The sequence below is a fragment of the Salvelinus namaycush genome, chromosome 19 (genome assembly GCF_016432855.1).
Source record: "Salvelinus namaycush isolate Seneca chromosome 19, SaNama_1.0, whole genome shotgun sequence".
Taxonomy (NCBI): Eukaryota; Metazoa; Chordata; class Actinopteri; order Salmoniformes; family Salmonidae; genus Salvelinus; species Salvelinus namaycush.
Window position 1 is genome coordinate 30409591 of NC_052325.1, and position 136583 is coordinate 30546173.

Below are 136583 nucleotides of genomic sequence, written 5' to 3' on the forward strand. Positions count from 1 at the left end.
TTTAGTTGTCCATCTATTAAACTAATGCAGTAAAACGTTTTGTAATTATGCCTCATTGCCACTAGAATGTATTAAGGTATAGAAATGGCCCAATATTAACCACAAGATCTAATCATCCTATCCTTCCTTGTTGTGGTGCATCACGAGAGGGAAGAGCAAGCAGAGTAAGCTGTGCCCAATTTGGCTTTGTTAGGATTTAATAAAAAATGTTTACCTCCCTGTCAACTAAAGCAAATAATTGGAGTCCAAATAATTGGAGTCCAGCACAAATAGAATCTTGGATTATAGTTAGAGTATAGTGCACTCTGTAGGCATTGGTGTACATTACACAAAATATTCTAAATGCTCTGTCAGGGTGTATGTATTATTAGTGTGTATTCTGCAGAGACAATACAATAATCAATATTTGTCAAAGGTGCTGAGTGAATTGCATTGAGGTGCAATGAAAACAAAGTGTTGATTTTTTTATCATTTAAATGCGGTAAAGTTTTTCTTAATCGCGTACAAGCATTTTGGGGATCTGTGCTGAAATGTATCTACAGCAATGATCAAATGTTCAAATACATCTACCGAACTTCTGATCATTTTCTTGCCTTTGTGCTTGAGTAGCATATCTTAGACCCCCTTTTGCTGAACTTTAAATACAAATGTCATCCATGAACAAAATAAATCACTGTTAAGTGTTTGTTCACAGAAAATTAGCACATGGTTTTCATTGGAAGAGAAATGTGTGCAATTGTATTCACTGTTTCCAGCAATCAGTAAATACTAGTGCACAAAAGTCTAAATCACCCCATCAGTGTAATGCCATGTACAATATAGGGAAAGATCTAGACAATGGGGCCTAGAATTTGTATGATATTGCTGATATGCAAAGATGCAGAGAATGAAGTTGGGTTTTCTTCTAGTTAGGTTAAGTCATCATCTCCAGCATTGTGACCTTCCATTATAGAGCTTTCCTTTGGTGTGGATTGAGGCCTATACATTCATATCACTTGTGTTCCTCCATTGTATTCAACCTGCAGTATTTCTATTGTGGATTGGGTTTCTGTGCGCCAATGGAAAGTCTACGAAACTATGAGCAAACCAGCCTACGTATTTAATATATGGAATTTTATTGTGAAGCTACCAATGAATGAATCCTGCACACAATGTGCTTTTATATTTTATCATATTTGATATGTAGGAATCAGTTTGGTGAAACATTCATAAAAGGAGAGTAATTGCCAATATTCTGCACCTTGGATAGTTGTACTTCCAATTTGGATCATCATGATTTAGTGGGGTGGCAGGTAGCCTAGTGGTTAGAGCATTGGGCCAGTAATTGAAAAGTTGCTTGATCGAATCCCCGAGCTGACAAGTAAAAAAATCTGAACAAGGCAGTTAACACACTGTTCCTAGGCTGTCATTGTAAACAATAATTTGTTCTTAACAGACTTGCCTAGTTACATTTTTTAATTAATTAGTGACAGCAAAGAAAATTTTAGGAATAGGCCAGAGCTCTATGTGTTGTCGACTCTGTTTTGAAAATTGACATTGTTCCAAGAAATTCTTGTAAGCGATTGAGGAAAACGTCTGGTATTCCTCCAGTCATCCAGTCCCCTCTTCTGGTGTAAAGATGTACTACAACTACAATCCAGGAGTTTTCCTGATCACATGACCTGACCTAGGAAAACCGCTGAGTGTGAGTATTAAAGACAAACACATGGGGACGCTTTTGGACAAGAAACATACCAGTGTGTGAGTTGACAGGTTTGAAAACTCACCTCTTACCTCAATGTAGGCCTACTGCTGTTGTGTTATTGTATTACATGTGGTGATAATGCTGTCATTAGAACATCTTATGGAATAACTTAAAGGGGAACTGGTCCCGCTGATTTGGCCTCGTTTTCTGGCTTGCTCATCAAGAAACGCTGGCGGCCATGACACAATCTGAAAAGAAAAGGTTCCTGGAGTATCCTTTAGGGGTTCTTCAAATTTAATCTGTGGGGGGAACCCCTATAAATTCTTCAAAGAACCCCTTTTAATGGATCCTCAAAGAACATTTTGAAGAACCTTTTGGGGTTAATTTTTTAACTACCCCCATCCTGTTATTATTATTATTATTATTATTAATAATGATAATAATAATAATATGCATAACAACAATAACACAATATTTTAGTTCTCAGTGCTCATTAGGATTTTAGTGGAAAAGCAGAATAAAAAAAATCTAAATATGAGGTAAACTCTCAGTAGAGCCCCAAGTCCAATGGGTTTATCCTCTGGCATGTTGATGTTAATGTGTTGATGTTCTCCGTATCCATAGCCAGAATGATTTTGCAGTGATGGTGATTGAACAGGTTTCCTGTTTTATTCATCAGAGGTGTAGGGAGGGTGAAGTCTGTGAATCCCAAAAATGTAATTATACAGATGATTAACAAAACACATGACAGAATTCATACCTTGGTTTTTGTGGTGAATGTGAATGAAAAAAACTGTTTTGATAATGGTTTTCATACACATACCTTGTCCATAATTTAGAGGCCTATGGGATATTCATTGAAGAGGTAAGGTAGGAGGATGGTAAATGTGATCTGCATAACATACCAATAGACATACCTTTGTACGCCTCCTCGTCTGTATACCTGCAGACACAGACACAAAAGAGAGCAGTTCAGTCATCTGCACCCAATACAGCTAGCCTTCAACATATTCTTATAGCCTGCATATTCTTACCTCTTTGTTGATTGATATCCCCTGAACTGTGTCCATTCTCTGCTTTAGAAAGATTTGCACAAATATGAAAAGATAGATGGTATCATCATAAAACAATAACAATTTAGATCATACAAGGGACAAACCTTACCTTAAATTGAGGAGATCTTTACATTTTTCAGTTAAGTGCCTTCACCTGCTGTTCTTTCAAATTCAAATGTTTCTGTTAGGCATTTAGGTTCCTGCATGAACCTCCACCAACTAAGGAGGTTCCTCGATGAAGCCCACCTCGTATGGGGTTCTTGGAAGAACCTTTTGGGGGCCATTTTAGTGCCAAGAACCCTAAGGTTCTTCAAAGACCTTTGAGTATCTCAGAAAAACACTTGTTGAACCCCTAATTTTTTTAGAGTGCAGAAGAGATGAGTTGGGGGTGTGGTTTGATGTGGGTGTTTCTTGAGTGTGTCCTTAGCACCAATAGACACACCCATCTGTCAGAAACCTTGCCCGCAGCTGTTTCCCCCCACTCAGTCACAACAAACAAACCTCCTGCAGGTTGAGTTCAATAACTCCTTGCAGATGTATGGTGAGATGCCAGAGGAAACTTTGAATAGGCCAGTAACGTACAGAATAATATGAGAAGAATGCAATTGCTGAATTTATTGTTTTGATAACTTTCAAATGTAGTAACAGGTCAATGTAGAATAAACAACCCTTTACATAATACCATAGAAGCAGTGTTCTGCTAATATAACAGTCAAATCAAATCTTATTGATCACATACACGTGATTAGCAGATGTTATTCCAGGTGTAGAGAAATGCTTGTGCTTCTAGCTCCGACAGTGCAGTAATATCTAACAAGTAATATCTAAGAAATTACACAGCGTATACCCAATACACACATCTAAGTAGAAATGAATTAAGACTATATACATATATGGCCGAGCGATGTCAGAGCGGAACGGGCTAAGATACAGTAGAATAGTATAGAATACAGTATATACATATGAGATGAGTAATGCAAGATGTGTAAACATTATTAAAGTGACTAAGATACTGTAGAATAGTATAGAATACAGTATATACACGAGATGAGTAATGCCAGATATGTAAACATTATTAAAGTGACTAGTGTTCCATTCCTTAAAGTGGCCAGTGATTATAGTCTATGCCTATAGGCAGCAGCATCTGATGGCTGTTTAACAGTCTGATGGCCTTGAGATAGAAGCTTTTTTTCAGTCTCTCGGCTTTGATGCACCTGTACTGACCTCGCCTTCTGGATGATAGCGGGGTGAACAGGCAGTGGCTCGGGTGGTTGATGTCCTTGATGATCTTTTTGGCCTTCCTGTAACATCGGGTGCTGTAGGTGTCCTGGAGGGCAGGTAGTTTGCCCCTGGTAATGCATTGGGCAGACCGCACCACCATCTGGAGAGCCTTGCGGTTGCGTGCGGTGCAGTTGCCGTACCAGGTGGTGATACAGCCCGACAGGATGCTTTCAATTGTGCATCTGTAAAGGTTTGTGAGGGTTTTAGGTGACAAGTCAAATCTCTTTAGCCTCCTGAGGTTGAAGAGGCTCTGTTGCGACTTTTTCACTACACTGTATGTGTGGGTGGTCCATTTTATTTTGTCAGTGATGTGTACGCCAAGGAACTCAAAGCTTTCCACCTTCTCCACTGCGGTCCCATCGATGTGGATAGGGGGGTGCACCAATCATCTTTCATTGTCATTCCGAGCCGATACAGATATTGTGCCTATCGGCATTTTGTCTGGTGGTAATGGGGCTACCTTGGTAAACATGTCAGTGGTCATAACCAGTGCTTAATTTGTGCCGGATCCTGCCAGAACAGGATCTGGCACCTCTTCTTTTTGGACTGTTTAGTTCCGGGACATATTTGGCCAGATCCAGTACCTCTCATGGCCTGAAAAGAATATGTAAATAAAATTGAAATAAAATGTCATTTGAGTTGCCTCTTCGTTAGTTATCTTCCTCAGCACCCCCCACTGCGTGCCATGGGTGATACGACACAAAAACATATACTGTGTTGAAGTTTGTACATGTCAGATTAAACCCACTTAATTCTGTTCTCCCCATCGACAACCATTGGTGAGCAGGCAAGAGGTAAAGCTGGAGGTGAGGTTTTTGCCAGAGCCCTATTGATGGACATACCAGTGTAGATCAGCTCCTGGCCCCTCAACAAAGATACTGGTCGGTCACACACACACACACACACACACTGATTACATTATCAATGGTGGTTATGATTAGCCTGGTGGAACCAACCTGATCGCTGCGTTCACCGTCATATTTCACTTCAGATATCATAAAAAGTGAAATAGAATGGTGAACACAGCGATCAGGTTGGTTCCACCAGACTAGGTAATTCCCTGGACATTATATGTATCTAAAATAAGCAACAAATGTCAGTTTGCATAAATTATGTTTTGCAATTGGGTTATCAAAGTAATGAAGTGGGTTACCTTTTGTATTTGTACAACTGATAAACTTGTGAAAGCTGTTGTCGCTGACAGAGGAAGGTTGCTGGCCAGATACAGTTCCATTCATAGGAAGGCTCACAGCAAGGGCATGTCTGCATAAAGATGATGAGGACCCACTTGCTGGTCTTCTCTATGCTGCATGCAAACTGGACATCTCTAGAATTGCAGCAGGCCATCTTATGAGGTGGTGTTGACTGGGAGGGCCTCTGACAGTGACATACTACACTGAGCGTACAAAACATTAGGAACGCCTTCCTAATATTGAGTTGCACCCCTTTTGCCCTCCGAACAGCCTCAATTGGCAAGACATGGACTCTACAAGGTGTCGAAAGCGTTCCACAGGGATGCTGGCCCATGTTGACTCCAATGCTTCCCACCGTTATGTCAAGTTGACTGGATGTTCTTTGGGTGATGGACCATTCTTGATACACACGGGAAACTTGATCATGAAAAACCCAGCAGCATTGCAGGGGTTCAGTCTGGCAGCGTTCATGACCAGGGGTTCAGTCTGGCAGCGTTCATGACCAGGGTTCAGTCTGGCAGCGTTGATGACCAGGGTTTCAGTCTGGCAGCGTTCATGACCAGGGGTTCAGTCTGGCAGCGTTCATGACCAGGGTTCAGTCTGGCAGCGTTCATGACCAGGGTTTCAGTCTGGCAGCGTTCATGACCAGGGTTCAGTCTGGCAGCGTTCATGACCAGGGGTTCAGTCTGGCAACGTTCATGACCAGGGGTTCAGTCTGGCAGCGTTCATGACCAGGGGTTCAGTCTGGCAGCGTTCATGACCAGGGTTTCAGTCTGGCAGCGTTCATGACCAGGGGTTCAGTCTGGCAGCCAACTGTGCACTTTGTCTAACAGAAAAACAAGGTCAACAATTGTCATCATCCCTCAATTATAAACATAACATTATTTCTCAAGCTATCTCGTTTGGAAGCTAATTCTATGCTTTACAGATGTAGACTGACTGGCTCCAGATTGGATTAGATTCAAGCCGGTGACACGTTACACTATGCAACCAACTGTGACACGTTTTGCTATGGCCCTGGGTTGGTTTGAGTTTGTTGCTACTAGTTAGTGCCCTGTTGTAGTCAGACATGAGTTAGATAGTACGGTGGTTCTCAAACCTCTCCTCAGGGATCCCCAGCTGTTCCATGTATTTGATCTAGCTTGGTAGCTAGTTGGGGTAGCTAGTTAGCTAACGTGTCATCAGCTATGCTAGGGATGATAGTGATAATTGTAGCAATATTGATGTTCTTCATATTGATGTTACACAGGAAACGGAAACCAATTGTCACCGTCTTCATGGACTTGATGTGCTGGTTAACAACATGCATAGTAAAGTTTGCTTTACCATATATCTTTGTCTGTCATGACTACAACACAAAGCATATTGAAACATGGTGGCAGCGGTTCTCAAAAGAACCCGGATCTCATCGATGTAAATGAAGATTACATCCCAGGCAGCAGTTTGAAAAAGTGGCACGTTTACAAGCTAGTCATCGCACCAAATGTCAACGCTAGCTGGCTATCGGTAGTGACTCTATGCTAAAAGCTAACTGGCTATTGAACACAAGCAGATTTTTGAGTAACTACCATTCCATTTTACAAATAAAATGCCATGGAAAATGCACTGAAACCTCCAGGAAAAATAGACTTATGATTTTAATTTAGCACTGACCTGGAAAAAATGAAAGCGTAAGTCAATGTGTACATGGCTCTTACAATGGGAGAAAAATATGATGACTACAAAGTGAAGCTACTGTATTCTCATTGGGGACAACGGCAGAGAGATTTGTGAGACCCTCAGTGTGGGCAGTACAAAGACAATCTCTTTGTTGAGGAAGTAATTGCAGCACTAGATGCATTTTGTGATCCCAACGAAAATGAAACAACTGAAAGGTATTATTTTTTAATGCGCAGTCAGGGCCAAGATGAGAGTTTAGACAAATATTTCACTGAATTGAGGACTCTAGTGGCCAACAGCAACTTTGGAGTAATCACAGACTCTCTTATCAGGGACAGGATTGTGTGTGCGCTGTGTGACACACACTTAAGAGAGCCCTTTCCTCAGAGTTACTGATCTCAGTTTAGAGAAATGCATACAGATTGGAAGAGCTGCAGAACTGTCCAGACAGAGAGCTAAAGTCATAAATGTGTAGGGCCCTGTAGCAGTGCATGCAGTAACACAGAAAGAGAGACAGAGACAGAGAGGGAGAGGAGACCCTACAGAGGGACAGATCATTATAGAATGCAGATACAGTGGACGGACACATGAGAGAAAAAAGGAAAAATGCCATGCACATGCGGAAAATGTGTCAGGTGACTCAGAGAGCGGTGAGGATGTTCTAGGGCCAAAGTCGGATAGCATCAACGTGGTACAGGCGAAAACCACAGACCCCAATGCAGCTCCCTTTGCAACCATGCTGGTCAACAAAAAGGTTAACAAAAAACAAAAAGTGGTGCTAGTTGTAATGTTATCCCTGCAAACCTCACAAAAGCCAGTCACCTAGAGCCCTGCATTCAGGTATTGGTGATAACAAGAGTACTCTGACACCACTGGGGAAAAGCACACTTAAAGTGATCAATCCACGCAAAAAGAAAACCTACAGAGTTTAGTTCATCGTAGTCAACAAGAACATGCACATGTCAATTCTAGGCAGTAAGGCTATCCAGGCAATGGAGTTGATTACAGTGCAGCATCACAACATCCTGGCTATTGAGAAAACAACAGGATCCTGGACTAAAGAGCAAATAAAACAGGATTACACTGATGTATTCCAGGGAGACGGTTGCTTACCCGGCAAACTGAAGCTGGATGAATGAGTGGAGCCTGTCCAGCTGCCAAAGAGAAGAGGGCCAGTAGCAATATATAAACCACTCAAAGAGGAGCTCAGTGGTCTAGAGAAAAGAAGGAAGATAAAAGCAGTTGAAAAAAGCACAGATTGGATTTTCAGCCTGATCCTAGTGCAGAAACCGTCTGGAAAACTACAAGTGTGTACTGATCCAAAACCTCTCAACAAGGTGCTCAACAGGGTTCAACAAGGTGCTCAACAGGGTTCAACAAGGTTCCCGCTATTGAAGACGTGCTGCCAGACCTGAACAGAGCATGCGTGTTCTCTGTTTGTGATGTAAAAAACAGATTTTGGCATGTAGAACTGGAAGAGGAATCCAGCTATCTCACCACGTTCTCTACTCCCATGGGAATCAGTCCAACCCCATAGATCTTTCAAAGGAAGTTGAACCAGGCAATGGAAGGTCTTCCAGGAGTCAAAATCTTTGCAGATGACACTGTGACAGCTAACACACAAGGACTCACTGTGGGAGTGGTCAGAGAGACATGAGCTGGCTTTCAATCAAATCTGGGATACCATTGCACAGAACCCGGTACTGAAATACTACAACCCAACAGAGCAGCTTGTACTACAATTGATGCTTCAGGAAGTGGGTTAGGAGCAGCCGTGATGCAGGGAGGACAACCAATAGCATACGCCAGCAGAGCTCTGACAGAGACTGAAAAAGAGTATGCACAGATAGAGAAGGAGCTGCTTGGAGTGGTGTTTGGCAAGGAGAGGTTCCACCAATTCACATATGGATGACCTGTTGAAGTGCAGTCAGATCACATGACACACCCTCTCCTCAGCTACAGCGACTACAGTGCATGCTCATGAGACTTCAAAACTATGAGGTCAGTTTCCGATACGTTCCTGGAAAACATGTGGTGCTGGCCGACACTCTGAGAAGGGCGTATCTCACAGAACAAGATAACAGAGGCCCTGTAGAGGTAGAAGTGGAATCAATCAACATGGTACACTACCTGTTTGTGTCAAGCGAGAGACAAAAGGCCATCCGGTCCAGCAACTGAGCTGGACCAGGAGCTCCAGACATTGAAAAATGTGATCCTGCAGGGGTGGCCTGAAGTGAATGTACCCTTGGAAGTAGCCATGTATTTTCACGACAAAGATGAGCTGAGTGTGCAAAATCTTCAGAGGAAGGAAAGTCATCATGCATACTGCCCTCAGGTCAGAGATAATGCAGAGAATCCATTCCTCACACATAGGAATCGAGGGATGTCTGAGACGAGCTTGTGAGTGTGTCTACTGGCCGGGCATGAATGCACAGCTGAGAACACACATAGAACAATGCAGCACCTGCACTGCATGGGGTGTGAAGCAGCAGAAAGAGACGCCAAGGCCACACGAAAAACCAAAGCGTCCCTGGGAAAAAGGGACTGACCTGTTCCAGTTCAACGACAGAGACTACATGGTCACAGTTGATTATCTCTCAAACTTCTGGTAAGTGGACCATTTGGAGAACACACATTTGAAAACGGTCATTCAAAAACTGAAGACACACTTTGCACGCTATGGGATACCAAAATTCTTTACTCAGACTGGCCCCCAGTACTCTTCAGACAAGTTCCAAAGTTTCAGCAAGGCTTGGGACTTTAAACACAAAACATAGTCTCCAGGATACCCGCAAAGTAATGGGAAAGTGGAATCGGCAGTGAAAACAGCCAAAAGACTAATGGCAAAAGCAAAGAGAGCAGGTGTTGACCCATACCTGGCCATGCTGGATCAAAGAAATACCCCATCACAGGGAACAGACAGCAGCCCTGCAATGGCGTTCATGGGAAGACGTAGAAAGACACTACTGCTAATGAGTGAAAATCTGCTGGGACTGGTGATGACAAACTGTCAGCAGGAGAAGTTCAAAGAAAGACAGCAGACACAGACAAAGTACTACAACACATCTGCTAAGGATCTTACAGAGCTGCCAATGAGATGACAGGGTGAGAGTTCAGCCACTCACAGAACAGAAACAGGGGTGGTAGAGGGCCACAGTAGTCAGACCTGTGGAGCAAAGGTCCTACGAGGTGAAGACAGAACAGGGACAGGTCTTCAGGAGGAACACGAGACACCTGAGAAAGAGCAGAGAAATAGAGGAGGATTACCCACTGTTGAGGAGCCTGGACAGAGCACCAACTGATGCCCAGAAGGGTGCGGAACACAACCTAGAGGTGGACGCTGCACCTCAACAAGAAGATCTAAACATCTCAGGTCAAGCACCTCCAGATGTAATCAACACTCCTCACACAAGGTCTGGTAGGGCCATACCATCTTACACCTGAAAGACTTTGTGTGAATGTACATTTAAAAAGTTATAATATAATGGACAGTCAGAGACATTAAACAAACATTCAGTTCACATTCAAGTTGATTGCAGACATGGACTACAAGCCAAAGTTAGATGGAGTCCGCCTTTGTAAAAAAAAAAGTAAATAAAAAGAGAACTTGTAGCATTATTGATGTTACTCATATTGATGTTACACAGGAAACGGAAACCAATTGTTACCTACCGTCTTCATGTACTTAAGTGCTGGTTAACAACATGCATAGTAAAGTTTGCTAAACTAGATATCTTTGTCTGTCGTGACTACAACACAAATCATATTGAAACAATAATGATTATCAAAATATGCATAACCAGCCGTCTATGGTCTAGCTACCGGTACGTTCTCCACCACTGGGGACACAAACTCCAACCACCTAGTGTGCATGATAGGGTCCTTTGGCAGGGCATGCAAACCAGTTGGCTGTGAACACTGCTGGAAGCATGCATTGCATGGTCAATCTGTACATGGCTTTTCAGTCTAAAAAATGTATGTGATCTTTTGAATGCGTTGGGGCATTGAAACAATGGAGCCCCACTCAATGAAGGGAGGAGAAGTGGGCAGATGGCCGATTTGCATGTTGAGTTTGGCAGAAGGGGGCATGATGAGGTTGACATCATTTTAATCCAAACCCGATCTTCATTTACTCATTGTGACAAAACTCAGTTTTAGTTGAGACTTAAGAACACTTTGTAGTCAACGTTGACACTACAATAAATGTTTGACTCATTGATGCCACATAGGCCATTTTTAAAGGGATTAGGTTTTTAGGGGCAGTTGCACTCTAAGTTTCATGTACATTTCTACACTCTGCCCTACTACTACTGAAAACAAACACAGGGTTCTGCCAAATGCTCAGTGCCATTACTGTCAAAACAAAAAATATGAAGGGAAGGTTTCAGTTTGAAAAGAACACAGAAGGTCTCTTGAAGATCAGAGGGGTTTCCTATGAAGCAGGTTGGAGGAGTTAGCGAGGTAACTTTGGTCAACTATGAGTTCAACTCGGGATCACCGGTCATACGAAAGTAGCCCTGAGTTTGTCAGGTAAACTTCTATGACATCGAATCCTTCAGAACTAACTTTCTCAGGGGCAGGGTAACTCAGGGCTAACTCCAATTATCCTGAATAAAGTGTCTGAGCCATGAATTGTGGACCAATGAAATCAGATACCCTCGCTCTCGCAAAGATTGTGTCCTCATCCCCTTCATTTGAGGAAGATGACTGAAAATATTTTATTGATTAAAAAAAGAGTGTGTAAAAAAATTGTAATGTTAAAATACCTACATATAAAATACCTATGGCAGAGGCTCAATCAAGCTAATCGTCTTGACAACTTTCTTATGTCATTCTCGCTAGCACCAAAACTTTTAAGTATGTTGATAGGGGACAGAATGTGGTCGGACCATCAAATAATTTCCACGTGTGTGAGGATATTGGAAATTGAATCAAAGCCTATTGGATGATAACTTGTTTTTAACTAAGACATAAATTATTCTAACTGACCTTTCCCGACATAACATACATACAGTACAGCAGATCCCCTTATTGTATGGGACACTTTTAAATGTGCCTTTAGAGGCCATGCAATTCACTACTCATCTCTATAACGAAGCAATTTAGGTCAAAAGAGTCCATATTAACAAAGGGAATGGAAGGACTAGCACTACAGGTAGATAGAAATAACAGAATAAGTTAGAAGAAAAACAAAAATAAATTGAGAAACTTATTCAAGAAAGATCAAGTGTAATATACAGTTGTGTAAAGTACTTAATTAAGTAAAAAATACTTTAAAGTACTACTTAAGTAGTTTTGGGGGGTATCTGTACTTTACAATCTATATTTTTGGCAACTTTTACTTTTACTTCACTACATTCCTAAAGAAAATAATGTACTTTTTACTGCATACATTTCCCCTGACACCCAAAAGTACTTGTTACATTTTGAATGCTTAGCAGAATAGGAACATGGTCTAATTCACACACATCCCTGGTCATCTCTACCGCCTCTGATCTGGAGGACTCACTAAATTATGTCTGAGAGTTGGAGAGTCCCTCTGGCTATCTGTAAATACAAAAAAACTAGAAAATGTGTCTGTCTGCTGTGCTTAATAAGGAATTTGAAATTATTTATGCTTGTACTTCTGATACCTAAGTACATTTTAGCAAGTACCTTTACTTTTGATACTTAGTACAGATAGTACCAGACAAAAGTTGACACACCTACTCATTCCAAGGTTTTTCTTTATTTTTACTATTTTCTACACTGTAGAATAATAGGGAAGACATCAAAACTATGAAATAACACATATGGAGTAACCAAAAAAGTATATTTTATATTTGAGATTCTTCAAAGTAGCCACCCTTCGTCTTGATGACAGCTTTGCACGCTCTTGGCATTCTTTCAACCAGCTTTATAAGAAATGGTTGGCTCAAATCGGTCTTATGTAGCAAAATTTGAAATGGTGTTTTTTACATTGGATAAAATTAGAGACTCAGAGCTACAAAATGGTATATCACACACTACAGTTGAGGAACAATGGGCAAGTAATTTAGGTTTGAAAGTTGATTAACTTGTAAACCAACTTTTGAGAAAATGGCCTTTGAATGTTTTGGTACTACTACTAGAGAGCCCTTCTTTGTCTACACCCATTCAGCATTGTCCACACCCTCTTAAGCTTTAGCCACACCTATCTCTTTAAGGGTTGATCTGAGCATTTTGTACTAACAACAGCAGTCAAGCACCCCTGCAAAGATATTTTGTTATACACAGATTCAAAATAGCAATTGATAACAAATGTGTATTTTGGGGTTGTGACCCAGAGACTCTTGACCATTTATTTTGGGACTGTTATGTCAGAAGATTTTGGAGTGAGTTGGAAGATTTTATTTTAAAATAAACTACTATTAATGTTCATTTGATAGACTCTGATATGTTTTATTTCGATCCAAATTATATGGACCCTGATTCAACTTTCATTGTTAATTTGTTTATTTTTCATGGTAGATTCTTTATCCATAAAATGAAGTGGGCGGAGAACAAACCCCTCTTCACATTGTTTAAGATAATTTCTAAATAATATTTCAAATATATCAGTAAGTGTAAAAACAAAAAAGCAATATGTACCATAAAACTTTTTGACAAATTGAAAATGTATCTCGATATGTAATACCCCTGTCTGTTAGGTTTATGTACTCTTGTTTGTATATTTCTGTTTTTGTATTTGTTTTGTTCATAATAATAATAAAACATTTTTTTTAAATTAAACAGTCAAGCACCCAAGCTAACTTGCTAGCTACTTTCAGACACAAATGAGAAAACAGCTCACGTAACATTACTCGCCCTAGCAGAGTTGGTTAGGCCGTTATGTTATCCAGATTGTTAGTGACTGCAACTGTGCTGTCAGATAGTCCGTTCGTAAATTCAGAGCATTTCACTCTCGGACCATTTAGAGTGTAAACTGAACGCTTTGGCCAATGAGTAGGGTTGATCCACGTTGTGACCTCACAACGGCAGTCAAGCACCCAAGCTAGCTTGCTAGCTACTTCCAGACACATAATGAAATAACACCCCACTAGCACCATTTTATTCACCCTAGCAGAGTTGGTTAGGCTGTTTTCATGTTATCCAGAGTGTTGGTGACTGTAACTTTGCTGTTGGCAAAAATGTATTTACAATTTTTTTGCCGACGTTTACTGACACAGGCCATATTCAACGGGTGTTGAGCGTTTGTAAATTAATCAGTTATTCTGCGCTCTGGCACACTCACGAGAGAGTCTTTTGTTAAGATATAACAATAAACCATAATCCCAACTCATGACATTACTACCCTGCATGAATCTGCAGGTAGCTAACCAACCAGGTTCAATGCTAGCTAACATTAGGCTATAACTCATCAAGCAAATAGCTCTGAGATACGAATAATCAGATCATGCAACTAATGTTAGCTAGCGAGCCAGACAGCTAATATTAGCTAGCTAGCTAACAATACACTTTAACTTGAAATTAAAATACTTTGTCAAAATTAGAAACGTGTAATAGCTGAAAATGTAACGAGCTAGACCATCGTACCCGTGGTCTGAAATCAGAGTAGATAGCCAGAGCGAATTTACCTAGTACCTCTATCAACAGTTGTTGCAGTGACATTATATTGAAATGGATACTTCCATAGTGAAGTATTTTGTTAAGACATGTAGCTAGCTACATGGATGGATGCATCTCTTGTCGGATGCCATGGTTGCCCTTAGTTTGAAGATGTAATCCGGAGACAGGTGTTTTCTCCATCTCCTTAGCTATACTCGAATTCCAATGATTTCAAAACTCGGTCCTCCGGAAAATGAAGAGCATACACGTAACATTAGCTAGCGCGCCAGCCAGCTAACGTTAGCTCGCTAACAGTACACTTTAACATGACATTAGGCTTATGCAGTTTTACTACACGATACATTTTTTAAAGAGCTGCGTTAGACAGGATTACCTAGACATACTGACCAGCTCAAATAGACAGAAGCGTGCTTTTTGGCAGACCAATCCAAACTCATCTCTCGGCATGTCCAGCCCACTCATTATCTCAGCCAATCATGGCTAGCGGGAAGGTTGCTCACTTTTTCTGTGGCTAAACCAACTAGGCTCGTAATTTAACAAATTTATTCGTACTTACAGATGGCATACAAGTTTGTTATTAAGGCACATGAAGGTTCACATGTTCGAGAAGGCATTTCTTCCAAAAAACGCATTTTGATAAAAACTTTAAAACAGCTCTCCTTTGAAGTAGTGACCCGCGACATACGACTAGTTTCCTGAAACGGGTCATATATGCTGAGCACTTGCTGGCTGCTTTTACTTCACTCTGCAGTCCAACTCATCCAAAACCATCTCAATTGGGTTGAGGTTTGGTGATTATGGAGAACAGGTAATCTGATGCAGCACTCCATCACTCTCCTTGGTCAAATAGCCCTTACACAGCCTGGAGGTGTATTTTGTCCTGTTGAAAAACAAACGATAGTCCCACTAAGCGCAAATCAGATGGGATGGCGTATCGCTGCAGAATGCTGTGGTAGCCATGCTGATTAAGTGTGCTTTGAATTCTAAATAAATCAATCACAGACAGTGTAACCAGCAAAGCACTACCACACATCACACCTCCTCCTCCATGCTTCACAGTGGGAACCACACATGGAGAGATAATACGTTCACCTACTATGCGTCTCACAAAGACACGTTGGTTGGAACCAAAACCTCAAATTTGGACTGATCAGACCAAAAGACAGATTTCCGCCGGTCTAATATCTATTGGTTGTGTTTCTTGGCCCAAGCAAGTTTCTTCTTCTGAATGGTCTACTTTCATATTGGTTTCTTTGCAGCAATTCAACCACGAAGGCCAGATTCACACAGTCTCCTCTGAACAGTTAATGTTGAGATGTGTCTGTTACTTGAACTCTGTGAAGCATTTATTTGGGGTGCAATTTCTGAGGCTGTAAACTCTAATGAACTTATCCTCTGCAGCAAAAGTAACTCTGGGTCTTCCTTTCCTGTGTCGGGCCTCATGAGAGCCAGTTTCATCATAGCACGTGATGGTTTTGGCGACTGCACTTTAAGAAACTTGAAAAGTTCTTGAAATCTTCCGCAATTGACTGACCTTAATGTCTTAAAGTAATGATGGACTGTTGTTTCTTTTTGCTTATTTGAGCTGTTCTTGACATAATATGGACTTGGTATTTTACCAAATACGGCTGTCTTCTGTATACCACACCTACTTTGTCACAACACAACTGCTCAAACACATTAAAAAGGAAAGAAATTCCACAAATTAACTTTTAACAAGGCACACCTGTTAATTGAAATGCATTCCAGAAGCTGGTTGAGAAAATGCCAAGAGTGTGCAAAGCTGTCATCAATGCAAAGGGTGGCTACTTCGAAGAATCTCAAATATAAAATACATTTTGATTTGTTTAACACTTTTTTGGTTACTACATGATTCCATATGTTATTTCATAGTTTTGACATCTTCACTATTATTCTACAATGTAGCAAAGTACTTGAAGCATGTTAATTGTATGGATTTAAAAAAAATATTAATAATGTAAAATTAACAGCTGTACCGAAAGACTCATGTGAAGGCCAAATTACAGAGGAGGAACTTCTTGATGCAATTAAAGCCTTTAAGTCTGGGAAAACTCCAGGGCTTGATGGCATACCAGTGGAGGTATACCAAACTTTTTTTTAATATACTCAGAGGACCACTATTAGCATGTTTTAACCACTCCTATAAAAAGAGTATCAGATACACAAGAAGGTCGGATTTTATTATTACTGAAACAGGATTCAAATGGTAAATATAGTTTTTTTTTACACAGATGATACATTGGAGATAATATAAGTCAAGTACTGGAAACAGTAGAACACTATGAAAAATCTTGGAAATCAAGCCTGGTAGTCATAGCTGACTTGGAAAAAGGCTTTTGATAAAGTAAGACTGGAATTTATATTTAAATGCCTGGAATATTTCAATTTTGGAGAATCTCTTCTAAAATGTGTAAAATATATTTATAGTAACCTTAGGTGTAAAATAGTAAATGATGGCTACATATCAGAAAGTGTTAAACTTTCATGAGTAGTAAGACAAGGTTTTCCACTATCGGCTGTAAAAAATCAGATCTAACAATAATATCAAGGGGTTAGAAATCCAGGGCTTAAAAACGAAGGTGTCATTGTACACTGACGATTCATTTTCTTTTAAATCCACGATTTGAATCCCTCCACAGCCACAGAGGATCTAGATACTTTTTCTAACCTCTCTGGATTACAACCAAATTATGATAAGTGTACTATATTACATAAAGTTGAATTCAGAAATGTACATAAACCTTAGCCAAATACATTTAAACTCAGTTTTTCACAATTCCTGCCATTTAATCCTAGTAAAAATTCCCTGTCTTAGGTCAGTTTAGGATCACCACTTTACTTTAAGATTGTGAAATGTCAGAGTAATAGAAGAGACAATAATTTATTTATTTCATCACATTCCCAGTGGGTCAGAAGTAAACATACACTCAATTAGTATTTGGTAGCATTGCCTTTAAATTGTTTAATTGGGTCAAACGTTGCAGGTAGCCTTCCACAAACTTCCCACAATAAGTTGTGTGAATTTTGGCCCAATCCTCCTGACAGATCTGGTGTAACTGAGTCAGGTTTGTAGGCCTCCTTGCTCGCACACGCTTTTACAGTTCTGCCCACAAATTTTCTATAGGATTGAGGCCAGGGCTTTGTGATGGCCACCCCAAAACCTTGACTTTGTTGTCCTTAAGCCATTTTGCCACAAATGTGGAAGTATGCTTGGGGTCATTGTCCATTTGGAAGACCCATTTGCGACCAAGCTTTAACTTACTGACGGATGTCTTGAGATGTTGCTTCAATATATCCACACAATTTTCTTTCCTCATGATGCCATCTATTTTGTGCAGTGCACCAGTCCCCCCTGCAGCAAAGCACCCCCACAAGATGATGCTACCACCCCCATGCTTCACGGTTGGGATGGTGTTCTTTAGCCTGCAAGCCTCCCCCTTTTTCCTCCAAACATAACGATGGTCATTATGGCTAAACAGTTCTATTTTTGTTTCATCAGACCAGAGGATATTTCTCAAAAAGTACGATCTTTGTCCCCATGCGCAGTTCCAAACCGTAGTCTGGCTTTTTTATGGCGGTTTTGGAGCAGTGGCTTCTTCCTTGCTGAGCGGCCTTTCAGGTTATGTCGATATAGGACTTGTTTAACTGTGGATATAGATACTTTTGTACCTGTTTCCTCCAGCATCTTCACAAGGTCCTTTGCTATTGTTCTGGGATTGATTTGCACGTTTTGCACCAAAGTACGTTCATCTCTCAGAAACAGAACGCGTCTCCTTCCTGAGCGGTATGACGGCTGCGTGGTCCCATGGTGTTTATACTTGCGTACTACAGTTTGTACAAATGAACGTGGTACCTTCAGGTGTTTGGAAATTGCTCCCAAGGATGAACCAGACTTGTGGAGGTCTACAATTTTCTTTCTGATGTCTTGGCTGATTTCTTTTGATTTTCCCATGATGTCAAGCAAAGAGGCACTGAGTTTGAAGATAGGCCTTGAAATACTTCCACAGGTACACCTCCAATTGACTCAAATTATGTCAATTAGCCTATCAGAAGCTTCTAAAGCCATGACATAATTTTCTAGAATTTTCCAAGCTGTTTAAAGGCACAGTCAACTTAGTGTATGTAAACTTCTGACCCACTGGAATTGTGATAGAGTGAATTATAATTGAAATAATCTGTCTGTAAACAATTATTGCAAAAATTACTTGTGTCATGCACAAAGTAGATGTCCTAACCGACTTGCCAAAACTATAGTTTGTTAACAAGAAATTTGTGGAGTGGTTGAAAAATTAGTTTTAATGACTCCAACCTAAGTGTATGTAAAGTTCCGACTTCAACTGTATTGGATGACAAAATAAAACTTTTACAATACCGTGTAGTTTACTAATAAATAGTCTTATGGTGATGTGGACATACTCAGGAAAAAATTTTTTTTTCGGGAAATGTATCTCACTACAATACATTTTTTATAGAAAGTTAACAAAGATAGATAAGATCTTGCTACCATGTAAAGGAAAATACTGGTATATTTGTGAAAAAATCACCTTGATTAACTCTTTAATCATATCCCAGTTTACCTATTTTCTCATGGCCTTGCCTACACCTAGCGACTTGTTTTTTAAATTATATGAGCAAAAACATATTACATTTTATTTGGAATGGCAATTAAACGGTCCTATTTATAAAATGAATATGAATTTGGAGGGGAGAAATTATTAAATATTAAAGCATTAGACCTCTCACGAAATGTGTCAGTCATACAAAAATTATACTTAAATCCGAAATGGTACTCTAACAGATTAGTAAGAATGTCTCGCCCCGTGTTCATGAATGGCCCTTTCCCCTTTATTTAGGTTACAACCTCTCACTTTCTGTTATTTGAAATTGAAATCATCTCCAAATTATCTCTATTTTTAAAACAAGCCATAGAAAGTAGGTTGCAATTTCAGGTTAATCCTCCAGAGAAACCAGAACAAATAATACAACAAATATTGTGGCTTAACTCATATAATACTTGATTTTTTTTTTAAATGTATTTTTTAAAGTTAATCTTTGTAAATTATATCATACATAGGACTGGTGGAGTTATGTCACATATGCAACTATAAAACATATTTTGAAATGTCTGCTCAACTCAAAATTACTTCAAAACTAATTGCAGCATTACTGCAAAAATGGCAAGTGGAAGGGGGAGAAAGTCAAAAACTTGTCTGTCAGCCCTGCATTAAAGACCAAAATTGGCTAAAGAAAATTGTGATAAATAAAAAAGTACACCAGTTTCATTTAAGGACTTAAAAACTTACAAATTAACAGAGATTTTCAATGTACCGATTCCATTGCATATGGTTTATGTATGAACTGATACACAAAATAGCGCTGGATTCAAAACTTTTTTAAATTTACATTATTATCCAAAATTCTTGCAACCAATTGAATATTATATATATGGGGGATACAACCATCCCAGCTCTGCAAACTAACATTCAAGACTCTTGCTGCGAAGAGACAGAATCATTAGATCATTAGATTTGTTGGTACTGTGCATATGTAGCTTGTTTTTGGTCGCAGGTTCAGGAATGGCTGAAGAATTGCAACATTTACCTAGAACTAACTCTGCAAATAGCACTGCTGGGTGATTTAAAAAGTCATAGTCAATCGATCAATAATATAATAATACTCTTAGTGCAGCAGTGTGATGTTGTTCCCCTAGATTATGCACCAAGTTGCACACAAGGACCAATTCAAATAGGCCAGGTCAAGAGGGGATGTTAATAATTTGATAATAATAATAATAATTCAGTGTATTTTTTTATTAAATTACAGCTGCATAACTAATGTTTTTATTTGGTGTACAAACACTTTTTCATATCAATATTGTACATACATGTGATTGTAAAAGTTTTGTATATTTTGGTTTGGCCCATCGCGGGTTATCTGTATTTCCGTACCCTCTTATTGTTCTCTTTTGCCTGACCTTCGGCTAGCAAGGTGCCTGAGAGCTAAGACTGCGCCAAGGGTTAACATAATGTGTGTTGTCTCTTCGTGTGCAGAGCAAATAAAAAAAATTCAACTAGCAGACCGTCAGTTGTGGCAGCGTCCTAATTAAAAGTACACAACGCAGAATGAACCACGCTACAAACTGGTGCCGCGACCTGCCGACTACCGGAGCTGTGCATGTGGAGGGTATGCGCGATATGCGCATGCGCACTTGTTGATGGTTTGCTATAAGTGAATATACTGTAAATTGTGAAGGTGAATGTAGCATATTCACTAGATAAGGGTATTGGTGTTTATTTGCATGTTTTGAGGGAATTTGTTTATTGCATTTTTTGGGGGTATTTGAATGCAGTAAATTACATTGTGTTTTAGTGCTCTATTGAGCCATGGAAGACTTTCAAGTCCATAAAATTAGTTATGCTGGGGATTTTAGTGTGGGTAGAGGGAGGGGTGTTCTTGCATTTACACCATTTGTACAGTCAGCTCCTGGGAGTAGAGTGTTTGCTAGTCCTGAGTTTACAAGCACTGGGAGGGGTAGGCTGTTTACTCCACCTGACCAGGGTATCCCACCTCTGTCTCTTGATGTACCATCATCCCCAGTCCTCAGTAATAATGGGACACCTCCGAGTCAGCTTAGTGACCTTATTAAGCAGATTGGTTCAGAGATAGGAGAATCTATCAGAGCGAGTTTACTGCAGCCTGGGGCTTCAAGTCTTTCTCCTGCCCATTCCCCTCACCAACCCCAGCAGTTTCCCCTGCCTGAGCAATGTGGGTCAACTTTTATTGATGCGTCCAAGCTGAATCTGGTTGTGAAGTCAGATGTTAGTGCTCCACCTTTCTTTAGGGGTGATGGCTCAGATAAGTACTCTGTCCTGGAGTGGGAGGAGCTAATGGGAGTACCTAGAGAAGAGGGGTTACACTGGGTCTGAGAATGTTGGGGAGGTGATGTCTAGGCTCATGGGGAGGGCACGGGATGTGACCAAAGTCTGAATGCGTAACAACCCTGTTGTCACAGATGTTAAGGCAGTGTTCAGTGTTCTCAAGCAACACTTTGGGGATACTGTCTGCTCAGGTATGCTATTAGCTGATTTCTATTCAATGAAACCATATGCTAATGAGGGTCCACTAGATTTCTGGATTAGGCTTAACAAAGCTGCAGAGGCAGCTGAACAGTACCTTTTAAGTGAGGGTAGAACCTTGCCCAATCAGTGCTCAGAGTTGGCAGTCATGTTTGTACGCAACTGTCCTAATAAAGAGTTGACCCAAGTGTTCAAATGCAAATCCCTTCGTGACTGGACAGCCAGTGAGGTACAGGATCGTTTGGATGAACTGCTAAGGGAGCACAAAGCATGTAGAACACAACTTTCACAGCAGGTGGCTGCTGTCTTTGACTCCCCCCAGGAGGAAGTGGATCCTGTGAGCAGACCTAATGTGTCATCTTTTTCTCAATGTGGCCGTGAACCAGAACAGGCCCACCTGCATCTGAGGGTGGGACATTAGAGAATGTTTTGAGTATGTTAGAGAAGGCTCTTCTCAGCAATACTCAGTCTGTGAACAGAGGGCCCTGTAAACAGTTCCCCAAACATGAGCGTGAGTGCGCTGTCTGTGGAAGCACTAATCACTGGACCAAAGCTCACTGTCAGATGCACCAGCTGTGTTTCAAGTGCTTCTCTCCTGGCCACATGAGCTTTGACTGTAGTGAGACTGGGAAGCGAAAGAGCCCTGGATGTGGACAGACTGGCAGGTCTGGAAAACTAGAAAGCCTCCATTCTGAGGAGGGCAATGTGGGGCAGTCTAATTTTTCCTCCACTGATGATGATATCCAATCTGTTTATTCTTATTTTTGTGAGTCAGTACCCAAGAACAACACAGTACTTTTTCAGAACACAATGAGAATTACTCAGAATGACAGTTTGTTTTACACCACCGTGCTAGTACAGGATAAAGTTGAGCTGAAGGGGATGTTAGATAGTGGGTCCATGGCTACTACTCTGCGCGCAGATATTGTACCTCGGTTGAGGGAGGCAGGAGTGGTAGAGGGGAACTTTCTAGCTCTTTCAGACATCATCCTGGTGGGTTGTGGTGGGACGCAAACTAGCCCAGTGGGCATGTGTGACTTAAAACTACAGCTTTATGGCTTCAGTTATGTCGTCCCAGTGCTTATTGTAGATGGGCAGGTTGATGAACTCATTGTGGGCACTAATGTGTTGAAGTCTCTGATTAGACAGTTCAAATCAAATGACAGCTACTGGCGGGTGGTGGGTACGCCAGGTCCTTCTGGCCAGTGTGAGGACAGCCAGTTCCTGTGTCTCCTATCAAATCTGGAGAGATGGAGAGGAGACTCCATCCCAGATAAAGTGGGCACCATTAAGTTGAAGAGAGCAGTAACGCTCCAAACCATGAGTGAGCATCTGGTGTGGGGCCGCCTACCCCCAAAGACAAAACTCTCTGTGGGCAGTACTGTTGTTGTCGAGCCCAGCACATCTCGTTGTGTGAATCGACACATACTAGTAGGGAGAGTAGTTACGCCTCTGTGGGGGGGATGGATGGCTCCCTGTGAAGATTGTGAATCCAACAACTTCGCCAGTTACCCTGAGACGAAATGCTAAAGTGGCAGATGTGTACCCTTGTATTGCATTGGAGGATTTTGATGATGTCAAGCAGCAAGCTGCTTACCAGAACGTGGCAAAAGTACAATGTGACAGCTCACATGGCAGTCTTACAGCTAAGAGTTCAGTTGGTGGCAGTGTAGTTAATGGCAACAGTACACTGAGCAATCTTGGACTTCAAGGCCTGTCTGTTGAGGAGTGTCCAGTTTCACAGTTCTGGAAAGACAAACTTGTCGGTTTAATTGAGAAGTATGACACAGTGTTCTCTAGACATAGCCTGGATTGTGGAGAGGCAAAAGAGTTCTGCCATCGCATACGGCTGACTGATGACCGGCAATTTCGATGACCTTATCGTAGGCTTTCTTCAGCTCATTACCAAAAACTCAGGGAAACACTTGATGATATGGAGGAAAAGGAAATCGTCAGAAATTCCATCAGCGAGTATGCCTCACCATTGGTGCTGGTATGGGAAAAGAATGGGGACTTGCGTCTATGTACTGACTTTAGGTGGTTAAACGCCTGCACAGTAAAGGATGCTCATCCCCTGCCTCATCAGGCTGATGTACTGGCTGCGCTGGGAGGTAATGCCTTCTTCAGCACAATGGACTTGACATCAGGGTACTACAATGTGCCACTGCATGAAGAGGATAAGAAATACACTGCCTTTTTCTCTCCTTTAGGTCTGCACGAGTACAATCGTTTACCTCAAGGCCTTTGCAACAGCCCAGCTACTTTTATGAGAATGATGCTGACCATCTTTGGGGACCAAAACTTTCTAAGTCTCCTTTGCTATTTGGATGATCTGATGGTTTTTGCTAAGACGGAGGAAGAGAGTCTGCAGAGACTTGAGATGGTTTTTCAGCGGTTGCAGGAGCACAATCTTAAACTGTCTCCGTCTAAGTGCAAGTTTTTGAGGAGGTCTGTTAAGTTTTTGGGCCACATCATTTCTCAGGAGGGCGTAGCCACTGATCCTGCTAAGGTTCAAACCATTTTAAATGTGACTGAGAGTGAGATGATGGAAGCTGATGGTGTCACTCCGTCTCCTAGCAAAATCTGTTATTTCCTTGGTATGGTAATATACTATCAACACTACATTGAGAATTGTTCCATGGTTGCTAGGCCATTGTTTCAGCTGACTACAGGTCAGAAGAAGCCTAGGAGAGGCAAGGGCAGAAAGAGGCCTGGTCCCTCTCGCAGGCTCACTGATGTAGACTGGACTGCTGAATGTCAACTCGCTTTTGAAGCTTTGAAAGCAGCACTAGTTGACCAGGCACTGCTGGCTCATCCAGATTTTTCTCAGCCATTTTTACTTTCTGTTGATGCATATACTAGTGGTTTGGGAGCTGTACTATCCCAAGTGCAAGATGGGAAGGCCATAGCCAGGCCAATAGTTTTTGCTAGTAAATCTCTTAATCATGCACAATCCAAGTATCCTGCTCACCGGCTGGAATTTCTAGCCATGAAATGGGCCATTCATGATAAGTTCAGCCATTGGCTGCGAGGGCATAAGTTTACTGTGTGGACCAACAACAATCCACTCAAATATATTCTTACAAAGCCAAGACTTGATGCATGCGAGCAGAGATGGGTTGCAAAGCTGGCACCCTTTGATTTTGATATCCAGTACATACCGGGGCCCAAGAATGTTGTTGCTGATGCTTTGAGCAGAGAGCCATTTGTCCGCTCCAAAGTTCTGCACCGACTGACAAGAATTCCATATGATGTCCTGCTGGAGGAAGCCAGAGGTCTTCGAGTGGATGATGTACAAGACATGTTCCGTCTCTCCTGTGAGCAGCCCGAGGCTGGCTGTGGAACGTCTATGGCTCCTGGGAGTGAGTTGAGTAGAGCTGGAGACGATGTCAGTGGGTTGGTTTCCTGTGAAGAGGTGTCTGCTGTCCTCCATGCCCATCGCCGATGGGATGATGGTGCCACAGTGAGGGCCGTTTCACATGTGCAGCACCTTGAGAAGTTGATGTCCATGGGTCAGAGTCCTTTACCTGTCCTTACACACAAAGAGCTGTATGATAACCAGTCACGGGATCCTATCATCAGCAGAGTCATGTTCTTTGTAGATAGAGGCCGGCGGCCATCTAGGAGAGAGCGAGTCTTTGAAGCTAAAGAAACAGTTTATACTCTAAGACAGTGGGGAAAACTCACCACGCGGTTAGGGATTCTGTATCGTGTCTCGAAACACCCAGCGAGTAAGAAGAAAATATTTCAGTATGTCGTTGTGTCTTTGAGAGGCCTTGTGTTGAAGGGAGTTCATGATGATGCTGGTCATCAGGGTCAGCAGCGCACATTGTGGCTCACGAGACAGCGGTTTTACTGGGAATCTATGGAGAAGGATGTCAAGGAATACGTGGCCCACTGTAAGAGATGTGTGTTGAGTAAAGCACCTGAGCCTGAAGCAAGAACTCCACTTGTCTCCATTGTGACAACGGCACCTTTAGAACTTGTGTGTATTGATTTCTGGACTGCAGAAGATTCAAACAACAAGTCTATTGATGTGTTAGTAGTGACTGATCACTTTACTAAGCTGGCCTGTGCGTATCCATGTCCAAACCAGTCTGCTAAGACTGTTGCTCGTGTTCTCTGGAATAATTTCTTCTGCATTTATGGGTTCGCTGATTGCATCCATTCTGACAGGGGTGCTAACTTTGAGAGTTTACTTATTGCAGAATTACTTCAGTTATCTGGTGTTGAAAAGTCCCACATCACACCTTATCATCGCATGGGTAACGGTCAAGCAGAACGTCTGAATCGCACACTGGGTGGGATGATTAGAGCTCTGCCAGCTAGGTCCAAGGCTAAATGGCCTCAGATGTTGAACACATTGACATTCTCCTATAACTGCACTGTTCATGAGACTACTGGGTTTCCACACTTCTTCTTGATGTTCGGACGCACCCCTAGGTTGGCGGTAGATGTTATGTTTGAAAGTGTGCTGTTGGATGGGGACACAGTAGATGTGGATAAGTATGTCCAGTCTCTGGGTGAGGATCTGAGAGAGGCCATGACATTGGCCCAGCAGCATGCCAGTAAGCAACAAAAGAGACAAGCCGACGTCTACAACAGACGGTCTAAGGGTCACTCGGTGCAGAAGGGAGATAGCGTTCTACTTGCTAACAAGGGGGAGAGGGGCAAGAAGAAACTGGCTGATCGCTGGGAGAGTGTGGTGTACATAGTGGTTGCGAAGAACAGCTCACTGAACACATATCGTATCCAACACCCTACCACTGGACGCATCAAAATTGTGCATAGGAACCTGATTATGCCAGTCAACTTTCTGCCTTTGCCTTCGTGGGAGGAACCTGAGGGTCACGGATCTCTATCGAGAGGTGACGTGATCTCTGAGATGTCTGCAAAGTCCAGCCAAATGGATGGGAGTGACGCCAGGACTGTCCACTGAGTAGCAGGCCTTCCTGAGTCTTCTGGGAGGATACTCCAAGAGGATGGTGAAGTCCCACCTGATGGAAGTGAGGTGGAACAACCGTATGAAGTCCCCTTAAGTGAGGTGTGTTCAGCAGAAGTGGACCAGAGAGATATCCCCGAAGCCTACAAGAGTTCTGTTTGCGAAACTCCATTCAGTGTGGATGATGCTGTGACAGATGATGTTACCTTGGTTGAAGATGCTTCGTCAGTGTGGTCTGTGACAATCTACCAGGATTCTGATCAGTCGTCTGACACTATTAGTGTTGAGTCGGTAACTGAAAGTGTGCTGGCTCCGGATATGCGGATCTGTAGTACTCCCCATCCTGAGGTCAGACCTCTGAGCAGGGTTAGTGATGTCTGTGACATTCCTGCTAGGTTTTTGGGTGAGGGTGTTCGGACTAGACTAGGTAGACTTATTAAGCCAGTGGATAGGCTAATCCAAACTATGTCTACACAGGAAATGAAACAGTTCTTGGTTTCTCAGTGACGGTAGGATATTGCCTACCTTTTCTTTTTATATATATATATATATACATGTATGTAGTAATCTAAGCGTGTCTTAGAATGATTTGTGGGTTTGTCTAATATATTTGACAATTCATGTAACTTTGTGTGTAGTCCATCGGCATAAAATGTATATTGCATTTTTCGTATACGGTTGAATAAGGGATTAGCTACCCCTTATTTTTCCTAATCCTTCGCGGGATAGCTTTTCAGCTGATCGACCATTTGTGGGTCTAGAATTAAGGGACTACAATGGGTTACTCTGTCGCCCTGTGGGTGTGAAATGTTTTTTTTCTTTCTTTGCTTTGTTACCTTCGAGGTAATGTGTTTTGTTTTGTGCCTATAATCTAGTATAAAACAGTGGGGGTGAATGTAGCAGTGTGATGTTGTTCCCCTAGATTATGCACCAAGTTGCACACAAGGACCAATTCAAATAGGCCAGGTCAAGAGGGGGTGTTAATAATTTGATAATAATAATAATTCAGTGTATTTTTTTATTTAATTACAGCTGCATAGCTAATGTTTTTATTTGGTGTACAAACACTTTTTCATATCAATATTGTACATACATGTGATTGTAAAAGTTTTGTATATTTTGGTTTGGCCCATCGCGGGTTATCTGTATTTCCGTACCCCCTTATTGTTCTCTTTTGCCTGACCTTCGGCTAGCAAGGCTCAGAAATTGTTTAATATAAAACCGTCATCATGTTACACAATGTACTGTTATGCAACCATAAGTTTGTTACAATGTGGATAATATAAAGATTTATGTTAACAAGTTTCACAAAGCTCGCTAACTAGGGTATCTATTGTAACTTGTGAGTACTTGGGACGGTGTTTGAGTGAGTGTCCATGTGCTTGCGCAGGTGCCTGAGAGCTAGGACTGCACCAAGGGTTAACATAATGTGTGTTGTCTCCCTCGTGTGCAGGGCAAATAAAAAGATTTCAACTAGCAGACCGTCAGTTGTGGCAGCGTCCTAATTAAAAGTACACAACGCAGAATGAACCACGCTACATTAGCAAAAATGTTTATTTAATTTACAATATGTAGAATCTATGAGAATACAAAGGTTCAGAACTTTTGTGAAACGTCACAGCACAGTTAGAAAATATATGGCAAATAGAAATCAAAACTGGTATTTAGAGATAGATGGGAGGCGTTGAGTAGAGCTGAAGGATGGAATGTTGACAAAATAAAATATGGGGGATTGGAAATGATGCAGACAATTACATTGATCGAAGCCACAATCTATCTGCAATATAAATAATAATACCTATCACATGACACATTTAATGACAATTTTTTCCCCCAAACTATGTTTTTCGCACAATTGGTATTTTGAAATTTGCAAAAGACAAATGACAGCGGCAATCAACCATAGACATAGATTATGGAAGGCAGTCGGAAGGAGGCAAGATCAGGTGGGACCATTCTAGCTAATGAGAGAGCAGATACTAGTTATTACAGCTACAAAGTCAAAATTGTTTATCATAAGAATGTGCTTTTTGGTCTTAATTTAGAGTTGCACTATGCAGAAAATTGTTCCACCATTTCCTAGTTGCTAAAACTCTAATAGTTCGCCTAATTTCAGTTTATGTGACAAAATAAGATAGTATAGTGTAAAGAATCATTGTACCATCCTTGTATACGATAACTGCTAGAAATAATAGAACACCATGAAACATCTAAGAAGCCAGGCCTGGTATTTATAGCGGATTTTGAAAAGGCCTTCGATAAAGTAAGACCACATTTTATTTATAAATTCCTGGATTGTTTCAATTTCAGTGATTCTCTTATAAAATGGGTAAAAGTAATGTATAGCAACCCCAGGTGTAAAATAGTAAATAGCGACTACTGCTCAGAGAGTTTTGATTTGTCAAGAGGAGTTAAAAAAGGGTGTCTGCTGTCACCATATCTATTCATTATGGCCATTGAAATGATAGCCATCAAATAACAACAAAGGATTAGAAATCCAAGACTTAAAAACAAAGGTGTCCATGTATGCTGATGACTCAAGTTTTATATTAAGTCTGCAAGCTAGATCCCTGCAATGTCTCATTGAAGATCTAGATAACTTTTCTGGACTCTCTGGACTAAAACCTCATTATGATAAGTGTAAAATATGATGTATTGGATCTTTAAAAAAATAAAACTTTTACATTACCCTGCAGTTTACCTATATAATGGGCTGATGGTGAAGTAGATATACTTGGTATTCATATCACAAAATATATAAATGAGCTCCCCACATTCAATTTCAATAAAAAATGTTAAAAATAGACAAGATCCTGCAATCATGAAGAGGTAAATACCTGTCTATTTATGGAGAAATTGCCCTGATTGTCACGTTCCTGACCTGTTTTCTGTTAGTTTTTGTATGTGTTAGTTGGTCAGGACGTAAGTTTGGGTGGGCAGTCTATGTTTTCTGTTTCTATGTTGGTTTAAGGGTGACCTGATATGGCTCTCAATTAGAGGCAGGTGGTTTTCATTTCCTCTGATTGAGAGTCATATTAAGGTAGGTGTTTTCACACTGTTTGTTGTGGGTGGTTGTCTCCTGTGTTAGTGTCTGTCTATGTTGCACCATACGGGACTGTTTCGGTTTGTTTGTTCATTTTGTTCGTTCGGTTTTTATGTAGTCATTTCCCTGTTCGTGCGTTCTTCGTGTTACATGTAAGTTCTTACGTCCAGGTCTGTCTACATTCGTTTTGTTATTTTGGTCCGTTAATACACCACCAGACGAACGTTACAGAACCACCCACCAATCCAGAACCAAGCAGCGCAAGTTTGAGCAGCGGCCAAGAAATCAGGACTCATGGACTTGGGAGGAAGTCTTGGAGGGAAAAGGACACTGGGCACATATTGGGGAATATCGCCGCGCTCGTGAGGAGATGGAGGCAGCGAGAGCCCAAGAGCGGTGGTATGAGGAGGCAGCAAGGAGACGTGGCTGGAAGCCGGAGAATCAAGCTCAAGACCGGATTTATGAAGGTACGCGGCTAGCACGGAAGCCCGTGAAGAAACCCCAAAAATGTCTTGGGGGGGGGGGGGGCTAAGAGGTAGTGGGCCAAGGGCAGGTAGGAGACCTGCGCCCACTTCCCAGGCTAACCGTGGAGAGCGGGAGTACGGGCAGACACCGTGTTACGCAGTAGAGCGCACGGTGTCTCCTGTACGTGTGCATAGCCCGGTGCGGGTTATTCCACCTCCCCGCACTGGTAGGGCTAGATTGAGCATTGAGCCAAGTGCCATGAAGCCGGCTCTACATATCTGGCCACCAGTGCGTCTCCTTGGGCCGGCTTACATGGCACCAGCCTTACGCATGGTGTCCCCGGTTCGCCTACATAGCCCGGTGCGGGTTATTCCACCTCCCCGCACTGGGTGGGCGACGGGGAGCATTCAACCAGGTAAGGTTGGGCAGGCTCAATGCTCAAGGGAGCCAGTACGCTTGCACGGTCCGGTATTTCCGGCGCTACCTCCCCGCCCCAGCCCAGTACCACCAGTGCCTACACCACGCACCAGGCTTCCAGTGCGTTTTCAGAGCCCTGTTCCTCCTCCACGCACTCTTCCTATGGTGCGTGTCTCCAGCCCAGTGCCTCCAGTTCCGGCACCACGCACTAAGCCACCTGTGCGTCTCCAGAGTCCTGTACGCACTGTTCCTTCTCCCCGCACTCATTCTGAGGTGCGTGCTCTCAGCCCGGTACCACCAGTCCCGGTACCACGCACCAGTCCTATAGTGCGCTTTGAGAACTCAGTGTGTCATGTTACCGCTCCCCGCACTAGCCTTGAGGTGCGTGTCTCCAGTCCGGTACCACCAGTTCCGGTACCACGCACCAGGCCTACAGTGCGTCTCAGCCGGTCAGAGTCTGCCGTCTGCCCAGCGGCGCCTGAACTGCCCGTCTGCCAAGCAGCGCCTGAACTGCCCGTCTGCCAAGCGGCGCCTGAACTGCCCGTCTGCCAAGCGGCGCCTGAACTGCCCGTCTGCCAAGCGGCGCCTGAACTGCCCGTCTGTCAAGCGGCGCCTGAACTGCCCGTCTGTATTGAGCCTTCAAAGCCGCCCGTCTGCCATGAGCCTGCAAAGCCGCCCGTCTGCCATGAGCCTACAGAGCCGTCCGCCAGACAGGAGCCGCTAGAGCCTTCCGCCAGACAGGAGCCGCTAGAGCCTTCCGCCAGACCGGATCAGCCAGAGCCTTCCGCCAGACCGGATCAGCCAGAGCCTTCCGCCAGACCGGATCAGCCAGAGCCTTCCGCCAGACCGGATCAGCCAGAGCCTTCCGCCAGACCGGATCAGCCAGAGCCTTCCGCCAGACCGGATCAGCCAGAGCCGTCAGCTAGCCATGAGCGTCCAGAGCCGTCAGCGAGCCATGAGCGTCCAGAGCCGTCAGCCAGCCATGAGCGTCCAGAGCCGTCAGCGAGCCATGAGCGTCCAGAGCCGTCAGCGAGCCATGAGCGTCCAGAGCCGTCAGCCAGCCATGAGCGTCCAGAGCCGTCAGCCAGCCATGAGCGTCCAGAGCCGTCAGCCAGCCATGAGCGTCCAGAGCCGTCAGCTAGCCATGAGCGTCCAGAGCCGTCAGCTAGCCATGAGCGTCCAGAGCCGTCAGCCAACCATGAGCTGTCCCTCAGTCCAGAGCTGCCATGTATCCAGAACTGCCCCTCAGTCCAGAGCTGTCTCTCTGTCCGGAGCTGCCCTTCAGTCCGGAGTTGCCCCTCTATCCTGAGCTACCTCTCTATCCTGAGCTACCTCTCTATCCTGAGCTACCTCTCTATCCTGACCTACCTATCTGTCCTGAGCTACCTTGTCCCGGAGCTGTCCCTTATTTTGATGTTACCCGGTATATTAGGTGGGTGGAGTAAGAGGGTGGTCATTCTGAGGGAGAGACGTAAGCTGGGATTGACTATGGTGGGGTGGGGACCTCGCCCAGAGCCTGAGCCACCACCGTGGTCAGATGCCCACCCTGACCCTCCCCTAGACTTTGTGCTGGTGCGCCCGGAGTTCGCACCTTAAGGGGGGGGGTTATGTCACGTTCCTGACCTGTTTTCTGTTAGTTTTTGTATGTGTTAGTTGGTCAGGACGTAAGTTTGGGTGGGCAGTCTATGTTTTCTGTTTCTATGTTGGTTTAAGGGTGACCTGATATGGCTCTCAATTAGAGGCAGGTGGTTTTCATTTCCTCTGATTGAGAGTCATATTAAGGTAGGTGTTTTCACACTGTTTGTTGTGGGTGGTTGTCTCCTGTGTTAGTGTCTGTCTATGTTGCACCATATGGGACTGTTTCGGTTTGTTTGTTCATTTTGTTCGTTCGGTTTTTATGTAGTCATTTCCCTGTTCGTGCGTTCTTCGTGTTACATGTAAGTTCTTATGTCCAGGTCTGTCTACATTCGTTTTGTTATTTTGTTAGTTAATTCAAGTATAGTTCGTTTTTTGTCTTCGTTGTTTTGTCGTGTCTAAATAAATATCATGTCGAAGTATCACGCTGCGTCTTGGTTCAATCCATGCTCCTCCTCTTCGGATGAAGAGGAAGAGGAGAACCGTTACACTGATTAACTCCTTAGTCATATCTCAGTTTACTCACTTATGGACCTGCCTACACCTGATGATTAGTTTTTCAAATCATATGAGCAACAAATATTTCGCTTTATCTGGGATGCTAAACCAGACAAGATAAAGTGTGCCTATCTATATAATTATATGAACTGGATTGGTTGAGATTATTAAATATAAAAGCACTAAACCTCTCTCTAAAAACTTCACTTATCCAAAAGTTTTACTTGAACCCTAAATGGTTCTCAACTAGATTACTAAGAAAAGCTCATCCATTGTTTAAAAATGTCCTTTTTGCCTTTATGCAGATTGCCATGTCCCATTTTTGATTAATTGAAAATGAAACTTTTTTCAAAGTATCTCTCTTTTTCCAACAAGCATTGCAGAGCTGGCTACGATTTCAATATCATCCCCCTGAAAAGATAGAAAAAATATTACAACAAATATTATGGCTAAACTCAAATGTGTTGGTTGATAAAATACCTGTATTTATGGAAAATACAATTTTTTGTTTGAAAAGGGTATTTTGTTTTTAAATTATATTTTAAATTGGAATGGTAGAGTTATGTCTTTCATGTTATCAGAATTGTAAAGGAAGGACTGCTCAATCCAAGATTACAACCAACTGATAACAGCATTACCCCAAAAATGGAGGAGGCAGGTGGCAGCGGGAGGAGGTTGGGAACTGGTCTGTCTGCCCAATATAAAGGATCAAAACTGGCGGAGGAATAAAAATAGCATAAATAGGAAAGTATACCAGTTTCATTTGAGGACCAGGATGTTGACAGCTGTGCCGTAAGATTGCAAAATAGTTGGGAAGAGATATTTGATGTACTGATTCCATGGTACAGGGTGTATGAATTGATATATAAAATGACACAAGATTCAAGACTTCGTGCTTTTCAGCAAAAATTATTGTACAGAATTCTTGCCACCAACAAAATGTTGAATATTTGGGGCATACAATCATCGCTGCTCTGCAGATTTTGTTGTGAGGATACAGAATCATTAGACCATTAGTTTTGGTATTGCTCTCAGGTAGCCTGTTTCTGGTCTCAGGTTCAGGAATGGCTGAAAATGACATTGATAACAGTCAAGTTGCCAGGTTTAGAGGTTCCAAAACCCTTCTATGGATTATATGTCTATGGCCACAACACAACAAGCTGTTCCACAGATATAAGGAGTGATAGGAGTGGGTAAAAATGTTATTGTGCATTGGTGAGCACACCAAAGACGGCATTAACGATAAGTAAAAAAAATAAAGACGGCACTTCTAAAAGCCTATTTCACACCATCGCCAGCTTTCACGCCAGCGTCTCTCCTACAGCAGCACCCTGGAGAGGCACGCTGGGAATGGACAAGATAAATATTTTGCACCTTTGCCTTTGATAAAGTGTGAACTGCTTATCATAGGGCGGCATCAGTGTTCACATAAAAAGCCCATATGCCACTGGTTGTCATTGTTTTGGGGCAGAATTCTGTGAGATTTGTGTTGTTGGATGTGCGTCTTGCTCAGTTTAGCTCAGAAAATGACGCCCTCTTCAAACCGCCTAATCCTGCCTAATGAGCGGGTCAGCCTTGCCTGTATTAGCAGACTAATCGCGGTCTTCTGCAGTGCAAAGAAAATGTATCTGGATTGACACAGCTTTCTGCAGCGCGGGGGAAAATACTTTTTCTCCCATAACCTCCCCCCCACGCAAAATATTCACAGCACCCCCACACAACTTCCCACAGCTATGCCAGTCGATAAGTTACCATCATAGAGCGTTCTTCCATCTGTTGGGGATAGTAACAGTAATAACGAAGTCTGCAGCGCTCTCCAAATGTAATTGTCTCCTCAGTCATTCTTCAAATCACTGATTATCTGTTGGCCCTATGTTGCCACAGTATGGACCACTCCTTAAGGAGAGAGCCGATTCAGTCTAATTGAACCCATTACCCAATTAATTGTTCTCCCGTTTTGCAATGACTGCATTCAAATTGTCTCCATTAGAGGAATTCACATTGTCTCCTTCCTTGCATTGTATCGTTGTCATGTTTGTTTACACTATGCTATTAAATGGAGCATGTAATGCAATTATTTACTTCTAAAGAAGCAAAGCCAAACCAGACCAGGGAGACAAATGGAAGTGCAACAGAGAGATTATTTCTAGTAGTTTGTTGTTCTTTAGCCTCGTCGAGAACCAGGCTTACCTATACGGAGGGGGGACAACGACCTAATTTTGTAGGTCTGGCTACACCAGACTAGTTGTTCTGTAATTACACAGAGAGCAAGGTTTCCTTACTGGAATTAAGAGCTGGTCAAAGGCAGGGTTGGCCCTCTTCTTCTTTGATGAGGTTTAACGGTGGTTGGCATCCAATAAATGTTGCATTGCCGCCACCAACTAGACTGGGGTATAAATCCCTTATACTTTGCGTGAAAAAAGGGGAAAGGGAAAAAATAACAAACATAGAAATAATACCCTGCCATCTAACCCTGCACTCATTAAAAACCCACCACCCTATTCCACTATTTAAACCTATCTGGTCCTAGCTCAGGCCAACGGCCTGGGAGGACGGGATTCAACCACTCAACACACCCTGTAACTCTTCTGACATCAAATCTCCTACACTCAAATTGTTCTCTGCAGCTGCCACCGCACGACCTCTATCTTCTGCAACTTACGTTCCATCCCTGCGATACAGTTGATAACTATTGCTATGAACGTTATAAAGTAAATCTTACTGAAGCATATATCACTCAAGGTCCTATCCCTCTGTGCTGGCACAGATCTACTGCTCACACGAATCCTCTCAGGATCCCTCCCCATTGACCCATCTTCCTCTACTTTAATTTTTTATTTATTTATTTCACCTTTATTTAACCAGGTAGGTCAGTTGAGAACAAGTTCTCATATATAACTTTCTTCACTGCCTCATCATATGACACCCTCTGCACTACTCTAACACTGGTAACCTCAAACTGCCTCTCTCATACTGTACACTTCTGATCCCTAACCCCATGGGCACCCCTACAATTAACACACACCACTTCTTTCCCCAATACTACACATTCCTTTGTCTCATGCCCTTCTGCACACCTAGCTCCCTCCTACACACTGCTGCCACATGCCCATATGCTTGACACCTGTAACAACGTAATGGATTCGGCACAAAAGCTCGTATGGGATAACAGAAAAGCTTGTACGAGATAACGAGCAAAGACGCAACATCAACTCAAAAGAACAGACAATTACTCTTCTGTTCAACCACTCACGCCACCCTGTCTGCGTCGCACCAAACAATGAGATTCACAAATACCTGGAATCTTCCCCTTCAGTTGGTCCACTTTTTCATGTACAGCTACAAGACCTATCACAAGATCACTTCGTATTACCTTCACCGATTCCACAGCATCCAATTCCATTTTCACCCACCCTGAAACCACATATGGATCAGCCAAAAGGCAGGGGTCCACTTTCTCCAAAAATGTGACTCATTTTTTTCTGCCATCTTCAACCGATTCAAGCTCACCCTCTACCTCCCTCACTCTCTTCGATCTCCTCCACATTGCAAGTACACATCTCCTAACATGATAATATTGCACTTCTCTTAACATACATCTAGCTTTGGCCCTCCACAGTGATGTTTATTTTTATTCCCTGAGACATGGGTCACGTTCAGTAGTGACACAAATGTTTTGAAATGGGGTGAAACAGGAAATTCTGTACAAAATAATACTGAACATCACAGTGGGTTGCATTCAGTGGTCACAAACTCCATTTAATTTGTTTGGTTAAAGTCATACTTCCTCAAAATAACAATTGATAATTTTTCGGGCTCCTGAGTGGCGCAGTGGTCTAAGGCACTGTGTCTCAGTGCTACAGACCCTGGTTGGATTTGAGGCTGTATCACAACCGGCCGTGATTGGGAGTCCCATAGGTCCAGCGTTGTCCAGATTAGGGTTTGACTGGGGTAGGCCGTCATTGTAAATAAGAATTTGTTCTTATTAACTGACTTGCCTAGTTAAATAAAGGTACAATAAAAATAATGTTTTCATGAGGAAACAGTGCTGCAGAATAAACATTGAACAAAGGTCAGATTGGAGTGTTTGTCCTGGCTTCCAGTCCAAGGCAGCAATTTGCCCTTCACGCAGCAACCTGGAAACTCAACATGTCACACAAATGCAAATAAAAACAGAATAAAGCTGATTACTTGTTATATCACTGTGTAAATTGAGGTAAATACCTTTAAAGTAGGCTATTTCAATTTCCTCCTTGATTATGAAGGCAACTTCCGAATGCAAAACAACCAGTCATTCAACAACGTATATTGTATTAGTAGAAGTAAATCAATCTCCATGTCATACCACGCATTGTCCCTCGTCTCCCCCCTCGGCGGTGACGTCACTAGTCGGACGAGTGGATTGTGGTGGAGGAAGCTTGTGCTAGAGGGGGAGAGAACTAGCAAGCAGCGAGTGGAATAGCTGGGCCAGAGAGAGGAATCGTTCTGAGAAACCGAACAAAATACGTGAATTTAGTTTTGTTGCGCTTTTGATCACGACTCGGTTGGTTTGTGAAAAGGTTTTCTGTTTCTTCCCCAGTGTGTGTGGCTCTCCAGTCCCCGTTGCCCGTTCTTGTTGGAGTGAACACCAAGGTAAGGACAATTTTCAACTGAGCGTAAAGTTGGTGTGGTCGACCGGGCTTGATGTTTGTGGCGTGAACTATAGGCTTATAGCAGCTGTGTTTTCTTTTCACAAATGTAGTAATGCAAACTATGACACGTCAGTGGGTACAAACATACAAAGTAGCCTATCCATTGTTTGGTACAAGGCCTACTAGACGTGGACAATATCCATGGACCATGTTGTCTGTTCACTAGAGTAGACCGCCACTTTCTGATTCTTTAGGGCACTGTCTTTGTGTCCACACTCCACACGGTGCAGTTGATGGGCTATATGTGCGTTATTACAGGGTTCCAGGAAAATATGGTTAAAATACAAATGTAATGTTTTCCTTTTACATTAAATAATGCACCTATTATATTAAGTAGGCTCGAATATGTTATTATGCTACAATAAACCGAATAGCCTAGCCTTCGACTCATTCATTAACGTCTCTTGTGCTTCCACTGTTTGAAACCGTCGTGTTTGGTTTACATCGTAGGCTATCTGTTTTCTTTAAATCATTCTAATTGCTTCCCAGTTCTTCCATTTGTTTCAATTTGTTTTGTGCTTAAATCAATTGGGGAATTGCTAAATGCTATCCCATAGCCTATTGGCTTGTTCCACAATGGGTCTACAATCCAAAGATCAAATTCCCGCACACAGCTCATATTCGTTGGGATGAGTATTGTTAGCCTATTGTATCGCTGGTTGTTACACTGTTGCTTTAACAGCTGCACTTAGATGGACATTTAAACACTCTTCATAGCACACTTTTTTTTCACACATTGCAGAAAGTGATGTTTTTTTACCAGAATAAAAGAGCTTCACATTGTAGGCTACTGTAGCCGACAGGGTTTACATACAGTAGCCTGTTTTGCAGTCTGGCAGAGCAGTTCATGAACTGCTCTCACCCACAGCCCAGACAAAAGAGCAATGACAGCAATGTGTAAGTAAATCCCATTAGTATCCACCATGGTGTGTCCCATTAGAATCCACCATGGTGTGTCCCATTAGAATCCACCATGGTGTGTCCCATTAGAATCCACCATGGTGTGTCCCATTAGAATCCACCATGGTGTGTCCCATTAGTATCCACCATGGTGTGTCCCATTAGAATCCACCATGGTGTGTCCCATTAGTATCCACCATGGTGTGTCCCATTAGTATCCACCATGGTGTGTCCCATTAGAATCCACCATGGTGTGTCCCATTAGAATCCACCATGGTGTGTCCCATTAGTATCCACCATGGTGTGTCCCATTAGAATCCACCATGGTGTGTCCCATTAGTATCCACCATGGTGTGTCCCATTAGTATCCACCATGGTGTGTCCCATTAGTATCCACCATGGTGTGTCCCATTAGTATCCACCATGGTGTGTCCCATTAGAATCCACCATGGTGTGTCCCATTAGAATCCACCATGGTGTGTCCCATTAGAATCCACCATGGTGTGTCCCATTAGAATCCACCATGGTGTGTCCCATTAGAATCCACCATGGTGTGTCCCATTAGAATCCACCATGGTGTGTCCCATTAGAATCCACCATGGTGTGTCCCATTAGAATCCACCATGGTGTGTCCACTCTTTTGTCTACTACAGTTTAAAAACTGTCATTCAGCCCAAGGCCGATTTGTGATATTTATGAAAACTAATGTGCGGTTTCATAGCCTGAAATACACATGGTTTTGAGTTGCCTAATGTAGCTTCCAGTTTTTATCCACTCCCTTTGCAACACCTACACCCCACAGTTCTCTTATGTTATTCCTTCCATTAGGCTTCCGGATGTGTGAAGTTGTTCCAGCTGAGAGATACTGTACTTTACAGTCAGGCCCTAATCCTATTTTACTCACATTATACTGCAAATGTCGCATAAATGCCAGAACTAACACATTTCGCTCCTAGATGTGGACAATAGCATGAACATGTTCTAGTGATTAAGAGACCTGTATGGAAACTGAGTTCATCAGTGTTCTTCTCCTTATCAGATAGTTTTATGTGATGCCGGATTAAGGTACTGTAGGCTATCTGGGACAGTCAGACAGTACAGACGCTCAGGGGTAAGGTGTAGTTTCAGGCCGCACCTACAGCGCCGCCACACCCCTGTGTTAAGGTAGGTCACCATGGCAACCCCGTTTTTATGGTACACGGTTTGCTGCCGTTGTTGCAATGACAGGTATGTATGTGGAATGCAGGGTTTGGCGTTCTCTGTAGTCCTGTTATTAAATTTGGGAGGGGACCAGTTTGATTTTGGCATTATGTAAACTACTGTTTGCTGACTGAGGAAGGGCAAGCCATTCCGCTGCTCTGTGTGGCCTGCACTTGTGTTTTTGGTTGGGGTGAAACGTGGCCTAAAGGACAGAAGTCAGAAACTACCACAGAGTCTTCTCAGCACACAACCATTACCCTCAATCCACGCCTAAAATGATCAACGACTCACCAAGCTCTTGATTAGTTGAAGGGGTGTGTTAGTGCCGGGTTAAAGGGAGACTTCGGGATTTTGTCAACGAGGGCCTTTATCTACTTCCCCAGAGTCAGGTGAACTCGTGGATAGCATTTTTTATTTCTTTGTGTCCAGTATGAAGGAAGTTATAGATAGTTTCGCGAGTCAATGTTAACTAGTGTTAGCTCAGGGATTGGAAGTTTACGGGTGTCTGCTAGCGTGCACGTGAAACTACCTCTTCTTTCGTATACTGGACACAGAGCCAAAAATGCTATCCACCAGTTCACCTGACCTCTGGGGAAGTAGATAAAGGGCCTCATTGACAAAATCCCAAAGTATCTCTTTAAAACTTACAATACAGAAACAGATTGAGCAACACTGCTGTACAACCTGATTGGAAATCAAGGTGCTAAATCATTTAGTGCTGACAGTAGAAATCATTAGTTTGTTAGCGAGACCGAACAGTAGCCTAGCCCAGTTTGGTTTTCTATGGCTGACTCAACTGTTTAAGAAAGGCCGACACAACAGTCTTAAACTCAATCACGTCAGGTCTGATAAAGGGGATACCTAGTCAGTTGCACAACTGAATGCATTCAACCGAAATGTGTCTTCATCATTTAACCCAACCCACCTTAATCGACGTCCACGTCATGTGCGTCCGGTGAAACGAAAGACTTTCTGGATAAAGGCGTCCGCATGCTTCCCATACGAAACAGTTCGTTAGAGTTCATGCATATATTACGACATTTTGTGACGTTTTTGTTCAGACTTTGATGAGGGTTTTTTCGGCTTTTTGGGAACACATTTTTTTCTGGAGATAGACTTCGGCTTTGAACTTTAGTTTATGCCCCTTCATCGGTGATTGGTCAACAGTAGGGATTCTTCAATAAAGTCTTTGTCATTCAACCAGAGACGACTCGTTTTCATGCACATTTTTCATTTAAAAAATAGATATAAAATTGTGCAAATAAGATCTCATCAGCAAAAACTTAACTCAAATCTGTCAATAATTATCTTAGATTAATTCAGACTATTTTGAGGAAGTCTACTGGCTACGGTGTCTCAAAATGGACAAACAGCACTATTGCCCCTTATTTTAGTTTTTCAAGGGAAGGTGTTTCAAGGGAGTATGTGAGCACACTCGTTCGGTTCGGCTGGGCGTCAGCCAAACTGAAGCATGCTGACGCCTTAAACCTGCTTTGTAATATCACACCAACTATGGGACAGTGTTCTTTCTTAAATAGCCAGAACATTTAGGCCTAATGCTATCACAACCCACCATCCTACTGAGCTCTGGAATTTGTTGTGTACACACTGTGCCCCTTCAGTGCCATTATCTGATTTTACACAAAAGAGCTATATGGAGCTCCCACTTGCTCTGTGTGTTTGTAGAGAGGGTGTATTGACCTCACTGTGAGAGAAACCACTATTTGTCCCTTGACGACATGGGCTCTTTCAGGCTCCTAGACATATAAACCTCTAATGCGGCGGTCTCCAAGTCCGAGCTACCGGATTCTTACATTTTTTAAATATAGGCTACATGCAATGGTAAAGAAACCTCATCTGTTGTGCTTGTTAGAGAGAAAATCAACGAGCTCCACATCAGAAGCCATGTTGGAAAACCACTGCATCACAACACAACTGATTTGGTAGCAAAGTAGCCGATACTGAAAATATCTTTCTATGACCTCTTTCTCCCACTGAAACATGTTAATCTTCCCAAAAGGGGAGGACTAGATGGGCACAGACTCAAATGAATGGATCATCAGCAGACATAGAGAGAGATTATTTCATACGGGCAGATAGAGAGATGGGAGCCCAATGGTTCTCATTGTTATTCTCCCTCTAGTCATTGTGGTAATCTGGAGCATGGCAGTCAGAGCAGGGCAGCTGTTAACCGTGGCAGCAGATACAGTAATAATGGAACTGAACACACTGTGACCCAGGAAGAGAAAGAGGATTTGTTGTGCCATTGAGAAGACAAGACACAGGGACGGCAATCAACAGTGGTGTTAGTGTGTTTTGTTCTGTATGCCATATCGATCTGTGCACACACACATCGCAAGCCTAATGATAACATAGTGAGAGCAAATGTTGAAGAGATTCATGTCATTATAGGCACCCAATACATGATCTCATAAGAACCGGCCCTTCAAGCTTGGAGCTCTTTAAGAGTTCTCCGGACACAGACAGTTCCAGGAGTCTTTGGCCTTTGGCTGAACCTTCTAATTCTGCCCTCTCATCAATTATGGTTTCACAGCCTTCACCTTTCCTCTATTTCATTACACAGTGTACCAGCTCTCCCTCTTCGTCTCTCTTTGTTGCTCACTCACTCTCCCTGGCTCGCTCTCTCACTCATTCTCCCATTAATGATTTTAAGCTGTTTATCTAACTTCTGTCTCAATGCTCCCACTCACATCCTTCACTCCCTCTTTGGCCTCTCTCTCAGGCCCTCACTCTGCTTGCATCCACCTGAACCTCCAATGGCCTTGTGTCACCACTGGGCACCCAGCCTAATCCTGTTCTGGGATGCATATATGGACAGAGAGGGGGACAGATAGAGGGAATGGGATTGATATAGGGAGGGGGAGATGGCACTGGTATGTCTCTCTCACTACCTATCCACAACCCCTGCCCCCAGCCCCTTAAAATAGGCCCTTAAAAAGACCGACCTCTCCCATGGATGCTGGAGGACAGGGAAAAGAAATTGAGCATGCTTGGGGGTCACTGAAAAAAATCAGTTAACTTGGTGCATCATGAAGACATTACATACAGACAGTATACAGACTGTCAGTGTGTAAGTCCAAGAGCTTTAGAAACTCCACAGGGGTGGGACGGGGGGAAGGATTTCACACCACCACCACTCTCCCTATTTGTCCCCCTCGAACTGATGTCACCACCTCCTCTCCACCCCCTGACAGACAAGAGGCCATTAATTCATAAACACCCTCAGAAGTGCTCGTTAAAGAGTAATTAAGGGTCGAAAGCACTCCCGTGCCCTCTCCCAGTTTGCATGGCTGGCTTCGAATTACCCCGGTGAAAATTGCCACTTTGGGCCGTGGAGCAAGACGGAGCTAGCAGCGAAACCCAACACTCCCTGAGAGAGAGAAAGAAAGAAAGAGTCCTCAATTCAGGACCTCCACACACACACAGTTAGGTAATCGCTGCATCAAGGTCTGGATTTACTTGGCTTGCTATCTAGTCACAGGAAATACAGTGGGTGGCGGGATTCTGTGTGTGTGCACTTGCCACCCTAGGTGCAGCCTGATTGTAGGGCTGCCGAGTGGCGCAGCGGTCTAAGGGACTGCATCTCAGTGCTTGAGGCGTCACTACAGACACCCTGGTTCGAATCCAGGGTGTCTGGAGAGGAGGTGGTGATTGGGAGTCCCATAGGGCAGCGCATAATTGGCCCGGGGTAGGCCGTCATTGTAAATAAGAATTTGTTCTTAACCGACTTGCCTCGTTAAATAAAGGTAAAAAAAACGACGAAAAAAAACATGTGAGCTAAAACTGAAATACAAAGACAACATAATTTAGTTCCGTGCAACTTGTGCACTCTCCCTGACAACTCGTGCCAGTGCCGTTCTGTGAAAGTTGTGAAAAACATCCTTTCAACTTGAACACTGGGGTACTAGTGTGACTCCCCCCAGAGGCAGCAGTCATATGCTGCTGCCAGCTTAAAGCAGCCAGTCACAAAGAGAAGGCAGGTTGCCAGAAGTAGCATGGAGCTGTGATTTTCCCCCTCTGCCTCCTGGCTTCAGTCATGTTCAGATAACAACCCAGATCCCCCGTGTGTTCTGAGGAGAGGTCAAACCCTCAAGGAGCTGGACCGCCATTACGGAGAGAGGGGGAAGACTGAGTGAAGGGTAAAGAGATGGGGGGGGGGAGAGAGACAGGGGAAAGATGATGGAGGGTACAAGGAATGGAAAAGGTCATGCTAAAGTAGGGAGGATAGAGGACAAGGTCCTTGAAATTTAAATAGCGAGGGAAGGGAGGGACGGTCCATGAACACAGCAGTAACTGGTAGAAGAGGGATGTTTGTCAATTTGTTTTAGTTAGTAGATATGTTGGAAGGCCCTTCATGCTCTAAGTGGACATTGCAATCCTCTCTTTCTCTCTCTCTCATACACACACACACACACACACACACACACACACACACACACACACACACACACACACACACACATGCACACATACACACACACACACACACACACACACACACACACACACACACACACACACACACACACACACACACACACACACACACACACACACACACACACACACACACACACACACACACACACACACACACACACACGTGTTGTGATATTTTAATGGATTTGCTGCAGGACATCAGTTTGGCTCAGTCCCAAAATGATGGAGAATGCTTTCATGAGTGGCTCACACCTGTCCAACTGCCTCTCTGTCTCTGGGGGTGCAAATGGCATTTCTCCTCTCATGAAAAGGGAGAGTTTTTTTTCTCTCCTCTTCTCTTCTTACCTCCCCATTACTGTGTTGGATGTGATCCTCTGTCCCGCTGGCTGTGTATGGATCACATAGCCATAACCCTGATGATGAGACAGCTGTCAGGGTTAGACGTGGCTGCTATACCCTATCCCTGACCCTTACCCCTCTCCAGTAAGACTGGTAGAACTACCCTATAGCACTACAATACACAGTATTCAAATACTTAAAAAATAATAGAGCCCCTAATGATTTCCACCAACAGGAACTGGACTTCTTACAGATTCAAATGTCTCCCTCACGTCATTGCATGCTCTGCAGCTTAGGGCTGATGGGTAATGTTTGGAGGAAGTCGTGACTGTACTACCCGACCACCCATCACTCTATCTACACAGCATGCCTGGAGCTGTGATGGGTTATTTATATAAAGGTAGACTCGGCGACATGACATAGATGCAGAAAGTAAATGGCGTAGTCGGTCAATTTCCACAACAACTGAAAGCTGTTTCTCTGCTGTTTTGGTGCCCTTGCTACCACACTATGAATAGCGTGAAGCGAACCCATCCACATGCGCAGATACTGTGTGAGAGCGAAGTCTGGCGTCTCACTCATCTCAATATCTGCGGTGTTGTTTTGTGGAGTTTACCTTTTAACTTCAACAGTCAATTAATCAATCAAGTAATATGAAAAGCCTTCTGTGTTGGGAGTGTCCACCTGCAGAGTTCATAGTGGACGAAAACGATTCCTTATTTATCACATTTCCTCTTCGTTGGTCTCAATGGGTTTGTGTCAAACGCCCCTTACACCCTTTCTTCCCTCTATTGGTATGCCTCTATAGCCTAACAAGCTGCTGTGTGCTGCAGTGTAAATTTACACACTTGTTGTAGGTGTAATATGGCCTCCTTTGCGTACACACTCACACATGTTGAGGATGCACTACGAAACCACTATTTATGAGATGGATGGTTTAAGAGTGACAGGTTCCTCGGGATTACCAGGGCCAAACAAATACACAGTGGACACACAGATGCCTGTTGAATGTGGCTGTTCAGTGTTTTGTGTGACAGGGTTTCTGTGGAAGGAGACATCACCATTCTGCCTGGTAATACAAAAAATAGAAACACTTCTGTTGTCAAGAACTGGGTTGTTTAGCATGTCATTTTCAGGGGGAATCTGTTTCATGGGGTGTTATTCTGTGACAACTTGTTATAGTGTAATGCCAGAAGTTTGTCCTGACCAAAAAATGTCAAGCTCGACACACACACACACACACACACACACACACACACACACACACACACACACACACACACACACACACACACACACACACACACACACACACACAGGTTGATGCAGCAAGTCGTGACATTTATTTATTTTGTCCTGGTCCAGAGATGTTCCACCACACACAGACTGCTTCCGTTTCTCTCTCTGATTGTGCGTCAGACTTACTCCCTGGGTCTGAGGGCATTGTCACAACGTCAGAGCAGGGCTTGTGTATATATAACACACACACGCTTGGGCAAGGCAAGCAGGACAGCAGTGACTCACCCCCAGCACATACTCGCTGCTCACCAGGGCAAAGGCCATAACAGACAGACTCACTCACTCTACTCACTCACTCACTCACTCACTCACTCACTCACTCACTCACTCACTCACTCACTCACTCACTCACTCACTCACTCACTCACTCACTCACTCACTCACACAAAGAGATCTCTTCAATCAAATCAAAAATAAATCAAATGTTATATGTCACATGCGCTTACAGTGAAATGCTTACTTACAACCAACAATGCTTTAAGAAGTTTAAAAAAAAGTGTTAAGTAAAAAATAGAAAATAAAATAAACAAATAATTAAACAGCAGAGGTAACATAACAATAGTGAGGCTATATATAGGGGGTACAGAGTCAATTTGCGGGGGCACCGGTTTGTCGAGGTAATTGAGGTAATACTGTATGTACATGTAGTTAGAGTAAAAGTGTCTGCATAGATAATACACACAGCGTAGCAGCGGCATAAAAGAGGTGTCTGGGTAGCCCTTTGATTAGCTGTTCAGTAGGCTTATGGCTTGGGGTAGAAGCTGTTAAGAAGTCTTTTGGACTTAGACTTGGCGCCCTGGTACCGCTTGCTGTGCGGTAGCACAGGGACTATGGTGGTCTGCTTGAAACATGTTGGTATTACAGACTCAGTCAGGGACAAGTTGAAAATGTCAGTGAAGACACTTGCCATTTGGTCAGCGCATGTCCTGGTAATCTGTCTGGCACTGCGGCCTTGTGAATGTTGACCTGCTTAAAGGTCTTACTCACATCGGCTATGGAGAGCGTGATCACACAGTTGTCCGGAACAGCTGATGCTCTCATGCATGTTTCAGTGTTACTTGCATCGACACGAGCATAGAAGTAAATTTGCTCATCTGGTAGGCTCGTGTCACTGGGCAGCTCACGGCTGTGCTTCCCTTTGTAGTGTGTAATAGTTTGCAAGCCCTGCCACATCCGACGAGCGTCAGATGCCGGTGTAGTACGATTCTATTTTTGCCTGTTTGATGGTTCGTCGGAGAGCATAGCGGGATTTCTTAAGCTTCTGGTTTAGAATCCCACTCCTTGAAAGCGGCAGCTCTACCCTTTAGCTCAGTGCAGATGTTGCCTATAATCCATGGCTTCTGGTTGGGGTACATACAGTCACTGTGGGGGACGAAGTCATCGATGCACTTATTGATAAAGCCAGTGACTGATGTGGTGTACTCCTCAATACCATCGGAAGAATCCCGGAACATATTCCAGTCTGTGCTAGCAAAACAGTCCTGTAACTTAGCATCTGCTTCATCTGACCACTTTCTTGTTGACTGAGTCACTGGCGCTTCCTGCTTTAGTTTTTGCTTGTAAGCAGAAATCAGGAGAATAGAATTATGGTCAGATTTGCCAAATGGAGGGCGAGGGAGAGGTTTGTATGCATCTCTGTGTGTGGAGTAAAGGTGGTCCAGAGTGTTTTGCCCTCTGGTTGCACATTTAACATGCTGGTAGAAATGAGGTAAAACAGATTTAAGTTTCCCTGCAAACCCTTCTAGGACACATGTTCCGCTAGCGGAACCCCTGACAACATTCCGCTGAAAAGGCAGCGCGGGAAATTCAAAAATATTTTTGGGAAATATGTAACTTTCACACATTAACAAGTCCAATACAGCAAATGAAAGATAAACATCTTGTTAATCTACCCATCGTGTCCCATTTAAAAAAAATGCTTTACAGCGAAAACACAACATATGATTATGTTAGATCACCGCCAAGTCCAAAAAACACACAGCCATTTTCTCAGCCAAAGATAGGAGTCACAAAAAGCAGAAATAGAGATAAAATGAATCACTAACCTTTGATGATCTTCATCAGATGACACTCATAGGACATCATGTTACACAATACATGTATGTTTTGTTTGATAATGTGCATATTTATATCCAAAAATCTCAGTTTACATTGGCGCCATGTTCAGAAATGCCTCCAAAATATCCGGAGAAATTGCAGAGAGCCACATCAAATAACAGAAATACTCATCATAAACTTTGATGAAAGATACATGTTTTACATAGAATTAAAGATACACTTGTTCTTAATGCAACCGCTGTGTCAGATTTCAAAAAAACATTACGGAAAAAGCAAACCGTGCAATAATCTGAGAGAGCGCTCAGATAGAAACAACATTTCTCCGCCATGTTGGAGTCAATAGAAATTACATGATAAATATTCCCTTACCTTTGATGATCTTTATCAGAATGCACTCCCAGGAATCCTAGTTCCACAATAAATTGTTGGTTTGTTCGATAATGTCCATTATTTATGTCCAAGTAGCTACTTTTGTTAGCACGTTTAGTAAGCATATCCAAAACGCTCGTGCAAGTCCAGGCGGACTTCAAAAAGTTATATTACAGGTCGAATAAACTTGTCAAACTAACTATAGAATCAATCTTTAGGATGTTGTTATCATGAATATTAAATAACGTTCCAACCGGAGAATTCCTTTGTGTCCATAGAAGTAATGGAACGCAAGTCGATATCATGCGGAATGCGCGTGACCAGGACCTGGAACTCTGCCAGACCACTGACTCAAACAGCTCCCATCCGGCTCAACATCACAGTAGAAGCTTCATTCAGCGTTCTACAGACTGGTGACATCTAGTGGAAAGCGTAGGAAGTGCAAACAGATCCATATCCCACTGGGATTTCAATAGGCGATGAGTTGAAAATCTACCAGCCTCAGAATTCTCACTTCCTGTTACGATTTTTTCTCAGGTGTTTGCCTGCCATATGAGTTCTGTTATACTCACAGACATCATTCAAACAGTTTTAGAAACTTCAGAGTGTTTTATATCCAATAGTAATAATACTTTGCATATATTAGCATCTGGGACAGAGTAGGAGGCAGTTCACTCTGGGCACGCTATTCATCCAAGGTGAAAATGCTGCCCCCTATCTGTCACGGCCTGGCCTTAGTATTCTTTGTTTTCGTAATTATTTTAGTTAGGTCAGGGTGTGACATGGGGAATGTATGTGTTTTTTGTAGTGTCTAGGGTGGTTGTAAGGTTTAGGGGGTTTATTAGAGTAGTTGGGTTTATGTTTAGTACAGAAGTCTAGCTGTGTCTATGGTTGAGTGTAGGTATCTAGGAAAGTCTATGGTTGCCTGAATTGGGTCTCAATTAGAGACAGCTGGTTATTGTTGTCTCTGATTGGGAGCCATATTTAATGCAACCATAGGCTTTAGCTGTTTGTGGGGAATTGTCTATGTCGATGTTCTATGTTGCATGTATGCACTTAGTTCTTGCTTAGCTTCACGTTCGTCTGTTTGTTGTTTTTGTTTTGGTTTTTTCCTTCTTCTAATAAAGAGAAGATGTACTTTCCACGCGCTGCGCCTTGGTCCTCTCTCAGTCCCTTTGACGATCGTGACAGAATTCCCCACCAATCTACGACCAAGCGGCGTGTCAAGCGGCAACAGGATCCACCTACACAGGATTCATGGACATGGGAGGAGATACTGGATGGTAAGGGGCCTTGGGCACAACCGGGAGAATATCGCCTCCCTCGTGAAGAGCTGGAGGCAGCTAAAGCCGAGAGGAGGCGATATGAGGAGGCAGCACGGAAGCAAGGCTGGAAGCCCGTGAGTACAACCCAAAAATTTCTTGGGGGGGGTCTTAAAGGGAGTGTGGCGAAGTCAGGTAGGAGACCTGCGCCTACTCCCTGTACTTACCGTGGAGAGCGAGAGTACGGGCAGACACCGTGTTACGCAGTAGAGCGCATGGTGTCTCCTGTACGCGTGCATAGCCCGGTTCGGTACATTCCAGCTCCACGTATCGGCCGGGCTAGATTGAGCGTTGAGCCGGATGTCATGAAGCCGGTCCAACGTATCTGGTCACCAGTGCGTCTCCTCGGGCCGGCGTACATGGCACCAGCCTTACGCATGGTGTTCCCGGTTCGCCTACATAGCCCGGTGCGGGTTATTCCACCTCCCCGCACTGGTCGGGCGACGGGGAGCATACAACCAGGTAAGGTTGGGCAGGCTCAGTGCTCAAGGGAGCCAGTACGCATGCACGGTCCGGTATTTCCGGCGCCACCTCCCCGCCCCGACCCAGTACCACCAGTGCCTCCTCCACGCACTAGCCCTATGGTGCGTGTCTCCAGCCCTTTGCCACCGGTGCCTACACCACGCACCAAGCCTCCTGTGTGTCCCCAGAGTCCTGTGCATCCTGTTGCTGCTCCCCGCATTAGCCCTGAGATGCGTGTCCCCAGCCCGGTACCACCAGTTCCGGCACCACGCACTAGGCCTAATGTGCGTCCCCAGGGTCCAGTATGCCCTGTTCCTTCTCCCCGCACTAGCCTGAAGGTGCGTGTCCTTAGCCCGGTGCCTCCAGTTCCGGCACCACGCACCAGGCCTACAGTGCGCCTATTCCGGCCAGAGCCATCCGTCTGCCCAGTGCCATCTGAGCCATCCGTCTCCCCAGCGCCATCTGAGCCATCCGTCTCCCCAGCGCCATCTGAGCCATCCGTCTCCCCAGCGCCATCTGAGCCATCCGTCTCCCCAGCGCCATCTGAGCCATCCGTCTGCCCAGTGCCGTCTGAGCCATCCGTCTGTCCCGAGCCATTAGAGCCGCCCGTCTGTCCCGAGCCGTCAGAGCCGTTAGTCAGTCAGGAGCCGCTAGAGCCATTCGTCAGTCAGGATCTGCCAGAGCCGCCAACCAGACAGGATCTGCCAGAGCCGCCAACCAGACAGGATCTGCCAGAGCCGCCAACCAGACAGGATCTGCCAGAGCCGCCAACCAGACAGGATCTGCCAGAGCCGCCAACCAGACAGGATCTGCCAGAGCCGCCAACCAGACAGGATCTGCCAGAGTCGCCAACCAGACAGGATCTGCCAGAGCCGTCAGCCAGACATGAGCGTCCAGAGCCGTCAGCCAGCCATGAGCGTCCAGAGCCGTCAGCCAGCCATGAGCGTCCAGAGCCGTCAGCCAGCCATGAGCGTCCAGATCCGTCAGCCAGCCATGAGCAGCCAGATCCGTCAGCCAGCCATGAGCAGCCAGATCCGTCAGCCAGCCATGAGCAGCCAGATCCGTCAGCCAGCCATGAGCAGCCAGATCCGTCAGCCAGCCATGAGCCGTCCAGCCAGGATCCGCCAGAGCCGTCCAGCCAAGATCCGCCAGAGCAGTCATCCAGCCAGGATCCGTCCCTCAGTCCGGAGCTGCCGTCCCTCAGTCCGGAGCTGCCCCTTATCCTGGTGCTGCCCCTTATCCTGGTGCTGCCCCTTATCCTGGTGCTGCCCCTTATCCTGGTGCTGCCCCTTAGTCCGGTGCTGCCCCTTAGTCCGGTGCTGCCCCTTAGTCCGGTGCTGCCCCTTAGTCCGGTGCTGCCCCTTAGTCCGGTGCTGCCCCTTAGTCCGGTGGGGTTAATGTGGAGGGTGACCATTTGGAGGAGGCTACGTAAGCGGGTAGTGACTATGGTGGGGTGGGGACCACGACCAGTGCCGGAGCCGCCGCCGTGGACGGACGCCCACCCAGACCCTCCCCTAGACTATGTGCTGGTGCGCCCGGAGTTCGCACCTTAAGGGGGGGGTTATGTCACGCCCTGGCCTTAGTATTCTTTGTTTTCTTAATTATTTTAGTTAGGTCAGGGTGTGACATGGGGAATGTATGTGTTTTTTGTAGTGTCTAGGGTGGTTGTAAGGTTTAGGGGGTTTATTAGAGTAGTTGGGTTTATGTTTAGTACAGAAGTCTAGCTGTGTCTATGGTTGAGTGTAGGTATCTAGGAAAGTCTATGGTTGCCTGAATTGGGTCTCAATTAGAGACAGCTGGTTATTGTTGTCTCTGATTGGGAGCCATATTTAAGGCAACCATAGGCTTTAGCTGTTTGTGGGGAATTGTCTATGTCGATGTTCTATGTTGCATGTATGCACTTAGTTCTTGCTTAGCTTCACGTTCGTCTGTTTGTTGTTTTTGTTTTTGTTTTTTCCTTCTTCTAATAAAGAGAAGATGTACTTTCCACGCGCTGCGCCTTGGTCCTCTCTCAGTCCCTTTGACGATCGTGACACTATCCCTAAAAAGTTAAAGTCCCTGGCTACTAGGAGCGCCGCCTCTGGTTGAGCGTTTTCCTGTTTGCTTATGGCCGTATACAAGAACAAATTCTTATTTACAATGACGGCCTTCCCCGGCCAAACCTGGACGACGCTGGGCCAATTGTGCGCTGCCCTATGGGACTCCCAATCACGGCCGAATGTGATACAGCCTGTATTCGAACCAGGGACTGTAGTGACGCCTCTTGCACTGACATGCAGTGCCTTAGACCGCTGTGTCTGTGTGTGTGTTAACTATTTAATTGTACTAAAATGCTTAAAAGGCCGCTAAATATTATAAGTATCGGTGTCGTTTTTTTTTTTACCAAGGAAAATATCGGAAATCGGTATCGGCCAAAAATGTCATATCGGTGCACCCCTACCTACGGTATTATTGTTGAAAACAAGTATATGTTGGAACTGTTGCTGTTAAAATACAAGTAATCTTTTTTATTCTGAACTGGAATAAACTGATTGAAGCAAGATGCTTTTTGAGGCAAACACACACACACACACACACACACACACAGTTCTGGGTTGCTCATCTGCAGCAGAAAGCGGTCTACCGCCTGACTGAGAAAGCAGTAGATATTCTGATCCAGTTTTGGCACCACATACCTATGCGAGTCAGGGTTCTTAACTCTGACGTACTTAAAAGAACAAGTACAGAAACAGACTAAAAAACGAAGCCCAGAATAGACCTGCTTGTTGAAAACTTCAACCAGCCACACACCTCTTATTAGGAGTGTGTTTGTTTGTTTGTTTTCTGGTCTACATCTGTGTGATGTGATCAGTTTATTCTAGTTCATAATAACAATGATGTATTGTATTTTAAGTCACAGTTCCAACAATAATTTCTACAGTAAGATGTACAATAGGCCTGACCATTTTCATCTGTACTGTTACTTAGGGTTGCACGATCAAACGGAGCCTGTGTGTGTTCTGTTAGATATCTGTGTGTTGCGATCAGATTCTTCCAGTTCAGAATGAAAATTACTTATTGTATTTTAACAGCAACAGTTCCAACCTAGACAAATATGTAACATTGTTTTTAATGGGGAACAATAAACATCAATAGCTATTCATATGGGTATCTCATTTCATTGTTATTGTCTATATTGCTTTAGTTTTAGGCATAAGGGCAATGTTATGTACCCATATTTACGTATAGTTGCATGTTTTCCTAAGCTTGGGTCCCGTGCTGAAAAAGTTGAAAAACCCAATGGCTATTAGCAATGAGCAGTGATGTCATCTTCCTCAGGGCTTGAAGTACAGTTGCAAGGGTACACGACTGCCTTGTGTAGTCAGACGGAGGGCTGGGAGATATATCGAATTCATGTTTTTGCACGATATTCCAATTGCCTGTATCACGAGAATCACGTTTTTTTTTTGTATTCGTTTTTATGTGCGTTTCTTGTCCGCTTGTTCTCATGTCGTCTTTTTAGTCTTGTCTCCTTCTTCTGTGCTGTGTGCACATTCCCATTTACACCAGAAATCTGCATATAATGACGAGATGCTCATTTCTCCGCCTTAACAATGGGAGTCGTTGTCCCAAAGGCGGGAAGGCAGGCGACAAGCTTAGGTCCAAAATAAGCCCATGGAAATGCATTGGGCTTCTTTTGGATCGATTTTGGCGAGAGAAACCTCTCTCTTCACCTCTTCCTCTCTGTTTATACACACACACAAAGCCCCTCCCCCTGCCACTCACACCAATTTAAGTTGAGAGATCACTTCTTCCTCTCTGACATTTGCATTTGAGGTTTGGCCCAACAGAATCAGTCATATAGACACCGAAAACAAACACATTGAGACATTATTTTACTGTAATAGAGGTAGGGCTGTCCCCGACTAAAAAATAACTTGGTCGAACGAAAGTCGTATCTTGTATCGACCAATCGAATGGTCTAAAAGATAAAACGTGTATTTTTTCATGGACACACCCTATGTGTTTTAATAAAATCAATTATATATGCATTGAGCTTGTCTGATGCAGGAAGCCTAATGGTTAGAGCGTTGGGTCAGTAACCGAAAGGTTGCTGGATCGAATCCCCAAGCTAACAAAGTAAAAATCTGTCATTCTGCCCCTGAGAAAGGCAGTTAACCCACTGTTCCCCGGTAGGCCTTCATTGTAAATAATAATTCGTTCTTAACTGACTTGCCTAGTTAATGAAAGGTTATATAAAATAAATAAATACAATTTAAGGACACTGTTTGATGACATCAGACACAAATGACTTGAGGGAGCCAGAGATCAAGATAGCCAGGAAATATACCCTCCTACTGGTTATTGCAGATCCTGCCGTTACTCTCCAACCTTTCTCATGTGGAATGGCAATTCATCTGACCATTTCTACCGATCTGAGTTGCGTGCCAGTTATAGTTTTCAGATGCACATTTTTGTGGAACATTTTCATTTCTTTTCAATTTTTTTGTCTCAACTAATCCAATTGCGTGCAGAGCAGACACTACTAAAACAAGATATCAATGAACATTGATTTTGGAAGAAGTATGCTCAGTTTGTCTCGCGGCATTGCACGTACCACTAGCAGCATTTTAGCCAAAGTCTGTTATACTAGCTGTCTAGTCTTTTTTATAAATGTGCAAAAATCATAACACACAATTATATAAGGAATTGTCAACTCGTTGTCATTTTGAGAAATAAGGTAGACGACTTGATTTCAACATCTGAACAAAGTGGACAGTCTGGCATGCTGTTCAAACAGTTGGAGACGGACAGAAGGGTTTGTTCATAACAATTCAAATGTTCTATTAAATAGATCAAATTTGTCTATACTTGAAATATAAAGATTAGCTGGCTACTCACTAGCATGTGGGCTTGTGCTTGAGAGATGATGAGACCTGTGTTCATTTTCTATAATACCTACCACAAGAAGTCATTATTAGTGAATGTGCATTATGCATAGTTCTGGGTAAATTTGTAACAAAAAGGGAAGAAAATTGTTTTCGTACAGACTTCAATGCCAGATCAGTGCTTATTTTTGATAAAATGATTAGTGGGGCTTATATTTAGTGTAATTTCACACGCCCTGAATTCATTCAATTATTGCTGACGGTTTGAAATGCAGTTTATTTTACCTTTTAATTGTACAACAAAGCTTATTTAGAGAAAACATTTGAAATATGTAGATACCATTATTAGGCCATGTTGCCCGGCCCTAGTCAGACGTACAGAGATGGACTCTGTTACACATGCTGATCTGAACTCCCTGAAGGCAGGCTGTGCGTGAAGCCTGGGAGACACATAACCACATGTAATGCTCTGCTTCTTGAATCCACACACACACACACACACATACACACATTATCACACCTAATGATGCCCACAGTGACTGTATGTGTACACAAAGCTGTCGATCTCTCTCACACACATCGCATGTAGTTAATGTAGTAGAGAATAGTCATCCTTCCCAGGTTAGCTGCCTTCCATTGCCGTGGAGGGATCACAGCAGTATCATCGTGCATTTATACGGAACAAAAATATAAACGCAACATGCAATTTCAAAGATTTTACTGAGTTACATTTCATATAATGAAATCAGTCAATTGAAATTAATTAATTAGGCCCTGATCTATGGATTTCACATGACTGGGCAGGGGTGCAGCAATGGGTGGGCCTGGTTTTGGCATAGGCCCACCCACTTGGGAGCCAGCCAATTTGTTTTTCCCCACAAAAGAGCTTAATTACAGACAGAAATACTCGTCAGTTTTATCAGCTGTCCGGGTGGCAGGTCTCAGACGATCCCGCAGGTGAAGAAGCCGGATGTGGAGGTCCTGGGCAAGCTTGGTTACACGTGGTCTGTGGTTTCTGGGATCTTTTATTTCAGCTCATGAAACATGGGACCAACACTTCACATGTTGCGTTTTACATTTTTGTTCAGTATATAATTACACATGTACATAAACGCATCATTACATTAATGATTGGTGAAGGTGTCCGATGTTTGAACCCATTGTAGTACCAACCCCCCCCCCCCCCTTTAGGCTTCTACGTTTCTTAACTCAAACTCGTAACATGAACACCCACACCCACGTGCACACTGGTCTGCTGTGTCTGTTCTCCCAGGTAGGCACGGCACCGGTACTAATGAGCAACAGGGAACGAGAGAGTTTGTGGCATCTGGAGCTAAATCTTCCCCCACATTGATTCTGAAGTTCAGACAATGTTTTCCCCCTATACGTGTGTGTGTGTGTGTGTGTGTGTGTGTGTGTGTGTGTGTGTGTGTGTGTGTTCAATTCAGCTGGCATAGTGGTCTCCATTGTGTTGAGAGACAGAGAGTTAGGTGGAGCTCTACCACTAAATCAGAGAACACATGCATCATGTTTTTGTTTTGACAGGTGTTTTAGCAGCCAATCACAGTGAAGAGGACACAGCCTGACCTGTACTAAATGGTAGGGTAAACAGTAGTGGGAGACTAACCTGCAGGTAACTGGACACTAGTGTCATCACATTTCCTCTGTGTGCTGAGTGTGTATAAGCTACAGCCAGCTGAGTTTACACTTTTAGCTAACTGTATTGCTTAAACCAGCAGATCTGTGTTCTGCTCCACTGTTTCTTACTCTTTCTTACATACCTGAGAGTTGTGCAGCGTGGAGGGGTTGTATAGGGTTGTGAAATGTAGAGGGGTTGTGCAGCATGGAGGGGTTGTGGAGGGTTGTGCAGCGTGGAGGGGTGTGGAGGGTTGTGCAGCGTGGAGGGTTGTGCAGCGTGGAGGGGTTGTGGAGGGTTGTGCAGCGTGGAGGGGTTGTGGAGGGTTGTGCAGCGTGGAGGGGTTGTGGAGGGTTGTGCAGCGTGGAGGGGTTGTGGAGGGTTGTGCAGCGTGGAGGGGTTGTGGAGGGTTGTGCAGCGTGGAGGGGTTGTGGAGGGTTGTGCAGCGTGGAGGGGTTGTGGAGGGTTGTGCAGCGTGGAGGGGTTGTGCAGCGTGGAGGGGTGTGGAGGGTTGTGCAGCGTGGAGGGGTTGTGGAGGGTTGTGCAGCGTGGAGGGTTGTGCAGCGTGGAGGGTTGTGTAGCGTGGAGGGGTTGTGGAGGGTTGTGTAGCGTGGAGGGGTTGTGGAGGGTTGTGCAGCGTGGAGGGGTTGTGGAGGGTTGTGCAGCGTGGAGGGGTTGTGGAGGGTTGTGCAGCGTGGAGGGGTTGTGGAGGGTTGTGCAGCGTGGAGGGGTTGTGGAGGGTTGTGCAGCGTGGAGGGGTTGTGGAGGGTTGTGCAGCGTGGAGGGGTTGTGGAGGGTTGTGCAGCGTGGAGGGGTTGTGGAGGGTTGTGCAGCGTGGAGGGTTGTGCAGCGTGGAGGGTTGTGCAGCGTGGAGGGGTTGTGGAGGGTTGTGTAGCGTGGAGGGGTTGTGGAGGGTTGTGCAGTGTGGAGGGTTGTGCAGCGTGGAGGGTTGTGCAGCGTGGAGGGGTTGTGGAGGGTTGTGCAGCGTGGAGGGGTTGTGGAGGGTTGTGTAGCGTGGAGGGGTTGTGGAGGGTTGTGCAGTGTGGAGGGTTGTGCAGCGTGGAGGGTTGTGCAGCGTGGAGGGGTGTGGAGGGTTGTGCAGCGTGGAGGGGTGTGGAGGGTTGTGTAGCGTGGAGGGGTGTGGAGGGTTGTGTAGCGTGGAGGGGTTGTGGAGGGTTGTGTAGCGTGGAGGGGTGTGGAGGGTTGTGCAGCATGGAGGGGTTGTGGAGGGTTGTGCAGCGTGGAGGGGTGTGGAGGGTTGTGTAGCGTGGAGGGGTTGTGGAGGGTTGTGCAGCGTGGAGGGGTTGTGGAGGGTTGTGCAGCGTGGAGGGGTGTGTAGCGTGGAGGGGTTGTGGAGGGTTGTGCAGCGTGGAGGGTTGTGTAGCGTGGAGGGGTTGTGGAGGGTTGTGCAGCGTGGAGGGGTTGTGGAGGGTTGTGCAGCGTGGAGGGGTGTGGAGGGTTGTGCAGCGTGGAGGGGTTGTGGAGGGTTGTGCAGCGTGGAGGGGTGTGGAGGGTTGTGCAGCGTGGAGGGGTTGTGCAGCGTGGAGGGTTGTGTAGCGTGGAGGGGTTGTGGAGGGTTGTGCAGCGTGGAGGGTTGTGTAGCGTGGAGGGGTTGTGGAGGGTTGTGCAGCGTGGAGGGGTGTGGAGGGTTGTGCAGCGTGGAGGGGTTGTGGAGGGTTGTGTAGCGTGGAGGGGTGTGGAGGGTTGTGCAGCGTGGAGGGTTGTGTAGCGTGGAGGGTTGTGCTGCGTGCGTTTGATCAACAGAGCCAGTAATCTTGTTGATGTTCAGGGGATGGGTTTTTACATAAGGCATGATTTCCTCCTGTGCTTTATTCATTCTGCTTCTCTGGTTGTGTTTCAGTCTTTAACTCAAGGCATCTAATCAGTCTAAATTCCAGGGTTAATACTGAGATGGCATAGTACCTTAAACAACCTAAGGACATAGGCATCTGGTGTGTAGCAGTGGCAGATGGGGTCTTCCCAACTCAAATGCAACATTCTGTCTGTATCGCACTGCCGTTACATAATAAGTGTTACCTATCCCAACCCAGTCCTTGAGGACCTCCACATTCCACGTATTTGTTCTGTTCAAACATTAGCACACTTGATTTGACAAGTCAACTAATTGTTGTCATCAGAGAAATATGATACGTATCTGGCCCTGTATCAGTTCTTAGGCTGGGGCAACGTCTAGCTACTCTGTCACTCCTGTCCTTGCTGTTCCGCCGAAAGGGAAAGTATTCAGCTCATGTTAAATCACACAGCTAACCCACAGGATGTCAGTGGAGGGGCTGGCCTTATTATGTGTTTCAGACGAGAAACATGATCTGTCTCTAAGCCTCATTAGTCAGCTGGGTTGGTGGGCTCCCTCTCTCTTTGCAGACTGACTACCCTAATTTGTTGTTCCTCTACTGGCGGGCTGGACGACAAACGCCATCATCTTTGCCTCGTTTTTTTGTTTGTGTTTTTGAGATTGCGGTACACGTCCAGACTCAATTCTAACAACGTTCAGGCTGTAAAATCACTAGACTATTACGCTAATGATAATGGATTGCGAGTCTCAAAGTGCTTCACATTGTGTCTAACACTATTTGCACCTAGCTGGACCATTCAGATGCCCCAGGAGTCATATTTGCTCCAGGTGGTTGTGCCACAGAACCCCTTCCTGTACAGTCACTCACACCAACACAAAGAAGTTTGCATAAGTAAAGTGATTGTGAATGAGGATTGTGTTGGAGTGTGCTGGGGAGAGAGAGCGTAGTACTATAATCAATGATGATGTTCAATACAGTGCAGTGGCTTTAGCCCACAGATATTTCTGTTGTATTTTCCCCTTTGGTTGACCCTATGGCTGATTACATTGACACTGTGGCACACATACACACACACACAGGCATTTAACCGCACTCACAAACCACAGCGTTCCTCCTCCAGACAGGACTAAACAAACAGATCTGTACATCAGAGCTGTTCTTTTCAGTCCATTGCCTGTCATTTGCTTTGTATTGTGTGCTTTGTGATGCTGTGCCCAGGGACATGGCGCAAGCGGCCAGACTGTCACCTCTCCGGGAGTAAAAATAGAGAGAACATGATTAACACTAGTCGGGTGCACTTCCATTGAAGCGGTAAGAAATGAACAAAGAAGGGGAGATAAACATGCCAGGAACTAAACAACGGTCATACAATAGAAGCCTGAGGTAGTGGGTCATGAAAAGGAAAGGGAGGGGTTGAGACTAGTAGTGTAAATAAATAGTCAACTTGCTCCAGCACCTATACCTTTTATTGGTTTACAACGTTTTTTAAATTCAGATTTCAATCCAACTCCGATCTGAATAGTTTCTGAGTGTACAGGCATAGCTTTATTACAAATATTTTTGTCCCAGCACCCCAACGTAAGTCATTTTTGTTTGATCTCCAATGTCATCGTTTCCCGAACTCTGTCCTTGGGACCCCAAGTGGCGCATGTTTTGGTTTTTGACCTAACGCTACACAGCTGATTCAAATGATCAAAGCTGGATGATTAGTTGATCATTTGAATCAGCTGTGTAGTGCTAGGGCAAAAACCTGAGTTTGGGAAACCCTGTTATGAGGTTATGTTTATAAATGTATGTTTAGAGTAACGGAATTCAAGGGTCAAATGATCTTTATGATGGACATATTTATGATGGATGAACAGGAGAGGTGGAAAGGGGGGGGTGGAGGGGAGTAAGAGATGGTAGCGTGGGAGGTAATGAGAGGAAGGAAAACTCAGGAGATGTAGGAGCCATTAAATGGAGAAGAATAAGTATGGAAAGAATGAACAGAGAGCGAGAATAGAAGAGTAGCAGAGGAGAGAAAGGAGTATTTCAGAGGGGGGGACCAGTCGCAGTCTGACCAGTCTGATATAGGACCAAGTGGACCCATGGAAACTCACTAAACAATGTCTCTCCCACTCAGGGGAGGGAAAGAAATGACAGAAAATGAGTGATGTGAGAAATTGCTTGAAAACCGGGAGTGAATGGAGGAAAGAAGTAGGGGGAGGACAGCGATAAAGGGAGCAATCCACCATTTCTGTAGTCAGCCGTTTAATGAAGATGGGCATAAGTGTGAAAGCGCTGTCCAAACGCTGTCCAAGGCCGCTGACAAAAATGTGGGTGGACAGAAGAACCCATGCTACTATTTTCTCTGTGCAGAGGAGAAAGATGGAGTGGGGAGTGATACTGTCAGAAAATAATCACGTCGCTGCTTTCTGAAGCACTGAGTGGGAAAGCGTTCACAGAAAGTAGACTATATCCTGATTTAGAAACTGTGTACACTGTACAGAAAATCTAGCAAATGTATTAGTTTAGCTTTTGATGTGTAACTTTTGTAGAGATGATAAGGAAGAGAAGGGAATCTGGCTATTTCAGTCTTACACTTACACTCTCAATCCAATCCACTTTGCCAAACAGGGTTTTGTCAGTGATATGGTTTAATCAGAGTTGCTTTGATCAGGACTTGCAAGAGCTTCGTTTGATAAGTCCTCCTGTATGATATCACCATGAAGTGGCTGGCTAAGTGACTGCAGGCGTGGGTCTCGTTCTGTGGTCAGAGCGTTCTGTCAGTAGCTTATCTCCTGAGGGTTTATTTTGAGTAGGCAGTTGAAAGGACGGCATGATGTCGTCTGCCTTCTGGACCTCCCTGAGCCATTCGGTCTGACATTTTTCACTCTGTCCTCTTTGATGACATCAAACATGATGGTAATTTTCCACCGCTCAAACTGAAGAGGAGCAAATACCAACCCTGTCAGAGAGATGGGCCTAGCCAACTGCATTGCATACCAGGGCAGGTGTGGAAAGAATGGTCTGGCATGACAGTGGCACTGGGCTCACTATAAAACAGGTCATTAACATTGACAGTGTTCCAATTCATTTGGCCCCGATGACGAGGGCTTTGACCTATTTTCAGCAGCCATTCACAACCAGCCAAAGCAGTCGGTTGTGGGTGCCTGTATTAGGCATTTTCAGATCACAGTGAACCGATTGGTCTATGCGAGTACCAGGAGCCGTTTCCGTATGCTTGTGTATTTATTCAGGATGGTCCAAATGGATATTAACCAGCTTCCTACTCTGAGAAACAACTCAAAGCAAACAGCATCAAACAAATGAGAGTACTGGGAAAAGAAGGGAAGGAGGGGAACAGTTTGTTCCATTGGTTTTTCCTCTTACTGTGTTTTTGACCTGAATGCCAAACAGAGAACTGTGCCAGTCTTTTTCTCTTTTTTAAAAAACTTTTCTTTTCTTTAATCCTCTTTTACTATCCCTTTCTCTTTGTGTTGTGCTGAAAAGGCCTGGGAGCTTTTTTCTCTCCCCCTCAATGAGGAGCTGTGAAGTCCAGGCGGAATTCAACTCAGCATTCTGTCGCTCTTCTCTCCTTTTAACTCTCTCAATAGAGGGATGGGGGAGCAGAGACTCCCTCTCTTTCTCCGCTTTATTCTCCCGCTACCTCCTTTTTTTTATTTTACATTTGTTTACCTCAATGTCTCCCTTTCTCGGTTTCTCCCCGATTTATCCCTTAAAGACAAAATTCGACAATAGCAGGCAGGCACACATGGCAATGCAGCTAAAGCTAGATGGCTGTAGGGAAAGAGACTCAGTAATTGAATTAAGAGAGTTATACACTACAGCTCTGCCTGGAGACCAGAAGTGTGAGCTGTAACACATCTCGCACAGAACTGAGGTAAGCTGATAGTGTGTGACTGATGGTGTGTTTGCCGCCTGTTTGCGTGTGTGTGAGCGCCCAGCGAGGAGGATTGATGTGATTCTGAGTGGCATCCCCATCACTCTCCCTAATGAGCACGGTCATTGGGGAGACTGAATAATCATCGTGGATACGGAGGGAGGCAGGGCCATCACTCTTAGGGAGAATGAGTCAGTATTAGAATGCTGATAAATGGGGCAATAGGGAGAACGAGAAGAGAGAGGAGGGAGGGATACAGGTGGCTTATTGTAATACTCTTTTTGCCTGTCAGATCCTTGCAAATCTACACGAGTGTGTGCGGTTGATTTGCGATTGGATGTGTGTGTAATCACTTCCGCCCCATTATCGCCTGGGGACAAAATTGGTGTGTAACTGTGACATACAGCTGTTTTGTAAGCCACATTGGTTACACCTCACCTCACTAACTCACCCTTCTACATTCCTCCCAGGGCAAGGATAGGCTCACAGGCAAGATTTGACCTGCTCCCTCAGGCCTGTGAGGGAATCCTGTTATGCAGCTTTAGTGTGTGCAAGCAGGGTCACATTCACTGTATTTTAATGCTACAATGATAGGATAGGCTCAGAGGCCAGACTCATGGCACTACAGAGACTGTGACAAGAGTCTAGTAGGTCTGATATACTATACATTTTATTTATATTTTACTAGGCAAGTCAGTTAAGAACACATTCTTATCTTCAATGACAGCCTAGGAACAGTGGGTTAACTGCCTTGTTCAGGTGCAGAATGACAGATTTTTACCTTGTCAGCTCGGGGATTCAATCTTGCAACCTTACGGTTAACTAGTCCAATGCTCTAACCACTAGGCTACCCGCCGCCCCAAATGACACACACATTTAGCTAAAACACCCGTAGACACTGCATTAAGAGATGAGCCTGTCCTGGATAGCATTCATGTGGGATAGTTGTGTAGAATTTCTTCAGTCTCTGTTCAGCCTCTCTGTGGATCTGGCCTTATTGAAGTAGAGTTTAATATCCTGTGTTAAACGCCCGAGTCTCAGAGTAATCCATTTGCATTTATGAAATACAGTGGTCTATATCTGAAGATATAAATCTTTCCAGTGGTAATGGAATCTTTTATGTGGTGTAATTGTGTGGCTACTCTTCTCGTGAGTTATACGGTCCTTTGTGGCGGAGCTTCATCTGTGAATTGCCCTCATTAAAGAATAAAGTGTAGAAGACGATGTGAGAAAGGAAATGTATGATCCCTAGTGTGTCTCTCTTGTGGAACTGGATGTTTTATCATTTATCGCTGTGTGTGTGTGCCTGCCTGCCTTCCTGCCTGCCTTCCTGCCTTCCTGCCTGCCTTCCTGCCTGCCTTCCTGCCTGCCTGCCTGCCTGCCTGCCTGCCTGCCTTCCTGTGTGCCTGCCTGCCTGGAACACTCAACTCCAGTTTTTTGACACACACCCACACTGTAGCAGCATTCAGTTTTTCCCACTGGGTTGTTCCACCTCAAAAGGCACAAGAAAAAGTATTTTGACACCCAACAATGCAAAGTGTATAAAGCTGTCATCACGGCAAAGGGTGGCTACTTTGAAGAATCTCAAATATAAAATATATTTTGATTTGTTTAACACTTTTTTTGGTTAGTACATGATTCCATATGTGTTCTTTCATAGTTTTGAGGTCTTCACTATTATTCTACAATGTAGAAAATAGTCCAAATAAAGACTGGAATGAGTAGGTGTCAAAACTTTTGATTGGTACTGTATTTCTCTATTAACATGCTGATTTGCTGGTGCTTTTAGTCTTTATGTAAAAAAAAACTTTTGTTGAAAAAAAATATATAGGCTTATTGTATTAAAAAAGGTTTGTCTAAAATAAAATGACATTGCTACATACATGGCTAAACCATGATTTCAGAAATGTTTTGTTATTCAACTGTTTGAATGTAGCGCGCCCCATTACAAAAGATGTATCGGTAGACCTACTCATGTAGGTATCTAGTTATTGTGGGTCAATCAAAGCAACACTACCGTCAGAGGCTCCATGTGTGGCAAGTGAAGTGGGAGATTTCCAATCAATGCTAAATGGAATTACAATTACGATAATAAGTTGGCTAAATGAGAAGGGGTAGGCTACAAGGATCAACCAACAGATAGGCTGTTTAATATGAATGGAGTTGTTGCAGACAAGAATGCGGTGAGAGCAGCAAAATAGACTCCGTTAGTCTCGCTAGCTGGCTAACTAATTTAGCTAGATAGTGTAGCTAGCCTGGATTCTGTACATCGATTTGATGCAGTCAAGACAGACACTACCAGATGACATGATAATCTATTGCAGCAACAAGTTTGTCTATCTAACATGAGCGAGTTGGTGTGGCTACTTTCTCCCTCTCTATACCCTCAGTGTGAGACACACCTGCACCTGCTTCTCCCCACTGATCTGTACTGAAACAACAAGCAGAGTGCCTGTCCTGAGTCACGCAAGTAAGTCCCAAGTGAAGTGCAAAGAAATATATATATATTTGGGACTTACTTGTATATATATATATATTTTAGATCCACTTCTCCTTAATGCAACCGCTGTGTCAGATATCAAAAATACTTTACGGAAAAAGCAAACCATGCAATAATCTACGTACGGCGCTAAGACGACAAATCAACCCAAAGAGATATCCGCCATGTTGGAGTCAACATAAGTCAGAAATAGCATTATAAATATTCACTTACCTTTGATGATCTTCATCAGAATGCACTCCCAGGAATCCCAGTTCCACAATAAATGTTTGTTTTGTTCGATAATGTCCATCATTTATGTCCAAATTCCTCCTTGTTGTTCGTGCGTTCAGTACACAATCTAAACTCTAGACGCGCGTGCAAGTCCAGCGGAAAGTACGGACGAAAAGTCCAAAAAGTTCCATTACAGTCTGTAGAAACATGTCAAATGATGTATCGAATCAATCTTTAGGATGTTTTTAACATAAGTCTTCAATAATGTTCCAACCGGAGAATTCATTTGTCTTCAGAAATGCGATGGAACGCAGCTAACTCTCACATGAACGCGCATGGTCAGCGCATGGTCAGCTCGTGGCACTCTGGGAGAGACCTTAATCAATCTCCTCTCATTCGCCCCCACTTCACAGTAGAAGCATCAAACAAGGTTTTATAGACTGTTGACATCTAGTGGAAGCCTTAGGAAGTGCAACATGACCCCATTTCCACTGTATCTTGGATAAGCAAAGAGTTGAAAACCTACAAACCTCAGATTTCCCACCTCCTGGTTGGATTTTTTTCTCAGGTTTTTGCCTGCCATATGAGTTCTGTTATACTCAGACATCATTCAAACAGTTTTAGAAACTTCAGAGTGTTTTCTATCCAAATCGACTAATAATATGCAAATACTGAACCCAACCCCAAAGAAGTTAAAGAAGCAATAAAACTGGCCTTCTTCAGACTAGTTGAGTATCTGGAGCATCAGCATTTGTGGGTTCGATTACAGGCTCAAAATGGCCAGAAACAAATAACTTTCTTCTGAAACTCGTCAGTCTATTCTTATTCTGAGAAATGAAGGCTATTCCATGCGAGAAATTGCCAAGAAACTGAAGATCTCGTACAACACTGTGTACTACTACTCCCTTCACAGAACAGCGCAAAGTGGCTCTAACCAGAATAGAAAGAGTGGGAGGCCCCGGTGCACAACTGAGCAAGAGGACAAGTGCATTAGAGTGTCTAGTTTGAGAAGGATGAAAGCATGTAAGCATGCTTTTCATTCCACTGGCACTGTGGGACCCAGAGAATATCATTAGGCTGTCAGAGGGCTTGACGGGACAGAACTGTTAGACTGAGCACATCCAGCCTGGGATTGTGCTGCATTCACAATGATTTAAGTTGTTGTTGGTGCTTTTTATTACTATACAGATAATATGGTGCTCATCGCATGCACACAGCCGCTCACACATACAGCCACTCACACATACAGGCACACATACAGTGCATTCGGGAAGTATTCAGACCCCTTGACTTCCACATTTTGTTACGTTACAAATAAATTGTTGAGATAAAACAAAATCCTCATCAATCTACACACAATACCCCATAATGACAAAGTGAAAGCAGGGTTTTAGAAAGTTTAGCAAATTTATTTAAAATAGAAAACTTACCTTACATAAGTATTCAGACATTTTGTCATGAGACTTCGAAATTGAGCTCAGGTGCATCCTGTTTCCATTGATAATCCTTGATGTTTCTACAACTTGATTGGAGTCCATAGAGCTCCGAGACAGGATTGTGTCGAGGCACTGATCTGGGGAAGGGTACCAAAAAGTTTCTGCAGCATTGAAGGTCCCTAAGAACACAGTGTCCTCCATCGCTCTTAAATGGAAGAAGTTTGGAACCACCAAGACTCTTCCTCGAGCTGGCCGCTCGGCCAAACTGAGCAATCAGGGGAGAAGAGCCTTGGTCAGGGAGGTGACCAAGAACCTGATGGTCACTATGACAGAGCTCGAGAGTTCCTCTGTGGAGATGGTAGAACCTTCCAGAAGGAAAACCATCTCTGCAGCACTCTACCAATCAGGCCTTTATGGTAGAGTGGCCAGAAGGGAGCCACTCCTCAGTAAAAGGCACATGACAGCCACTTGGAGTTCGCCAAAAGGCACCTAAAGGAGTCTTATACCATGAGAAACACAATTCTCTGGTCTGATGAAACCAAGATTGAACACTTTGGCCTGATTTCCAAGCGTCAGGTATGGAGAAGCATGGTAGTGGCAGCATCATGCTGTGGGGATGTTTTTTAGCAGCAGGTGCTGGGAGACTAGTCAGGATCGAGGGGAAAATGAACGAGCAAAGTACAGAGAGATCCTTGATGAAAACCTGCTCCAGAGCGCTTTGCCCCAGTCTTGAGGTCCTAAGGTTCACCTTCCAACAGAGCAATGACCCTAAGCACACAGCTAAGACAACGCAGGAGTGGCTTCGGGACAAGTCTCTGAATGTCCTTGAGTGGCCCAGCCAGAGCCCGGACATCTTTGGACATCTTGAGTGGTCCAGCCCGATCGAACATCTTTGGAGAGACCTGAAAACCACTGTGCAGTGATGCTGCCAATGCAACGTGACAGAGCTTGAGAGGATCTGCAGAGAAGAATGGGAGAATCTCCCCAAATACAGGTGTGCCAAGCTTGTAGCGTCATACCCAAGAAGACTCAAGGCTGTATTCACTGCCATAGGTGCGTCAACAAAGCACTGAATACTTACGTAAATGTGATATTTCAGTTTTTATTTGTAATATATTAGCAAACGTTTCTAAAAACCTGTTCTTGCTTCATCATTATGGGGTATTGTGTGTAGATTGGGGAGAATTTTTTCCCCCCATCCATTTTAGAATAAGGCTGTGATGTAAAAATGTGGAAAAAGTGAACGGGTCTGAATACTTTACGAATGCACTGTACGTACATGTACGGATGCGCGCATACATGCACACACACATACATGCACACACACACACTTTCATTTACATTCTCGTGCTAACACAGAGTAGCTAAGGTGGTGCTGTAAAGCTGTGTTCACCTGACTCCCCTCCTGCACTGTGAAATAGAGTATGCTTAATCCCTGTCACTCACACACACACACATACTAAGCAGTGCCCTCATGCCTGCGGTGTGATTTGATAGATGTGGTCTGTAGTTAGACGGTAAAGCTGATGATCTAATGTGAATTTAATAGTTGGGTGGCGTAGTAGTGATTATCTTATCTGACTTCATAATTCTGGCGTGTGTGAAATGGAGAGCGGATTACATTAGTATGATTCTATGTATTCATGTGCTTTTCTGCTTTCTTTTTTAATCTCTCACACACTTAACATTTCCCCCATTACCATACTTGTCTCATCGTTGATTTATTTCTAGCATTAAGATCAGTTCATCGCACATTCTTGTGATAATAGGTGGCTAATGCTTTGGCTAACATTTAGACAACCCTCTTTCTTTCTGTCTCGTCTAATTTGGGGTCGATGTGTAACTTACCATCTCTCCCTCTCCTTTCCACCCCCCGCCAGGGGGACTCCATGAAAAATGATGGAGGAGGTGACAGTTGTAGCCAAGTGGGACTACACGGCCCAGCAGGACCAGGAACTTGACATCCGGAAGAATGAGCGGCTCACCCTGCTGGACGACAGCAAGACGTGGTGGAGGGTGAGGAATGCCTCCAACCAGACAGGCTACGTCCCCTCTAACTACGTGGAGCGCAAGAACAGCCTGGTGAAGAAGGCATCGCTGGTCAAGAACCTCAAAGACACACTGGGTAAGAAGGGTGGCGGTGGGCTGGAGATGGAGATGTCGTAGAGTATGTTGTTGGTCGTTTATCAGCAGAGAAGAGTGGAGCGTCTCTTGACTCCCTCCGCCTCTATTTTTTCATCCTCCTCTAAACTCCAGCTAGAAATGGAAGAAATCATTTTTTGCATCTCCTGAATTGTGTGTGTGTCTCATCCTGCTCTCACTCGGTCTCTGTCTGACAGGGTCTGGTACTGGGGTTGGGTGTCTCATCCTGCTCTCACTGGGTCTCTGTCTGACAGGGTCTGGTACTGGGGTTGGGTGTGTGGATGTGAGCCTTTGTGCCATTTTATAGGAGCTCCACCAGCACCCCATGGACTTTGTTCAGTTGGCCATCGCTCTGTGCTGCCACAGCTTGGTGTCTGTAGGTCCTCACATTGTGTGTGTGTGTGTGTGTGTGTGTGTGTGTTAGGGTTATAAAATGGCTGGTGGAGACTGGAGAGAAACTCTTGCATGTTCTGTCTCCTTATTCCACTGATCTTATTTTTCAGTAACTCTTTTATACTTTCTTATACATACATTTTCTGAACTGCAAATTTCAGGAATCAGCCAATATTTCTTGCCTGCTCCAAAGAGAGAAACATACGAAGCTGAGCACACATGCCTTATTGTTCCTGTCAGTTGTGAGTAATTCAATTAAATCTTGTTTGTAGACTGTCAACAGCCATTAATGGAGTTTGTAAACCGCTGGGTTTGAATATCTGCTGCTGGTTAGAGAGAGAGTGTGAAGTTTACAAAGAAAGAGACAGAGAGACAAACATACAGAGAAAGAGAGAGTCTGTGAGGGGAGGGTGGAGTGATGGAAGGGGAGAGCAGGGCGGAGTGATGGAAGGGGAGAGCAGGGCGGAGTGATGGGAGGGGAGAGCAGGGCGGAGTGAGGGGAGGGAGAGCAGGGCGGAGTGAGGGGAGGGAGAGCAGGGCAGAGTGATGGAAGGGGAGAGCAGGGCGGAGTGATGGAAGGGGAGAGCAGGGCAGAGAGATTGGAGGGGGGAGAGCAGGGCGGAGTGATTGGAGGGAGAGCAGGGCAGAGTGAGGGGAGGGAGAGCAGGGCAGAGTGAGGGGAGGGAGAGCAGGGCAGAGTGAGGGGAGGGGAGAGCAGGGCAGAGTGAGGGGAGGGGAGAGCAGGGCAGAGTGAGGGGAGGGGAGAGCAGGGCAGAGTGAGGGGGGGGGAGAGCAGGGCAGAGGGAGGGGAGGGGAGAGCAAGGCAGAGTGAGGGGAGGGGAGAGCAGGGCAGAGTGAGGGGAGGGGAGAGCAGGGCAGAGTGAGGGGAGGGGAGAGCAGGGCAGAGTGAGGGGAGGGGAGAGCAGGGCAGAGTGAGGGGAGGGGAGAGCAGGGCAGAGTGAGGGGAGGGGAGAGGAGAGCAGGGCAGAGTGAGGGGAGGGGAGAGGAGAGCAGGGCAGAGTGAGGGGAGGGGAGAGCAGGGCAGAGTGAGGGGAGGGGAGAGCAGGGCAGAGTGAGGGAGGGCAGGGCAGAGTGAGGGAGGCAGGGCAGAGTGAGGGGAGGGGAGGGCAGGGCAGAGTGAGGGGAGGGGAGGGCAGGGCAGAGTGAGGGGAGGGGAGAGCAGGGCAGAGTAAGGGAGGGAGGGCAGAGTGAGGGAGGGAGGGCAGAGTGAGGGGAGGGCAGGGCAGAGTGAGGGGAGGGGAGGGCAGGGCAGGGCAGAGTGAGGGGAGGGCAGAGTGAGTGCAGGCTATGCGAGGGGATGGGTAGAGTCTGTTACTGACACATTCCTCTCTGGCTCCAAAAGGAGCTCCATGAGACTATGTGGACCAACACTGCACAGCCTGTCACTTTCATTCACCAGCAGCACGTTATGTGTGTTTGTGGTTGTGTGCGGCGTGCTCAGATCTTTCATCTTTATCAATAAGAACATTTCACATAATCCTAGAGCAGGGATGGGCAACTTTGAACCTTTCAATCATGAGGGGCCGCATTTGCTTGTGGGTCAGCGTGCCCACATCACCCCCCCCCCCCCCCCCCCCACACACACACACATTACGAGCAAAATATTTTAATGCAATTTCATGCAATTCTACACATTTTGCCATGGGGTGTAGAGAAGATTTAGCAACATTTAACTCATTTCATGCAATTCTATACATTTTGCCGAATTACCGTCCGGGGGGGGCCCATAGGTTGGAGAGAAATGTTTGTGGTTTTTAATATGATATGAGTGAGACTAACAACATCAATGGAGCCACCCCGGACGGTAATTCGACCATGATAACAAGGTTAGATAACTGGCGACTAAACAAACTTTGCAATCTAAAAAAATGTGTTTATCCGACATGGGCTGATTGAGTGACTATCAGTGACTGACATGACAAGACAACTGCTGATGCACAACCACATTTTGAAATTGCACCGTGTATTCTACTATTCTAATTCTCAACAGTAAGTTGAGACCACGACTGAGTTCTCCCCAAACCCCACCTCCAAAAAAAAAGTGTTTTATCCGAGGGCCAGTTACCCATCCCTGTCCTAGAGGCACGGAGGCATCACTCAACAAACATTCTAATCTTACTCTGTTATCCCCTGTACACTCTTATTCTGACACCACTATGAGTGGATCCATAATTAAAGGGAAGTGTGTCTGTATATTCCATTAAAGGATGAGTCATTAAAGTCCTGTGTGCAGGCCAGTGAACCTAACCAGGGTTGTAGTGCGGTCCCTAACACAGCAATGCTGTTCCCCATCCATCCATCCATCCATTAGAGCATTGAACAGTGCTCCACTCACCAGCCTAATGGTGTTACAGCCTGTGGCGAAACCACGGAACAACGAATCATCCTCGTCTGTTATTGAGTTATACATTATGCCCAGGTTCCTATTCAACCCCTAGCATTTCAATATGTTGTATTTGATCATGAATCTGTACTCGGATAGTTAAGATTCGGGCTTGGCAGTAACTTCTAATGTGTCTTATTTTGAATCTGTTCTGTGTGCGCACACGTGTGTGTAAAGTCAGCGCTCTATAAGTTATGGTTGGACTGGGTTCCCCTTTGCTCTTCTTGAATGGAATGGAAGCCCAGCAGCACTGACTCAAAATGGCTGTGCCATTGACAGACTCTGCAGGCCAATACAGGGTAACCATCTCCCCAGTGATCCAAAATGGCTGTGCTCACTCATCAAGTGACATTTACTGTAGGCCAATACAGGGAAACCAATGATCTCCAGACTGAATCAAAATGGTTCCCTTGGCTTCAGTCCATCTGACAGATTTACAGGGTGCATAGTACACACTGTCACCGTGCCAACGCTGCCTGCCCATAATGTTTGTGAAGACATAAACAGCTGGACGTTTATGGACTGTGTTATAGACTGAGCGCTGAGCTACAGTAGCGCTTTGTGTTAATAGCACCCTGCTAACATAATGTTATGACAGGCGGTAACCTTACAGTGGAGGAAATGGAAAATATGAGTTTTTTTTTTTTAAGTGCTTGTTAACTGTTAATAGCTTCTCATTTGTAGCGGTATGCAAACTAGAATGATGATGGTGATTTATGGGTCGGATGTATAGTGTTTCTCCAAGTGCTGAAAGGGGGCCTTACCTCATCCACTACCTCTCAAAACACCTGTTACTATATTACCTCCTGACTCCCCTGGGTTTCATTGTACTGCTCTCTGTGACTCTGTCAGGTGGTCCTGTGTATTTACTATTAGAGGTCGACCGATTATGATTTTTCAACGCCGATACCGATACCGATTATTGGAGGACCAAAAAAGCCGATACCGATTAATCAGACGATTTTTATTTATTTATTTGTAATAATGACAATTACAACAATATTGAATGAACCCTTATTTTAACTTAATATAATACATCCAAAAAATCTATTTAGCCTCAAATAAATAATGAAACATGTTCAATTTGGTTTAAATAATGCAAAAACAAAGTGTTGGAGAAGAAAGTAAAAGTGCAATATGTGCCATGTAAGAAAGCTAACGTTTAAGTTCCTTGCTCAGAACATGAGAACATATGAAAGCTGGTGGTTCTTTTTAACATGAGTCTTCAATATTCCCAGGTAAGAAGTTTTAGGTTGTAGTTATTATAGGAATTATAGGACTATTTCTCTCTATACAATTTGTATTTCATATACCTTTGACTATTGGATGTTCTTATAGGCACTTTAGCATTGCCAGTGTAACAGTATAGCTTCCGTCCCTCTCCTCGCTCCTCCCTGGGCTCGAACCAGCAACACAACGACAACAGCCACCATCGAAGCAGCGTTACCCATGCAGAGCAAGGGGAACAACTACTCCAAGTCTCAGAGCGAGTGACGTTTGAAACGCTGTTAGCGCGCACCCCGCTAACTAGCTAGCTATTTCACATCGGTTACACCAGCCTAATCTCGGGAGTTGATAGGCTTGAAGTCATAAACAGTACAATGCTTGAAGCATTGCGAAGAGCTGCTGGCAAAACGCACGAAAGTGCTGTTTGAATGAATGCTTACGAGCCTGCTGCTGCCTACCATCACTCAGTCAGACTGCTCTATCAAATCATAGACTTAATTATAACATAATAACACACCCGAAATACGAGCCTTAGGTCATTAATATGGTCGAATCCGGAAACTATCATCTCGAAAACAAAACGTTTATTCTTTCAGAGAAATACGGAACCGTTCCGTATTTTATCTAACGGGTGGCATCCATAAGCCTAAATATTCCTGTTACATTGCACAACCTTCAATGTTATGTCATAATTACGTAAAATTCTGGCAATTTAGTTCGCAACGAGCCAGGCGGCCCAAACTGTTGCATACACCCTGACTCTGCGTGCAATGAACGCAAGAGAAGTGACACCATTTCACCTGGTTAATATCGCCTGCTAACCTGGATTTCTTTTAGCTAAATATCCAGGTTTAAAAATATATACTTCTGTGTATTGATTTTAAGAAAGGCATTGATGTTTATGGTTAGGTACACGTTGGAGCAACGACAGTCCCTTTTCGCGGATGCGCACCGCATCGATTATATGCAACGCAGGACACGCTAGATAAACTAGTAATATCATCAACCGTGTATAGTTAACTAGTGATTATGATTGATTGTTTTTTATAAGATAAGTTTAATGCTAGCTAGCAACTTACCTTGGCTTCTTACTGCATTCGCGTAACAGGCAGGCTCCTCGTGGAGTACAATGTAAGGCAGGTGGTTAGAGGGTTGGACTAGTTAACCGTAAGGTTGCAAGATTGAATCCCCGAGCTGACAAGGTAAAAATCTGTCGTTCTGCCCCTGAACAAGGCAGTTAACTTCTTGAGCCTATGGGGGCGCCATTTCGACTTTGTTAAAATGAGTTCCCAAATTAAACTGCCTCGTACTCAATTCTTGCTCGTACAATATGCCTATTATTATTACTATTGGATAGAAAACACTCTCTAGTTTCTAAAACCGTTTGAATTATTTCTCTGAGTGAAACAGAACTCATTCTGCAGCACATTTCCTGTCAGGGAGTGAGATTTCAGAAATCGAGGTCCCTGTTCTGAGGTCAGTTTATAAGTCCCCATGTAAGCCATCGGGCTACATGCACTGCATACGTCTTCCTCTAGATGTCAGTAAGCGGGGAGAATTTGAATGGAGTGGATTGCGCAATCTGGGACCTTATATAAGACCGTGGAACGGAAGTACCGTCCTTTTCAACGGTGCGCCTGGCGCAAGAAGACATCACAATGGCATCCTGCAAACGCTTTCGTTTTAGTAGTTCTATATCTCCGGTCATGTTTTTATTCGTTATAGGTGTTAAAGACATCATAAGGTAGTTAATTTAAACCGACTTATAGCAGTTTATAGCAGTTTATTGCGATTTTCTGGGATTTCTTTGTCATGCGCTTTCACGAGGTGGACACCTCTCCAGTTGGTGGCTAACATTAGCGGCTATTTCGACCGGACAAGAGGACATCTTTCAACCCAAAGACGATTGTTCTGGAGAAAGGACACCTTGCCCAAGATTCTGATGGAAGCTCAGCTAATAGTAAGCAGTCTTTATGCTGTTAATTCGTACTTATGTTGACAAATGTTAAATAATAATTCCGCCATGAATTATGGGGCGGTCTCGCTTTAGGGCACGCTGTATTGCGCAGTAACGTTAATTTTAAAAATCTAACCCAGCGATTGCATTAAGAACTAATTTATCTTTCATTTGCTGTCCAACTTGTATTTTTTAGTCAAGTTTATGAATAGTTTTCAATTAGAATAGGTGCCTTTCCCAAGATTTCTCCTGACATTTTCTTTGCAGCTTGGCTACTTTTCTCATTGTATAACCACGATTTGTGCCGCTAAATATGCACATTTTCGAACAAACTCTATATGCATTGTGTAATATGATGTTATAGGACTGTCATCTGAAGAATTCTGAGAAGGTTAGTGAAAAAATTAATATCTTTTGGTGGTTTATACGTAATCGCTATGTTTGGCTTGAATCAATGCGGTTGTGATGTTTGCTATTGTGGTATGCTAATATAACGCTATATTGTGTTTTCGCTGTAAAACACTTAGAAAATCTGAAATATTGTCTGGATTCACAAGATCTGTGTCTTTCAATTGCTGTATGCTGTGTATTTTTAAGAAATGTTTTATGATGAGTAATTAGGTAATACACGTTGCTCTCTGTAGTTATTCTAGTCGCTTTGGTGAGAGTTGTGATGGTGGCTGCAATGGTAAACTATGATTTATACCTGAAATATGCACATTTTTCTAACAAAACATATGCTATACAATAAATATGTTATCAGACTGTCATCTGATGAAGTTGTTTCTTGGTTAGTGGCTATTTATATCTTTATTTGGTCGAATTTGTGATAGCTACTGATGGAGTAAAAAACTGGTGGAGAAAAAAAAGTGGTGTCTTTTGCTAACGTGGTTAGCTAATAGATTTACATATTGTGTCTTCCCTGTAAAACATTTTAAAAATCAGAAATGATGGCTGGATTCACAAGATGTGTATCTTTCATCTGGTGTCTTGGACTTGTGATTTAATGATATTTAGATGCTAGTATTTACTTGTGACGCTATGCTAGGCTATGCTAGTAGCTTTTCTACTGATGGGGGTGCTCCCGGATCTGGGTTTGGGAGGTGTTAGAGGTTAACCCACCGTTCCTAGGCCGTCATTGAAAATAAGAATGTGTTCTTAACTGACTTGTCTAGTTAAATAAAGGTGTAAAAATCTTCTTTTTAAAAAAAATACGATTTCCGATTGTTATGAAAACTTGAAATCGGCCCTAATTAATCAGCCATTCCGATTAATCGGTCGACCTCTATTTACTATATTACCTCCTGACTCCTCTGGGTTTCATTGTACTGCTCTCTGTGACTCCGTCAGGTGGTCCTGTGTATTGGTATGCCAACCTCTGGCGCCCCTCTGGGTTCTTATAAAGACATGCTGAGGTAGGAGTCTCCTGGGTCAGGCTCCAGTGCTGATTGAGGTCTCTGTGTCCAGGGCGGTGAAAGAATGGAGGGATGGAAGGAGAGAGAGAGGAAGTGTGGGAGGAGTGAATGGAGACTGTTCCCCTGCCAACCAGCAGGCCAGAGCCTTGAAATGGAAATGAGCGAGAGCAAAAGAAAGTGTGTGTGTGTGTGTGCGCGCGATTCAGCTGGGCTGTGTGGGTCTCAGGGGAGTTTTATGTCTGCTGTACCCTGCATATCTCTGCTCTCTATACTGTGACAGTCGACAGCATAGTCTCTCCATGGGATGGCTTGAAGTAGGCCCCGGAGGAGAGCATTCAAGCTGGGTCACATCAAGTGGGGCAACACACACACACACACACACACACACACACACACACACACACACACACACACACACACACACACACACACACACACACACACACACACACACACACACACACACACGAAGATGAATACGTACTGTTTGGAATAGCACACAGAGGGTGAGACACTGTATGCTCTTTCCATGACAAACTGACCAGGTGAATCCAGGTGAAAGCTATGATCCCTTATTGATGTCACCTGTTAAATCCACTTCACTCAGTGTAAGGAAGGAGTCAGGTTAAAGGATTTTCAAGCCTTGAGACAATTGAGATGGGTCTTTCATTCTTAAGTGTCTGTATTAAGAATGGTACACCACCCCCAGAACATCCAGCCAACTTGACAACTGTGGGAAGCATTGGAGTCGACATGGGCCAGCATCCCTGTGGAACGCATTCGACACCTTGTAGAGTCCATGCCCTGACACATTGAGGCTGTTCTGAGGCTAAAAGTGGGTGCAACTCAATATTAGGAAGGTGTTTTGTACACTCCGTGTGTGATGTATGTTTGTGGTGTCTTATGTCTCCTTCACTGTCGTCACTTCTCAGACACTCTGAAAAACAAGCCTCTCACATAACCCTTGTTTTACATGGACCTTGACTATTCTATTACACATTATGGTCTGTTCAATATTTCTGTCTTGTTTGCATTTGCCCATCCCTTTGTCTGTCTTTTTCATTCTCTCCTTCTGTCAGCTCTGCCCTGTGATGTCGGGTCTTCTGTGTGTTAGTAACAGCTGCCAAGGGACTCCTCTCCTGGTCCCATCTCCTCACCCGCTCCGCTCTCACACAACAAAACAGCAGGAAAGTTTAGTGCCACTCTGTGTGAACCCAATAACTTCCTGAGTTAACTCACACAGTCATCTAAACAGATGTGACCTAGCTCTATCAACACTTCAACACACACACACACACACACTTGTCACTTTTCCCTATGTTGTGACTAAACAAATGACAGCATTGGGAATTTCTGTGTGCAGTGGAATGTAATTGTGCTTACTTTAGTTCTGCAGTATGTTTGGTTACATTTGTATTAGTCAGATGTAATTGGTTTGTACAGTAAGAGATGCCCGGATGTAGGTCTGTCTGATGTTATGTTCCAAGCAACCACCATTCAACCACCTGAGCCATGAGACATCTATATGCCAGTCATCCATCTCCCTGGGTCCGGCAGCTGAACGCATCAGAACAACTCTTAGTTGGCCCCGGCTAGCGCTCCCACGTGGGTTACGACGGGTAAACAAGCAGCATGGAGGAGACGAGCGCTTTGTTGTTGCTGCCTGCTGTCTTTTTGTGGTGCAGAAAGAGGCAAGGAGACAGGTAGGAGGAGAGGAACCTTTGATCCCCTGCCTGCCTGTCAGTCAGTACCACAGCAGAGCCACGCACCAGACACCCTGTCTGCTCCACTTTCCTCCCCAGCCAGCATGCACTAGTTTCAGCCTTTTGATTAGTGGAGACGCAGGTAGCTGAGTGGTGCTGAACACCTGGTTTAATGAGGAGATGTTAGTTGTGACAAATACACTAACAGTTGTGACCGAGGGAGTGTGTATGTGTGTCTGTCACTTGGGTGCATTTACTGTATGTAGTATGTGGGTAGAGAGAATTTCTGAGTATGTAGTGATCTTGTACTGAATGTATGTGATTGTGAACTATAGTATGTGTGTGCTTGCCCTCTCTGAGGAGGAGGTCCTGTATCTTCTATTTTAAGTGTTGAGATCTCCACTGGGCCTAGAGTGCAGCCTGCAGCATCAATTAGAGTCCTGCCCCCCCCCCCCCCCCCTAACTCCTGCCTGGTCTCCCACTGGAGCTCAAGCCTGCCCTGCCCACACACACAAATCCACTTTGTCTCCTGCTGCCTCATTTACTCAAAGCTTTCTGGGTACCACTGGATTAATGACTTATCAAAGGACTCAAGTGTCTTGGGTTGTAGATATGCGGCAGGGGTGGCAGAGCGTTGGGCTGAAAGGAATCCCCGAGCCGACAATGTGAAAAATCTGTCTGTGCCCTTGAGCAAGGCACTTAACCCGAATTGCTCCTGTAAGTAGCTCTGGATAAGAGTGTCTGCTAAATTACAAAAATGTAGATGTGAAAGATGTATGTTTAGTGTCTGGTTATACAAGTGTCGGTGTACCAGTTCCTGCTACCTGCTAGAAGAAACCTGAAAGGCTTTTGATTCAATCCACTGGCAACAACAGACTGTTGTCTTTCACTGGCAGTCTAAATGAAATAAAATGTCAGGTCATGTTAGCTTAACATACTGATGTAGTGATTCTCTTCCTTTCTCCCCCTTCTCTCTCTCAGGACTGGGTAAGGGCAGAAGGAAGCAGAGTGCCCGTGATGCCTCTCCCACGCCCAGCACGGATGCAGAGTACCCCTCCAATGGGAGTGGAGGAGGAGGAGGAGGAGGCGGTGCCGAACGCATCTACGACCTCACCATCCTGGCCGTTGTCAAGTTCTCGTACATGGCGGAGCGCGAGGATGAGCTGACCCTAGCCAAGGGGTCCCGGGTCACGGTGATGGAGAAGTGCAGTGACGGCTGGTGGCGGGGCAGCCAGGGAGGTCGCGTGGGCTGGTTCCCCTCCAACTACGTCCTGGAGGACCCCGCAGAGAGAGAGGGTGAGGGGGGTGGAGGAGGAAGGGACTCTCCAGGTTATCCAGGGCAGGGCAGGGGGGCCACGATGACCAACGGGCGGGCGGGAGGTGGTGGCGGCCGGGATGGAGAGGGAGGTGGTGCACTCCATCTGGTCCAGACTATTTACCCGTTCAGCTCAGTGACAGAGGAAGAGCTGAACTTTGAGAAGGGAGAGGTGATGGAGGTTGTGGAGAAACCAGAGAATGACCCAGAGTGGTGGCGCTGCAGGAACGCCCAAGGCCTGGTGGGCCTAGTGCCTAAGAACTACGTGCTGGTGCTGAATGATGCTGACAGGCCTCCTGGGCTCCCCGCCCTGCCGCAGTCGCCCCCTGGCTCCCCACAGATCCGCTACGTGGGGCCGGCGATCGTGGGCAAGTTTGCAGGCAGGGACTGGTACTACGGAGGGGTGACCAGACACCAGGCAGAGCTGGTCCTCAACGAGAGGGGAAAGGAGGGGGACTTCCTCATACGGGACAGCGAGTCATCGGTGAGTGGGGGAAGAGAGGATGAAGAACTGATTGAGGACAGTGGGAGGAAAGGAGGAAAGGGAGCAGGATTGAGGGAAGAGTAGAATAATAAGTTGGAGAATAGGAGAGATCTGCACACATGAACAGCAGAAATATTGGCCTGTGATTTATAAATTAATTCATGGTGCCCTCTGCTGGTGGATAGTGAGTAGCGTTAGTAAAGGAAAGCATGTTTGTTGGAGACAAATTGGTGAGTAAATGAACTGACTCTCTTTCTCTCCCTCTAGCCCAGTGATTTCTCTGTGTCTCTGAAGGCGCCTGGGAAGAACAAGCACTTCAAGGTGCAGTGTTCAGAGGAGGTCTACTGTATTGGCCAGCGCAAGTTCAGCTCCATTGATGAACTGGTGGAACACTACAAGAAAGCCCCCATCTTCACCAGCCAACACGGAGACAAGCTCTACCTGGTCAAACCGCTGCTGTGACACACATACATAAACACATATACACACACAGGCACTCAGACATGCATATACACACACATACGCACTCCACCAAATGCCCATATCCCAGCAATCCTCAACATGCTGAACTTGGGGAGATAACTTAAGTCTTTTTTAGCCTCGTCACATAGCTGGTCTTGGTTCTGTTTACTTTCTTTGCTTTTGGGTTTTCTCTGTTTGTTTGGAATTCACACATTTTTGTATCTAATTTAAAACCCTCTCCAGAGGTTCCGATGATTTCTAAAGGAAATAATGACTTCACTAAGTGACCATTGTAAACACCCTCTTTTGCCTTTTCTCCTCTTCTCTGCCTTCATCCTCCTCAGAACTATAGTCATTTTCTTCCACCTCTGCCTCCTCTTCATCCCTCTATCATCGAGGAGAAGTAGGAGAGAGCGAGAATTGAAAAGAGTGGAGAGTTTGAATGTCTGTCAATGTACAACACTTACTGTATTGCTCTTCTATTCGCTCCAGCTCTACACTACACTTACGGCACATTTCCAGTCAGGATTCACCAGTGTTTTACACACAAGGCTCAGACTTTTCTGTTTCCCTCTACTCAGGCCGGCACCCGTGCCCCACTGGGCCATGGCTCCGGCGGACCTGCTCTCATTTGGGGCCAATAACAGGCCACAGGTACTTTTCAGCTGGCATTTACATAAATGGCTGAACTTTAACACCTTCTCACAAAGCAACTGTTTTGATTATGCAGAAGTTGTTTATTCTGTTCTTCACAAATCTTCATTGTCAGCCCTAGCTATGGAAACATCATTTCCCTAGTATAGCATTAGGCTGTATACACAATCTAGTGTAACGCTGGTGTTACAGTCCAAAAGCAGCATTACTGTTTTGCTAGTCTATTGGCTCCAGCTCTACACTACACTTACTGTTCTGATGTTCTATTGGCTCCAGCTCTACACTACTTCTATTTGATTGTCTCCAGCTCTACACTACACGTACTGTACTCACTCACTCACTCATTCCCCGGCCCTAGTGCTGTTTTCCAATGAAGATCAGGGCTTCAGGCGTTTTACTCTCAAAGTTATATACAGTGCATTCAGAAAGTATTCAGACCCCTTGAATTTTCCACATTTTGTTACATTACAGTCTTATTCTAAAATGTATAAAATTATTTTCCTCCCTCATCAATCTACACACAATACCCCCATAATGACAAAGCAAAAACAGGCTTGTAGACATTTTTGTAAATTTATTAAATATAAAAAACTGAAAACTGAAATCAAGTATTCAGTTTGTTGAAGCACCTTTGGCAGTGATTACAGCCTTGAGTCTTCTTGGGTAGGACGCTACAGGCTTGGCACACCTGAATTTGGAGAGTTTCTCCCATTCTTCTCTGCAGATCCTCTCAAGCTTGGTCAGGTTGGATGAGGAGCGTTGCTGCACAGCTATTTTCAGGTCTCTCCAAAGATGTTCGATCGGGTTCAAGTCCGGGCTCTGGGTGGGCCACTCAAGGACATTCAGAGACTTTCCCCAAAGCCACTCTTGCATTGTCTTGGCTGTGTGCTTAGGGGTCGTTGTCCTGTTGGAAGGTGAACCTTCGCCCCAGTCTGAGGTCCTGAGCGCTCTGGATCAGGTTTTCATCAAGGATTTCTCTGTACTTTGCTCTGTTCATCTTTCCCTTGATCATGACTAGTCTCCCAGTCCCTGCTGCTGAAAAATATCCTCACAGCATGGTGCCAGGTTTTCTCCAGACATGATGTTTGGCATTCAGGCTAAAGAGTTCAATCTTGGTTTAATTGGACCAGAGAATCTTGTTTCTCATGGTCTGCAAGTCTTTAGGTACCTTTTGGCAAACTCCAAGCTGGCTGTCATGCCTTTTTACTGAGGAGGGGCTTCCATCTGGCCACTCTACTATAAAAGCTTGATTGGTGGTGTGCTGCAGAGATGGTTGTCCTTCTGGAAGGTTGTCCCATCTCCACATAGGAACTCTGGAGCTTTGTCAGAGGGACCATCGGGTCCTTGGTCACCTACATGACAAATGCTTTTCTCCCCGATTCCTCAGTTTGGCCGGGCGGCCAGCTCCAGGAAGAGTCTCTGTGGTTCCAAGCTTCTTCTATTTAAGAGTGACGGAGGCCACTGTGTTCTTGGGGACAATCAATGCTGCAGTCATTTTTTTGGTACCCTTCCCCAGATCTGTGCCTCGACACAATCCGGTCTTGGAGCTCTATGGACCTTCGACCTCATGGCTTTCCCCCCCCTGACATGCACTGTCAACTGTGGGACCTTATACAGACAGGTGTGTGCCTTTCCAAATCATGACCAATCAATTGAATTTACCACAGGTGGACTCCAATCAAGTTGTAGAAACATCTCAAGGATGATCAATGGAAACAGGATGCACCTGAGCTCAATTTTGAGTCTCATAGTAAAGGGTCTGAATACTTATGTAAATAAGGTATTTCTGTTTTTTTTTATTTGTATTACATTTGCAAACATTTCTACAAACTTGTTTTCGCTTTGTCATTATGGGGTATTGTGTGTAGATTGAGGATTTATATCTATTTAATCAATTTTAGAATAAGGCTGTGAAAGAACAAAATGTGAAAGAAGTCAAGGGGTCTGAACACTTTCTGAATGCACTGTATGTGTTTATGTAGCTGATGGCAGGCAGTAATTCAAGAGTACTTAGACTGTTGTTTTTATTAACTTTTTGCAGTCTGTTTACCAATGTATTGATCATGGGGTTCTCAGCTTTTCTAAGTTGATATATCTGAATGTTATTGAGCATTGTTATTTCATTCTTGTTCCCACTGTATGTATATATTCAGAAGAAGATGAGGTACGTAATATGAATCATTTCGATCCAACCTACGGGACTGTGCCGCTAATGACGTGGTGAGAATTATAATACTTTTGTTCAATAAAAGTTTTTGCAGAATAACTCAAATCATGGGCTGTGTGGCAGCGTCTTCGCTTTCTGTCTCAGATGTTGTACTGTGTGACAAGTGGTGATTGCTGCTGGTCTCTGGGAGTGGATGGATACAACATGTTGTTATTATTATCCCCTATAGTTACCATCAGAGCCATGTATTTACCTAGTTGGGCCCATAGAGATCCTATTCAATTCCTAATTCATGGTTGCGCCATTGAGGTTTGTGCATTATGATGCATTTACACATCACTATAACATTCTATTTAAACCATGATGGCGCCCCGTTAACATTACATGGGGAATATTTACATCTTGCTATGTAACTGCCCACTAAGCATGAGGCGATGTCTTCTGGACGTCTTTTTTTTGTCTTGTCCTAACCGGTGGTCTTTTTTTTTGGGTGCTGTCCAGACTGGCCTTGATTTGTCGTCTATATTTGGCCTTGATTTGACCCCAAAAAAAGACATCTGTGATTGGTTCGGATTGGCCTTGATTTGGCCCAAATATAGATGTGTATGATTGGTCCAGTATGGTGTTTGCCTTTCACGCCACGACCCGGGTTTGTCTGTCGCTACATTGGTGTCAGAAATGGGTTGGCAGCTATGACCTTAACATCATGACTGGTAGCCTAAGCAATATGGTGAAATCTCCTACTAGCCCAGAATTCCACGGATCCTCCTTTTAGATTTGTGGGGAGTACTTTAGTGAACAAGTATAGGCCTACACTTCCCACCGATAGCGATGTCTTTTGGCCGTATTTTTGGGGTCGTATTTCTTTGGTGCAGTCTGGACCGGCTTTCATTTCATCGTCCAAGGACGTTGATACTTGGTCCGGACCAAATTGGAACTAATCATAGACGTCTGTTTGGTTCAGATTTGGTCCGGTCTGGACCGGCCTTGATTTCAATGTCCATTGTCCACTGTACAGTAAAGCCCCGCAGCAGAGCACAGTAAAGAAAAGTAGAGCACAGAGTACAGTATTGTACTGTATTGTACCCTACTTTTCTAATGTACTTTACTGAACTAAACTGTACTGTACTCTACTGAACTAAACTGTACTGTACTATACTGTTTTTACTGTACTGTGTACTGTACTGTAATGTACTGTACTCGACTGAATTAAACTGTAATCTACTCTACTGAATAAAACTTGACTGTCCTGTACCATACTGTACTGTGCTCTACTGTAATGTGAAGTTCAATCTTGTGAAACAGCCCAGGCGTCTATGATTTGTTCAGATTTGAATCGGGTCCGCACCGACCATATTTGTACTTGTATGCTGCGGAGGTCATTCGAATAATATCAGTGTGCTTTACAAGTGTTTATATTTTGGTCATTCAGCAGACACTCTAATCCAGAGCGACTGACAGTCATTGCGTTCAACTAAGGTATATAAACCTATCACAGTCATAGCAAGAAAAAATACAAATCTGTAACCATTACTGAGAATGTTAATGTAGTTGAAGTGGTCTGATGGTTTATTCTGTAGGTTGGACTACTTTGAACATCATCGCTGCCAGTTTTAAAGCTTTTGAAAACGATAAAATAAGTCACATGGGAGCAATAATAAATATTCTGTTGCACTCTTCAGTTGGCTCTTCTATATTATTGTCATGTGACGCTTACTTCATTGAGAATGCATGTGCAGTCAATTTCTCCATAGAATCATGACTGAAAAATACAAACTTTGCAATAAAAGAAACATCCCTTTTTCAGCACCCTGTCTTTCAAAAATAATTCGTAAAAATCCAAATAACTTCACAGATCTTCATTGTAAAGGGTTTCAACACTGTTTCCCATGCTTGTTCAATGAACCATAAACAATTAATGAACCTGCACCTGTGGAACGGTCGTTAAGACACTAACAGCTTACAGACAGTAGACAATTAAGGTCACAGTTATGAAATCTTAGGACACTAAAGAGGCCTTTCTACTGACTCTGAAAACACCAAAAGAAAGATGCCCAGGGTCCCTGCTCATCTGCGTGAACATGCCTTAAGCATGCTGCAAAGAGGCATGAGGACTGCAGATGTGGCCAGGGCAATAAATTGCAATCTCCGTACTGTGAGACGCCTAACACAGCACTACAGGGAGACAGGACAGACAGCTGATCGTCCTCGCAGTGGCAGACCACGTGTAACAACACCTGCACAGGATCGGTACATCCGAACATCACACCTGTGGGACAGGTACAGGATGGCAACAACAACTGCCAGAGTTACACCAGGAACGCACAATCCCTCCATCAGTGCTCAGACTGTGCGCAATAGGCTGAGAGAGGCTGGACTGAGGGCTTGTAGGCCTGTTGTAAGGCAGGTCCTCACCAGACATCACCGGCAACAACGTCGCCTACGGCCACAAACCCACCGTTGCTGGACCAGACAGGACTGACAAAAAACACTCTTCACTGACGAGTCGCGGTTTTGTCTCACCAGGGGTGATGGTCGGATTCGTGTTTATCGTCGAAGGAATGAGCGTTACACTGAGGCCTGTACTCTGGAGTGGGATCGATTTGGAGGTGGAGGGTCCGTCATGGTCTGGGGCGGTGTGTCACAGCATCATCGGACTGAGCTTGTTGTCATTGCAGGCAATCTCAACGCTGTGCGTTACAGGGAAGATCCTCCTCCCTCATGTGGTACCTTTCCTGCAGGCTCATCCTGACATGACCCGCCAACATGACAATGCCACTAGCCATACTGCTCATTCTGTGCGTGATTTCCTGCAAGACAGGAATGTCAGTGTTCTGCCATGGCCAGCAAAGAGCCCGGATCTCAATCCCATTGAGCACATCTGGGACCTGTTGGATCGGAGGGTGAGGGCTAGGGCCATTCCCCCCAGAAATGGCCGGGAACTTGCAGATGCCTTGGTGGAAGAGTGGGGTAACATCTCACAGCAAGAATTGTCAAATCTGGTGCAGTCCATGAGGAGGAGATGCACTACAGTACTTAATGCAGCTGGTGGCCACACCATGTACTGACTGTTACTTTTGATTTTGACCCCCCCCCCTTTGTTCAGGGACACATTACTCACATGTCTGTTGAACTTGTTCAGTTCATGTCTCAGTTGTTGAATCTTATGTTCATACAAATATTTACACATGTTAAGTTTGCTGAAAAATAAACGGAGTTGACAGTGAGAGGATGTTTCTTTTTTTGCTGAATTTATTTTCAAAGTCTGTAAATTATGCATTTTCAACTTCTGTATAAGACGTTTCTTTCGACATCCAGACAATTACTGATTTGGTGGTGGAAGGAGGAGAGAATGAGAGGATGGTGGAAGGAGAGAGGATGGTGGGAGGAGAGAGGATGGTGGAAGGAGAGAAGGAGAGATGATGGTGGAAGGAGGAGGGGAGGAGAGAAGGAGAGGATGGTGGAGGGAGAAGGGAGGAGAGAAGGAGAGGATGAGTGAGATGGAGGGGATGTGAGAAGACATGGGATGAAAGAAGAGGAGAAGAGAGAAGAAGATTGTGGATCAGAAAACGGTAAAAGGCAGGAAATAAGAGGATGTAATTTTCCCTACCCCTGAATCTCCCATAGAGGGCACTGGTCCTTTATCTGAAAGAGATTTCTGCCTATGGAAAAGCTCTAAAATGTCTAAAGTTTCCTATTAACTTACTTTATTAACTTCCATTTCTACTGATCTATAAACACATGATCCATGCATTAGATTAGAGGGTGCTGGTGAAGGGTAAAGCAAAAAGGACATTCATTACAGAAAGTCCAATACACTGGTCTCTGAGACAGCCAAGCTTTGTTAATCCTGATGAATATATGATCCATTGGTAATGACCTGTCTAATGGAGTTAAGGACAGACGTGAATTGAATTTTATTTTATTCCGGTTTGCTGTGAGAGGTGGAGAGGTGATTGACAGTGTAGTGTTATTGCTGCAGTGTGGAGCAGGGGTATCTGCTGAGTATGGTAGGGTGTTGTGTTAGTCCTTGCAGCTTGATCTCTAGGGGAAGAGCTTGGCCAGACAGACTGTTCACATTACACTGAGTAAATCCTTCACCAGTGTTACGTTCCCCAGTTTCTGTGTTGTAGTTTGTATTTGAGTGTGTGTGTTTCAGGAGATGGCTTCCTGGAATTTCTCCCCAAGCAGCTGATTGGTCGGCCCCAATGGATGATTGGAGAGCTGACCCCGCCCCTCGTCAAGATACAGCTGTCTCTAATTACCATTGCCACCTGAAGCTATATAAAAGCCAGTGTTCTGTTCAGGGAGTGAGAGCATAGGCAGGCTGAGAGAGCATAGGCAGGCTGAGAGAGCATAGGCAGGCTGAGAGAGCATAGGCAGGCTGAGAGAGCATAGGCAGGCTGAGAGAGCATAGGCAGGCTGAGATCATTGCTGGAGAATTTGATTGTGATAGTGTTGGTTGTTTATCAGAAAGCGTTGGTATGTACTGTGTTAGTTGTTGCTGGGAGCAGTGGGTATGTTCCATGTGAGATTGTTGCTCAGCTAGAGCTTATTTGATGTCCTTTGTTTGTTTGAGTATTGTTTGATATTCTGTTTCATTTGTTCCCAGGGGGGAAGGGGAAGGCACCTAGGGAGTGCTTAGGCAAGAGGCCCGCGGGCATACATATACCCGTAGTATATTCACTGTCTAGGCACACTAGGTAAGACCTGGGCGGACCACCCCCTGTATTTTGGTTAGGGCACCAGGTGGTGCTAATTTAGGTAAGAAGTGGGTAGGCAGGTTAGATGGGAGAGGGGGAGCTTTGATATTTACTTTCTTTGCTTTGGTTCCATCCAGCCCCTTTTCCCCATATTACCGTGTAAGGAAATAAATCCTAGTAAGCAGTCAATTCTGCCTTTTTGTCATCCTTTCTCGCACCTACAGTTCATATCTCTTTTGCTTCACGGGGAGTTGAGTTGCAGCAGGGTGTTGCGTTCCCTCTTCTCAGAGGCGTGCGAGACAACCAGCAAAACATCACACAGTGGCTGTCTGGTGAGGAGGAGTGGGTGAAACAAGCACACAAATGATACAGGCCCTGATTTGTGTGTATGTGTGTAACAGTGGTGGTCAATGCTGTTTAAGATGAAGGAGGATGATCATCTTTTTTATGAGCATGGCCTTATTTCTATTACAGCATATTGGATGACTGTCATTCATATTCCATTCACCCAGTTCAATCTAACATCGATAGGTTTAGGCTACTACATGATACAAACATTTCCTCTATACCCATCATGAGGTTGCTACAACAGGTTGAGAGATACATTTGAGTAATCAAGGTGACAGAGTGGCACATTCAATACCACCTTGCACACTCTTGCCTGCATCTAGCTGATCTAGGTTTTAATTATTAGTCCGACAGTTGCAAATTAGAGTTTATATTGGACAAATTCAGGTACGTTTATCCCCATTTTGTTCCGTTTTCTCTGTTTAAGAAACTTTTTTCCACAGAACTGGTGGAATGAATACACCCCTGATCACACGCAAACACAGAGCTAGCAGCCACATACATACAGTATGATCATCTTGCTTGTTGTATATATAGCTAATTCCTTCTCGCATCTACACTCTCTACTCCTCTCAACGTTTCCCTTCGCTTGTGGACTTCAGTGCACAATACAACAGCTGTCTGTGACCAGGTGAAAAAACCTTTCCAAGCCAAACCTTCATACCTTAACTGCTAACCACTACACACAGCCTAAATCATTGTCACCATATTAGCTAACGTCATAGTCAACATAGCTACTAGAACTAATGCGTTAGTAAACCCCCTAAAATCATGCAGTACAGTGTACAGCAATAAATTAATACAACCAAAAACGTCCAGTGTTGGATAGCCATAGCCAGCTAGCTAACATAGCATCCCTCTGTTTGAGTAGGCAAAATTTGCTAGCTGCATTTGCTTGCTAAGTAAGTGAAAGTGGAAAAAAAATACAAAGAAATATAGCTCTCTTCCTTCATTTTTTAAGAAATGTATTTGTTCAAAACTGTTCAACTATTGTCTTTCTCTCTCTTTGAATCAACTACTCACCTCATTTTATGCACTGCAATGCTAGCTAGCTGTAGCGTATGCTTTCAGTTCTAGATTTATTCTCGGATCCTTTGATTGGGTGGACAACATGTCAGTTCATGATGCAAGACCTCTGATAGGTTGGAGGACGTCCTCCGGAAGTTGTTATAATTACTGTGTACGTCTATGGAAGGGGGTGAGAACCATGAGCTTCTTAGGTTTTGTATTGAAGTCAATTTACCCAGAGGAGGACGGAAGCTAGCTGTCCTCTGGCTACACCATGGTGCTACCCTACAGAGTGCTGTTGAGGCTACTGTAGACCTTCATTGCAAAACAGTGTGTTTTAATCAATTATTTGGTGACGTGAATATACTTAGTATAGTTTTATCTAAAAAGGATAAAAATTGTAATGTTTCACTATTTTTATTTGTATGAAATTCGCTGAGGAGGATGGTCCTCCTCTGAGGAGCCTCCACTGGTGTGTACATATTGCTGTGTGTGTGTGAGCTCACATACCGAAGTGTTTAGTGGTTGATTGATTACTGATTTATTGGCTGGTCTGATCCACTGCTATCTGAACGAGCCGTGGTTGTATTGATTGGCTAATGGGTCTTGTGCACTCACACCTCTTCTCCCTCCTTCTCCTCATCTGTCTTTCATCTCATTGTGTGTGTGAAGGTGTCAGTGAGAGGAGACTGCTCATAAAAAAAGTATGTCTCAGTCTCTGTGATTCCTCTCACCTCTCACTGATCGGAAAGCTTTTAACACACACGTACATACATCCTCCTGTATCTCTTTCACACACACAGCACACATTCCCTCTCTCTCTCTTTATCTGACTCTCACACAAACACTACATATTTTTTTATTCGTTTTTCCTAATTCTAACATATGGAATTGTTTTAAGATAAAGAACATTCATAAATGGCAAAAAAGACAGTCAAAAAATGTATCATAAGGAGTAATGTTTTGAAGTGTCTATCCTACAGTGGGGCACTTTGTTAATATCTTTTGTTAGTGAGTTATTAGCCCAGTTATAGATCATTTGTATTCAACAATAAGGCAGTGTTTGCTTCCTATAAGAGTACAAAACGTGTACATTTCTAGACTTCTTTGAAAAGCAAGTCAGATAAAGATGTTTTTTTTGTCTTAAAGGGGCAGTGTTTTATTTTGAGACAGGTTTGAATTAGCTAAGTAGCAAATAGGCAGGGGGTAGCATAATTTGTCTGATTCTCTAATAATAATGCATTTTATTCTTATTTATTACGTGGTTTCTTGCATCAAACAACATTTTCAGTTACCTCGTCTGAAGGACAAGTGGATAAACAGGTTAATGTCAAGCCCTGCATGTTTTTTTTTCAAAAGTATAATGGAATGTAGGCGTACATTGAACACCACACATTGGCTGCTACTGTAGGCTGAATGATTAACAATGATGAACGGTTATTTCCATGTTAAAATGTTATGGGATGCATTTTCTCCATTGTTTTTGGTGGTAGGCCACTCTGGTAGGCATACATTATGATCAAATAGCTACAGTAGCCTACTTGGCCACTATTAAAACTGTAACTTAAAGAGGGTACAGCCTCAGTGTACACAGTAATCGTGTGCCGGAAGTTGCACAGAATTTTCACAACGTTCAAGTTTGTGCTGAGCTGACCAGAAATTTGCTCAGTGCCGAAAAAAATTTGAGAGGACATTGGTGAGTGGCCTCAATTTTTATTTTTAAGAGACTGGGTCTTTGTATTGCCCCCCTGGCTCCTGCTTCAGTAGTAGAGATCAGGCCCTTGTTTTGTGTGTCTGACAGTTTGACATTTATATATGAGTTATTAAAACATGATACTAATGGATATTTAAGTAGTTCATATAAAGTTTGATATATCTTTATTGAAATGCTATCAAGACCAGGAATTTTCCCCATCTGAAAGAATCAATTGCCAGCCATAGTTTGTCATGTGTAATTGGGCCATCACAAAAAAAATTGGGTGTCGCAAATGGTTTAACATGATTTTTGGGGAGAAGGATGTCACAAAACTTATCGTCAAGTGAGTTTGAAAGAACTTGACGAGAACATTTGTTTAAAATGTTTTACTTCCTCATTCAAAATCTCTGTTGGTGAGAAGGATTTCTCCATTATTTGTACCTATTTTTTGTAGGTTATTTTTGGTCACGTTTCTATATTGAAGATTTAGGAAAAATGTGGTGATTCTTTTGCCGTTCCTCATCGAATTTGCTCTGTTTTTTAGATAAATGAAACTCGATCTTTTATGAATAAGTTCCTCAAACTCCTTTTGTTTTGCGTCTAGATTATTCACTGCTTCTGTAGTACATTTATCTACACCATTGATGTGTAATGTTAGATGTTCTATTTCTACTGTCTTTTCTCTGTTGGCCATTTTGTTTTTGGGATGAATATTGAATTGAATGGCCTCCAAAGGTACACTTACAGGCATCCTATATGATAAGTGGGTCCGCTGAACCTGTATTGTGCAAGAAAAGTCTTTTGAATTCCTTAGTTTTTATTTAGTGTCAGTCAATAAATCCTGGTCAAATATCCCCGCCCTCGTGGAATGTCTGTCATAGTTACATGGAGGGCTATAAGCTGTTGTTCTGATCACATTCGATCCTCAATCCATACTCTTTTCACTTTTGGCACCATAGAAAGGATACCAGAAAATAATCAATCCGACTAGCTTGATTAAGCCTGCTGAAAATATATCTTTAGAGACACAGGTTTTTAAGCCTCCAAATATCCATCGATTCCAAATGTCCTTAATATTCGTAACCTCTTTGAGCACCAGAGGGTGATGAGTTGGTAGTGTGATTGCCTTTACGTTCCATTGACGTACTTCAAATTGTATTGTAGTCCCCTATCATTATAATAGAGTTATTTGTATCTTGGAGACTAATTGTATTATTATAAATGTTTTCAAAGAATCGTCAGCTGTGTATTCAGCTCCCATTCCCAACCACTGCAGAGTGAATGTCAGCACTATGTGTCCTTGCTCTGTGCAGTCAACTACTAGAATTAGTGTTTGTGAAGTAAATATAGTCATTCTTATTAAAGTGTCCTGTCTAGGGCTGGTTCTGCCTTCTGAGACAGATGAAACACTTCTAAAGTATAGGCCTATATTGATCATTTGTCCTGGCCAGCGTGATAGGCCTACCTCTTGTTTTCTTCTTTTTTTTGCAAGAGGAAAGGAAGAAGTTAGCCCTCTCAGGGTCAATAATGTAGTGGGGTAATATTTGATATGTAAGATATCATATATACCTCATATGTGACTCGTAATAACACTAAGCAATTAGTACATTACATTAATCATTAATCAATAGACTCCATTTAACATTATACAAGGCATATGCTTAAGCTACAAAACATTAACAAGCATTACGAGGCATTATTCTAAGCATGGTCAGAGAGAGATGGAGACAAAGAAACCATGGCTTGACCCATAGCTCATGAGAGAGAGAGAGAGAGAGAGAGAGAGAGAGAGAGAGAGAGAGAGAGAGAGAGAGAGAGAGAGAGAGAGAGAGAGAGAGAGAGAGAGAGAGAGAGAGAGAGAGAGAGAGAGAGAGAGAGAGAGAGAGAGAGAGAGAGAGAGAGAGGCAATGAATCTAAGACCCTTACAACCATCTAGGTTGTAAGGGATTCAAAATCTGAGTTGTTGACCAATTGTATTACTGTAAAGTAAACCTCCAATCAAATATCAGACATACAGACCTGTAAAGACAACAGGTGTGACAGTGGAGGTTGTATATCAACACAGTGTAACGTCCTGACCAGAGTTCTTATGTGTTTTGCTTGTTTAGTGTTGGTCAGGACGTGAGCTGGGTGGGAATTCTATGTTGTGTGTCTAGTTCGTCTGTTTCTGTGTCCAGCCTAATATGGTTCTCAATCAGAGACAGCTGTCAATCGTTGTCCCTGATTGAGAATCATATATAGGTGGCTTGTTTTGTGTTGGGGATTGTGGGTGGTTGTTTCCTGTCTCTGTGTTTGTGTTCTGCACCAGATAGGACTGTCTCGGCTTTCACGTTTGTTATTTTGTTATGGGTTAATGTTCACCGTTTATCTGCTGATTAAACATGTTGAACACTAACTGCGCTGCATTTTGGTCCTCTCATTCATCCCAGGAAGAAAGCCGTTACAGAACCACCCACCAAACCCGGACCAAGCAGCGTGGAAACGGGCAGCAGCGACAGCAGCAGTGGTACAAGGAGGAATGGACATGGGAAGAGATTCTAGACGGAGAAGGACCCTGGGCAGAGCCAGAGGAGTGTCGCCGCCCCAAAGCTGAGCTGGAGGCATCAAAAGCGGAGAGGTGGCATTATGAGGCGCTAGCAAGGCAGAGCGGCTGGAAGCCCGAGAGGCTCACCCAAAAATTTCTTGGGGGGGGGGGGGGGGGGGGGGGGGGGGGGCTAAAGGGGAGTGTGGCGAAGTCAGGTAGGAGACCTGCGCCAACTTCCCGGGCTTACCGTGGAGAGCGAGAGTACGGGCAGACACCGTGTTGTGCGGAAGAGCGCACGGAGTCTCCTGTACGTGTGCTTAGCCCGGTGCGGGTTATTCCACCTCCCCGCACTAGCCGGGCTAGAGTGAGCATTGAGCCAAGTGCCATGAAGCCGGCTCAACATATCTGGCCTCCAGTACGTCTCCTCGGGCCGGTGTACATGGCACCAGCCTTACGAATGGTGTCCCCGGTTCGCCAACACAGCCCAGTGCGGGTTATTCCACCTCCCCGCACTGGACGGGCTATGGGGAGCATTCAACCAGGTAAGGTTGGGCAGGCTCAGTGCTCAAGGGAGCCAGTACGCCTGCACGGTCCGGTATATCCGGCGCCACCTTCCCGCCCCAGCCCAGTACCACCAGTGCCTACACCACTCTCCAGCCCAGTGCCTCCAGTTCCGGCACCACGCACCAAGCCTCCTGTGCGTCTCCAGAGCCCTGTACGCACTGTTCCTTCTCCCCGCACTAGCCTTGAGGTGCGTGTCTCCAGTCCGGTACCACCAGTGCCGGTACCACGCACCAGGCCTACTGTGCGCCTCAGCAGGTCAGAGTCGGCCGTCTGCCCAACGCCGCCTGCACTGCTCGTCTGCCCAGCGCCGTCTGAGCTGCCTGCCTGCCCAGCGCCGTCTGAGCCATCCGTCTGCCCAGCGCCGTCTGAGCCATCCGTCTGCCCAGCGCCGTCTGAGCCATCCGTCTGCCAAGCGCCATCTGAGCCATCCGTCTGCCCAGCGCCATCTGAGCCATCCGTCTGCCCAGCGCCATCTGAGCCGCCAGCCAGTCAGGAGCTGCCAGAGCCGCCAGCCAGTCAGGAGCTGCCAGAGCCGCCAGCCAGTCAGGAGCTGCCAGAGCCGCCAGCCAGTCAGGAGCTGCCAGAGCCGCCAGCCAGTCAGGAGCTGCCAGAGCCGCCAGCCAGTCAGGAGCTGCCAGAGCCGCCAGCCAATCAGGAGCTGCCAGAGCCGCCAGCCAGTCAGGAGCTGCCAGAGCCGCCAGCCAGTCAGGAGCTGCCAGAGTTGCCAGCCAGTCAGGAGTTGCCAGCCAGTCATGAGCTGCCCGCCAGTCATGAGCTGCCCGCCAGTCATGAGCTGCCTTCCAGTCATGAGCTGCCTTCCAGTCATGAGCTGCCTTCCAGTCATGAGCTGCCCTACAGTCATGAGCTGCCCTACAGTCATGAGCTGCCCTACAGTCATGAGCTGCCCTACAGTCATGAGCTGCCACTCAGTCCGGAGCTGCCATTAGTCCAGAGCTACCTCTCTGTCCTGAGCTACCTCTCTGTCCTGAGCTACCTCTCTGTCCTGAGCTACCTCCTAAATCATGTGGGGGCCTTGGGGAGGATTCTTAGGCCAAGGTCGTGGGCGAGGGTCGCCACTCAAAGGACGCTAAGGAGGGGGACAAAGACAGTGGTGGAGTGGTGTCCTCGTCCTGCGCCGGAACCGCCACCGCGGACAGATGCCCACCCAGACCCTCCTCTTGCGTTTTAGGGGTGCGTTCGGAGTCCGCACCTCAGGAGGGGGGTACTGTAACGTCCTGACCAGAGTTCTTATGTGTTTTGCTTGTTTACTGTTGGTCAGGACGTGAGCTGGGTGGGAATTCTATGTTGTGTGTCTAGTTCGTCTGTTTCTGTGTCCAGCCTAATATGGTTCTCAATCAGAGACAGCTGTCAATCGTTGTCCCTGATTGAGAATCATATATAGGTGGCTTGTTTTGTGTTGGGGATTGTGGGTGGTTGTTTCCTGTCTCTGTGTTTGTGTTCTGCACCAGATAGGACTGTCTCGGCTTTCACGTTTGTTATTTTGTTATGGGTTAATGTTCACCGTTTATCTGCTGATTAAACATGTTGAACACTAACTGCGCTGCATTTTGGTCCTCTCATTCATCCCAGGAAGAAAGCCGTTACACACAGAGAATGCTGAATACCTAAGACAACAAGATTTTTTTGACATCGTTGGATATTTTCTTCATTTGCTTAGACAGTTTCTCATTGCCAGTGCAAATTGTCTCTAAACTCACTTTAGTCGAGTCAGCAGCTACTTGGTCCATGGCCGTGTTGTTTCGTTATTTTTGTTTGTCTCTATTTCTTGATCTAGTATTTGCCATAACATGCAGTTGCCAACATAACGTTTCAGTTATTTCTTAACTTTAGAGTCAAGTTCTTTCCTATTTAAGAGGCATATTTTAGTAAAGAGAGGGAATGCTAAACGGATCACCTTCACCTGACTACCTCATGGTCGCCACTCGTCATCTCTGTACAAATGCTTCTTGCAATGTGTCAAAAAGCCATATAAAACAGTGCAATTAATCATTAAAGAGTTATTAAACACCAATTTAAATACCAGCCAAGCACTCAAAGCCTTGAATGAAGACTATGATTCATTGATTAGTATCATCAGGTGGGCTACTGCTTGGCTGGAGTTAAAGACTGCAGCCCACCAGCCCTGGCAGGGTTAGTTTGAGAAACCTTGGTCTGAACTTCTAAACAATGGCTCTGTCTAAGTCTGACATCCTGGTGCCAGCCTCTCCTAAAGGCAGTAAACAGTCTTCTGACAGACCAGATAGAAGAGAGAAATGGCAGGATGCTTAGTTTCCTGTCTATTCTCTCATGACCCGTGCCAGTCTCTGGGTGTCTGTCTGGTCTCTGTGTCTCATCCAGTCTGTGGGCTCTTTCTCTTTCCCCACAAAGTAAATAAACAGATGAATAAATCTGTTAAATCTTCTAATATTGCAGTCGGCTGGTGTCAAGGGCCCGTCTGGATACAAAGTGTGAAGAGTTCTGGACTGGCTGTGCATGTCACGCCCTGATCTGTTTCACCTGCCCTTGTGCTTGTCTCCACCCCCCTCCAGGTGTCGCCCATTTTCTCCATTACCCGCTGGGTACTTATACCTGTGTTCTCTGTTTGTCTGTTGCCAGTTTGTTTTGTTTCATCAAGCCTACCAGCGGTTTTCCCTCTGCTCCTGTCTATTGATTCTTCCTGTTTTTCCCGGTTTTGACGTTTTCTGCCCACCCTGACCCTGAGCCTACCTGCCGTCCTGTACCTTTGCCCCACTACTCTGGATTATCGACCCTTGCCTGCCTTGACCTGTCGTTTGCCTGCCCCTGTTGCTGTAATTAGCATAGTTACTTCAACACAGTCTGCATTTGGGTCTTACCTGAAACGAGATAGTGTACTCTCTCTGACACACTCACAGTCTACTGTCTTTCTCTCTCTCTCAAATTCAAAATTGCTTTATTGCATGAAATACAATTTGTAGATATTGCCAAAGCAGTATAGTGGTACAGCATTTCAGTAAATACAGTATAATGCAATGAGGATAATGAAATACAGTTATTTCAGGAGCAATAATAATAGTACATATAATCATCATCATCAATTCAAGACAAAAAGGAGATGATTGTGGACTAAAGGAAAAAGAGGACTGAGCACGCCCCCATTCTCATCTACGGGGCTGCAGTGGAGCAGGTTGAGAGCTTCAAGTTCCTTGGTGTCCACATCACCAACAAACTAACATGGTACGGCAGGGTAGCCTAGTGGTTAGAGCGTTGGGCTAGTAACCGAAAGGTTGCAAGTTCAAATCCCCGAGCTGACAAGGTACAAATCTGTCGTTCTGCCCCTGAACAAGGCAGTTAACCCACTGTTCCTAGGCCGTCATTGAAAATAAGAGTTTGTTCTTAACTGACTTGCCTAGTTAAATAAAGGTTAAAAATGTAAGTCGCTCTGGATAAGAGCGTCTGCTAAATGACTTAAATGTACAAGCACACCAAGACAGTCGTGAAGAGGGCATGACAAAACCTATTCCCCCTCAGGAGACTGAAAAGATTTGGCATGGGTTCTCAGATCCTCAAAAGGTTCTACAGCTGCACCATCGAGGGCATCCTGACTGGTTGCATCACTGCCTGGTATGGCAACTGCTCGGCCTACTACCACGAGGCACTACAGAGGGTAGTGCGAACAGCCCAGTACATCACTGGGGCCAAGCTTCCTGCCATCCAGGGCCTCTATATCAGGCGGTGTCAGAGGAAGACCCTAAAAATTGTCAAAGACTCCAGCCACCCCAGTCATAGACTGTTCTCTCTGCTACCGCACGGCAAGCGGTACAGGAGCGCCAAGTCTAGGTCCAAAAGGCTTCTAAACAGCTTCTACCCCCAAGCCATAAGTTCCCCTGAACATCTAGTCAAATGGCTACCCAGACTATTTGCAGTGCCCCCCCCCCCCCCCTCTTTACACCACTGCTACTCTCTGTTGTCATCTATGCATAGCCACTTTAATAACTCTACCTACATGTACATACTACCTCAACTAACCAGTGCCCCCGCACATTGACTCTGTATCTGTACCCCCCTTTATATAGTCTCGCTATTGTTATTTTACAGCTGCTTTTTAATTACTTGTTACTTTTATCTCTTATTCTTATCCATATTTTTTTTGAAACTGCATTGTTGGTTAGTAGCTTTTAAGTAAGCATTTCACTGTTAGGTCTACACCTGTTGTATTCAGCATTTCACTGTTAGGTCTACACCTGTTGTATTCAGCATTTCACTGTTAGGTCTACACCTGTTGTATTCAGCATTTCACTGTTAGGTCTACACCTGTTGTATTCAGCGCATGCGACTAATACAATTTGATATGATTTGATTTGAATCATGTATACAATCTTCGGTCATTAATTAAATAGAAATATGATTGTAAAAAAATAAATAAAGAATGGTTAATAAATAAACAACAAAATGTACATGATGATGGCTACACTATGTATTACTTGTAAGTTATATACAATAACCATATGTTGAACAATAAGCATAGAGGACATGTGCAGGTTGGTTGGTCTGTCAGACACTGTCCCTCATCTTATGGCAGGCAGGAATGTAGTGCTCTGCCAACCCACAGCTCTCTGCGTCCTCCCTCAACAGGACGGGTAGCCTATTCTCATCAGAGAGGTTTTGAAACCTTGAATAATCATTTTATATTTTTAACATTTTGTCAGGAAATGTTCTCTCTCTCTCTCTCTCCCTTCTCTCTCTCCCCTATCTCTCGTCCAGTCATATGGCTGCAAAGAAAGACCTAGTTAAGCTCCAGCTGTCCCAGAACAGAGCGGTGCATCTTGCTCTTCATTGTAATCAGAGGGCTAATATTAATACTATGCATGCCAGTCTCTCTTAGCTAAGATTTGAAGAAAGACTGACTGCGTCACTTCTTGTTTTATAAGAAACAGTAATGTGTTGGAAATTACAAATAGTTTGCATAGTCAACTTACACACAGCACTGACACACACACTTACCCCACCAGACATGCCACCAGGGGTCTTTTCACAGTACCCAGGTCCAGAAAAAAATCAAGGAAACATACAGTATTATACAGAGCCATGAGTGCATGGAACTCTCCTCCATCTTATATAGCGCAGGTGAACAGCAAACCTGATTTTAAAAAACCAACAAATTAAGCAATAACTCACGGCACAAGGCCTCTCCCCATATGACCGACTTGTTTTGTGTATGTACTGACATGTATGTGTAACTGATAGATGCACACACACACTACATGTTAATGTTTTTAAATATACAGTGCAATCGAAAAGTATTCAGACCCTTTGACTTTTTCCATTTTGTTACGTTACAGCCTTTATATTTTCATCAATCTACACACAATACTCCACAAGGACAAAGCAAAAACAGTTTTTTGACATTTTTGCAAATGTATAATAAAACAACCCCAGATTTACATAAGTATTCAGACCCTTTACTCAGTACTGTGTTGAAGCACCTTTGGCAGCGATTACAGCATCGAGTCTTGGGTATGACACTACCAGCTTGGCACACCTATATTTGGGGAGTTTCTCCCATTCTTCTCTGCAGATCCTCTCAAGCTCTGTCAGGTTGGATGGGGAGCGTCACTGCACAGCTATTTTCAGATCTCTCCAGAGATCTTCAGTTAGGATGAAGTCCGGGCTCTGGCTGGGCCACTAAAGGACATTCAGAGACTTGTCCCGAAGCCACTCCTATTGGAAGGTGAATATTTGCCCCAGTCTGAGGTCCTGAGCGCTCTGGAGTAGGTTTTCATCAAATATCTCTCTGTACTTTGCTCTGTTTATCTTTCCATCAATCCTGACTAGTCTCCCAGTCCCTGCCTTTGAAAAACATTCCCACAGCATGATGCTGCCACCACCATGCTTCACCGTAGGGATGGTGCCAGGTTTCCTCCAGGCGTGACGCTTGGCATTCAGCCCAAAGAAATCAATAATGTTTTCATCAGACCAGAGAATCTTGTTTCTCATGGTCTGAGAGTCTTTATATGCCTTTTGGCAAACTCCAAGCAGGCTGTCATTTGTCTTTTACTGAGGAGTGGCTTCAGTTTGGCCACTTTACCATAAAGGCCTGATTGGTGGAGTGCTGCAGAGATGGTTGTCCTTCTGGAAGGTTGTCCCATCTCCACATAGGAACTCTGGGGCTCTGTCAGCGTGACCATCAGGTTCTTGGTCACATCCATGACCAAGGCCCTTCCGATAACTCAGTTTGGCCGGGTGGCCAGCTCTGGGAAGAGTCTTGGTGGTTCCAAACTTCTTCCATTTAAGAATGATGGAGGCCACTGTGTTCTTGGTGACCTTCAATGATGCAGACATTTTTTGGTACCCTTCCCCAGATCTGTGCCTCGACACAATCCTGTCTCGGGGGCTCTACGGACAATTCCTTCGACCTCATGGTTATTTTTTTTCTGACATGCACTGTCAACTGTGGGACCTCATATAGACAGATGTGTGCCTTTCCAAATCATGCCCAATCAATTGAATTTACCACAGGTGGACTCCAATCAAGTTGTAGAAACATCAAGGACTATCAATGCAAACAGGATGAAGCTGAGCTCAATTTTGAGTCTCATAGCAAAGGGTCTGAATACTTATGTAAATAATTGATTTCATTTTTATATTTTTTATTAGTTTGCAAAAAATTCTAAAGACCTGTTTTCACTTTGTCATTATAGGGTGTTGTGTGTAGATTGATGAGGAAAATGTTTAATTTAATCCATTTTAGAATAAGGATGTAACGTAACAAAATCTGGAAAAGTTCAAGGGGTCTGAATACTTTCCGAATGCACTGTATTTAAATTGTAAAGTATTTTGTCTGTATTGTCTTTTCTTTTATGTGTCGGAACCCAGTAAGACTAGCTGTTGACATTGGTGTCGGCGAATGGGGATCATATTAAATCAAATCTAATCTCTCTCTCCCATCTCTCTCCCCTTCTCTCTCCCTTCTCTCCCTCTCTCGCTCTCTCCATTATCTCTCTCCCCCCTCTCTCTCTCTGTCTATTGTCTCTCTCTCGCTCTCTCCCTTCTCTTCCCTCTCTCTCTCTATCTCGCTCTCTTTCTCTGACACACTCACTGTCTATTGTCTCTCTCTCTTTCTACCTCTTCCTTCTCTCTCGCCCCTCTGTCTCTCTCCAATATTTCTATCTCTCTCAACCTCTCTCTCTTTCTCTCTGACACACTCACTATCTATTGTTTCTCTCTCGCTCTCTCTTTCTCTCACCTACTTATTATCTTTCTCTCTCTATTTTCCCCCTGGCTGCCTTCTCCGCCTGTTTATATTTTGACACCCTTTTTCTTCTTCTCTCTTCCTGTTCTTTCCAAACAGAGATGCTTAACGTTGAGGAGGTACACTGTATTTGATGCATCATAAACAAAGACAAAAATAAATCCTATAGATTCAGCATGCCTCGTCTGTGTGTCTCAATGTTGGTCTGCTTCACACTCCTGGGATTCCTCAGTTTCACAGGTACGCCTCTGAGTATCCCGCTCATAGAGTGTATTTTTGATAGAACAACACTGAACTTTGACTTCCGTCTGACTCTTTCCGTTTCTTAACCAGGAGTATAAGAGACGGTGAGTGCCACAGAGGGAGGTGAACCAAGAAAGAATCAGCAAAGAGAAAAAATTAAGATGATGGATGGATATGTTTGATTGGTTTGTTGATTGGTTGTTTGCTTGCTTGCTAGACTGATTGATCGATTTTTCCCCTGGCAGGGCGAAACGTGAAATGCCCAACTTAACAGGCTGGATGCAGGAGCTGACGGCCCAGGCCGGTTACGACCGGATCCAGGATCTGGCCAGAACCTACTGGGCCCACTTATAGCCAGCAACCTGGGTTACCACAGCCCAGACCAAGACACAGCAGAATCTGAGGGGACTGAAAAATAAAGTTTGGGTCAAACAAAATCCTTAGAGAATATTTCAAATCACCACCTTTTCACCATTGTCTGACCATTGCATTGAAAAAACTATACCCTGGAAATGTTTAGGATCAAGCATGCATGTGTAACAGTTTAACTTCCGTCCCTCTCCTCGCCCCTACCTGGGCTCGAACCAGGGACCCTCTGCACACATCGACAACAGCCACCCTCGAAGCATCGTTACCCATCGCTCTGCAAAAGCCGTGGCCCTTGCAGAGCAAGGGGAACAACTACTTCAAGGTCTCAGAGCGAGTGACGTCACCGATTGAAACGCTATTAGCACGCACCACCGCTAACTGGCTAGCCATTTCACATCGGTTACACATGCATGAACACACAGTTGATGCTATAAATCTTGTTAAAACAAATTGATGTTAGACAAAAATATTCTTTGTCATTTAGTCAAAGCAGGAAAGTTTGCAAAGTAATTCTCTTTGAAGAATTTGATTCTCATACATTCAGATTTGTACACCAGAAACCTGACTTTTTGATCTAAAAAGTCTGATCATGGCATGGCTTCGATAAAGTCTAATTTCACAGTGTTGATTGAGTTGGTTAGAGAGTAATGCTGGTGGACAGCAGGGGGGAGACAGGTGCTGCTGTGTCCCTCTAGGCTTCTGAGAGGAACGGAGAACTGAAATACAGTTCGTTGGACATCTGCCACCTATATCCTATCTTGGGCCAGCCTTGCAGAGTTACAGAGACTGAAGGAGAGACAGAAGGAGATGGACTGGGCTAAAACTGAATCATTCAAACTTAACGTCATCCTTAACCTCCCCCCATCTGCCTTGAAGTAATCACTGCTCCAACACACTAGATCAGTAGTTCAAGTGAAAAAAGTAAAGAAGTGAAGTGCTCAGTGAATGTTATTGGAACAGGGCCCTATTCTGTGGATAATGACACATTTGACCTCTGTAAAACAATAAAGAAATCCCTTTAATCACCCTGCTCCAGACAAAACACATTTGTTTTGTTTGTGTTGATGTATGCTGATGAAAGCACATAGCAGACACGGGAGCTTTGTATACTGATTTGGAGTAGTTATTTTTGCCCCTGCACAGATGTCATTCATGAATATAATCCAACCTCGATACATCACACCTGTGATCGCTGACCTTCCTGTGACCCCTCCTTCCCAAGTCATTTTCTGAAGTTATTCCCAACTGTTCCCAATGTTATTCCAGAAAGCACTGGCCCTGGGTTCATATACAACAGAGCTCCTCATCAGAAGATTGCTTCCCAACTCTGTTGTCATACGGTACTACAGCAGAAATCCTCTCTGCTCCTCTTCCACAACATTGAATCTCATTTCATGGTGCAGTGTACTGGGAATGGAGCGGAATTCTCACCACCCCCGGAGCGAAGCTGCTGTCCCCCCCAAGCTTTACTGTTCTTCGGGAGGCAAGTGCTGTGGTTGGACGGAGACTTGAGGCAAATCCAATGTCAAGTTGAGGTTTGATGTGAAGAAAGGAGCGGTGTTTAATGAAACGCCATCCTCCGCTCCTTTCATTTACTGTTCTTTATCATCCATGCTGCCCTTTCTCCTCCTCCTGTTCTGTAATCCTTTTATCTGTTCTCTAGATGTGCCATAGATATGCTGTACTACTGTATCACACACTTTAGGGGAGGTGATCTATCGTGTGTGCGTGGGTTTGTGCACGCCTATGTGTGCTTGCTTGCACACCTCCGTGTGTGTGTAATTCAAACCAAACTTTTCCAATCTCACTGCAATATCAAATGAAAAGGAAAAAATATATAATATATTTTATCGCACAAATCCAGGGCCATCTGTTTTCCCTCAGGTGGATTTGTTCCATCTGCATAGAAATATGTGCCTGGAGATTCACATGCTCTGTTGGTGCAACCCCTAGGAGAGGAGCTCATGCTTTTAGTTTAGGAATAACAAAGGTAACTACAGAGGGATTTCAGAATACTGAGCAGATCTTTAGTAAACCTGTTTACTCACTAGCGCATAGAAATATGTGCCTGGAGATTCACATGCTCTGTTGGTGCAACCCCTAGGAGAGGAGCTCATGCTTTTAGTTTAGGAATAACAAAGGTAACTACAGAGGGATTTCAGAATACTGAGCAGATCTTTAGTAAACCTGTTTACTCACTAGCACATCTCCACACACGCGGTACAAAACCTTTCTGGGGCCTTCTATCTGCAGGGTAGGGGGGCTGCATTGAAAGGGGGCTGGTAAACCAGCAGAAAGGAACAGTGCAGCAGGGGGAATGGCAGGGGGAATGGTCTAAATCTTCTGGTTGCACATCCTTCTCTTGTTGACTAATTGTTTTGATAATGTGTGTGGGAACAGGGAGGGAGTGCAGCTCTAGTCAGGCAGATTATTGTTGTGTTACTGTGTATGATGGGTTTATGTCTGGCTCAGACCATTGTTGTAAAGAGCGGGCGAGCACTTATTAAAGCTGCTTCTGAAGAAGAAACAACAAAAACTGGGTTATGAGTCTGACACTTCTCATTCCTCTGTCTATTTCCTCTCTTTCATTCCTTCTCTTGCTTTCTCTATCTCTCTCTATAGTCCCTTTATCTTCTCTCTCCCCTTCCGTCCCTCTGGCCTTCTCCCTCGTCTCTCTGTCTCTCTCTACCTTCTCCCCCACTTTCTACGTCCCTCATCCTGTAGCACTTTTGTGAGTGCTTTGGCCTGTGCCAGTTTCCTGTGTCCCTGTCCAGCCATAACAAGACAAGGAGCTGTTGTTTGCTGCTCCAAAACCAGTGGTGTGAAGTACTTAAGTAAAAATACTTTAAAGTACTAAGTAATTTTTGGGGGTACCTGCACTTTCCTTTACTATTTATATTTTTGACAACTTCTACTTTTACTTCACTACATTCCAAAATAAAATAATGTACTTTTTACTCCATACATTTTCCCTGACACAGAAAACTATTAATTGCATCTTAAATGTTTAGCAGCACAGGAAAATGGGCCAATTTGCCCCTGGCTATCCGTAAGTTAACAAAAATATATATATAATTGTGCTGTCTGGTTTGCTTAATATAAGCAATTTGACATCATTTCTACTTTTGATACTCAAGTATGACAATTGGGTACTTTTTACACCACAGTCACGCACACACGCACGCACACGCACGCACACGCACGCACGCACGCACGCACGCACGCACGCACGCACGCACGCACGCACGCACGCACGCACGCACGCACGCACGCACGCACGCACGCACGCACACACACACACACACACACACACACACACACACACACACACACACAGCCTCAGGAGCATTTTCTGCATCTCTGAATCTCCCTTCTAGACAGGTCCGTGCCATATCATTAACATTAAACCTTCAGTGGTAGCAGACAGTCTGCTGTGTTTGCATCTGCAATGCTTGCTGTCTATTGACTGACTGAGTATCAGTTAGGCCTACCACAGTTGACTGGGACTCATGCTGGTTTAATTAGCATTCATTGGCTGTGATGTTGTCGTGTCTCACCTTTGAAAAGTTGGGAAGGATTTTTAGAATGAAAGGAGTTATTTAATAGAAAAGATAAAAGGGATATTCACGGGAGTCTTCACAATCCGATGCCTCATTTCTGCTGGCAAATGTTTTTGTGAAGGTGTGTGTGTGTATAATGACAAGAACAGAGACAGGGATGGAAAGATACATATTTATGATGAGAGAGAGAGAAGAGAAGAGAAGAGAAGAGAAGAGAAGAGAAGAGAAGAGAAGAGAAGAGAAGAGAAGAGAAGAGAAGAGAAGAGAAGAGAAGAGAAGAGAAGAGAAGAGAAGAGAAGAGAGAAAGAGAGGGCAACAAGAGGACAGAGGCTTCCGAACTAAAGCAGCTTTCTTAATGCAACTCGGTTTCAGAGAATGTTCTCTGTGCTGAGAGGTTTACCAACATAGCCGTGGCACAATGTGGAACCTTCTCCTCTGGTATTTGTTTTAATCATTTTAAGAGACAGAGAAAGAGCCTGAGCTAAAAGATATTGAAGTTTACATAACAGCCAAGTCTTTGGAGTGTAGTAGACCCACATTATGAAAAGTAAAGGTCCATATGGTTGAATTACATAACTTGACAGATGTCTCGCAAAGGTCACATCAGTATCACACTAAACTCTGTGACCTAAAGTTTCTCACCTTAAACTTTGAGGCCTAAAGGTGACCTAAAGTTTTTGAACCTCATCAGTGGTGTAAAGTACTTAGGTAAAATACTTTAAAGTACTACTTAAGACGTTTTTGTGGGATCTGTATTTTACTATATATAATTGGATAACTTTTACTCCACTACATTCCTAAAGAAAGTAATGTACTTTCTACTCCATACATTTTCCTTGACACTCAAAGTACTTTTTACATTTTGAATGCTTAGCAGAACAGGAAACTGGTCCAATTCACACACTTGTCAAGAGAACATCCCTGGTCATCCCTATTGCATCTGATCTGGCAGACGGACTCACTAAACACAAATGCTTAGTTTGTAAATTATACCTGAGTGTTGGAATGTGCCCCTGGCTATCTGTACCTTATTACAGTTTTTTCCAACTACTTACACACGTTTTCAAAACTGTCTCCTTTTTTCAAAACTCTACACACAATTCCCAAAACTGCACACAGAAAATGCAAAATGCCTCACATCTCCTTCAAAATGTAACACTGCATTTAAAATGCCATAAACACATGTCAGAATGAAGCATTTGCATCAAATGGCAAACACTGCTTTCATAATAGTAAATTTTTGGATATACCATGTAAACACTGTTGTTCTAAATCTAAAGCTCTTTGGTCTTTCATAGGCTTATATCTACATTTCAATACAATGTTCTACAGTGAAAGTAATCTGCTGAGAGGGGTAACAAGTACACTGTAAACACCAATGCAATGTAGAAACAGAAAATATTTATTAGGCCAAACATTACTGTTGTATACAGTATCATACAACAAAACCATAAACATATGTAAACCAAAAGTATATTAGAATACAATAAAGAACACAATTGTGTGTGTGGGGTCCCGGGGGGGGGCAGTCCAGGAATTGGTAGGGGGGGGGGGGGGGGGGGGGGGGGGGGCAGTCAGCAGTGCTAAGCTACGCTTCATCTCTTCTCCAGCCTGGGTCTGGCCACAATACTTCGTCCACATCACAAGATACGTTTTCTCTTGCCAAACATCGAGGGAAGTATCTCCTAGCATGGCGTATCTAACCTTGGACAGAGGCAACCTCTATGTCCCCACATGCGTCCTCCATTGCCTGGAGAAGCGGCATGCGGGCATAGGGTTGGCGATCATACACTTTCCAGCGCCAGGCTGAGAAGAATTCCTGTATGGGATTTAGAAATGGTGAATATGGGGGTAGGTGCAAAATTACAAATTGTGGATGGGTGGCAAACCAGTTTTGGACCAGAACAGCCCGGTGAAAACTAACATTGTCCCATAAAACCACAAATCTAGCAGGCTCCTGATCTGGATCAGGGACAAGCATTGTGTAAATTGCATCCAGAAAAGTGAGCATATGGCCGGTGTTGTACGGACCCAGTGTGGCATTGTGATGGAGGACCCCGTTTTGAGTGATGGCAGCACACATAGTTATATTACCAGGGACATTGGTAATTGCCCTCTGTCCTATTACATTTCTTCCGCGGCACCTGGTTTTGGTGAGGTTGAAGCCAACCTCATCCACATAAATAAATTCATGGCGAATTACATGGGCATCCAGCTCCAATACTCTCTGTAACAGACAAAAGGATATACAGATGAGTAAATATGGAAGTACTGGAAGTAGTGTCTGAAGTACTGGAAGTAGTGTTGCATACATTCCTCTACAAAGTCATGTTGCATATTCTTGACTCTGTCAGAGTTTCTCTCAAATGGCACCTTGTAAAGTTGTTTCATCGTCACTCGGTGCCGTTGGAGGATGCGTTGTACGGTCGACAGGCTTACAGCATTGATGTTGTTAAATATGGTGTCATTATTCAAGATATGCTCTCTTATCTCTCGAATCCTAATTGCATTGTTGGCCAAAACCATATTTAGAATTGCAGTCTCTTGTACATCTGTAAACAAGCGTCCTCGTCCTCCATGATGTCTTTGCCTTTCCACTCTGTACATAATTCAAACACAGTATGTGTTCAGCATAGAAACTGTACACAATGTACAAAAAAATGTAGTACAGCATGATAACCAACATCATTCATTCAATGCAGTGCAGTAAATGGATGGCTTAGAGTTATACTATGCAGTCATACGTATTTTACAGTACATTACTGTAATGCTAAAATAGTCATTAGATAGTTGCATACCTGTTCTCATTTCTGAAGGTTTGAATTATGGACGCCACTGTAAATCGACTCAAGTTGGGCTGGACTCTCAGTCCAGCCTCTCTCATGGTCAAACCGTGGTTGATCACATGATCAACAAGTGTTGCCCTAATCTCATCAGAGATGGCTCTCCTTCCTTCTCTTCTTTGCCCTCGTCCTCTTCTTCCTCTTCCTATCCCTCCTACTCCTCTTGCTCTCTGTCCATTGTTGGCATCCATTGTTCAAAACAGGTAATCTGACCTTTGACCTATTTATAGGCCTATACTACAGTAAAGCAGTGACTCGGTCTCAACCTTTAAGTCTTTACTGAAGACTTATCTCTTCAGTAGGTCATATGATTGAGTGTAGTCTGGCCCAGGAGTGTGAAGGTGAACGGAAAGGCTCTGGAGCAACGAACCGCCCTTGCTGTCTCTGCCTGGCCGGTTCCCCTCTCTCCACTGGGATTCTCTGCCTCTAACCCTATTACAGGGGCTGAGTCACTGGCTTACTGGTGCTCTTTCATGCCGTCCCTGGGAGGGGTGCGTCACTTGAGTGGGTTGAGTTACTGATGTGATCTTCCTGTCTGGGTTGGCGCCCCCCCCCCTTGGTTTGTGCTGTGGTGGAGATCTTTGTGGGCTATACTCGGCCTTGTCTCAGGATTGTAAGTTGGTGGTTGAAGATATCCCTCTAGTGGTGCGGGGGCTGTGCTTTGGCAAAGTGGGTGGGGTTATATCCTTCCTGTTTGGCCCTGTCCGGGGGTATCTTTCGGATGGGGCCACAGTGTCTCCTGACCGCTCCTGTCTCAGCCTCCAGTATTTATGCTGCAGTAGTTTATGTGTCGGGGGGCAAGGGTCAGTTGGTTATACCTGGAGTACTTCTCCTGTCTTATCCAGTGTCCTGTGTGAATTTAAGTATGCTCTCTCTAATTCTCTCGTTCTCTCTTTCTTTCTCTCTCTCTGAGAACCTGAGCCCTAGGACCATACGTCACGGCAAACCGGGCATGATGACTCCTTGCTGTCCCCAGTCCACCTGGCCTTGCTGCTATTCCAGTTTCAACTGTTCTGCCTGCGGTTATGGAACCGCCACCTGTCCCAGACCTGCTGTTTTCAACTCTTAATGATCGGCTATGAAAAGCCAACTGAAAATTATTCATGATTATTATTTGACCATGCTTGTCACTTATGAACATTTTGAACATCTTGGCATAGTTCTGTTATAATCTCCACCCGGCACAGCCAGAAGAGGACTGGCCACCCCTCATAGCCTGGTTCCTCTCTAGGTTTCTTCCTAGGTTTTGGCCTTTCTAGGGAGTTTTTCCTAGCCACCGTGCTTCTACACCTGCATTGCTTGCTGTTTGGGGTTTTAGGCTGGGTTTCTGTACAGCACTTCGAGATATTAGCTGATGTACGAAGGGCTATATAAAATAAACTTGATTGATTGGTTAGTGATCAGTTAAGCTATTAGTGTTTGCACATGTGAGGAGTGTGTGTGTGACCTGGTGAATAAGTGTAGCATTTTGATTGGTTGTGTTTGGAAAAGGAAACCAAGTCACTTCCTGTTAGATTTTTGTGTTTTAGGTAGAGAATTGTGTGTAGTGTTTTGAAAAAAGTGTTTTATGCAATTGACAACTGAGTCAAAGGCTGAGAAATAGCTTATGGTTTTGGATATTTGGTGTGTAGTTTTGCACTTTGAGTGAGAGGTTTCAAAAATCGTGTGACATGAAAAGATTTTGTGTGTAAGCAGTTGGAAAAAACAGTCAAAAAAACATTGTGCTGTCTGGTTTGCTTAATATAAGGAATTTGATATGATTTATACTGTTCCTTTTGATACTTAAGTATATTTTAGCAGTAACATTTACTTTTGATACATAACTATATTTAAAACCAAATACTTTTAGACTTACTCAAGTAGTATTTTACTGGGTGACTTTCACTTTTACTTGAGTCATTTTCTATTAAGGTACTATTCTTTACTTTTACTCTAGAATGAAAATTGGGTACTTTTTCCACCACTGACCCCTCGTTCAATCACGTCACATCCTCTCTCTTTCTGGCTACATTTACGTAGGCAGCACAATTCTGATATTTCGCCCAATTATAGGCAAAAGAGCTGAAAAAAAGAACAGAATTGGGCTGCCTGTGTAAATGCAGCCTGAGAGGCTCAAAGACAGCTTCCCCAGGTAGGCTACCTATCAATACAACCCTAGGGGCTGGATTCAATCTGCAGCACAGAAGATCTGCATTGTAGAATGGTATAAATCACGCTATAACACTGATCTTCACGCTACTGATTGATTTCAGCTCTAACAGTCAGACTCACTTCCACAGTGCAGTTCCCTCACTCATTCCACCACTACAGTCTTAATTTTAATTCAGCTATCACCTGTCAGTTCTGTCAAATCGATGGACTGTTCTTAGTGATGGGGATATGAAACGTCCTCAGCCATATGGCTGAAATCAATTTACCATGTGCCACACATCAAGGATCAGAGGTTTATCATTGGCTCAGGTTTGAAAGTTCACCTTTGGTATAAACTGTGTTGGGAGGACAACATTTATACAGTTAACATTCCTCTCTCTCTCTCACTGCTGCTACTGTACTTCCTGGATGGAAAAGTACCCCAGGCACACATGAACATTCGATTGAGAGAAGATTTTTTTTAAACTTTTACTTCAGACAGGCCCGTTTCTATGGGTTGGATTTTCGGGTAAACGACATTCGATCGCGACTTCATTGCTTCTCAGCGGCTTTATCGGAGGCTGGTGGAGCTCACTGCTCTGCTCACACTCCTGGCCCTCACAGGTGAGATAACTCTTTCTCTCTTTTTTTTGTCTCCCTCTCTCTCTAGCTCTCTTCTTATTCAAGTCTTTCTTTCAACTATCCTTCTGTCTCGCTCTGTCCCCCCACACCTTCTACTTCACTAGATAATGCATACAGAAGGGAACAGAACATAGATGAACACAACCTCTGCAGTAACATCTGCTACACTGAAGTGTTAATTAATATAGTGAAGAACCTCAAGTTTGAAGGTTGATGATATGTTTTAGGAAGTTTTATCAGGTATCTGGGTTACTTAGGGAAAGTGATGAATTATTTCACATAGTGCTTGAATGCATAAGGAGTTTCTTTCTCGTGTGTGAGAAAGGGACGAGCATGGCAGACAGCTGAAAACAGACTTGGGAGATAAGTGAAATGTAGATTCTATTGTATATGTCATGTGTTACTGAAGAATAACTACCCATGGTGATTCTAATAATCCCTTTCATCTCAAAAGTATTTTCTAGCTCTCTATACCACCATTTTGCAAGAAGGGTTGCAGTGGGAGGGAAGAAGAGAGAAAGAGGGGGAAGTGTCAGAGAGAGGTAGGGAAAGAAAGAGTGAGAGGGAGGAAGAAACAGGAGGGAGAATGAGATAGCTGACAAGGCAGATCTCTCAGTGGGATGTCTGACTCATTGTTAAATGTGAAAGAACTGCTGGGCTGATGAGAAAAGTTCAGCTGGGAAATTGCTCTGTTGATGTTCAGTGCTCATTAGTAACTTAGATTGGTGCAAAACACCTGCAAATCATTTCCTATAACCTCAACCATGTGCCCAATCTCTGGCTGTTTCTGTTAAGCCTCTATTGAATTTGTTGTGCTTTATCAAACCACAAACGAACTCAATAATCACAAACACCTCCCTAAGTGTCCTAATTTATTTGATTTAACCTTTATTTAACTAGGCAAGTCAGTTAAGAACAAATTCTTCTTTACATTGACAGCCTAGGAACAGTGGGTTAACTGGCTTGTTCAGGGGCAGAACTACAGATTTTTACCTTGTCAGCTTGGGGATTTGATCTAGCAACCTTTCAGTTACTTGCCCAACACTCTAACCACTAGGCTACCTGCCGCTAATGACTAGCTTTATCAGATGTTTTCAGTGAGAGCAGCTTGCACAAGATCCTGAAGAAAATAAATGGTAATATTCGCAGAAATCTTTTACATACACACATTATACACTGTGCATACTTTACATTCTACTCCCTTTACATGTCTCCTCTCCGCCTCTCCCCAGTGGTGGGTAACAGTAGCACTCCCTCTAAGTCTGGAGTGGCAGTCGCTCCCGCCAAGGCCAAAGAGTTGCTGGCCAAGCTACGAAGGCCCAAGAGGAACATCTGGGACCGCAGCAGGCCAGACGTGCAGCAGTGGATCATGCAGTTCATGTACATGGGCTTTGATGAGACGGTGAGTGGGGACAGGAGGGTTGGATGGGGTAGGGCTCTGAGTTTATTCTGTCCCTGGGACCTGACTAGGAAAAACTATAGGCCCTACTATGGGCCATTGTCATAGGCTATAGCCATGACAGGGAGGTTATCCTGGTCAGGTCTCAAGGTTGGAAAAACTCCTGGCGCTAGATACAGTATGGGACAGGGTAAAAAAATCCTTTAGCATGATAGATAGAGGAAGGGAGGAAGGGATAATCCCCAGCCTAATTCATAATCGTTATCAGACTAGATAAGAGCAGAAGGATGGTTCTGTCACAGCAGGAAACAGAGACTCTTTTCAAAGGAGAGATAATTATCCTCTAACACTATGGACATCACTGGGCCTGAAACACCTTGAACACACACACACATGCACGCGCATACACACAAAGGTTACCTGTAAACTTTGCCAAAAAATGTCAAAGTACTTATGTAATACAACTTTAAGTATTTTTTAACGTTAACTTCTTCTGGCTGCAAGCCCGAGGCCGCCCACAATATGACAACAGCCAGCTCAAGTGCAGGGCGCGAAATTCAAAATATATATTTTTTAAATATTTAACTTTCACACATTAACAAGTCCAATACAGCAAATGAAAGGTACACATCTTGTGAATCCAGCCAACATGTCCGATTTTTAAAATGTTTTACAGCGAAAACAGCACGTATATTTATGTTAGCTCACCACCAAATACAAAAAAGGACAGACATTTTTCACAGCACAGGTAGCATGCACAAAGCCAACCTAACTAACCAAGAACCAACCAAACTAACCAAGAAACAACTTCATCAGATGACAGTCTTATAACATGTTATACAATAAATCGATGTTTTGTTCGAAAAATGTGCATATTTCAGGTATAAATCATAGTTTACATTGCAGCTACAATCAGAAATTGCACCGAAAGCAGCCATAATAATTACAGACACCAACGTCAAATACCTAATTACTCATCATAAAACATTTCTGAAAAATACATAGTGTACAGCAAATGAAAGACAGGCATCTTGTGAATCCAGCCAATATTTCCGATTTATTAAGTGTTTTACAGCGAAAACACAATATAGCGTTATATTAGCTTACCACAATAGCCAGAAACACAAGCCATTTCCCAGTAGCAAAGGTTAGCGATCGTAACAAACCAGTAAAAGATATATAATTTTTGACTAACCTTGATATTCTTCATCAGATGACAGTCCTATAACATCAGGTTATACATACACTTATGTTTTGTTTGAAAATGTGCGTATTTAGAGCTGAAATCAGTGGTTATACATTGTGCTATCGTAGCTACTTTTTCCCACAACGTCCGGATATTTTTCTGACACTTTTTCTGACACACATATTCTGACCAAATAGCTATTCATAAACATAACTAAAAAATACATGTTGTATAGGAAATGATAGATCCATTAGTTCTTAATGAAATTGCCGTGTTAGAATTCTAAAAATAACTTCATTACGACATACAGCGTTGGGTATAGATAGAGTACCCAAATGCTGGGCGCCGACGACTAGTTCACATGTACGACAGATATATGAAATAGCATCATAAAATGTTTCCTACTTTTGCTGATCTTTCATCAGAATGTTGGACAAGGGGTCCTTTGTCAAGAACAATCGTTGTTTGGATTTAGAACGGCCTCTTTCCCTCTCGATTTAGCAAGCACACTAGCCAAGTGGCACGAATCTCTCCATGTCAACAAACTGAAGAGAACGGAACACGGCAAAACTCCCGAAAAAATTTCAATAATCTGATTAAACTATATTGAAAAAACATACTTTACGATGATATGGTCACATGTATCAAATAAAATCAAAGCCGGAGATATTAGTCATCCATAACGTCAGCTTATCAGAAGGCAAATCCAGGTCCCATGACGCGCTCTCCAGAAAACAGGAAACTGGTGACACGTCATAGAAAGAGCAATTATACGAGCACAGATCAAGTTATACATTTCATTTCTTCTCTCACTCCTTGTCGACATCTAGTGGAAGACGTATGAAGTGCATCTAAACTAATACATCTCAAGGACTTTAATAGGCAGCCCCTAGAAGAGAGCATCGATTTCAGATTTTCCACTTCCTGTCAGGAAGTTTGCTGCAAAATGAGTTCTGTTTTACTCACAGATATAATTCAAACGGTTTTAGAAACTAGAGAGTGTTTTCTATCCAATAGTAATAATAATATGCATATTGTACGAGCAAGAATTGAGTACGAGGCCGTTTGAAATGGGCACCTTTTATCCGGCTACTCAATACTGCCCCTGCAGCCCAAACAGGTTAATAATCAATAAACTTGAAGACGGGGTGATATGTGTTCAATACAGGATTAAAACGATATGTAGCATGCCTTCTGTTTGATTGAAACGCATGTCCAGGACACCAGGAGTGCCTCGACTTCAAGATGGCCGTATTTCTTCATTACACAAAGGAATAACCTCAACCTATTTCTCACAACTGTTGACATCCAGTGGAAGCCGTAGGAACTGCAAGCAAGTTGCTTAGAAATTTGGTTTCCCAATGAAAGCTCATTGAAAAGACAGTGACCTCAAAAAAAAAAAATCTGAATGGTTTGTCCTCTGGGTTTCGCCTGCTAAATAAGTTCTGTTATACTCACAGACATGATTCAAACAGTTTTAGAAACTTCAGAGTGTTTTCTATCCAAATCCACTAATAATATGCATATCTTATCTCCTGGCGATGAATAACTGGCAGTTGAATTTGGGTATGTTTTTCATCCAAAAGTGAAAATGCTGCCCCCTACCCTAGAGAAGTTAAGAAACACCAGGACCAAGGAGAAAAGCTTTGGCAAAAACAAGTCAGAGAAAAAGACTGAGTGGGAGAAATGAGAGCATAATTCAATATGAGGGCCCTAAGCGATATTCAGATGGGGGCCCCCCCACCTCTCTGCAAAACATTTTAGTGGCCCTCCTCTTGATGGCAGTTAGAATTTTTGTTGTTTTGAAGTTAATTTCCTGTAATTCCATACATTTTGCCATGGATGTAGACAGTCCCGGCGCCAGGATAAAGTGACTAAGGGGGCAGTTTACATTTTTGGGGGGGTTCTTGCATTGGAATTATATTGAATTATGCTTATATCACACTATACCACAATACAACATAGTTAAAATGCAGAGACTCCAAGTCCATTGAGTGCCTTTGAAGTGACAGGTTGGCGCGAAATATGTAGCCTATTTCCGCTGCACTGTATCAGCACAATGGACAGCGCCCTACAGACTAAAACATGGCCATTTTGGTAATGAATATAGGATTCAAGATACGGTAATTCACCTATTACAAACATCCTATGTGAATGCCTCCGTACACACAGCCATCTTACCAAAATGATGCAAACTAAATGCTGAAAGTGGTAGCCTAGTTATTCATGCATGCAAACAAAAATGCTGAGTAGTAGATTGGCTTAGAATACTGACACAACTGCGAATGCGAACAAATGAATGAGAACAGAACAAAACAGCGGTACCCAGTAGGCCTAGTAAACACAATATCAGATCGATAAAGGCATGACACAATCTATATTTAGGCTAGATACATTAACAGTAAACAGACGCAGTAAACAAAAGGCGAACAGAGATCCAAATAACCAAAACATAGCCTACAGCCTGCTACAGTGAGATGCAGCCATGCATAGCCATCTTGCCATATAAACAGGCCCATGGGCCTGCTTCAAACATGGAAAACCATGCTGCTCAACAACACCTTGTGATATGGCACAATACACTTCTGTGGATCAAATTTGACCCACGTAATCAATTAAGCAATTCCAGCCTATAATCACGTTTCCAGTACGTACAGTTCCATTAACCTGTTGAGGACAGAGGGCGCTCTCACTTTGGGGGAAAATCGTGCCCAATTTAAACGGCCTCGTACTCAATTCTTGCTCGTACAATATGCATATTATTATTACTATTGGATAGAAAACACTCTCTAGTTTCTAAAACCGTTTGAATTATATCTGTGAGTAAAACAGAACTCTAGTTGGAGCAAACTTCCTGACAGGAAGTGGAAAATCTGAAATCGATGCTCTGTTCTAGGGCCTGCCTATAAATGTCCTTGATATATATCAGTATACATGCACTTCATACGTCTTCCACTAGATGTCGACAGGCAGTGAGAGAAGAAATGGAGTGTATAACTTGATCTGGGGTCGAATAAAAGCTCTCGGCATGACGTGTCACCAGTTTCCTGTTTTCTGGAGAGCGCGTGAAGGGACCTGGTTTTGCCTTCTGAAAAGCTGCCGTTATAGACGACTAATATCTCCGGCTTTGATTTGATACATGTGACAATATCATCGTAAAGTATGTTTTTTCAATATAGTTTTATTAGATTATTGAAATTTATTCGGGACGTTAGGCGTGTTGCGTTGTGTGCCTTTGTTCAGGAAGGAGAGCTTCGCGCTACTTTGCTAGCTTTCCGTGCTAATTGACTGGAGAAGAGGACATTCTAAATCCAAACAACGATTGTTCTGGACAAAGGACCCCTTGTACAACATTCTGATGAAAGATCATCAAAAGTAGGACCCATTTTATGATGCTATTTCATATATCTGTCGAACATGTGAAATAGTCGTTTGCGCCCAGATTTTGGGTACTCTCTCGCTATAACTAAGCTGTATGTCGTAATGAAGTTATTTTTAGAATTCTAACACGGCGATTGCATTAAGAACTAGTGTATCTATCATTTCCTATACAACATGTATTTTCTAGTAACGTTTATGAATAGTTATTTGGTCAGAATAGTTTAGTGTCGTAAAAATATCCGCACATTCTGGGAAAAAGATGCTACGTTAGCACAATGTATAACCACTGATTTCAGCTCTAAATATGCACATTTTCGAACAAAACATAAGTGTATGTATAACCTGATGTTATAGGACTGTCATCTGATGAAGGTTTATGAAGGTTAGTGAAAATTAATATCTTTTGCTGGTTTATTCCCTATCGCTAACGTGCCTATTGCTATCGCTAACGTGCCTTGATGAATGAATGCGGTAGTGTGGTAGGCTATTGTAGTAAGCTAATATAATGCTATATTGTGTTTTCGCTGTAAAACACTTAAAAAATCGGAAATATTGGCTGGATTCACAAGATGTTTGTCTTTAATTTGCTGTACACCATCGATTTTTCAGAAATGTTTTATGATGAGTATTTAGGTATTTGACGTTGGTGTCTGTAATTACTCTGGCTGCTTCGGTGCTATTTCTGACGGTAGCTGTGATGGTAGCTGCAATGTAAAACTGATTTATACCTCAAATATGCAAATTTTTCGAACAAAACATAGATTTATTGTATAACATGTTATAAGACTGTCATCTGAAGTTGTTTCTTGGTTAGTTTGGTTGGTTCTTGGTTAGTTAGGTTGGCTTTGTGCATGCTACCTGTGCTGTGAAAAATGTCTGTCCTTTTTTGTATTTGGTGGTGAGCTAACATAAATATATGTGGTGTTTTCGCTGTAAAACATTTAAAAAATCGGACATGTTGACTGGATTCACAAGATGTGTATCTTTCATTTGCTGTATTGGACTTGTTAATGTGTGAAAGTTAAATATTTCAAAAAAATATCTTTTGAATTTCGCGCTCTGCCTTTTCAGTGGAATGTGGGAGGAGTTCCGCTAGCGGAACGCCGGAGCCAGACAGGTTAACAACCACGAAAACCAATAGCCTCCCAAAAAAACCATAATAGAATGTATCTATTTCTATGATGAAACATACTGATATGTAGCCAGGGGCGTCATTTGGGTTCTTGCATTGGAATTATATTGAATTATGCTTATATCACGCTATACCACACTAAACATAAAAGTTTGAATGCTGAGACCATTGAGTGCTTTTGACCAAGAAGTGACAGGCTGGCGCAAAATCTCTGCTGCAATCACGACTCCAACACCATCATTAACTTCTTTATGATAGGGGGCAGCATTTTCACTTTTGGATGAATTGCGTGCCCAGAGTGAACTGCCTCCTACTCTGTCCCAGATGCTAATATATGCATATTATTATTAATATTGGATATAAAACACTCTGAAGTTTCTAAAACTGTTTGAATGATGTCTGTGAGTATAACAGAACTCATATGGCAGGCAAAAACCTGAGAAAAAATCCAAACAGGAAGTGAGAATTCTGAGACTGGTCAATGTTCAACTCATCGCCGATTCAATTCCCTGTAAGATATGGATCTGTTTGCACTTCCTACGCCTTCCACCAGATGTCAACAGTCTGTAGAACGTGGAATGAAGCTTATGCTGTGTTGTGGGGCCGGATGGGAGGGGAATGAGTCAGTGGTCTGGCAGATTGTCAGTTCCTGGTCATGCGCTTTCCTCATGATATCGCCTTGCATTCCATAACTTCTACAGACATGAAGGAATGCTCCGGTTGGAACGTTATTGGATATATATGATAACAACATCCTGAAGATTGATTATCTACTTAGTTTGACCAGTTTATTCGACCTGTTATATAACTTTTTGAAGTTTTCGTCCGAGGTCGCCTGCATTTGCGCGAGCGTTTGGACATGTGCACTAAACATGCAAGCAAAAGTAGCTACTTAGACATAAGTAATGGACATTATCGAACAAAACAGCGATTTATTGTGGAACTAGGATTCCTGGGAGTGATGATCTTCATCAGAATGCAAAGGTAAGGGAATATTTATGATGTAATTTCGTATTTCTGTTGACTCCAACATGGCGGAGTTATGTTGTTAAATCTGAGCGCCGTCTCAGATTATTGCATTGTGTGCTTTTTACGTAAAGTTTTTTTGAAATCTGACACAGCAGTTGCATTAAGAACAAGTGTATCTTTAATTATATGTAAAACATGTATCTTTCATCAAAGTTTATGATGAGTATTTCTGTTATTTGACGTGGCTCTCTGCAATTTCTCTGGATATTTTGGAGGCATTTCTGAACATGGCGCCAATGTAAACAGAGATTTGTGGATATAAATATGCACATTATTGAACAAAACATAAATGTATTGTGTAACATGAAGTCCTATGAGTGTCATCTGATGAAGATCATCAAAGGTTAGTGATTCATTTTATCTCTATTTCTGCTTTTTGTGACTACTATCTTTTGCTGGGAAAATGGCTGTGTTTTTCTGTGGCTATGTACTGAGCTAATATAATCGTTTGGTGTGCTTTCGCCGTAAATCCTTTTTGAAATCAGACATGTTGGCTGGATTCACAACATGTGTAGCTTTAATTTGGTGTCTTTCATGTGTGATTTCATGAAAGATTGATTTTTATAGTAATATATTTGAATTTGGCGCGCTACATTTTTTCTGGCTTTTGGCCAAGTGGGATGCTACCGTCCCACATATCCCAGAGAAGTTAAGTTTGCCGGCGACACAATGGTCATTCTTCTCTGCAGATCCTCTCAAACTCTGTCAGATTGGATGGGGAGCGTCGCTGCTCAGCTATTTTCAGGGCTCTCCAGAGATGTTCGATTGGGTTCTTCCTCCATCCTGACTAGTCTCCCAGTCCCTGCCGCTGAATAACATCGCCACAGTATGTGGCTGCCACCACCATGCTTCACCGTAGGGATGGTGCCAGGTTTCCTCCAGACGTGACGCTTGGCATTCAGGCCAAAGAGTTCAATCTTGGTTTCATCAGACCAGAGAATCTTGTTTCTCATGGTCTGAGTCCTTTAGGTGCCTTTTGGCAAACTCCAAGTGGGCTGTCATGTGTCATTCTGGCCACACTACCATAAAGGCCTGATTGGTGGAGTGCTGCAGAGATGGTTGTCCTTCTGGAAGGTTCTCCCATCTCCACAGAGGAACTCTGGAGCTCTGTCAGAGTGATCATCGGGTTCTTGGTCACCTCTCTGACCAAGGCCCTTCTCCCACGATTGCTCAGTTTAGCCGGGCGACCAGCTCTAGGAAGAGTCTTGGTGTTCCAAATTTCTTCTATTTAAGAATGATGGAGGCCACTGTATTCTTGGGGACCTTCAATGCTGCAGAAATGTTTTGGTACCTGTTATGGGATTTTTATGAATAATGACTAAATGATGTATACATTTAACGTAGAAATATAACTAACAGAATTATATCCTGTCTGATGAAAAATGTTTGTCCATAAGAAAGAGGGACTGTTGGTAGGCAAGGAACTATGGCAGACAACTTGTGACCACTGTGAAACTGATAATAGAGAAGGAAGTCTCCCCACCTAGGGAGGGGAGAAACCTTGGGCTTGCAGTAGATTGTGTAACATGTTGCAGGATGTGATAAGCAATGTATGCATAGGAGAAGACTTGTGAACTATGTTGCCATTGTATCTGAGAGGAGGAGGGACGTTTATGACGAAATGTGAGGTATATAGACCAATGTACCGGAAATGATAAGCAGAGCTCTCTAAATAAACATTCCTGACATTCCTGGGTGTCTGAGGCGAGGGAGGTAGGAATTGAGAAAAAGATGTAAGGTTAAAGTAATAAATGATGGAGAAAGTTGTTTCCTCCTCAGTTTTGTAGACAGTTGACAGCACTGAGAAGACTGGAGCCACATCACATGCACACTAGCACACAGTGCGCACAGGGAGCAGCGACGACATCATCACGTCATCCAAAAACATAGCAGACATGTTTAATATAAAGTGGCTATATCTTCGGCTGTGAGTGATGAAAAATAAATTTGCCTTAGTGACAATCATTTGAATAATTCAATGGATGTGTTGTGCACAAAGGTGATGACTAAAGTATCTTATTAGGAATTTTCAAATCTGACTTTTCTATGTGACCGTGTATAGAAATTGTCTTTCAGACGTCAGTTAAACTGCAGTATCGAAACCGTGCCTGGCCCCTTGGTTGACAGCTCCTGTAAGTCTGTTGGTAGGATTGCTTTAATTACTTCCTGTGTATGTGTCATTTCCTGTTCCCTGGACTTGCCTCTCTGGCTGTTGGCTCCGACAGCCTTGGCAATTTAAACAATGTTGGTCTATACATACTGTACCAGCCATCCTCTTCGAGTCATCTCCTCAACATCTGCTGAATCCCAAATCCACCCCATAGTGTCTTACCCACTAAGCACTCTAGTAGATGTGAAAGAATCTGATGGGTATGAGAAACAAGTTAATTGCTTAACCCTGCCCTCTAAAAGGCGGAGTATTTTCACCATATTACTGGTGCCTTTCCAATGTTTACGATCCTTTGAGTTGACCTAAGGTTGCGTTCTAACTACAGCTGAAGTCGGAAGTTTACATACACCTTAGAACCAAATACATTTAAACTCCGTTTTTCACAATTCCTTACATTTAGTCCAAGTAAAAAATTCCCTGTCTTAGGTCAGTTAGGATCACCACTTTATTTTAAGAATGTGAAATGTCAGAATAATAGTAGAGAGAATGATTTATTTCAGCTTTAATTTCTTTCATCACATTTCTAGTGGGTCAGAAGTTTACATACACTCAATTAGTATTTGGTAACATTGCCTTTAAATTGTTTGACTTGGGTCAAACGTTTCGGGTAGCCTTCCACAAGCTTCCAACAATAAGTTGGGTGAATTTTGGCCCATTCCTCCTGACAGAGCTGGTGTAACTGAGTCAGGTTTGTAGGCCTCCTTGCTCGCACACGCTTTTTCAGTTCTGACCACACATCAGGCGTTTGGAAATTGCTCCCAAGGATGAACCAGACTTGTGGAGGTCTACAATTTTTTTTCTGAGGTCTTGGCTGATTTCTTTTGATTTTCCCATGATGTCAAGCACTGAGTTTGAAGGTAGGCCTTGAAATACATCCACAGGTACACCTCCAATTGACTCAAATTATGTCAATTAACCTATAAGAAGCTTCTAAAGCCATAACATCATTTTCTGGAATTTTCCAAGCTGTTTAAAGGCACAGTCAACTTAGTGTATGTAAACTTGTGACCCACTGGAATTGTGATAGAGTGAATTATAATTGAAATAATCTGTCTGTAAACAATTGTTGGAAAAATTACTTGTGTCATGCACAAAGTAGATGTCCTAACCGACTTCCCAAAACTATAGTTTGTTAACAAGAAATTTGTGGAGTGGTTGAAAAACTAGTTTTAATGACTCCAACCTAAGTGTATAAACTTCGACCTCAACTGTATGTCGTTGTGTTCTTTCCCTCCCCAGAGACTGGGGATGGACCTGTCCTACTGGATGGACCACGCAGTCCAATGATCAGGGTCGTCAGCACCATTATGACGAGAACTCTCCCATCGGATCCAGAGACAGAGGGGCACACCGTCATGGAGCCAACGTCAACTATGACTACTACTAACTCCACATGCTCGCAGTCTCACTCCCCAAACTGAACTTCTCTTTTTCTCCCCTTCTACCAGCAACACCTACTACCATAACCCCAACCAACCTCCCTCTCCTCCTCTACTAACCCCAATGAACCTCTCTCTCCTCCTCTACTAACCCCAATGAACCTCCTTCTCCTCTTCTACTACCCCAATGAACCTCTCTCTCCTCCTCTACTAACCCCAATGAACCTCCTCCTCTTCTACTACCCCAATGAACCTCTCTCTCCTCCTCTACTAACCCCAATGAACCTCCTTCTCCTCTTCTACTAACCCCAATGAATCTCCCTCTCCTCCTCTACTAACCCCAATGAACCTCCCTCTCCTCCTCTACATTTACATTTACATTTAAGTCATTTAGCAGACGCTCTTATCCAGAGCGACTTACAAATTGGTGCATTCACCTTATGATATCCAGTGGAACAGCCACTTTACAATAGTGCATCTAAATCTTTTAAGGGGGGGGGGGGGGGGGGGGGGGGGGTTAGAAGGATTACTTTATCCTATCCTAGGTATTCCTTAAAGAGGTGGGGTTTCAGGTGTCTCCGGAAGGTGGTGATTGACTCCGCTGTCCTGGCGTCGTGAGGGAGTTTGTTCCACCATTGGGGTGCCAGAGCAGCGAACAGTTTTGACTGGGCTGAGCGGGAACTGTACTTCCTCAGAGGTAGGGAGGCGAGCAGGCCAGAGGTGGATGAACGCAGTGCCCTTGTTTGGGTGTAGGGCCTGATCAGAGCCTGAAGGTACGGAGGTGCCGTTCCCCTCACAGCTCCGTAAGCAAGCACCATGGTCTTGTAGCGGATGCGAGCTTCAACTGGAAGCCAGTGGAGAGAGCGGAGGAGCGGGGTGACGTGAGAGAACTTGGGAAGGTTGAACACGTGGAACGTGGAATGAAGCTTATGCTGTGTTGTGGGGCCGGATGGGAGGGGAATGAGTCAGTGGTCTGGCAGATTGTCAGTTCCTGGTTATGCGCTTTCCTCATGATATCGCCTTGCATTCCATAACTTCTACAGACATGAAGGAATGCTCCGGTTGGAACGTTATTGGATATATATGATAACAACATCCTGAAGATTGATTATCTACTTAGTTTGACCAGTTTATTCGACCTGTTATATAACTTTTTGAAGTTTTCGTCCGAGGTCGCCTGCATTTGCGCGAGCGTTTGGACATGTGCACTAAACATGCAAGCAAAAGTAGCTACTTAGACATAAGTAATGGACATTATCGAACAAAACAGCGATTTATTGTGGAACTAGGATTCCTGGGAGTGATGATCTTCATCAGAATGCAAAGGTAAGGGAATATTTATGATGTAATTTCGTATTTCTGTTGACTCCAACATGGCGGAGTTATGTTGTTAAATCTGAGCGCCGTCTCAGATTATTGCATTGTGTGCTTTTTACGTAAAGTTTTTTTGAAATCTGACACAGCAGTTGCATTAAGAACAAGTGTATCTTTAATTATATGTAAAACATGTATCTTTCATCAAAGTTTATGATGAGTATTTCTGTTATTTGACGTGGCTCTCTGCAATTTCTCTGGATATTTTGGAGGCATTTCTGAACATGGCGCCAATGTAAACAGAGATTTGTGGATATAAATATGCACATTATTGAACAAAACATAAATGTATTGTGTAACATGAAGTCCTATGAGTGTCATCTGATGAAGATCATCAAAGGTTAGTGATTCATTTTATCTCTATTTCTGCTTTTTGTGACTACTATCTTTTGCTGGGAAAATGGCTGTGTTTTTCTGTGGCTATGTACTGAGCTAATATAATCGTTTGGTGTGCTTTCGCCGTAAATCCTTTTTGAAATCAGACATGTTGGCTGGATTCACAACATGTGTAGCTTTAATTTGGTGTCTTTCATGTGTGATTTCATGAAAGATTGATTTTTATAGTAATATATTTGAATTTGGCGCGCTACATTTTTTCTGGCTTTTGGCCAAGTGGGATGCTACCGTCCCACATATCCCAGAGAAGTTAAGTTTGCCGGCGACACAATGGTCATTCTTCTCTGCAGATCCTCTCAAACTCTGTCAGATTGGATGGGGAGCGTCGCTGCTCAGCTATTTTCAGGGCTCTCCAGAGATGTTCGATTGGGTTCTTCCTCCATCCTGACTAGTCTCCCAGTCCCTGCCGCTGAATAACATCGCCACAGTATGTGGCTGCCACCACCATGCTTCACCGTAGGGATGGTGCCAGGTTTCCTCCAGACGTGACGCTTGGCATTCAGGCCAAAGAGTTCAATCTTGGTTTCATCAGACCAGAGAATCTTGTTTCTCATGGTCTGAGTCCTTTAGGTGCCTTTTGGCAAACTCCAAGTGGGCTGTCATGTGTCATTCTGGCCACACTACCATAAAGGCCTGATTGGTGGAGTGCTGCAGAGATGGTTGTCCTTCTGGAAGGTTCTCCCATCTCCACAGAGGAACTCTGGAGCTCTGTCAGAGTGATCATCGGGTTCTTGGTCACCTCTCTGACCAAGGCCCTTCTCCCACGATTGCTCAGTTTAGCCGGGCGACCAGCTCTAGGAAGAGTCTTGGTGTTCCAAATTTCTTCTATTTAAGAATGATGGAGGCCACTGTATTCTTGGGGACCTTCAATGCTGCAGAAATGTTTTGGTACCTGTTATGGGATTTTTATGAATAATGACTAAATGATGTATACATTTAACGTAGAAATATAACTAACAGAATTATATCCTGTCTGATGAAAAATGTTTGTCCATAAGAAAGAGGGACTGTTGGTAGGCAAGGAACTATGGCAGACAACTTGTGACCACTGTGAAACTGATAATAGAGAAGGAAGTCTCCCCACCTAGGGAGGGGAGAAACCTTGGGCTTGCAGTAGATTGTGTAACATGTTGCAGGATGTGATAAGCAATGTATGCATAGGAGAAGACTTGTGAACTATGTTGCCATTGTATCTGAGAGGAGGAGGGACGTTTATGACGAAATGTGAGGTATATAGACCAATGTACCGGAAATGATAAGCAGAGCTCTCTAAATAAACATTCCTGACATTCCTGGGTGTCTGAGGCGAGGGAGGTAGGAATTGAGAAAAAGATGTAAGGTTAAAGTAATAAATGATGGAGAAAGTTGTTTCCTCCTCAGTTTTGTAGACAGTTGACAGCACTGAGAAGACTGGAGCCACATCACATGCACACTAGCACACAGTGCGCACAGGGAGCAGCGACGACATCATCACGTCATCCAAAAACATAGCAGACATGTTTAATATAAAGTGGCTATATCTTCGGCTGTGAGTGATGAAAAATAAATTTGCCTTAGTGACAATCATTTGAATAATTCAATGGATGTGTTGTGCACAAAGGTGATGACTAAAGTATCTTATTAGGAATTTTCAAATCTGACTTTTCTATGTGACCGTGTATAGAAATTGTCTTTCAGACGTCAGTTAAACTGCAGTATCGAAACCGTGCCTGGCCCCTTGGTTGACAGCTCCTGTAAGTCTGTTGGTAGGATTGCTTTAATTACTTCCTGTGTATGTGTCATTTCCTGTTCCCTGGACTTGCCTCTCTGGCTGTTGGCTCCGACAGCCTTGGCAATTTAAACAATGTTGGTCTATACATACTGTACCAGCCATCCTCTTCGAGTCATCTCCTCAACATCTGCTGAATCCCAAATCCACCCCATAGTGTCTTACCCACTAAGCACTCTAGTAGATGTGAAAGAATCTGATGGGTATGAGAAACAAGTTAATTGCTTAACCCTGCCCTCTAAAAGGCGGAGTATTTTCACCATATTACTGGTGCCTTTCCAATGTTTACGATCCTTTGAGTTGACCTAAGGTTGCGTTCTAACTACAGCTGAAGTCGGAAGTTTACATACACCTTAGAACCAAATACATTTAAACTCCGTTTTTCACAATTCCTTACATTTAGTCCAAGTAAAAAATTCCCTGTCTTAGGTCAGTTAGGATCACCACTTTATTTTAAGAATGTGAAATGTCAGAATAATAGTAGAGAGAATGATTTATTTCAGCTTTAATTTCTTTCATCACATTTCTAGTGGGTCAGAAGTTTACATACACTCAATTAGTATTTGGTAACATTGCCTTTAAATTGTTTGACTTGGGTCAAACGTTTCGGGTAGCCTTCCACAAGCTTCCAACAATAAGTTGGGTGAATTTTGGCCCATTCCTCCTGACAGAGCTGGTGTAACTGAGTCAGGTTTGTAGGCCTCCTTGCTCGCACACGCTTTTTCAGTTCTGACCACACATCAGGCGTTTGGAAATTGCTCCCAAGGATGAACCAGACTTGTGGAGGTCTACAATTTTTTTTCTGAGGTCTTGGCTGATTTCTTTTGATTTTCCCATGATGTCAAGCACTGAGTTTGAAGGTAGGCCTTGAAATACATCCACAGGTACACCTCCAATTGACTCAAATTATGTCAATTAACCTATAAGAAGCTTCTAAAGCCATAACATCATTTTCTGGAATTTTCCAAGCTGTTTAAAGGCACAGTCAACTTAGTGTATGTAAACTTGTGACCCACTGGAATTGTGATAGAGTGAATTATAATTGAAATAATCTGTCTGTAAACAATTGTTGGAAAAATTACTTGTGTCATGCACAAAGTAGATGTCCTAACCGACTTCCCAAAACTATAGTTTGTTAACAAGAAATTTGTGGAGTGGTTGAAAAACTAGTTTTAATGACTCCAACCTAAGTGTATAAACTTCGACCTCAACTGTATGTCGTTGTGTTCTTTCCCTCCCCAGAGACTGGGGATGGACCTGTCCTACTGGATGGACCACGCAGTCCAATGATCAGGGTCGTCAGCACCATTATGACGAGAACTCTCCCATCGGATCCAGAGACAGAGGGGCACACCGTCATGGAGCCAACGTCAACTATGACTACTACTAACTCCACATGCTCGCAGTCTCACTCCCCAAACTGAACTTCTCTTTTTCTCCCCTTCTACCAGCAACACCTACTACCATAACCCCAACCAACCTCCCTCTCCTCCTCTACTAACCCCAATGAACCTCTCTCTCCTCCTCTACTAACCCCAATGAACCTCCTTCTCCTCTTCTACTACCCCAATGAACCTCTCTCTCCTCCTCTACTAACCCCAATGAACCTCCTCCTCTTCTACTACCCCAATGAACCTCTCTCTCCTCCTCTACTAACCCCAATGAACCTCCTTCTCCTCTTCTACTAACCCCAATGAATCTCCCTCTCCTCCTCTACTAACCCCAATGAACCTCCCTCTCCTCCTCTACATTTACATTTAAGTCATTTAGCAGACGCTCTTATCCAGAGCGACTTACAAATTGGTGCATTCACCTTATGATATCCAGTGGAACAGCCACTTTACAATAGTGCATCTAAATCTTTTAAGGGGGGGGGGGGGGGGGGGGGGGGGTGGGGGTTAGAAGGATTACTTTATCCTATCCTAGGTATTCCTTAAAGAGGTGGGGTTTCAGGTGTCTCCGGAAGGTGGTGATTGACTCCGCTGTCCTGGCGTCGTGAGGGAGTTTGTTCCACCATTGGGGTGCCAGAGCAGCGAACAGTTTTGACTGGGCTGAGCGGGAACTGTACTTCCTCAGAGGTAGGGAGGCGAGCAGGCCAGAGGTGGATGAACGCAGTGCCCTTGTTTGGGTGTAGGGCCTGATCAGAGCCTGAAGGTACGGAGGTGCCGTTCCCCTCACAGCTCCGTAAGCAAGCACCATGGTCTTGTAGCGGATGCGAGCTTCAACTGGAAGCCAGTGGAGAGAGCGGAGGAGCGGGGTGACGTGAGAGAACTTGGGAAGGTTGAACACCAGACGGGCTGCGGCGTTCTGGATGAGTTGTAGGGGTTTAATGGCACAGGCAGGGAGCCCAGCCAACAGCGAGTTGCAGTAATCCAGACGGGAGATGACAAGTGCCTGGATTAGGACCTGCGCCGCTTCCTGTGTGAGGCAGGGTCGTACTCTGCGGATGTTGTAGAGCATGAACCTACAGGAACGGGCCACCGCCTTGATGTTAGTTGAGAACGACAGGGTGTTGTCCAGGATCACGCCAAGGTTCTTAGCGCTCTGGGAGGAGGACACAATGGAGTTGTCAACCGTGATGGCGAGATCATGGAACGGGCAGTCCTTCCCCGGGAGGAAGAGCAGCTCCGTCTTGCCGAGGTTCAGCTTGAGGTGGTGATCCGTCATCCACACTGATATGTCTGCCAGACATGCAGAGATGCGATTCGCCACCTGGTTATCAGAAGGGGGAAAGGAGAAGATTAATTGTGTGTCGTCTGCATAGCAATGATAGGAGAGACCATGTGAGGTTATGACAGAGCCAAGTGACTTGGTGTATAGCGAGAATAGGAGAGGGCCTAGAACAGAGCCCTGGGGGACACCAGTGGTGAGAGCACGTGGTGAGGAGACAGATTCTCGCCACGCCACCTGGTAGGAGCGACCTGTCAGGTAGGACGCAATCCAAGCGTGGGCCGCGCCGGAGATGCCCAACTCGGAGAGGGTGGAGAGGAGGATCTGATGGTTCACAGTATCAAAGGCAGCCGATAGGTCTAGAAGGATGAGAGCAGAGGAGAGAGAGTTAGCTTTAGCAGTGCGGAGCGCCTCCGTGACACAGAGAAGAGCAGTCTCAGTTGAATGACTAGTCTTGAAACCTGACTGATTTGGATCGAGAAGGTCATTCTGAGAGAGATAGCAGGAGAGCTGGCCAAGGACGGCACGTTCAAGAGTTTTGGAGAGAAAAGAAAGAAGGGATACTGGTCTGTAGTTGTTGACATCGGAGGGATCGAGTGTAGGTTTTTTCAGAAGGGGTGCAACTCTCGCTCTCTTGAAGACGGAAGGGACGTAGCCAGTGGTCAAGGATGAGTTGATGAGCGAGGTGAGGTAAGGGAGAAGGTCTCCGGAAATGGTCTGGAGAAGAGAGGAGGGGATAGGGTCAAGCGGGCAGGTTGTTGGGCGGCCGGCCGTCACAAGACGCGAGATTTCATCTGGGGAGAGAGGGGAGAAAGAGGTCAAAGCACAGGGTAGGGCAGTGTGAGCAGAACCAGCGGTGTCGTTTGACTTAGCAAACGAGGACCGGATGTCGTCAACCTTCTTTTCAAAATGGTTGACGAAGTCATCCGCAGAGAGGGAGGAGGGGGGGGAGGGGGAGGAGGATTCAGGAGGGAGGAGAAGGTGGCAAAGAGCTTCCTAGGGTTAGAGGCAGATGCTTGGAATTTAGAGTGGTAGAAAGTGGCTTTAGCAGCAGAGACAGAAGAGGAAAATGTAGAGAGGAGGGAGTGAAAGGATGCCAGGTCCGCAGGGAGGCGAGTTCTCCTCCATTTCCGCTCGGCTGCCCGGAGCCCTGTTCTGTGAGCTCGCAATGAGTCGTCGAGCCACGGGGCAGGAGGGGAGGACCGAGCCGGCCTGGAGGATAGGGGACATAGAGAGTCAAAGGATGCAGAAAGGGAGGAGAGGAGGGTTGAGGAGGCAGAATCAGGAGATAGGTTGGAGAAGGTTTGAGCAGAGGGAAGAGATGATAGGATGGAAGAGGAGAGAGTAGCGGGGGAGAGAGAGCGAAGGTTTGGACGGCGCGATACCATCCGAGTAGGGGCAGAGTGGGAAGTGTTGGATGAGAGTGAGAGGGAAAAGGATACAAGGTAGTGGTCGGAGACTTGGAGGGGAGTTGCAATGAGATTAGTGGAAGAACAGCATCTAGTAAAGATGAGGTCAAGCGTATTGCCTGCCTTGTGAGTAGGGGGGGAAGGTGAGAGGGTGAGGTCAAAAGAGGAGAGGAGTGGAAAGAGGGAGGCAGAGAGGAATGAGTCAAAGGTAGACATGGGGAGGTTAAAGTCACCCAGAACTGTGAGAGGTGAGCCATCCTCAGGGAAGGAACTTATCAAGGCGTCAAGCTCATTGATGAACTCTCCAAGGGAACCTGGAGGGCGATAAATGATAAGGATGTTAACCTCTCTGGGACTGCGGGACGCTTGCGTCCCACTTGGGGAGCACCCCCCACCCACCCCCCACTGATTAGCATCGCTAGCATAGCGTCACAATTAAATAGTAGCATCTAAATATCATTAAATCACAAGTCCAAGACACCAAATGAAAGATACAGATCTTGTGAATAAAGCCATCATTTCTGATTTTTAAAATGTTTTACAGGGAATACAAAATATGTAAATCTATTAGCTAACCACGTTAGCAAAAGACACCACTTTTCTAACTCCATCAGTTTCTTACTCCATCAGGTGCTATCACAAATTCGACCAAATAAAGATATAAATAGCCACTAACCAAGAAAAAACTTCATCAGATGCCAGTCTGATAACATATTTATTGTATAGCATAGGTTTTGTTAGAAAAATGTGCATATTTCAGGTATAAATCATAGTTTGCCATTGCAGCCACCATCACAAATCTCACCAAAGCGACTAGAATTACTACAGAGAGCAACGTGTATTACCAATTTACTCATCATAAAACATTTCTTAAAAATACACAGCGCATAGTAATGGAAAGACACAGATCTTGTGAATTCAGACAATATTTCAGATTCTCTAAGTGTTTTACAGCGAAAACACAATAAATCGTTATATTAGCATACCACATGTGCAAACGTTACCCGAGCATTGATTCAAGCCAAAGAGAGCGATAACGTTATCATCGCCAAAATATATAAATTTTTTCACTAACCTTCTCAGAATTCTTCCGATGACACTCCTGTAACATCATATTACAACATACATATAGAGTTTGTTCGAAAATGTGCATATTTAGCCACAAAAAAACGTGGTTATACAATGAGAATAGTAGCCAACCTGGGACGAAAACGTCGGCCGCCATCTTTGACAGTGATCTAGTGTAATGCATAACTAATCATAAACTTTACTAAAAAATATAGGGTGGACAGCAATCGAAAGACAAATTAGTTCTTAATGCAATCGCTGAATTACATTTCTAAAATTATCCTTACTGTGCAATACAGGGTTCGCCAAGCGAAGCTACCCCAAAGAAAATGGCGGAATATGCGTTTAACATTTTTCTACAGAACAACGATTTATCATCATAAATAGTTCTTACTATGAGCTGATCTTTCATCAGAATCTTGGGCAATGTATCCTTTCTCGGGTCTAATCGTCTTTTGGTCGAAAGATGTCCTCTTGTCCCGTCGAAATGGCCACTAACGTTCGACCGGTACTGGAAACGTGCCCAGCGCTTCAAAGTGCATCACAAAGAAATACCTCAAAATCGCACTAAACGGATATAAATTGCTATAAAACGGTTTAAATTAACTACCTTATGATGTTTTTAACACCTATAACGAGTAAAAACATGACCGGCGATATATAAGTGGCTAAACCAAAGCTTGGAAAGAGAGCCAGTCCGACGTCCATCGTGCGTCAGGCGCAGCAAGAAAAGAAAGCTACTTCCGCCTTGTGCTCTTTTATACAGGCCCTGATTGCGCAATCGACTCCATTCAAATTGTCACCTCTTACGGACATCTAGAGGAAGGCGTGGGCAGTGTTTGTATCCTCATAGCATTTACAGGGACATTAAAACTGACCTGGGACCAGAGGCCAAGATTTCTGAAATCTCACTCCCTGTCAGGAAAAGTGCTGTAGAATGAGTTCTGTTCCACTCAGAGACATAATTCAAACGGCTATAGAAACTAGAGAGTGTTTTCTATCCAATAATAACAATAATATGCATATTGTACGAGCAAGAATTGAGTACTAGGCAGTTTAATTGGAGACCAATTTTCGCTAAGTCGAAACAGCACCCCCTATATCCCCAAGAAGTTAAGCTTGAAAGGGCTGGTAACTGTGACAGCATGGAATTCAAAGGAGGCGATAGACAGATGGGTCAGGGGAGAAAGAGAGAATGTCCACTTGGGAGAGATGAGGATCCCAGTGCCACCACCCCGCTGACCAGAAGCTCTCGGGGTGTGCGAGAACACGTGGGCAGACGAGGAGAGAGCAGTAGGAGTAGCAGTGTTATCTGTGGTAATCCATGTTTCCGTCAGTGCCAAGAAGTCGAGGGACTGGAGGGAAGCATAGGCTGAGATGAACTCTGCCTTGTTGGCTGCAGATCGGCAGTTCCAGAGGCTGCCGGAGACCTGGAACTCCACGTGGGTCGTGCGCGCTGGGACCACCAGGTTAGGGTGGCAGCGGCCACGCGGTGTGAAGCGTTTGTATGGTCTCTGCAGAGAGGAGAGAACAGGGATAGACAGACACATAGTTGACAGGCTACAGAAGAGGCTACGCTAATGCAAAGGAGATTGGAATGACAAGTGGACTACACGTCTCGAATGTTCAGAAAGTTAAGCTTACGTAGCAAAAATCTTATTGACTAAAATGATTAAAATGATGCAGTACTGCTGACTGGTGAAGTAGGCTAGCTAGCAGTGGCTGCGTTGTTGACTATGTTTGGAAGTGTTGCTGGCTAGGTAGCCTCGATAACTGGCTAGATAATTACTCTAAACTACACAATTATCTTAGATACAAGGACAGCAAAGACAACTATGTAGCTAGCTAACACTACACTAATCAAATCGTTCCGTTGTACTGTTTCGGTAGAAGTTGGCTAGCTGGCTAGCTGGCTAGCTAGCAGTGTTGACGGCGAAAATAGCTGGCTAGCTGACTTTGTTTAAAAGTGGAACTGGCTAGGTAACCTCGATAACTGGCTAGATGATTACTCGAAACTACACAATTATCCTAGATGCAAAGACAACTATGTAGCTAGCTAACACTACACTCTAACCCCAATGAAGCTCCCTCTCCTCCTCTACTAACCCCAATGAACCTCCCTCTCCTCTTCTACTACCCCAATGAACTTCTCTCTCCTCCTCTACTAACCCCAATGAACCTCCTTCTCCTCTTCTACTAACCCCAATGAACCTCCTTCTCCTCTTCTACTAACCCCAATGAATCTCCCTCTCCTCCTCTACTAACCCCAATGAACCTCCCTCTCCTCCTCTAACCCCAATGAACCTCCCTCTCCTCCTCTACTAACTCTAATGTATATCCCTCTCCTCTTCAAACTCCTTCTCCCACTTCTCCCCAGCCTAACACTAATCTAATGACCCCTGCTCCTGCTAGACATCTGTCTCTGTTCTTCATATCACTTTGCACCAGCTGTTGTTGTGTGATGTTTGTATTGTGCATGTATTGTTTGTTTGTGTGATCTATAGAGGATCAGTGGCACGGCTGTCTAAGGGTGAGAGAGTGGACCAAGGCGCAGCGTGTGAAAAATACATCTTCTCTTTATTATTAAGAAGAAAAACGAAACAAAACAACAAATAGACGAACGTGAAGCTATATAAATGAACTAGGTACACACATGCAACATAGAACATAGACACAGACAATTACCCACAAAACCCCAATGCCTATGACTGCCTTAAATATGGCTCTCAATCAGAGACAATGAACCACAGCTGCCTCTAATTGAGAACCAATCCAGGCAGCCATAGACATAACTAGACAACTACACTAGACACTACAAAAACACATACATTCCCCATGTCACACCCTGACCTAACTAAAAAACATAAAGAAAACAAAGAATACTAAGGCCAGGGCGTGACAGTACCCCCCCCCCCAAAGGTGCGGACTCCGACCGCACAAACTGACATAGAAAGGGGAGGGTCCGGGGTGGGCCCCATCATGGCGGCGGCTCGGGTGCGGGACGTGGCCCCCACTTCACCATTGTCAATACCCGCTTTGGTAGCCTCCTCCAAATGGCCACCCTCCAAATTAACCCCACTGGATTAGGGGGCAGCACCGGACTGAGGGGCAACACCGGAATGAGGGGCAGCTCCGGACTGAGGGGCGGCAGCTCCGGACTGGCTGACGGCTCTGGCTGGTCATGGCTGGCTGACGGCTCTGGCTGGTCATGGCTGGCTGACGGCTCTGGCTGGTCATGGCTGGCTGACGGCTCTGGCTGGTCATGGCTGGCTGACGGCTCTGGCTGGTCATGGCTGGCTGACGGCTCTGGCTGGTCATGGCTGGCTGACGGCTCTGGCTGGTCATGGCTGACGGACGGCTCTGGCTGGTCATGGCTGACGGACGGCTCTGGCTGGTCATGGCTGGCGGACGGCTCTGGCTGGTCATGGCTGGCGGAAGGCTCGGGCTGCTCCTGTCTGGCGGAAGGCTCTGGCTGCTCCTGTCTGGCGGAAGGCTCTGGCTGCTCCTGTCTGGCGGAAGGCTCTGGCTGCTCCTGTCTGGCGGAAGGCTCTGGCTGCTCCTGTCTGGCGGAAGGCTCTGGCTGCTCCTGTCTGGCGGAAGGCTCTGGCTGCTCCTGTCTGGCGGAAGGCTCTGGCTGCTCCTGTCTGGCGGAAGGCTCTGGCTGCTCCTGTCTGGCGGAAGGCTCTGGCTGCTCCTGTCTGGCGGAAGGCTTTGGCTGCTCCTGTCTGGCGGACGGCTCTAGCGGCTCCTGTCTGGCGGACGGCTCTGAAGGCTCATGGCAGACGGGCGGCTTTGCAGGCTCATGGCAGACGGGCGGCTTTGAAGGCTCAGTCCAGACGGGCAGTTCATGCGGCGCTTGGCAGACGGACAGTTCAGACGGCGTTGGGCAGACGGGCAGTTCAGGCGCCGTTGGGCAGACGGGCAGTTCAGGCGCCGTTGGGCAGACGGGCAGTTCAGGCGCCGTTGGGCAGACGGGCAGTTCAGGCGCCGTTGGGCAGACGGGCAGTTCAGGCGCCGCTGGGCAGACGGGCAGTTCAGGCGCCGCTGGGCAGACGGGCAGTTCAGGCGCCGCTGGGCAGACGGCAGACTCTGGCCGGCTGAGACGCACTGTAGGCCTGGTGCGTGGTGCCGGAACTGGAGGCACCGGGTTAAGGACACGCACCTTCAGGCTAGTGCGGGGAACAACAACAGGACGCACAGGACTCTGGGGACACACAGGAGGCTTGGTGCGTGGTGCCGGAACTGGTGGTACCGGGCTGGAGACACGCACCATAGGGCGAGTGCGTGGAGGAGGAACAGGGCTCTGGAGACACACTGGAAGCCTGGTGCGTGGTGTAGGCACTGGTGGTACTGGGCTGGAGCGGGGAGGTGGCGCCGGAAATACCGGACCGTGCAGGCGTACTGGCTCCCTTGAGCACTGAGCCTGCCCAACCTTACCTGGTTGTATGCTCCCCGTCGCCTGACCAGTGCGGGGAGGTGGAATAACCCGCACCGGGCTATGTAGGCGAACCGGGGACACCATGCGTAAGGCTGGTGCCATGTAAGCCGGCCCGAGGAGACGCACTGGTGGCCAGATGCGTTGGGCCGGCTTCATGACATCCGGCTCAACGCTCAATCTAGCCCGGCCGATACGTGGAGCTGGAATGTACCGAACCGGGCTATGCACGCGTACAGGAGACACCATGCGCTCTACTGCGTAACACGGTGTCTGCCCGTACTCTCGCTCTCCACGGTAAGTACAGGGAGTATGCGCAGGTCTCCTACCTGACTTCGCCACACTCCCTTTAAGCCCCCCCCCCAAGACATTTTTGGGTAGTACTCACGGGCTTCCAGCCTTGCCTCCGTGCTGCCTCCTCATATCGCCTCCTCTCGGCTTTCGCTGCCTCCAGCTCAGCTTTGGGGCGGCGATATTCTCCTGGTTGAGCCCAAGGTCCCTTACCATCCAATTCGTCCTCCCATGTCCAGAAATCCTGTGTAGGTGGGTCCTGTTGCCGCTTGACACGCCGCTTGGTCCGATTTAGGTGGGTAATTCTGTCACGGCTGTCTAAGGGTGAGAGAGTGGACCAAGGCGCAGCGTGTGAAAAATACATCTTCTCTTTATTATTAAGAAGAAAAACGAAACAAAACAACAAATAGACGAACGTGAAGCTATATAAATGAACTAGGTGCACACATGCAACATAGAACATAGACACAGACAATTACCCACAAAACCCCAATGCCTATGACTGCCTTAAATATGGCTCTCAATCAGAGACAATGAACCACAGCTGCCTCTAATTGAGAACCAATCCAGGCAGCCATAGACATAACTAGACAACTACACTAGACACTACAAAAACACATACATTCCCCATGTCACACCCTGACCTAACTAAAAAACATAAAGAAAACAAAGAATACTAAGGCCAGGGCGTGACAATCAGTGTAAATAAAGACAGACTTATCGCTCAGCTCAGCCTCACATTATTGACTAACCTCCTCACTCCCAGAATAGCAACAGTGATGCCAAGGTTTTAGAAGTAACACATGGGAGACATATTATTGGAAATATTTTATTAAAATAGCATCTTCACCTGAAATTAATTATATAAGATTTCCGGATTTCCGATTTGACAGTAGAGCTTTCACAAAGGATACTCCGATAGAACCACAACACGCTCACAGTGACGCAGAAACACACTCCTGGTGTGTGTTTGTGTCCAGGCTTACAGCTCACTGAACGGCGCCAGGGCGAATGTAGAACGGGGGGCAAAGCACAACACTGAGGCTCACTCTGCTTCACCCCTCCTCTCCTCCAATGTACCAATGGTTGGAATACAAAGCAGTATTTTACTTAAGAGACAGGAAACAAGAAAGATAAAATAGATAACGTCAAACAAATAAAACATAACAAAAACTGCACAGAGTAAATAACGCAACAAAACACTTCTCTCAAGCCTGCTCTTAAATAACAAAAAATATCTATTGACAAAAAACCCAGAGTGCAAGACTGGATTCTGATCGTTGTTATGTATTTTCTGTTTGTGAT

General features: G+C 44.3%; 3 protein-coding genes across 3 annotated transcripts; 2 read left to right on the plus strand and 1 right to left on the minus strand.

Annotated features, from left to right (window-relative positions):
- The first annotated feature begins 36958 nt into the window (after positions 1–36958).
- Positions 36959–80661, plus strand: LOC120064314 (cytoplasmic protein NCK2-like). The gene is made up of 4 exons (XM_039014800.1): positions 36959–37188; positions 67888–68132; positions 78230–79047; positions 79315–80661. Exons 2-4 carry the CDS (start codon positions 67904–67906, stop codon positions 79507–79509), a joined length of 1242 nt encoding a protein of 413 aa, XP_038870728.1. The 5' UTR covers positions 36959–37188; positions 67888–67903; the 3' UTR covers positions 79510–80661.
- On the minus strand, positions 56289–57998 carry LOC120063976 (extensin-like). Its single transcript, XM_039014286.1, has one exon. The coding sequence runs from the start codon at positions 57996–57998 to the stop codon at positions 56289–56291; it is 1710 nt and encodes a 569-aa protein (XP_038870214.1).
- A 29427-nt stretch (positions 80662–110088) lies between the features above and the next one.
- On the plus strand, positions 110089–126795 carry LOC120063977 (augurin-A-like; the record flags this gene model as incomplete). Its single annotated transcript, XM_039014287.1, has 5 exons — positions 110089–110173; positions 111280–111327; positions 111424–111593; positions 121728–121766; positions 126688–126795. Coding segments are annotated over 5 exons (450 nt in total), but the record flags the coding sequence as incomplete, so codon positions are not given.
- Positions 126796–136583: the final 9788 nt, after the last annotated feature.

Excerpts from the sequence above, each read along its gene's own strand:
- LOC120063976 (XM_039014286.1), bottom strand. The coding sequence starts at position 57,998 with ATGAATAAAGCACAGGAGGAAATCATGCCTTATGTAAAAACCCATCCC.
- LOC120064314 (XM_039014800.1), top strand. The coding sequence starts at position 67,904 with ATGATGGAGGAGGTGACAGTTGTAGCCAAGTGGGACTACACGGCCCAG. Across the intron at positions 68,133-78,229 it reads GAACCTCAAAGACACACTGG|GACTGGGTAAGGGCAGAAGG; the intron begins GTAAGAAGGGTG and ends TCTCTCTCTCAG. Across the intron at positions 79,048-79,314 it reads TACGGGACAGCGAGTCATCG|CCCAGTGATTTCTCTGTGTC; the intron begins GTGAGTGGGGGA and ends CTCTCCCTCTAG.